Consider the following 140,472-nt stretch of genomic DNA (forward strand, 5'->3'; position numbering starts at 1 on the left):
AGTGGTTAAGAGTGTGGATCCCAGGGGGAAGGTGTAGAGTAGACTACAGATCCTAGGGAGAGTAATGCAGAGAAGATCATAACACCATAAGATACAGGAGCACAATTAGGCCATTTGCCCAACAGAGTCTGCTCAGCTATTTCTTCATGGCTGATCTAAATTTCCTCTGAGTCCCATTCTCCTGCCTTCTTATACCCTGCCATGCCCTGACCAATCAAGAATCTATCAACCTGTACCTTAAATTATTGAAGACTTGGCCTCCACAGCTGCCTGTGGCATAGAAGTTGACAGAATCTCCACTCTGGCTAAAGAAATTCCTCTTCATCTTCATTCCTAAAGGATGCCCCACTATTCTGAGGCTGTGTCACTTGGTCTTAGACTCTCCCACCAAAGAAAACAGCCTCTTCACATCCACTCTATCAAGGCCTTTCACCATTCGATAGGTTTCATTGAGTCCCTCAGGGCCTGGAACAGCTTGCAATCGTTGAAGGAATGGCTAAGTCAAAGACCTGACCTTAATCCTGGAGAAATGTTGTGGAAGGACTTGAAGCAAACAGTGCATGTAAGGAAACCCACCAGTATCCCCTTCAGACCTTTCAGTTTCCCAAGAACCTTCTCTCTGATTATGGTAACTTCACACACTTCATGCCCCCCAACACCTGGAATATCCACCATACTACTAGTGTCATAAAACAATGAAGACTGATGCAAAATACTCATTCAGTTCATCTGCTTTTTTGTTATCCCCATTATAACCTCTTTAGCAATGCTTTCCAGCAGCCTGATATCCACTCTCTTTTTCATCTCTCTTTTACACTTTGTTTCTGAAGACCCTTTTAGTATCCTCTAATATTATTGTTGTTCAGTTGTTTTTAAAAACAAAAGCTCTAAAAGTAATCTGGGAAATTATAGGCCAGTAAGTTGGATGTTGGTAGTAGGTAAGTTATTGGGAGGAGTACTAAGAGATAGGATCTACAAGTATTTGGATAGACAGGGACTTATTAAGGAGGGTCAACATAGCTTTGTGCATAGTAGGTCATGTTTAACCAATCTATTAGAGTTTTTCAAGGAGGTTACTAGGAAAGTGGATAAAGGGAAAGCAGTGGATGTTGCCTACATGGACTTCAGTAAGGCCTTTGACAAGGTCCCGCCTGGGAGGTTAGTTAGGAAGATTCAGTTGCTAGGTATACATGGTGAGGTAGTAAATTGGATTAGACATTGGCTGAATGGGAGAAGTCAGAGTGATAGTGGTGGATTGCTTCTCTGAGTGGAGGCCTGTGACTAGTGGTGTGCCACAGGGATCAGTGCTGGGTCCATTGTTATTTGTCATCTATATCAATGATCTGGATGATAATGTGGTAAATTAGATCAGCAAATTTGCTGATGATACAAAGATTGGATGTGTAGTGGACAGTGAGGAAGGTTTTCAAAGCTTGCAGAGGGATTTGGACCAGCTGGAAAAATGCGCTGAAAAATGGCAAATGGAGTTTAATACAGACAAGTGTGAGGTATTGCACTTTGGAAAGACAAACCAAGGTAGAACACACAAGGTAAATGGTAGGGCACTGAGGAGTGCAGTAGAACAGAGGGATCTGGGAATAGATACAAAATTCCCTAGAAGTGGCGTCGCAGGTAGATAGGGTAGTAAAGAGAGCTTTTGATACATTGACCTTTATAAATCAAAGTATTGAGTATAAGAGTTGGAATGTTATGGTGAGGTTGTATATGGCATTAGTGAGGCCGAATTTGGAGTATTGTGTGCAGTTTTGGTCACCGAATTACAGGAAGGATATTATTAAGATTGAAAGAGTGCGGAGAAGTTTTACAAGGATGTTGTCGGGACTTGAGAAACTGAGTTACCGAGAAAGGTTGAATAGGTTAGGACTTCATTCCCTGGAGTAAAGAAGAATGAGGGGAGATTTGATAGAGCTATATAAAATTATGATGGGTATAGATAGAGTGAATGCAAGCAGGCTGTTTCCACTGAGGTTAGGGGAGAAAAAAAACCAGAAGACATGCGTTAAGGATGAAGGGGGAAAAGTTTAAAGGGAACATTAGGGGGGTGCTTCTTCACACAGAGTGGTGGGAGTGTGGAATGAGGGGCCAGATGAAGTGGTAAATGCGAGCTCACTTTTAACATTTAAGAAAAACTTGGCCAGGTACATGGATGAGAGGTGTATGGAGGGATATGGTCCAGGTGCAGGTCAATGGGACTAGGCAGAAAAATAGTTAGGCACAGCCAAGAAGGGCCAAAAGGCCTGTTTCTGTGCTGTAATGTTCTATGGTTCTACTGACCAGCTGACTTTCATATTCCATCTTTACCCTAATGACTTTTTTACTTGCCTTCTGATTGTATTTGAAAGCTTCACAATCCTCTAACTTCCCACAAATTTTTGCTCTATGATGTGCTGTCTTTTGGCTGGTATGTTGGCTTTGACTTCTCTTATTAGCCACAGTTTTGTCATCTTTCCTTCAGAATACGGCATCCTCTTTGGGATGTATATATCCTGTGCCTTCCGAATTGCTTCCAGATATTCCAGCCATTGCTGCTCCACCATCATTCCTGCCAGTGTTTGTTTCCAATCAATTCTGGGCCAACTCCTCTTTCGTGCCTCTGTAATTCCCTTCACTACACTTAATCCTGATATGTCTGATTGTGGCTTCTCTCAGAGTACAGAACGCTAAGGAAATGGTGTGGTGAGGAGTACAGATCCCACAGGGAATGGTGTGGTGTAGAGAGGATTACGGATCCCACAGGGAATGGTGTGGTGAGGAGTACGGATCCCACAGGGAATGGTGTGGTGAGGAGTACGGATCCCACAGGGAATGGTGTGGTGTAGAGAGGATTACGGATCCCACAGGGAATGGTGTGGTGAGGAGTACGGATCCCACAGGGAATGGTGTGATGAGGAGTACGGATCCCACAGGGAATGGTGTGATGAGGAGTACGGATCCCACAGGGAATGGTGTGGTGAGGAGTACGGATCCCACAGGGAATGGTGTGGTGTAGAGAGGATTACGGATCCCTCAGGGAATGGTGTGGTGAGGAGTACGGATCCCACAGGGAATGGTGTGATGAGGAGTACGGATCCCACAGGGAATGGTGTGATGTAGAGAGGAGTACGAATCCCACAGGGAATGGTGTGGTGAGGAGTACGGATCCCACAGGGAATGGTGTGGTGAGGAGTACAGATCCCACAGGGAATGGTGTGGTGAGGAGTACGGATCCCACAGGGAATGGTGTGATGTAGAGAGGAGTACGGATTCCACAGGGAATGGTGTGTTGTAGAGAGGAATACGGATTCCACAGGGAATGGTGTGTTGTAGAGAGGAGTACGGATCCCACAGGGAATGGTGTGGTGAGGAGTACGGATCCCACAGGGAATGGTGTGGTGAGGAGTACGGATCCCACAGGGAATGGTGTGGTGAGGAGTACGGATCCCACAGGGAATGGTGTGGTGAGGAGTACGGATCCCACAGGGAATGGTGTGATGTAGAGAGGAGTACGGATCCCACAGGGAATGGTGTGATGTAGAGAGGAGTACGGATTCCTCAGGGAATGGTGTGATGTAGAGAGGAGTACGGATCCCACAGGGAATGGTGTGATGAGGAGAGGAGTACAGATCCCACAGGGAATGGTGTGGTGAGGAGTACGGATCCCACAGGGAATGGTGTGGTGAGGAGTACGGATCCCACAGGGAATGGTGTGTTGTAGAGAGGAGTACAGATCCCACAGGGAATGGTGTGTTGTAGAGAGGAGTACGGATTCCACAGGGAATGGTGTGATGTAGAGAGGAGTACGGATCCCACAGGGAATGGTGTGTTGAGGAGTACGGATCCCACAGGGAATGGTGTGTTGAGGAGTACGGATCCCACAGGGAATGGTGTGGTGAGGAGTACGGATCCCACAGGGAATGGTGTGGTGAGGAGTACGGATCCCACAGGGAATGGTGTGATGTAGAGAGGAGTACGGATTCCACAGGGAATGGTGTGATGTAGAGAGGAGTACGGATTCCACAGGGAATGGTGTGATGTAGAGAGGAGTACGGATCCCACAGGGAATGGTGTGATGTAGAGAGGAGTACGGATCCCACAGGGAATGGTGTGTTGTAGAGAGGAGTACGGATCCCACAGGGAATGGTGTGTTGTAGAGAGGAGTACAGATCCCACAGGGAATGGTGTGTTGTAGAGAGGAGTACGGATCCCACAGGGAATGGTGTGTTGTAGAGAGGAGTACGGATCCCACAGGGAATGGTGTGTTGTAGAGAGGAGTACAGATCACACAAGGAATGGTGTGTTGTAGAGAGGATTACGGATCCCACAGGGAATGGTGTGGTGAGGAGTACGGATCCCACAGGGAATGGTGTGGTGAGGAGTACGGATCCCACAGGGAATGGTGTGGTGAGGAGTACGGATCCCACAGGGAATGGTGTGATGAGGAGTACGGATCCCACAGGGAATGGTGTGATGTAGAGAGGAGTACGAATCCCACAGGGAATGGTGTGGTGAGGAGTACGGATTCCACAGGGAATGGTGTGTTGTAGAGAGGAGTACGGATCCCACAGGGAATGGTGTGTTGTAGAGAGGATTACGGATCCCACAGGGAATGGTGTGATGAGGAGTACGGATCCCACAGGGAATGGTGTGATGAGGAGTACAGATCCTACAGGGAATGGTGTGGTGAGGTCTGGAGTAGGGATCTGTGGGGGGGGGGTTAGTGTGGTGAGGTCTGGAGTAGGGATCTGTGGGAGGGTTAGTGTGGTGAGGCCTGGAGTAGGGATCTGTGGGAGGGGGGTTAGTGTGGTGAGGTCTGGAGTAGGGATCTGTGGGGGGGGGGTTAGTGTGGTGAGGTCTGGAGTAGGGATCTGTGGGAGGGTTAGTGTGGTGAGGCCTGGAGTAGGGATCTGTGGGGGGGGGGGGGTTAGTGTGGTGAGGTCTGGAGTAGGGATCAGTGGGGGGGGGGTTAGTGTGGTGAGGCCTGGAGTAGGGATCTGTGGGGGGGGGTTAGTGTGGTGAGGTCTGGAGTAGGGATCTGTGGGGGGGGGTTAGTGTGGTGAGGCCTGGAGTAGGGATCTGTGGGGGGGGGGTTAGTGTGGTGAGGTCTGGAGTAGGGATCAGTGGGGGGGGGTTAGTGTGGTGAGGTCTGGAGTAGGGATCTGTGGGGGGGTTAGTGTGGTGAGGGCAGGAGTAGGGATTTGTGGGGGGGGGTTAGTGTGGTGAGGTCTGGAGTAGGGATCTGTGGGGGAGGGGGGATTAGTGTGGTGAGGTCTGGAGTAGGGATCTGTGGGGGGGGGGTTAGTGTGGTGAGGCCTGGAGTAGGGATCTGTGGGTGGGGGGGGTTAGTGTGGTGAGGGCAGGAGTAGGGATTTGTGGGGGGGGTTAGTGTGGTGAGGTCTGGAGTAGGGATCTGTGAGGGGGGATTAGTGTGGTGAGGTCTGGAGTAGGGATCTGTGGGTGGGGGGGGTTAGTGTGGTGAGGGCAGGAGTAGGGATCTGTGAGGGGGGATTAGTGTGGTGAGGTCTGGAGTAGGGATCTGTGAGGGGGGATTAGTGTGGTGAGGTCTGGAGTAGGGATCTGTGGGAGGGTTAGTGTGGTGAGGCCTGGAGTAGGGATCTGTGGGGGGGGGTTAGTGTGGTGAGGTCTGGAGTAGGGATCTGTGGGGGGGGGTTAGTGTGGTGAGGGCAGGAGTAGGGATTTGTGGGGGGGATTAGTGTGGTGAGGTCTGGAGTAGGGATCTGTGGGGGGGGGTTAGTGTGGTGAGGGCAGGAGTAGGGATTTGTGGGGGGGATTAGTGTGGTGAGGTCTGGAGTAGGGATCTGTGGGGGGGGGGGTTAGTGTGGTGAGGCCTGGAGTAGGGATCTGTGGGGGGGGGGGTTAGTGTGGTGAGGGCAGGAGTAGGGATTTGTGGGGGGGGTTAGTGTGGTGAGGTCTGGAGTAGGGATCTGTGAGGGGGGATTAGTGTGGTGAGGTCTGGAGTAGGGATCTGTGGGGGGGGGGTTAGTGTGGTGAGGTCTGGAGTAGGGATCTGTGGGGGGGGGGGTTAGTGTGGTGAGGTCTGGAGTAGGGATCTGTGAGGGGGGAGGGGTTAGTGTGGTGAGGCCTGGAGTAGGGATCTGTGGGGGGGGGGGGTTAGTGTGGTGAGGCCTGGAGTATGGATCTGTGGGGGGGGGGTTAGTGTGGTGAGGCCTGGAGTAGGGATCTGTGGGGGGGGGGTTAGTGTGGTGAGGTCTGGAGTAGGGATCTGTGAGGGGGGATTAGTGTGGTGAGGTCTGGAGTAGGGATCTGTGGGGGGGGGGTTAGTGTGGTGAGGTCTGGAGTAGGGATCAGTGGGGGGGGGTTAGTGTGGTGAGGTCTGGAGTAGGGATCTGTGAGGGGGGATTAGTGTGGTGAGGTCTGGAGTAGGGATCTGTGAGGGGGGATTAGTGTGGTGAGGTCTGGAGTAGGGATCTGTGTCTGCCCCGCCATTCAATAAGATCATGGCCCATCTGTCCGTAAACTCAGCTCCATCTACCTGCCTTTTCTCCATAACCCTTAATTCTCTTGCTATGTAGAAACCTATCCAACAGTTTCTTAAACATATTTAGTGAAGAAACCGCAACTGCTTCCCTGGGCAGAGAATTCCACAGATTTGCCACTCCCTGGGAAAAACAGTTTCTCCTCATCTCCATCCTAAATCTTCTCCTCTGAATCTTGAGGCAATGTCCCCTAGTTCTAGTCTCACCTACCAATGGAAACAACTTTCCTACTTCTATCTTATCTATCCCTTTCAAAATTTTGTGTGTTTCTATAAGATCCCCTCTCATTCTTCTGAATTCCAGAGACTATAGTCCCAGGTGACTCATAGTCCTCATAGGTTAACCCCTTCATCCCCGGAATCAACCTGGTGAACCTCCTGTGCACTGTAATCCAGGTGCGACCTCACCAGTACCCTGTATGGTTGCAGCATGACCTCCCTGCTCTTGAATTCCATCCCTCTAGCAATGAAGGCCGATATTCCGTTTGCCTTCTTAATAACCTGTTGTACCTGCAAGCCAACTTTTTGCGATTCGTGAACAAAAAGGTGGGGTTAGTGTGGTGAGGTCTGGGGTAGCGATACTGGCAAGGGGGAATGGTGTGATGAGGTCTGGAGTAGGGATATTGGCGGGGGTTGGTGTGATGAAATACTGATCTGGGGGTGGGATGGTGTGGTGAGGTCCGGAATAGGGACCTGGGGAATGATATGGTGAGGTCTGTAATAGGGATCCAAGGGGTTGGGGATGGGGGTTTTGGTGTTGTGAGGTAGGGATTCGGGGGCGGGATGGTGTGGTAGGTCTGGAGTAGGGATCCGGGGGTGGGGGGGAGGATGAATATAGAACATAGAACTGTACAGCACTCAACAGGCCATTCAGCCCATAATGTTGTGCTAATCCCATTGAATGTTAATGGTAAATATCCTGCCCCTGTGTGTCAGCCATATCCTTCAATTCCCTTCATATCCACGTGACTACCTACAATCCTGAAGCTGCCTGCTTCCACTACTACCCCTGGTGATTCACTCTGAATCTGAACATACTTATGATCATTGACATATACTGTGAAATTGGTTGTTTTGTGGTTGTAGGACCGTGCAGACATAACAAGATCTTCCATTTAATATCTGAGTGTATACAATACACTACGTGAAATTCTTACCCTTCACAGAAACCTCCGCAAAACAAGAAACCCAAAGAGTGAATGGCTTTAACATCAGATCCCGAAAGGTCCCCTCCCACCTCCCACACAAACGCTGCAGCAGCAGCATAGACCCTCCCCTACCCAACTTTCAGTTACAATTGATATTGTGTCAGAGGAATAGTGAGGCAGTCATTATTGGGTTTGTGGACCACTAGGCACCTCAAAGTCACTGGTAAGGACGGGTAAATCCTTACTGAAGCGTTTGCTGTTTCCTCTGGTGATCTAGGATCCCATTATGCTCTTCATGGTCTGGGACCAGACTACACCACAAAATCATATTTGTTATATAATCCTCCTTAAATTCTCAGGTCTTCTTCCATTGGTCTCTCAAAGCTAATAAATCTCCCTCAAAAGATAAGTGGTAGGTTAGCTTTTTGAACTACAATCGTAAACTGTGGAATCAATATCAAAAACTATAAGGGATGCAGACTCACTTGGCGTTTTAAACAATGACTCAAAACAGATTTTTTAACCTTGCTTTTAACATCTTTTTTTGTCTGTTATTTTCATGTTTATTTTTATTTTTATCTTTGTACTTTATCCTGTTGTAAAGCACTTTGATCTATGTCATCTCTATGAAAGTGCTCTATAAATAAACTTATTATTGTTGTTATTATTTTCTTGGCTCAGTCACCTTCAGCAGTTTCAGTGACCTTTCTTATATCATATGTGGGATGTTTACTGACAACCACAGTGTTCAGTTACATTCACAGCTCTTTAGCATGTGAAAACACCCCCATCTACCTGCAGTGAGACCTGGACACCATCCAGACATGGGCTGAGAAGTGACAAGTAACCTGCCTGGAAATATCCAATCCAATAAAACCCTACAAAAGGAGGTGGGTACAACCCCAGTCCATCATGGGTAAAGTCCTCCCCACCACTGAGCACTGCCCCACAGTGTGCTTTTGCAGGAAAGCTGCATTCATCATCAAAGACCCACCACTGTTGCCACCAGGAAGAAGGTACAGGAGCCTCAGGACCCAAGCCAGGAGGTTCAGGAGCAGTTCAACCATCGGCTTTTGAACCAGAGGGGATAACTTCACTCTCCCTAACACTGAACTGCTCCCACAACATATGGCCTCACTTTCAAGGACTCTTCACCTCGTGTTCTCGATATTTATTGCTCATTTTTATTATTTGATTTTGTTTTCTCTTTTAGTATGTGCACTGTGTTTTTTTTGCATGTTGGTTATTTGTCCATCTTGTATGTGGTCTTTCATTGATTCTATTGTATTTAGACAAATTGGAAGAATGGGCAAAAAAATGGCAGATGGAATACAGTGTTGGGAAATGTTTGATAATGCATTCTAGTAAAAGGAACAATAGTGCAGACTATTATCTAAATGGGGAGAAGGTTCAAACAGGTGTAGATAAATTTAGGAGTCCTTGTGCAAGGCTTCCAAAAGGTTAATTCACAGGTTGAGTCTGTGGTAAAGAAGGCAAATGCAATGTTGGCATTTATTTCAAGGGGAATAGAATATAAAAGCAAGGAGATAATGCTGAAGTTTTATAAGGTACTGGTCAGGCTGCACTTGGAGTATTGTCAATAATTTTGGGACCCATATCTCAGAAAGGTTGTGCTGTCATTAGAGAGAGTCCAGAGGAGGTTCACGAGGATGATTCTGGGAATGAAGGGATTAACACATGAGGAGCATTGGGCAGCTTTGGGCCTGTACTCACGGGAATTTGGAAGAATGCGTGGGGGTCTCATTGAAACCTAACGAATCTTGAAAGGGCTAGACATTGTGGATGTGGAGAGGATGTTTCCAATGGTGGGGGTATCCAGAACTAGAGGGCACAGCCTCAAAATTGAGGGGCAACCTTTTCAAACAGAGGTAAGGAGGAATTTAGAACAGAGGTAAGGAGGGTTTTTTTTTTAGCCAGAGAGTAGTAAATCTGTGGAATGCTCAGCCAGAGATTGCAGTGGGTATATCAAAGCTGGGAGTTTTCATTTCCTGATCGGTCAGGGCATTGAAGGATACGGCGAGAAGGTTGAGTGGGATCCAGGATCAGCCATGAGAGCAGACTTGATGGGCTGAATGGCCTAATTCTGCTGTGTCTCATGGTCTTATATTTACTGTAAATGCTCACAAGAAAATGAATCTCAGAGTTGTAATGGTGACATATACAATGTAAATAAATTTACTTTGAAAAATGCCTGACTTGCAGTGGTTTTGGGGGGGCATGGTAGGGTATCAGTTAGCATAACACTTTGTCGAACCAGTGATCACCAATCAGGTTCAATTCCCACCACTCTCTGTAAGGAGTTTGTACGTTCTCCCTGGCACCACGTGGATTTCCTTGGGGTACTCCGGTTTCTTCCCACGTTACACAAATGTCTGTGTTTGGGTTTGTGAGCTATGTTGTTTTCAGAAGCATGGCAATACTTTTGGGCTGCCCCCAGCAGGTACTTGGACTCTGTTGGCTATTGAGGCAAATGACATATTTCACTATGTTTTGATGTTTCAATGTACATGTGAAAAGATAAAATTTATTTTAATTTCTTTGCAATATGCTGCAGGAACTGATTAGGTAAGGCAGCGTCTATGGAGAGAACTGGCCAGTAAATGTTTCAAGCCGAGACCCTTTGTCAGGACTGGAGAGGAAGGGAAATGATGCCAGAATAAGAAGGTTGTGGAGGGTAAGGTGGACAAGATGGTGGGTGACAGGTAGAACCAGGTGAGGAGGAAGGTGGGTGGGGAAGGGGTGCTGGAAGGTAATAAGCAGGTAATGAGAAGAAAAAGGGATGAGAGGGACATCAGAATGAGGAATGGAAAAATGGAGGGTGGAAGAAATTACCAGAAGTTGGAGAAATTGATCTTCATGCCATTATCAAGTCAAGTCAAATCACTTTTATTGTCACTTCAACCATAACTGCTGGTACAGTACATAGTAAAAATGAGACAATGTTTTTTCAGGACCATGGTGTTACATGACACAGTACAAAAACTGGACTGAACTACGTAAAAACAACACAGGAAAAAATACAACACTAGACCATAGACCTACCCAGACTGCATAAAGTGCACAAAACAGTGCAGGCATTACAATAAATAATAAACAAGACAATAGGGCAGTAAAATGTCAGTCCAGGCTCTGGGTATTGAGGAGTCTGATAGCTTGGGGGAAGAAACTGTTACATAGTCTGGTCGTGAGAGCTTCGGTGCCTTTTCCCAGACGGCAGGAGGGAGAAGAGATTGTATGAGGGGTGCGTGGGGTCCTTCATAATGCTGTTTGCTTTGGGGATGCAGCGTGTAGTGTAAATGTCTGTGATGCTGAAGGCTACTCAGTTGGAATATGAGGCATTGTTCCTCATAGGTGGAAGCACTGGAAATCCTCCCTGAGAGACCACCTTCAACAGAAGGACCTCAGCAGCTCAAGGAGTTGGCTCATCATAGCGTGATAAAGGAAAAACTTTTGGCAGAATTTACTTACAAACTTCAAAAAGTCTGCTAAACACAGTTCAACAATCAAAATATAACAAAGGCAGTAAACACTTTCGCTACACCTATATTAATGTATTCTTTTGCAGTAGTATCTTAATCCAAAACTGATCTGGAAAATTTCAGAAACCATTATGTACATTCCAATGCAGTTAGATTAACACTACATAGGACAGAAGGTGGAAGAGGAATAACGGACATAAAAAAGTAGTCAGATAAAACTTCAAAGGATATACTTCCATCAATGAAAACAGGAATCAGCACTCCACGCAAGTGCGTGCAATTCTGATTGGAGGTATACACCACTAAACTTAAACGAGAGCACGACTCAGAAAAGTGAAACCACTATCAGTATTGAAGAAAAAGCTAAACAATGGAAGAGCATGATCCTCCATGGAAGACATCCCCACAATCTGAGCAGACTAGATGTCGACAAGGAAGCATCGAATGCCTGGTTCAGAGTTGGGGAACCTCTTCCCAGAAACAGAAGGGTTCCTTCTGGCAAATCAGGACCAGGTGGTTAATATGAAAAATATCAAAAATACATAATAAAAGACCAACAAGTTCAAGATGATAAATGTAGAAAGTGCCATGAGAAAACAGGAACAATCCAGCACATTACAGGATCCTGTAGCAGTTTAACTCAATCTGATTACTCACACAGGCACAATCAGGTGACAAACATCATTCATCAAAAGCTTGCTTTGAGATACAAACTCATAAATGAAATCACACCTTTCTATAAATACAAGCCTGATCCAGTTTTAGGGTCAGAATAACACAAATTATATTATGACTGATCAGTTATTACAGATAGGACAATCCATAATAACCATCTGGGTATATTATACAGGATAAACAAGAGAGAACAACTTATTGAATAGATACAGCCATTCCAAACACACATAACATACAGAAATCAATGTGAGAAAAACACCGGAATATGCTGAATTAAAAGAGGAAATTGAAAGACTATGGAACATGAACAGGGTATACATTGTCCCAACAGTAATATCTGCAACTGGTATCATTCCAAAGGCACTACACAATAGCATTAAACAATTAGGGCAGAAAGCCCCAATAATAAACACCACTAGAATAGTTGGAAAGTTCCTGGCAACTGAGAAATGAGTGAGCTTGGCTATGCCTGTACCTCAGGTTTTACCAGCTTGAGCAGAGAGAAGGAAGTAATAACGAATAAATGATAAGGAGCCAGATAGTTTTTGGAGGAGCTGACCTGGGACAGGCTGTGCTGCTGCCTGCCACTCGAAAACACTGGAGTTGGTGCATGAAGGGGGTGTGCAGAAAAACTGTCAGTGACTATCTTTGACATTTCTTTTGTAATCTCAGGACCCTATTGGACATTGATTGCCGAAACAAACAGGAGAAAATCTGCAGATGCTGGAAATCCGAGCAACACACAGAAAATGCTGAAAGGGATTTAAATTTCTTCAGGGCAGGCCTCCCTTGAAGAGACTTCACACAGTGGTAATCCAATCACAAACAAAAGAAAATCTGAAGATGCTGGAAATCTATTTGATTGCCTGTTTCCCTTATTTGGAGGAGACAGGACGCGAGGCAGTAATGTCGCCTCTATTGTAGCGGGAACTAAGCCACAAGCCGCAGGCCTGCCTGCTGCTGCAGTCCAGGTGAGGAAGAGATGTCAGAAGCAGTGTAGGGTGGTGTTCGTGCTCAGTTTGAGGGGGGGGGGGGGGGGGGGTCGCTTCTGTTGGTGCTGCCCTCCAGAGTTTATCAGGGGAATTACAGGCTGGACTGCCTGGAACAATCAATTTGTGGGACTTGCTCAGGGTCTTGGACTGAAAGTGTGTTTTCTTGCCTGACTATCTTTTTTTTCTCTCTCTCATTACTTTGAATGCACATATATGTTTTTTTTTCCATCTTGGCCCTGAGCAACTCTGTCTCATTTGACTGGTTTGATTTGATTTGAATAGTGCAAAATGACAGTAAACAAAAAATAGTGAGGTAGTGTTCATGGGTTCATCGTCCATTCAGAAATTGGATTGCAGAGAGTAAGAAGCTGTTCCTGAAACGTTGAGTGTGTATCTTCAAGTTCCTGTGCCTTCTCCTTAATGGTAGCAATAAGAAGAAAGCGTGTCCTGGATGATGGGGGTCCTTGATGACAGATGCTGCCTTTCTGAAGCATGACCTTTTGAAGGAGTCCTTGATGCTGGGGCGGCTAGTGACCATCATGAAGTTGGTTTGAATGCAGATATTAGATAGTATTAAATACAGCAGTGCTGCTGACTTCTAAGCATGAGGTTTCATACTTTAATAGACAGGTGTAACCTGGGTGACTTTACAATACCTGTTCTTCAAATTCCATTTGGTCGATTGATTTCTCAGTTACTTTTTAAATTAATAAGTCCTTTTGTAACTCTCAGGGTAGTATATGATGTAAATGTATATTGATAATAAAGGGCACCATGGTAGCATAGCATTTAGTTGTTCAGGTGGCAGAATTCAGAGTTCTATTCCACAGTCCTCTGAAAGAAAGATTGTATGTTCTTCCTATGTGTGTGAGTGTTTCTCCCACAGTCCCAAGATGTCCTGTTTAGTTGGATAATTGGTCAGTGTAAATTGTCCTGTTATTAGGCGAGGTTTATTGGATGTTTGGAGTGTCCAGAGAGTGATAGCACCTTTGGTAAAGCGGCTTGTTGTGTCCAATCTTAGGCAGCTCCCCCACCTTTGGTCCCCAATGAACATTCAACTCTCACCGGTAGATCTAAGCAGCTGCTTGCATGTGACAGCGGCCACACCCTGCTACAACACTTCAGCAGGTAGGCTAAACCAGGTGAGGGTTGCTGGAGGGCTTCACAGCCCAGTATGATTTGGACGTGCCTATCCAAGCAGGCGAAGCCAGCTCTGGTGGATTGGGAGAGTGAGATCCAGTGGCCAGGGTGGCGGTACAGCAACGCTCCATGGAGAGCAAAGGGCATATGACAGGGCACAGAAGACATCATGGTCACCCACTGCAACCAAAGACAGCCCCAGTTCTAACAGCTACTCGTGCCACCGGACCAGGATTTTGGAGGTTGAAAGAGTGGAACTGCCCCAGTCCAACAGCATTTCCACTTTACAAACTCTCCTGCACAGGTTCCCTGTCATCGTTGGATATGACAGCCAACCAGCAGGCAGGGTTTAAGTCAATGGTTTGCTGGGTCGCACAGCCCAAAGAGCCAAAAGGCCTCTTCCACACTGCACGTCAAAATAAATAACAAAGCAAAAGAATTTCAGTATGTATGCTGTATACATTTCTCTGACATCAAATGTACCTTTTGAACCTATTGAAATAAAATCGCAAATCTCAGGCTTGTATATGGTGACATATGTACTTTGATACTAAATTGACCTTGAACTTTGATCTGTTCTACATAGTAGGTAGAGATAAAGTTTAAAATAAGAATTATGAGTCAGAAATACACAGAGCACCATCCTGTGAATTTGTTTCTCTTCAGACATGCGGATAAACTGATAAACGACTACTTTCTCCAGGACACATAGTGTAGAAAATAACACAGCCACAAACACACACCCAGTGAGTGGAAACTCACACCTCACAATACAAATAGCAACTTCACCACCACGTTCTGATAAAGATATTATCATAAAAGATGTACTTCACTCCTTATGCAGGCAGAAGCCAAACGGGATGGCAACACCGCTGACAAGCATCCTCGACAGGAGAAATGCGTAAAAAAAGGTTTTCCTGCAATTTCCAGCAGTACATTACCTCTCACTTCACAGGCCCTCTGATACTGCACAGGATGACATTTCAGTTTGGTGACATTTCCATTCTTATCGACACACCGTGTCCTGTGGTTTAACAAGATGTGACTGTGAAACTGTTGCTAAATTATGGGTGGTTTTGTGCTGTGGTCAGACTCAGGTTTCTTGGAAACTGGATCACCATAGTGTGTGATGTCAGTTCACTTGTAGCCTGGGCGACCAAAGCAGAGAAAGCGCTGTGATGTGGAAAAGTGACAGTAAGTCCAAGAAATTGAATATTTTTCCAAGTGGATAAATAACTTCAGAAATAACACTGGGACCAGAAACAGTGACATGTTTATGAAAACGCACGGTGAGCCTGAGTGTATACCGATCATGTTCTCCTTTGTCTATGTGCTAGTGTGTTGTTTACATTGATATTAGAAGATCTATCCTGGGCCCAACATACTGACGCAGTTACAAAGCAGGCATGACAGTGGCTGTACTTCAGTAAAAGTTTGAGATTTGGTATGTCACCAAAGACTCGCAAATTTCTACAGATTTACAGTGGAGAACATTCTAACTGATTGTGTCACCATCCGATGTGGAGGGACCACTGTACAGGATTGGAAGAAGATGCAGAACCTTGTAAACTCAGCCAACTCCATCATGGGCACCAGCCTCCCCAGCACCCAGGACACCTACAAAGGTGATGCCTCAAAAGTCAGCATCCATCGTTAGGCATCCCCGTCACCCAGGACGTGCCCTCTTCTCATTGCTACCATGTGGAGAAGGTACAGAGCCTGAAGACATTCTCAATGATTCAGGAACAGCTTCTACCCTTCTGCCATCAGATTTCTGAATGGACATTGAACCTATACACTTTTTCAGTATTTTTCCTCTCCTTTTGCACTACATATATAATTTATGTTTTTATATATACTGATTGTAATTTATAGTATATTTTATGTTGTGCAATGAACTGCTGCTGCAAAACAAAAAAAAAATTCATGACATATGCTAGTGATGTTAAGCCTGATTCTGATTCTGACATTTGAACCTATTGGCACAATTACATAATAATTGTGAATGTTACACACTGGTGAGGCACAATTACACAACCATTGTGAATGTTACACACTGGTGAGGCACAATTACACAATCATTGTGAATGTTACACACTGGTGAGGCACAATTACACAATCATTGTGAATGTTACACACTGGTGAGGCACAATTACACAATCATTGTGAATGTTACACACTGGTGAGGCACAATTACACAATCATTGTGAATGTTACACACTGGTGAGGCACAATTACACAATCATTGTGAATGTTACACACTGGTGAGGCACAATTACACAATCATTGTGAATGTTACACACTGGTGAGGCACAATTACACAATCATTGTGAATGTTACACACTGGTGAGGCACAATTACACAATCATTGTGAATGTTACACACTGGTGAGGCACAATTACACAATCATTGTGAATGTTACACACTGGTGAGACAAAATTACACAATCATTGTGAATGTTACACACTGGTGAGGCACAATTACACAATCATTGTGAATGTTACACACTGGTGAGGCACAATTACACAATCATTGTGAATGTTACACACTGGTGAGGCACAATTACACAATCATTGTGAATGTTACACACTGGTGAGGCACAATTACACAATCATTGTGAATGTTACACACTGGTGAGGCACAATTACACAATCATTGTGAATGTTACACACTGGTGAGGCACAATTACACAATCATTGTGAATGTTACACACTGGTGAGGCACAATTACACAATCATTGTGAATGTTACACACTGGTGAGACACAATTCCACAGTCATCAGGTACAGCATCAGAACAGACGGATGCCCATTTAGAACAGAGAAGCAGAGGTATTTCTTTCACCAGTAGATGCTGAACCTGAGGAACCCATTGGCACAGGCAGCTGCAGAGGCCAGGCTATTGAGCATTGCTAAGGTGGAGATTGATAGATTGGATGTATCAGTATTTCAGTGGAGAGAGATGAGAGAGAAGCTGGCCAAAGTTGAGTGGAAGGGAATACCAGTAGAGATGACAGCAGAACTGCAATGGCTACGGTTTCTGGGGACAATTCAGAAGGCACAGGAAAGATACTTCCCAAAATGAAGAAGTATTCTAAAGGGAAGATGAGGCAACTATGGCTGACAAGGGGGAGTCAAAGACAGCATAAAAGCAAAAGAGAGGGCATATAATAGAACAAAAATTAGCTGGCATGTAAAGGATTGGGAGGTTTTTAAAAACCAGCAGAAGGCAACTAAAAGAGCCATGAAAATAAAGGATGAAATATGAAGATAAGCTAGCCAATAATATAAAAAGGATACTAAAGCTTTTCTTAAGATATATAAAGAGTAAAAAAGAGATGGGAGTGGATATCAGACTGCATGGAAAATTACCGTGAAGAAGTAGTAAAGGGGGACAAAGAAATGACAGAGAAAGTTAATTAATATTTTATCAGTCTTCACTGTGGAAGACATGAGCAGAATGCAGAGACGTGATGTGTCAGCAGGCAGAGATAAGTGTTGTATGTATTACTAAGGAGAAGGTGCTTGGGAAGATGAAAAGTCAGGTAGATAAGTCACTTCAACCAGATGGAAGATTCCCCAGGGTTCTGAAGGAGGTGGCTGAAGAGATTATGGAGGCATTAGTAATGATCTTTCATGAATCACTAGATTCTGGAATGGTTCTGGAGGACTGGAAAATTGTGAATGTCATTCCACTCTTAAGAAGGAAATTATAGACCAGTTATCCTGACTTCAGAGGTCGATTGGGCAAGTGTTGGAGTCTATTATTAAGGATGGTGTTTTGGGATGCTTGGAGGTACGTGACAAAACAGGGCAAGGTCAGAATGGTTTTCTTAAGGGAAAATCTTGCCTGACAGATCTGTTGGAATTCTTTGAGGAAATAACGGGCAGGATAGACAAAAGAGAGTCAGTGGATGTTGCTTATTTGGATCTTCAGAAGGTGCTACACATGAGGCAGCTTAACAAGTTAGGAGCTCAAGGTATTACAGGAAAGATACTAACATTGTTAGAAGATTGGCTGACTGACAGGAGGCAAATAGTCGGAATAAAGGGATCCCATTTTGTTTCGCTGCCGGTGTTCCACAGGGGTCTGTGTTGGGACCACTTATTTTTACATTGTATGTCAATGATCTGGATGATGGAATTGATGGCATTGTGGCCAAGTTTGCAGACATACAAAGATAGGTGGAGGGGAAGGTAGTGTTGAGGAAACAGGGAGTCTGCGGAAGGACTTTGACAGATTGGAAGAATGAGTAAAGAAGTGGCACATGGAATATAGTGTCGGGAAGAGCATGGTGGAAGGAATATAGGCATAGACTGTTTTCTAGATGCAGAGAAAATTCAAAAATCGGAGGTTCAAAGGGTCCTTGTGCAGGATTCCATGAAGGTTAATTTGCAAGTTGAGTCAATGGTATGGAAAGTAAATGCGATTTTCACATTCATTTTGAGAGGACTAGAATACAATAGCAAAGATGTAAAGATGGGGCTTTAAAAGGCATTGGTCAGACTGCACTTGGAGTATTGTGAGCAGTTTTCCTTATCAAAGAAAAGATGTGCTGACATTGGAGAAGTTTCAGAGGAAGTTCACGCAAATAATTACAGGAATAAAAGGGTTTGCATTCAGGAGTGCTTGATGGTTCTGAGCCTGTACTCGCTGGAGTTTAGATGAACGAGGATCTCACTGAAACCTTTCAAATGTTGAAAACCCTAGAAAGAGTGGATATGGAGAGGGTGTTTCCTTTGGTGGGGTAACCTAGGACCAGAGGACACAACTTCAGAATAGAAGAATGTCTTTTTAGAATAGAGATGAGGAGGAAATTATTTAGCTGGAGGGTGAATCTGTGGAATTCTTGCCACAGATATCTGTGGAGGCCAAGTCACTGGGTATATTTAAAGCAGAGGTTAATAGTTCTTGATTAATCAGGGTGTCAAAGGTTACTAGGAGGAGTCTGGAGAATAGAGTTGAGAGGGATAATAAATTAGCCATGATGAAACTGCAGAGCAGACTTGATGGTTTAATTCTGCTCCTATGTCTTATGGTCTTCTGGCATTGCTGTATGGTGCATTATCTGGTCCATGTTTGTAGATCATTTGCACAAGCTTCCTATCGCTCCCTCATCCGTTTCTCGATTACCTCCCACTTCCTCATAACCTGGCCACAAATGCAGCCCAAAGCTCCACCATGGTTACCGAGTCCTGGGGAAATGAGGAACAATTCTGGTGTTACTGGAACCCCATGAGAGCTGCTCATCTGAAGCAGAAGGAAGAGGGTTTGTGCCTCTTGATATTCCAAAGTGAAGCCAATTTCGACTGTGGTCACTGTTACAACACAGGAATACCTCCTCTTTTTAAAGTCAGTGGTGATCTGCAGGCTGACAGGGAGTGTCCCAGACTGTGGGTCCATATCTGAGCTGAGTCACAAAAATCACACTCTGGATCATGTGATCCAACTCTCCACTGTGGGGCCTGGCCTTCTGACCATAAACAGGTGAGTTTTCCCCAGCCCCACAGCCGACACACACACAGACTGGCAGCCTGTGCTGTACGTATTTACCCCCCGTGATGGGGGCAGCCTGCAGTGTATGTATTTATCCCCCGTGATGGGGGCAGCCTGTAGTGTATGTATTTACCTCCTGTGATAGGCTGCACGTGTACATCTTATCAGGAGTGAGTCACAATCCCATTTGCCCATATTAAGCCCATTTCCCCACCTCCATTCTGACTCACGTAGCTGAACAAAATGCTAAACAGTGTAACTGTATCTACCATTTCCTCTGGTAGCTCGTTCCATATAACCATCGCAACAAAAGCCCTCAGATCCTGGCACACTGGTTAGTGCGACACTTTCGAGCACCAGCCGTAAGATTGGGATTCAATTCCCTCCATTATCTGTCGGGAATTTGTATGTTCTCCTTGTAACTGTGTTGGTTTCCTCTGGGAGTTCTGCTTCCCTCCCACATTGCAAAGACATTCTAATTTCTTTGAATTAATGTCTAATGTAGTATATACATCTCATATTTATTTCACCTAAATAACACATGGCACTGGCAGTAAACCCGAGATTACTAACTTTGAGGTTCTGCTTCTCAACTTCCTTCCTAATTCCCTGTAGTTATTCAATGAAGGCAAGCATAGCAACCACCTTCTTCAATGTGCTAACTACCAATCTCATGTACACCCCGAGATTCCTCTAGACATCAGTGTTCTCGGCGTTCCTGATGTTTATTGTACGTGCCCTGTCAGCATTGATGTGTGCGTGCATGTAGACAAGAGTGTTAGTTATTGCATCTCTCCAAAAAAATGCACAATGAACTTGTTAGTACACACACACTCAACGGTGGCAGGAACAGCTTCTTTCCCTCCCCCAGCACTACCTCAATATTTTTTGCTCTTTTTTTGCACTGCTGATTTTTTAATATATTTCTTATTATAATTTGCAGTCTGTTTTATGTTCTGCTGCAATAAACTTCACAGCATATGTTGTGATAATAAACCTGATTCTGATTCGGATTGGGATTCTGAATGGTGAAATGGATTATTGTTGCAGGATTACAACAATCAAACCCCCGTAAACCAATCTTCTGTTCAAGATTTTCAGATTTTTTTTACGGATTTGATCCTATTTACATAGAAACATGGAAAACCTGCAGCACAATACAGGCCCTTCAGCCCACAAAGCTGTGCCAAAAATGTCCCTACCTTAGAAATTACTACGCTTACCTATAGCCCTCTATTTTACTAAGCTCCATGTATCTATCTAAAAGTCTCTTAAAAGACTCTATTGTATCCGCCTCCACCACTGTTGAAGGCAGCCCATTCCATGCACTCATCACTCTCTGAGTAAAAAACTTACCCCTGACATGTCCTCTGTACCTACTCCCCAGCACCTTAAACCTGTGTCCTCTTGTAACCATTTCAACCCTGGGAAAAAGCCTCTGACTATCCACACGATCAATGCCCCTCATCATCTTGTACACCTCTATCAGATCACCTCTCATCCTCAGTCGCTTCAAGGAGAAAAGGCCGAGTTCGCTCAACCTATTCTCACAAGGCATGCTCCCCAATCCAGGCAACATCCTTGTAAATCTCCTCTGCATCCTTTCTATGGCTTCCACTTCCTTCCTGTAGTGAGGCGACCAGAACTGAGCACAGTACTCCAAGTGGGGTCTGACCAGGGTCCTATATAGCTGCAACATTACCTCTTGGTTCCTAAATTCAATTCCATGATTGATGAAGGCCAATACACCATACGCCTTCTTAACCACAGAGACAACCTGCGCAGCTACTTTGAGTGTCCTATGGATTCAGACCCCCAAGATCCCTCTGATCCTCCACACTGCCAAGAGTCTTACCAAGGATTCAAATGACAGATTATTAGATTTGTCTCTGTTCCAATCCCATTGCTGGAAAGTTATTAGCAAACTTGTGGTGCTGACCAGAAGCAACAGACTGAAATCCTAGTGGTTTAAGTTTTGATCATTGAATGATTTTGTTCCAGTGATCACTCATAGAGTCACAGAGTCATAGAAGCCACAGCAGAGACAGGCTCTTCAGTCTGTGCCGAACTGAACTCTCCCACTCACACAACCAATAACAGGGATCCATTTAAAAATTCCAATATATCCGAATCTCAAAGCACACCATTATTGCATTGAACAAATATGCTTTGCCTATTGTTGCAAAACACAAATCTATGAGATTATAGGGGGGAAAAAGATGACATTGTGCTCAGTGGGAACTGAGAAACTGTTCTTCAGGAAGTGTCACCGCCCACATAGTTCTGTAATTACAGATATGCGAATGAACTCACTGAAGTTCTCAGCCTGAAAGGTGATGGATTTAATTGAAATGAGTTGCTACGATGTCCTTTTAAAACAGAGATGAAGAGGAAGTTTTTTAGCCAGAGGGCAGTGAATCTGTGGAATTCATTGCCACAGACGGCTGTGGAGGCAAGTCATTGGGTACTTTCAAAGTGGAGGTTGATAGGTTTATGATTAATCATGCTGCCAAATGTTACAGGGCGAAGGCAAGAGAATGGGGTAGAAAGGGATAATAAATCAGCCATGATAGAGCAGACTTGATGGGTCAAATGTCCTAATTCTGTTCCATGTCTCATGGTCTTATGGTTTTGTGGTTAGTTGTATGCAGAAGGATAAAGTTTAGAGTGGAAAGTTTTCTGTCAGTAATATGAAGGCAACAGGTGTCACATTATATCTGATGGTTGTTGAAAGTGAGGTCTGATAATCTCAACAAGTTTAAAAGAAAATTCCATTTGGATTGAACAAAACACTGGACTATCCAATTTGAAAGTGGCCCCCTGTACTAATGTTCACCAAATTGCCAGCATTGCAGTCCTGTTTCAGAAAGAAGCAGAGGACTGAAGAATGTAACTTGAGCAGACATTGCTGTGTCTAATGTGCTGGCCCCAATCACAGCACACCCCCACCCTGGGGAAACAACATGCCACGGACATTGCACATCTCAGTAGCAGGATCTCAAATTCAAGTTCAAGTTTATTGTCATTCATTTGTATACGTGTGATATGCTAAACGAAACAGTGTTCCTCCGAGGCCAAGGTGCAAAACACAATACATACAGTCACACACAGTGCAGAGTCACACACAGTACATACAGTCACACACAGCACGCAGAGTCACACACAGTACATACAGTCACACACAGCACGCAGAGTCACACACAGTACATACAGTCACACACAGTGCAGAGTCACACAGAGTACATACAGTCACACACAGCACATACAGTTGAACAGTGTACATACAATCACACACAGTACAGAGTTACAATGCAGCTGGGAGGTTTGTTAGGGCTGTTGGTGAGGGTTTAAACTAATTTGGCAGGGTATGTGAACCGGAATGAAGGGATTCAGGATTGAATGGTTAGTAGAAAAACCAATATAGCGTGCAGTCAGACTGACAGGAAGGACCGGCAGGTGATGGGAAAAAATTTCAGCCAGCAGGGTGAGTATCAGTGCAATAGGGATGCAGAATCAAAAATGGTAGCAAGTGCATTAGTCAAAGTGTTATATCTCAATCCACAGAGTATAAGAAATGAGGTGGATGATCTCGTTGCACTATTACAAATTGTCAGGTATAACATTGTGGCCATCACTGAATCGTGGCTGAAGGATGGTTGTAGTTGGGAGCTGAATGTCCCAGGTTACCCATTATATTGGTAGGATAGGAAGGTAGGCAGAGGGAGTGTCGTGGCTCTGCTGGTAAAGAGCGGCTTCAAATCAGTAGAAAGATGTGACATTGAATCAGAAGAAGTTGAATCCTTGTGGGTTGAGTTAAGAAACTGTAAGGGTAAGGGAACCTTGTTGGCAGTTATATACAGGCCTCCCATCAGTAGCTGGGATGAGAACCACTGATTACAACAGGAAATAGAAAAGGCGTGTCAAAAGGGCAATGTTATGATAGTCATGGGAGATTTCAACATGCAGGTAGATTGGGAAAATCAGGTTGGTAATGGATCTTAAGAGAGTGAATTTTTTGAATGTCCATAAGTTAGGTTTTTAGTGCAGTTTGTCATTCAGCCGACATATGAGAGAGGAATTGATTGCAGTAGAGCAGCAATGGTGTGAGCTTCTGGGAAAAATGAGGAAGGTGCAGGATAGATGTATTCCAAAAATGAAGAAATCCTCAAATCACAAAATAGTACAACTGTGGCTGACAAGGGAAGTCAAAACAAGAGAGAGAGTATACAACAAAGCAAAAATTAGTGGGTACATAAAGGAGTGGGAAATTTTTAGAAACCTACAGAGAACAACTAAAATAATCATTAGGAGGGAAGAGGTGAAATACGAAAGCAAGCTAGCAAACAATATCAAAAAGGATAGTAAAAGCTTTTTCAAGTATGTAAAAAATAAAAGAGAGATGAGAGTGGATATAGAACCATTAGAAAATTAGGCCAGAGAAATAATAATGGGACAAGGAAATGTCAATGAACTAAAGGAGTATTTTGCATCAGTCTTCACTGTGGAAGACACTAGCAGTGTGCCAGGTGTTGAAGGGTGTGAGGGAAGAGAAGTGAGTGCAGTTACTATCACAATGGAGAATCTGCTCAAAAAGCTGAAAGACCTAAGGTTACATAAGTCACTCGGAGCAGAGGAACTGAATCCTGGGGTTCTGAAAGAGGTAGCGGTAGAGATTGTGGAGGCATTAGCAAAGATCATTGAAAAGTCATTGGACAGAAGAGTGGAAAAGTGCAAATGTCATGCCACTCTTTAAGAAAGGAGGAAGGCAGCAGAAAGGAAATTATAGACCAGTTAGACTGATCTCATGAGATGGGAAGATGTTGGAGTCAATTGTTAAGGCTGATGTTATCGAGTACTTGGTGAGACAGGGGAAGATAGGACAAAGTCAGCATGGTTTCCTTCAGGGAAAATTTTGCCTGACAAATCTGTTGGAATGCTTTGAGGAGATTACAAGTAGGATAGATAAAGGGTTGCAGTGGATGCTGTATATTTGGGTTTTCAAAAGGTCTTTGACAAGCTGCCGTACATGAGGCTGCTTACCAAGTTAAGAGCCCATGGTATTACAGGAAAGTTACTAGCATGGTTAGAACATTGGCTGATTGGTAGGAGGCAGCAAGTGGAATAAAAGGACCCTTTTCTGGTTGGCTGCCTGTGACTACTGGTGTTCTGTAGGGGTCAGTGTTGGGACCGCTTCTTTTTATGCTGGATATCAGTGATTTCGATGTTGGAATCGATGGCTTTGTTGCCAGGTATACGAAGACTGGTGGAACGGCAGGTAGTGTTGGAGGGTTAGGGTTAGGAAAAGAGTGAGGTGGAGGATAAATGTGTGGCTGAGGAATTGGAGCAGGGGACAGGCATTCACATTTCTGGATCATTAGGACCTCTTTTGGGGCAGGGGTGACCTGTACAAAAAGGACGGGTTGCACTTGAATCCAAGGAGGACCAATATCCTGGTGGGGAGGTTTGCTAAAGCTATTGGGGAGAATTTAAATTGGAATCACTGGAGGGGTGGGAACTGAACTGAAGAGATGAAGGAAGGGGTGGTTGGCTCATAAATCGAGAAAGCTTGTAGACCGTGCGAGAGGGAGGATAGGCAGGTGATAGAGAAGGGATACACTCAGACTGATGGTTTGAGATGTGTCTATTTTAATGCAAGGAGTATCATGAACAAAGCAGATGAACTTAGAGCATGGATCAGTACTTGGAGCTATGATATTGTGGCCATTACAGAGACTTGGATGACTCAGGGGCAGGAATGGCTACTTAGAGTGCCAGGCTTTAGATCTTTCAGAAAGGACAGGGAGGGAGGCAAGAGAGGTGGGGGCGCGGCACTGCGTATCAGAGATAGCATCATGGCTGCAGAAAGAGGGTAGTCATGGAGGGATTGTCTATTGAGTCTCTGTGTGTAGAAGTTAGGAACAGCAAGGAGTCAATAACTCTAATGGGTGTTTTTTATAAATTACCCAATAGTAACAGGGACATCAAGGAGCAGATAGGGAAATAGATTTTAGAAAGATGCATTAATAACAGGGTTGTCATGGTGGGCGACTCTAATTTCCCAAATATTGGTTGGCATGTCCCTAGAACGAGGGGTTTAGATGGGGTGGAGTTTGTTAGGTGTGTTCAGGAAGGTTTCCTGACACAATATGTAGACAAGCGGACAAGAGGAGAGGTTGTACTTGATCTGGTATTGGAAAATGAGCCTGGTCAGGTGTCAGGTTTCTCAGTGGGAGAGCATTTTGGAAGACAGTGATCACAATTCTATTTTCTTTACCATGGCATTAGAGAGGGATAGGAACAGACAAGTTAGGAAAGCGTTTAATTAGAGTAAGGGGAAATATGAAGCTATCAGGCAGGGACCTGGAGGCATAAATTGGGAAGAGATGTTCTCAGGAAAATGTACGGCAGGAATGTGGTAAGTGTTCAGGGGATATTTGTGTGGAGTCCTGCACTGGTACATTCCAATGAGTTGAGAAAGGATGGTAGGGTACAGGAATTGTGGTGTACAAAGGTTGAAAATCTAGTCAAGAAGAAAGAAAAACTTACAGAAGGTTCAAAAAACTAGGTAATGATAGAGATCTAGAAAATTATAAGGCTAGCAGGAAGGAGCTTAAGAATGAAGTTAGGAGAGCCAGAAGAGGCCATGAGGAGGCCTTGGCGAGCAGGATTAAGGAAAACCCCAAGGCATTCTACAAGTATGTGAAGAACAAGAGGATAAGTCATGAGAGAATAGGACCATTCAAGTGTGACAGAAGAAAAGTGTGTATGGAACCGGAGAAGATAGTAGAGGTACTTAGTGAATATTTTCCTTCAATATTCACTATGGAAAAGGACCTTGGTGATTGTAGGGATGGCTTAAAGTGGAATGAAAAGCTTGAGCATATAGTCATTAAGAAAGAGGTTTTGCTAAAGCTTTTGGAAAGCATCAAGTTGGATAAGTCACTGGGACCAGATGAGATATACGCCAGGAAGTTTGGAGGGTTGCAGATGTTGTTCCCTTATTCAAGAAAGGGAGTAGAGATGGCCCAGGAAAATATAGACCGGTGAGTCTGACTTCAGTGGTTGGTAATGAGGCATTGACCGTGTGGATAGTCAGAGGCTTTTTCCCAGGGTTGAAATAGCTAACATGAGAGAGCACAGTTTCAAGTTGCTTGGAAGTAGGTATAGAGGAGATGTCAGGGGCAAGTTTTTTATGCAGAAAGTGGTGAGTGCATGGAATGGGCTGCTGGCAATAGTGGTGGAGGCAGATACAATAGGGTCTTGTAAGAGACTCCTGGATAGGTACCTGGATCTTAGAAAAATAGAGAGCTATGGGTAACCCTAGGGAATTTCTGAAATAGTATATGTTCGGCACAGTATTGTGGGCCAAAGGGCTTGTATTGTGCTGTAAGTTTTCTATGTTTCTATGTAAGTTGATGGAGAAGATCCTGAGAGGCAGGATTTATGAACATTTGGAGAGGCATGATTTGATTAGGAATAGTCAGCGTGGTTTTGTCAAAGGCAGGTCGTGCCTTACAAGTCTGATTGAATTTTATGAGGATATGACTAAACACATTGATGAAGGTAGTGTATATGGATTTCAGCAAAGCATTTGATAAGGTATCCTGTGCAAGGCTTATTGAGAAAGTAAGGAGGCATGGGATCCAAGGGGATCTTGCTTTGTGGATCCAGAATTGGCTTCCCCATAGAAGGCAAAGAGTGGTTGTAGGTGGGTCATATTCTGAATGGAGGTTGGTGACCAGTGTTATGCCTCAGGGATCTGTTCTGGAGCCCTTACTCCTAGTGATTTTTATAAATGACCTGGATGAGGAAGTGGAGGGATGGGTTAGTAAGTTTGCTGATGACACAAAAGTTGAGGGTGTTGTGGATAGTGTGGAGAGCTGTCAGAGGTTACAGCAGGACATTGATAGGATGCAAAACTGAGCTGAGAAGTGGCTAAGTTCAACCCAGATAGGTGTGAGATGGTTCATTTTGTTAGGTCAAATATGATGGCAGAATATAGTATTAATGGTAAGACTCTTGGCAGTGTGAAGGATCAGAGGGACTTTGGGGTCTGAGTCCATAGGACGTTCAGAGCAGCTGAGCAGGTTGACTCTGTGGTTAAGAAAGCATACGGTGTATTGGCCTTCATTAATCGTGGGATTGAGTTTAAGAGTTGAGGGGTAATGTTGCAGCTATATAGGACCCTGGTCAGACCCCACTTAGAGTACTGTGCTCATTTCTGGTCGCCTCACTATAGGAAGGATGTGGAAACTATTGAAAAGGTGCAGAGGAGATTTACAAGGATGTTGCCTGGATTGGGGAGCATGTCTTATGAGAATAGGTTGAGTGAACTCGGTCTTTACTCCTTGGAGCAACGGAGGATGAGAGGTGACCAGATAGAGGTGTATAAAATGATGAGAGGCATTGATTGTGTGGATAGGTTGAGGCATTTTCGCAGAGCTGAAGTGGCTATCACAAGAGGGCACAGTTTTAATGTGCTTGAAAGTGCGTACAGAGGAGGTGTCAGGGGTAAGTTTTTTTATGCAGAATGTGGTGAGTGCGTGGAATGGGCTGCCAGTGATAGTGTTGGAGGCGGATACATAAAAACATAGAAAACCGACAACACAATACAGGTCCTTTGGCCCACAAAGCTGCGCTGAACATGTCCCTACCTTAGAACTACCTAGGGTGATCCATAGACCTTTATTTTTCTAAGCTCCATGTTATCTATCCAGGAGTCTCTTAAGAGGCCCTATTGTATCCACCTCCACCACCGCCACTGGCAGTCCATTCCACACACTCACCACTTTGAGTGTCCAATGGACTCAGAACCCAAGATCCCTCTGATCCTCCACACTACCAAGAGTCTTACCGTTACAATATTTCAGAGGCTGATGTCAGAACATCTTTTGAGAAAGTGAACCCTTGCAAGGCATCAGGGCCCTGATGTGTACCTGGAAGGATTCCGTAAACCTAGGCCAACCAACTGAGAGTATTTAAGGACATCTTCTATCTGTCACTGCTGCAGCTGTGGATTCTCAACTGCCTCAAAAGGGTGACAACCAGTGGCCATGAAGAGCAGGGTGAACTGCCTCAATAACTATTACCCAATTGCACTCACCTCTACTGTGATGAAATGCTTTGAGAGGTTGGTCAAGGCCAAAATCAACTCCTACATAAGCAAGGACCTAGACCTACCACATTTTACATATTGCAACAATAGGTCTACGGTGGATGCAATCTCACCGGCTCTTCATTTGGCTTTGGATCACCTGGATCGTAGTAACATACAATCGGGTCTTTTAAGAGACTCCTGGATAGGTACATGGAGCTTAGAAAAATAGAGGGCAAAGGGTAACCTTAGGTAATTTCTAAAGTAAGTACATGTTTGACACAGCATTATGGGCCGAAGAGCCTGTATTGTGCTGTAAGTTTTCTATGTTTCTATTTTTAAACAGGTAGAATGCAGAAGGACTTAGACAGATTAAGGGACTGGGTAAGAAAGTGGCAAATGAAATGCAATGTCCAAAAATGCATAGTCATACTCTTTGGTAGTAGAAATAAATGTGCAGACTATTTTCTAAACGGGGAGAAAATTTGAACATCTGCGGTGGAAAGGGAATTGGGAATCCTTGTGCAGAGCACCATAAAGGTCAACTTGCAGCTCGAGTCTGTGTCGAGGAAGGCAAAGGCAATGTTCACATTCATTTCAAGAGGTCTAGAATACAAGAACAAGGATGTGATGCTGAGGCTTTATAAGGCACTGCTGAGACCTCACCTTGAGTATTGTGAACAGTTTTGGGCTCCTCATCTAAGAAACGATTTGGTGGCATTGGAGAGGGGTCAGAGCAGGTTTGTAAAGATGATTCTGGGATTGAAAGGGTTGTCATATTTAGAATGTTTGATAGATCTGGGTCTGTACTCGCTGGAATTTAGAAGAACTAGCAGGATCTTATTGAAACCTTTTGAATGTTGAAAGAGGAGCGTCCATTTAAAACAGAGATGCAGAGAAATTTCTTTCACCAGAGGGTGGTGTATTTTTGAAATTTGTTACCACAGGCAGCTGTATTGTGCTGTAGGTTTTCTATGTTTCTATGTTTAAACAAGTAGAATCCTGATTGAGAAGTTGCAGAACCTGGGCCTCTGTACCTCCCTGTAAAATTGGATCCTTGACTTCCTAACTGAAAGACCACAATCTGTGTGGATTGGCGATAACATCTCCTCCTCGCTGACGATCAACACTGGTGCACCTCAGGGGTGTGTGCTTAGCCCACTGCTCTACTCTCTGTTAACACATGTCTGTGTGGCTAGGCATAGCTCAAATATCATCTATAAATTTGCTGATTGTTGGTAGAGTCTCAGGTGATGATGAGGGGTCGTACAGGAGTGAGATATGCCAACGAGTGGAGTGGTATCACAGCAACAACCTGGCACTCAGCATCAGTAAGACGAAAGAGCTGATTGAGAACTTCAGGAAGGGTAAGACGAAGGAACAAATACCAATCCTCATAGAGGGATCAGAAGTGGAGAGAATGAGCAATTTCAAGTTCCTGGGTGTCAAGATCTCTGAGGATCTAACCTGGTCCCAACATATCGATGTAGTTATAAAGAAGGCAAGATAGCGGCTATGCTTTATTAGCAGTTTGAAGCAATTTTAGCATGTCAACAAATACACTATAAAATTTCTATAGTTGTACCGTGGAGAGCATTCTGACAGGCTGCATCACTGTCTGGTATGGAGGGGCTACTGCACAGGACTGAAAGAAGCTGCAGAGGGTTGTAAATCTAGTCAGCTCCATCTTGGGTACTAACCTACAAAGGACTCAGAACATCTTCAAGGAGCGGTGTCTCAGAAAGGCAGCGTCCATTATTGAGGACCTCCAGCACCCAGGGCATGCCCTTTTCTCACTGTTACCATCAGGTAGGAGGTACAGAAACCTGAAGACACACACTCAGTGATTCAGGGACAGCTTCTTCCCCTCTGCCATCCATTTCCTAAATGGATATTGAATCTTTGCACACCACCTTACTTTTTTTTAATACATGGTATTTCTGTTTTTGCATGTTTTTAAAAATCTATTCAATATACTTAATTGATTTACTTGTTTATTTATTATTATTATTATTATTATTATTATTATTAGAAACACAGAAACATAGAAAACCTACGGCACAATACAGGCCCTTCAGCCCACAAAGTTGTGCCGAACATTTCTACTTTAGAAATTACTAGGCTTACCTATAGCCCATGCTCCATGTACCTATCTTAAAGTCTCTTAAAATACTCTATCATATCCGCCTCCACCACCGTTGCTAGCAGCCCATTCCACACACTGACCACTCTCTGAGTGAAAAACTTAACCCTGACATCTCCTCTGTATCTACTCCCAAGCACCTTAAACCTGTGTCTTCTTGTGGCGACCATTTCAGCCCTGGGAAAAAGCCTCTGACTATCCACACGATGAATGCCTCTCATCATCTTATGCACCTCTATCAGATCACCTTTCATCCTCAGTCGCTTCAAGGAGAAAAGGCCGAGTTCGCTCAACCAATTCTCATAAGGCATGCTCCGCAATCCAGGCAACATTCTTGTAAATCTCCTCTGCACCATTTCTATGGTTTCCACATCCTTCCTGTAGTGAGGCGACCAGAACTGAGCACAGTACTCCAAGTGGGATCTGACCAGGGTCCTATATAGCTGCAACATTACCTCTTGGTTCCTAAATTCAATTCCATGATTGATGAAGGCCAATACACCATACGTCTTCTTAATCAGATCACCTCTCATCCTCCATCGCTCCAAGGAGAAAAGGCCGAGTTCGCTCAACCAATTCTCATAAGGCATGCTCCCCAATCCAGGCAACATCCTTATAAATCTCCTCTGCACCCCTACTATGGCTTCCACATTCTTTTTATTTTATTTTTATTATTTTTTTTCTCTCTGCTACATTATGTATTGCATTGAACTGAACAAAAGGAAACTAAAAATGCTATACACTAGGAAATCTGCTGATGACTCAGGATCTCAGGACAGTTCTGACGAAGGGTCTCGGCCCGAAACGTCGACAGCGCTTCTCCCTATAGATGCTGCCTGGCCTGCTGCGTTCCACCAGCATTTTGTGTGTGCTGCCTAAAAAAGCTGTAAGAAGGGAAAAGATGAAATATGAGGACAGACTAGCCAATAATATAAAGCAGGATACCAAAAGTTTTTTCAGTTATATGAAGAGTAAAAGGGAGTTGAGAGTTGATATTGGACCACTGGAAAATGATGCTGGTGATATAGTAATGGGGGACAAAGAACCTAATGGGAATTTTGCATCTGTCTTTACTGGGAAAGACACTAGTAGTGTGCCAGAGGTCTGTGAGTTTCAGGGAGCAGGAGTGAGTGCCATTGTTATCACAAAGGAAAAAGTGCTAGGCAAACTCAAAGGTTTTAAAGTGAATAAGTTATCTGGTCCAGACGGACTACATCCCAGAGACCTGAGAGAGGTTGCAGAAGACATAACTGATGCATTGGTCTTGATCTTTCAAGAATCACATGATTCTGCCATGATCCCGGAGGACTGGAAGATTGCAAATGTCACTCCACTCCTTAAGCAGGGAGGAAAGCAAAAGAGAGGAAATCATAGACCAGTTAGCCTAACCTCAGTGGTTGGGAAAGTGTTGGAGTCCATTGTTAAGGATGAGGTTTCGATATACTTGGAGACGAATAAGTCAAAGTCAGCATGGTTTCTGTAACGGGAAACCTTGCCTGACAAATCTGTTAGAATTCTTTGAGGAAGTAACAAGCAGGGTGGACAAAGGAGAGGCAGTGGATGTCATTTACTTGGAGTTTCAGAAGGCAATTGATAAGGTGCCACACATGAGGCTGCTTAACAAGATGAAATCCTATGGCGTTACAGGAAAAACACTGGCATAGATAGAGGAATGGCTGACAGGCGGAAGGCAGCGAGTAGTAATAAAGGGGACCTTTTCTGGTTGGCTGCCAGTGACTAGTGGCATTCCTCGAGGGTCAGTATTGGGACTTTTCATATTGTTTATCAATGATTTAGATAATGGAATTGATGGCTTTGTTGCAAAGTTTGTGGATGATATAAAGATAGGTGGAGGGGTAGGTAGTGCTGGGGAAGCAATGCAATTGCAGCAGGACTTAGACAAATTGGAAGAATGGACAAAAGAAGTGACAGATGGAATAGAGTGTTGGGAAATGTATGATAATGTATTTTGGTAAAAGGAACAATAGTGCAGACTATTATCTAAATGGGGAGAAAATTCAAACATCAGAGGTACAGAGAAACTGAGGAGTCCTCATGCAAGTCTCCCAGAAGGTTAATTTACAGGTTGAGTTTGTGGTAAAGAAGGCAAATTCAATGTTGGCATTTAGTTCAAGGGGAATAGAATATAAAAGCAAAGAGATGATGCTGAGTCTTTATAAGACACTAGTCAGGCTGCACTTAGAGTATTGTCAACCCAATCAACCAACATCCCACGCACTTCTGTTGCCTTATATGCCCTTTTCTTGGCTTTTATGCAGTTTACTTCCTTTTTCAGCCACAGTTCCCTACCCCTGGCATTTGAGAACTTCTTCCGTGGGACATTTCTATCCTGCTCCTTGTGAACTATTTCCAGAAACTTCAGCCCCCTCTGCTCTGCCCTCATCCCCACCAGTATCCTCCAACCCACCTGGGCAAGCTCCTCTCTCATGTCTCTGTAATTCCCTTTATTCCATTGCGATACTGATACATCTGACTTATTCTTCTCCCTCTCAAATTGCAGTATGAATTCAATCATATTATGATCACTTTCTCCTCATGGTTCCTTTACGTTAAGCTCCCTTCTGATATCTGGGTTATTACACAATACCCAATCTAAGATAGCCTCAAGCACAAGCTGCTCTAGAAAGCCTCCTCACAGGCATTAACAAATACTCTCTCATGTAGTTTGGCTCCAACCTGATTTTCCCAATCCCCTTGCATATTGAAGTCCCCCATTACAACTGTGTCATTACCCTTATTACATGCCTTTTCCAGCTCCCTTTGCAATATCAACTCCACACCTTGGCTACTATTTGGAGGCCTATATATGATCCCCATAATGTTCCTTAATGATGGATGCATCCTTTTTGAGGTATCGCCTTTTGAAGATGTCTTGATACTGGAGAGGCTGGTGCCCATGATGGAGCTGGCTAACCTTATAACTTCCTGCAGCTTTTCAGAAAGTTGTGTCGCTCTTGAGCTAATAGATGTGGCCAGGATACAAAGTTCTGCTTGCAGATCAGAATTTCTTTGCAGGTCTCAGTTTGACAGGATACTAGCACAGAATTCTTAGAACTGCATTACAAGGCTACATATATATATTAAGGTCTGTGTATCTACTTTTGTAATCTCATCACCCTTGTTCTTATAAAATGACTGAATTTCACAAAACTAAAAACCATAAAACAACAATCCTCCAAATACAATAATGGAAATAATTGCATTGGTTCTGCACTGCACGAGGTTTCATTTGCTGCTGATTTGTTTTATTTGTTTTTCATTTTAAGGCCCTCCCAATCATATTCACAGCTTGCAAAATTATCTTGTCAGTAACTGTTAACTGCTGAGGGTAGACCACTCACAAATTCTTGGCTGAAGTGAGATTATTGACAATGCGATTAGGCTTTGAGCGGTTTTACCTTCACCAGTTTGAACAAGGAAAGGCTCAGGGTGTGAGACAGCTGAGCTTTCTCAATCTGAAGGAATAACAGAAGTAGGAAGGAGCCAGAAGGCCTCACTCTAACTCACATGGACTGTGGATGACTTCATAATTGAGACTGATAACTAAGTTCAGGGAAAAATTACTAACAGTTTCCAATTTTCTCACATAGGAAAAAAAATCATATTGAAATTTGTAATTGCATTTTCCAGGTCAGATCAGTTTTACGGTAACTTGATAGTTACTCTTCTTCATTGAAAGCTGGTTAATTCCTATAACATGCAAAAGGCGATTTCAATTTAGTTGTGCAACTCTATAGATTACAGCACTTTTTTTTCAATTTCAGAAAGGTTAAAAAGCACTCCAGTGAAAGATTTCTCAACTGCACTTATTTTCCAGCAATGCAGTCATTCTAATGTGCAGAAAGGAAAGATGAAAGAAGCGTTCGATTCAAGATTCAGATTTACATTGCAGCGTACAGTGAAATGTGTCATTTGTGTTAGCAACCAACACACTGGGGTGTGTTCTGGGGGCAGCCCACAAGTGTTGCTACATATTCTCGCACCAGAAAACACCTCTCAGCAAAGGCAAATTTCAGGTAGTTGCCCCATTTCATTTACTCAATAGAAAATAGAACATGAACTCAGTGGGCACTTTATTAAGTACAGGAGTGGAACCCAGTGTGGTCTTTTGCTGAAAGGTTGTACATGCATGTTCTAAGATGCTCTTCTGCACAGCACTGTTGCAACGTGTGATTACCATAGTTGAGTTACTGTCACCTTCCTGTCAGCTTGAACCAGTCTAACCATTCTCCTCTGACATTTCTCATCGACAAGTTGTTTTCACTTACAGGACTGCTACTCACTGGAGATTTTTTGCTTGTCACACCATTCTCTGTAAGTTCAAGAGACAGTTGTGCGTGAAAATCCCAGGAGATCAGCAGTTTCTGAGACACCCAACCATCCTGTCTGGCACCTACAATCATTCCACAGTCAAAGACACTTACATCACATTTCTTCCCTGTTCAGATGTTTGGTTTGAACAACAACTGAACTTCTTGACCATGTCTGCATGCTTTTGTGCATTGAGTTGCTGCCACATGACTGGCTGATTAGATATTTGCATTAATGAGCAGGTGTACCTAATGAAGTGGCCACTGAGTGTAGAACTCTACAACACAGTACAGACCCTTTGGCCCACAATGCTCTGCCAACCTTTCAACCTGCTCCAAGAGCAATCTAACAAATCTATCAATACTAATAGGTGAAATCTTTTATAACATCTTCAGACAGTTCCTCTGCCTGGATTTCATCCTTCAACATACTAGTTATTGGAGAAACCACTGATCAGACCAGTTCCTTATATACAGGGATCCTGACTAATGTTCAAATTGGGCAGTCTGAACAATAGATTTATTTATACAGCACAGAACAGGCCCTTCCGGCCCCTCGAGTCTCGCTGCTAGCAGCCTCTAATTTAACCCTTGCCTAACCACGGGACAATTTGCAATGACCAATTAACCTAACAACCGGTACTTCTTTGGACGAAGACAGGAAAACAGGTCACCTGGAGGAAACCCACGGTGGCCACGGAGAGAATGAATAAGCTCCTTACGGGCAGTGTCGGGAATTGAACCCAAGTTGCTGGTACTGAAAGCATAGTGGTAACCACTACACCAGCATGCCACCGTGCTTCAGTCAGACCTACATCTGCTCCTGGACATATTGAAAGATTGCTTTGTAAGTAACTTTCCATTTTTGTGCATCACAGCAAAATATTAGAAGCATAACTGAGAATGCAAACTGATGAATAAAATTAGGTATCTCTCTCAAAATAATGGTCAAGAATTCAATAAAATTTAAGCTGAGTGGAACATTTTATTTTCTTACAGATAGCATAGTAACTGGCCCCTTTAGCCAGTGGAACAAATGGATGACACCCCAGGGTTCTGAAAGCGATCACTGAAGAGATTGTGGAGCGTAAATGGTAGGGCATTGAAAAATGCGGTAGAACAGAGTGATCTAGGAATAATGGTGCATAGTTCCCTGAAGGTGGTATCTCATGTGGATAGGGTGGTGAAGAAAGCTTTTGGTATGTTGACCTTTATAAATCAGAGCATTGAGTATAGGAGTTGGGATGTAATGTTAAAATTGTACAAGGCATTGGTAAGGCCGAATTTGGAGTATTGTGTACAGTTCTGGTCACTGAATTATAGGGAAGATATCAACAAAATAGAGAGAGTACAGAGAAGATTTACTAGAATGTTACCTGGGTTTCAGTACCTAAGTTACAGGGAAAGGCTGAACAAGTTAGGTCTTTATTCTTTGGAGCATAGAAGGTTGAGGGGGGACTTGATAGAGGTATTTAAAATAATGAGGGGGATAGATCGAGTTGACGTGGATAGGCTTTTTCCATTGAGAGTAGGGGAGATTCAAACAGGAGGACATGAGTTGAGAGTTAGGGTGCAAAAGTTTAAGGGTAACACAAGGGGGAATTTCTTTACTCAGAGAGTGGTAGCTGTGTGGAATGAGCTTCTAGTAGAAATGGTAGAGGTAGGTTCTGTATTGTCATTTAAAGTAAAATTGGATAGGTATATGGATAGGAAAGGAATGGAGGGTTATGGGCTGAGTGTGGGCCACTGGGACTAGGTGAGTGTAAGTGTCGGCACGGACTAGAAGAGCCGAGATGGCCTGTTTCCGTGCTGTAATTGTTATATGGTTATATGTTTATATATGGAGGCATTAGTAATGAAGGATCACTAAATTCGAGAATGACTCCTGAAAAACAGAAAAATACAAATGTCACTCCACTCTTCAAGAAGGCAGAGAGGCAGAAGAAACAAAATTATAGGCCAAATAGCCTGACTTCAGCTTTGGGAAGATGTTGGTCTATTATTAAGAATGAGGTCTTGGGGTACTTAGAGGTGCATGATAAAGTTGGCTAAAGTCCAGCATGGTTTCCTTCAGGGAAAATCTTGTCTGACAAATCTGCTGGAATTCTTTGAGGAAATAAGTGGCACGATAGACAAAGGAGAGTCAGTGGATGCTGTGTACTTTGAATTTCAGAAGGCCTTTGATAAGGTGCCACACAAGAGGCTGCATAACAAGATAAGAGCCTGTGGTATTACAGGAAAGATACTAGAATGGATAGATGATTGACCGACTGGCAGGAGGCAATGAGTGGGAATAAAGGATCCTATTCTGGTTGGGTGCTGGCGACTGGTGGTGTTCTGCGAGGGTTACTGTTGGGATTGCTTCTTGGGAGTTTTTATGCCAGGTTCTCTAAGAGTTATCTTGCAGGTTGATTGAGCAGTAAGGAAGGCAAATGCATTGTTAGCACTCACTTCAAGAGGACTGGAATATAAGTGCAAGGATGTAATGCTGAGGCTTTATAGGTATTAGTGGAACTGCATGGAGTATTGTGAGCAACCTGTCTAAGAAAGGATATGCTGGCATTGAGGATGGTCCTGAGGAGGTTCACAGAATTACCTGGGAATGAAAGGCTTGTCATATGAAGGGCATTTGATAGCGCTGGGCCTATACTCGCTAGAATTTAGAAGATTGCTGGGGGGTGGGGGGATGGGCGGGAATCTCATTGAAACCTACAGAATATTGAAATTCTTGGATAGAGTGGATGTGGGGATGAGGTTTTTTTTTATACTGAGAGAGTCTACGACCAGAGGGCACAGCCTCAGCATACAATGATGTCCCTTTAGAACAGAGATGAGGAGGAATTTCTTTAGTTGGAGGGTGGTGAATCGATGGAATTCATTGCCGCAGGTGGCTGTGGAGATGGGCTCATTTAAAGCGGAGGTTGATAGGTTCTGGATTAGTCATGATGTCAAAGATTACAGTGAAAGGGCAGGTGAATGGGGCAATAAAGGAGCAATGACGGAATGGCAGAGCAGACTCAATGGGCCAAATGTCCAAATTCTGCACCCGTGTCTCACCACTCTGGTGACTTATCCACTCAAAGTACAGCAGCCATCCCAGTACCTCTAGACCATCCTCTTGTGGGCAGGTTTGTTAGAGCTGTTGAAGAGGGTTTAAACTAATTTGGCAGGGGGATGGGAACTGGCATGAAGGGACTCATGAAAGGGCGGACGGTAAAGAGCAAAGACAGCATGCAGGAAGATGATAGGACAAAACTGTAGCCAGCATCAGTGCGTTAGGAATGCAGAATCAAAAAAGGTAGCATATACAGTAATCAAAGTGTTGTATCGCAATGCACAGGGTATAAGAAATAAAGTGGATGATCTTGTTGCACTTTTACAGATTGTCAGGTATGATGTTGTGGCTGAAGGATGGTTGTAGTTGGGAGCTAAATGTCCATGGTCACACATTGTACTGGAGGGATAGGAAGGTAGGGGGAGGGGGTGTTGTGGCTCTGTCAGTAAAAAATGGCATCAAATCATTAGAAAGACGTGACCTGTTGAATCCTTGTGGGTTGAGCAAGTGCAGTTACTATTACAATGGAGAAACTGCTCAAAGAGCTGAAAGACCTAGAGGTGCATAAGTCACCCTGACCAGTTGAACTGCACTCTAGGGTTCTGAAAGAGGTAGCCGCGGAGGTTGTGGAGCATTAGTAATGATCTTCCAAGAATGTAGGCCCCTTGGAGGATGAGAAGGAGGAATTGATATTGAGTAATGAGGAAATGGCCGAGGCTTTTCATAGCTACTTTGTGTCAGTTTTCATGGTGGAGAACATGTCTAACATGCTGAAGAGAGATGATATGGATATGACGGGAGGTGAGGACCTCGATACAATGTTGATCACTTAAGAGATAGTGCTGAGGGAACTTGTGGGCCTAAAGATAGACAAGTCCCCTGGTCCTGATGAAATGCAAAGTTGAGGCTTTGTTGATAATTTACCAAAAGTCTCTGGACTCTGGGCAGTTCCCAGCAGATTGGAAGATGGCGAATGTCATGCCACTGTTCAAAAAAGGATGTAGGCAAAAGGCGGGTAACTATGGGCCAGTTAGTTTAACAACTGTAGATGGGAAAATGCTTGAAGCTATCATTAAAGAAGAAATAGTGAGGCATCTGGAAAGAAATGGATCCATCAGGCAGATGTAACATGGATTCAGCAAAGGCAGGTCCTGTTTGACAATCTTACTGGAGCTCCTTGAGGATATACCAAATGCAGTGGATAGAGGGGAACAGATGGACATTATTTATTTGGAAGGCATTTGATAAAGTGCCATATAAAAGAGTTATCCATAAGATAAGGGTGCATAGAGTTGAGGCTGATGTATTAGCATGGAAAGATAAGAAGGAACTGCTTTTCCCAGAGAGTGGTGAATCTGTGGAACTCTCTGCCCAATGAAGCAGTGGAAGCTACCTCAGTAAATATATTTAAGACAAGGTTGGATAGATTTTTGCATAGTAAGGGAATTAAGGGTAATGGGGAAAAGGCAGGTAGATGGAGAAGAGTCCATGATCAGAGCAGCCATGGAATGGCAGAGCAGGCTTGGCAGGCCAGATGGACAACTCCTGCTCCTGTTCCTATGTTAAGTAAGAACCACTGGACTCTGACATGGTCCCAGAGGACTGGAAAATTGCAACTGTCACTCCACCCTTTAAGAAAGGAGTGAAGCAGCAGAAAGGAAAGTATAGACCAGTTAGACTGACCTCAGTGGTTGGGAAGATGTTGGAGTCAGTTGGTAAGGATGGAGCTATGGAGTACTTGGTGACACAGGACAAGGTAGGACAAAGTCAGCATAGTTTCCTTCAGGGAGAACCTTGCCTGATAAACCTGTTGGAATTCTTTGAGGATAATGTAAGTAGGGTAGGTAAAGGGAATGCATTGGATAAATAAGTTAAATAAGTAGTGCAAAATGAGAGGAAGAAAGGAATAAAAACTACTGAGGTAGTGTTCATGGGCTCAATGTCCATTCTGAAATCTGATGAAGGAGGGGAAGAAGCTGTTCCTGAATCATTGAGTGTGCATCTTCAGGCTCCTGTACCACCCCTTTGATGGTAGCAATAAGAAGAGGTTATTTCCTGGGCGATGGAGGTCCATAATGAGGAATACCACCTCATTGAGGCACGGCTTTTTGAAGGTGTCCTCCATGCTGGGGAGGCCTGTGTCCATGATGGAGCTGGCTGAGTTTTCAACTTTCTGCAGCTTTTCCTGATTGTGTGTAGTGGCCCCTCCATAACAGATGGTGATGCAACCCATTACAGTGCACTCCATGATACATTTCTAGAAATTTGCGAGTGTCTTTATTGACATACCAATTCTCCTCAAACTCCTAATGAAAGATAGCCTCTGTCCTGCCTTCTTTATAATTGCATCAGTATGTTGGGCCCAGGATAGATCCTCAAGAGATTTTGATATTCAGAACTTGAAACTGCTCACCCTTTCTATTTCTGATATCTCGATGAGGATTGATGTGTGTTCCTTTGCCTTCCTGTTCCTAAAGTCCACAATCATTTCTATTTATTAAATACAGCATGGAGTAGGCCCTTCTGCCATTCAAACCACACTGCCCAGCAACCCTTGCCTAATCACGGGACAATTTACAATGACCAACTGGGAGGAAAGCAGAGTCCTGGAGGAAACCCATGCAGTCACGGGGCGAACATAGAAACTCCTTTCAGACTGCAGTGGCAATTGAGCCCAGGTCACCTGTACTGTAAAGCATTGTGCTAGTTCGAATTTAATTCAACCATACATGAACACCCATAAATACAGCTAAATGAAACAGCCGTACTACAGGGCCAAGGTGCCAAGGTGGAATGGTGCAACACTCATTACCGTAAGACCATAAGACATAGGAGCAGAATTAGGCCATTCAGCCCATCGAGTGGACTCCGTCATTCTATCATGACTGATCCTGGATCCCACTCAGCCCTATACTCATTCCACTCAGAACTCAGCAATGTTGGCATTCATTTCTAGAGGAATAGAGTATAGGAGCAGGGATGTGATGTTGAGGCTCTATAAGGCACTGGTAAGACCTCACTTGGAGTACTGTGTGCAGTTTTGGGCTCCTTATTTAAGAAAGGATGTGCTGACGTTGCAGAGGGTTCAGAGAAGATTCACTAGAATGATTCCGGGAATGAGAGGGTTAACATATGAGGAACGTTTGTCCGCTCTTGGACTGTACTCCTTGGAGTTTAGAAGAATGAGGGGGGACCTCAAAGAAACATTTTGAATGTTGAAAGGCATGGACAGAGTGGATGTGACAGTTGTTTCCCATGGTGGGGGAGTCTAGTACGAGAGGGCATGACTTAAGAATTGAAGGGTGCCATTCAGAACAGAGATGCGAAGAAATTTTTTTAGCCAGAGGGTGGTGAATCTGTGAAATTCGTTTCCACGGGTGGCAGTGGAGGTCAAGTCATTGGGTGTATTTAAGGCAGAGATTGATAGGTATCTGAGTAGCCAGGGCATCAAAGGTTATGGTGAGAAGGCAGGGGAGTGGGACTAAACAGGAGAATGGATCAGCTCATGATAAAATGGTGAAGCAGACTTGATGGGCCGAATGGCCGACTTCTGCTCCTTTGTCTTATGGTCTTATACACCTCACCATAACCTTTGATGCCCTGACTGATCAGGAAATGATCACCTTCCACCTTAAATATACCCACGGACTTGGCCACCACTGCAGTCAGTGACAAAGCATTCCTCAGATTTACTATTCTCTGACTATAAAAATTCCTCCTTAGCTCTGTTCTGAAAGGTCGCTGCTCAGTTTCAAGGCTGTGCCCTCTACTTTTGAATACCCCCACCATAGGAAACATCCACTCCACATCCACCTTATCTAGTCCTTTCAACATTCAGTGGTTTTCAAGGAGATGCCCCCACATTCTTCTAAATTCCTGTGAGTACAGGCACAAAGCTGCCCAATGCTCCTCATGTGTTAACCCCTTCATTCCCAGAATCATCCTTGTGAACCTCCTATGGACTCTCTCTAATGACTTTCTGAGATATGGAGTCCAAAACTTCAACAACATGGCTTGACACAGGCTCAGCATTATCTCCTTGCTTTTATATTCCATTCACCTTGAAATGAATGCCAACATTGCATTTGCCTTCTTTACCACACTCAACCTATAAATTAACCTTCCAGAAGTCTTCAACAGTCACACACAGAACAAGGCATATATATATAGCACATACAGAGTAGCAAGTGTATATCAGTATCAGTAAAATACAGTTAGAAAAAAGAAGTCCAAGTCTCTGAGTTGATGAATGTTGCAGCAATCTGTAGCCTAACATAATACAGCTTGTCTTCTGCCGAGCAGCACTGACTCCAGCTTGGACGGTGCACCTCCCCACCTCCAGTGCAGTGCGCTGGCTCAGATGTCACTCTCCTGAGACCTGGTCCTCGCCACGACTGAGGCCACACAGTCCCCGGCCATCAGTGAAACAGATTTGCAGCATTCCAATGAATGATGTTCAACAGGGTCATGCTATCACAAGAAAAATGACAAGGCTGATCATTCACTGTTAGATTGCACACCGCCTTCGCACATTAACTCCTCTGATGCAGGCAGCGGCACATTCTGCACCAAATTAAGCTCCTTCAGTTTTACCACCAATGAGCAACTCGCTGGTGGGGTAGACCTGCTGTATTTTCAGTTCGTAATGTCTACCTAGGTCTTGTGATCATAAATATGTTTAGAGAGGACAATAGCACATTTGGTTAACCATGTAGAAGTCTTTGCAATCAAGCGTGACACCAGCTTATAGGAAGATCTATCTCACTCCTGTACGGATCTGAAATTGTGCCAGATGGCATTTGAGATGTGGCTAACTGTTTGTCACAGGTGTAGAGAGAGTAGAGGAGTGAGCTAAACATGCATCCTTGAGGTGTGCCAATGTTGATTGTCAGCAAGGAGGAGTTATTTCCAATCTTCACAGACTGTGATCTGCCAGTGAAGAAGTCAAGGACCCAGTTGCAGACAGAGGTATAGAGGCCCAGGTTTAGGAGCTGGCTGATTAGAGCTGAGGGTATGATTGAGCTGAACACTAAGCTGTAATCAATAAACAGCAGCCTGCCATTGGTATTGCTATTGTCCACGTGATCCCAGGCTGAGTGAGATTGCATTCACTGCAGGACCTATTGTGGTATAGGCAAATTGAAACGGGTGCATGCCCATCCTCAGGCAGGAGCTGATTCTGACCATGACCAACCTCTCAAAGCATTTTGTCACATTACCTGTGTTCACGGTTTCACATGACCCTGATCGGGTGGGGGGCTAAGCAAATGCACACCTTGCCCAAGGGTGACATGCAGGCTAGCAGAGGGAAGGAGTGTCTTACACCCCCTTTGGTAGGGACATATCTCCATTCTGCCACCCCTTTTCCAGGATAGGAGAGGCCAAAACCATGAGACATAGATTTAAGGTGAGAGGAGAAAGATTTAAAAGGTCCCGAGGGGCAACTTTTGCTATACAGAGGATGATGGGTAGATTGAATCAGCTTCCGGGTGAAGCTGTATAGGCGGGTACAATTATGTACTGGGCACAACAGTAGCACAACCATTTGCGCAATGCCTTAATAGAGTGGATGTTGAGAGGAAGTTTCTTTTGGTGGGAGAGTCCGAGCCCAGAGGACACAGCTTCAGAATAGAGGGGTGTCCTTTCAGAATGGGATGAGGAGGAATTTCTTTAGCCAGAGAGTGGTGAATCTGTGGAATTCTTTGCAACAGGCAGCTGTGGAGGCCGAGTCTTTATGTATATTTCAGGCAGGGGATAATAGATTCTTGATTGGTCTGGGCATTAAGGGATACAGGGAGAAAGCAGGAGATTAGAGCTAAGAGGAAAATTGGATCAGCCATGATGAAATGGCAGAGCAGACATGATGGGCCAAATGGCTGAATTCTGCTCCTATATCTATTTTATTAAAGTTTAGATCAGTAGAGGGAGAGGGAGGGTTTACATTGGTAGAGGGAGAGGGAAGGTTTAGATTGGGAGAGGGAGAGGGAGGATTTAGATCGGTAGAGGGAGAGGGAAGGATTAAATCGGTAGAGGCAGAGGGAGGGTTCAGATCAGTAGAGGGAGAGGGAAGGTTTAGATCGGTAAAGGGAGAGGGAAGCTTTAGATCAGGAGAGGGAAGGTTTAGATTGGTAGAGGGAGAGGGAACATTTAGATCGGTAGATGGAGAGGGAAGGTTTAGATCGGGAGAGGGAAGGTTTAGATCGGTTGAGGGAGAGGGAAGGTTTAGATTGGTAGAGGGAGTGGAAAAGGTTTAGATCGGTAGAGGGAGTTTGAAGGTTTAGATCGGTAGAGGGAGAGAAAAGGATTAGATTGGTGGAGGCAGAGGGAAGGTACAGATCTGTGGAGGGAGAGGGAATGTTTAGATCGATAGAAGGAGAGGGATGGTTTAGATCGGTAGAGGGTGAGGGAAAGTTTAGATCGGTAGTGAGAGGGTTTAGATCAGTAGAAGAAGTGGGAAAGTTTAGATCAGTGGAGGGAGAGCGAGGGTTTTGATCGGCAGAGGGAAAGGAATGGTTTAGATCGGGAGAGGGAAGGTTTAAATCGGTAGATGGAGAAGGGAAGCTTTTGATCGATAGAGGGAGAGGGAAGGTTTAGATCGGTAGAGGGAGGGTTTAGATCGGTAGAGGGGGAGGGAAGGTTTAGTTTGGTAGAGGGAGAGTTTAGATCGATAGAGGGAGGGTTTAGATCTGTAGAGGGAAGGTTTAGATCGGCAGAGAGAGGGTTTAGATCGGTAGAGGGAGGGTGTAGATCGGGAGAGGGAAGGTTTAGATCGGTAGAGGGAGAGGGAAGGTTTAGATTGGTGGAGGGAGAGGGAGGATTTAGATCGGTAGAGGGAGAGGGAAGGATTAAATCGGTAGAGGCAGAGGGAGGGTTCAGATCAGAAGAGGGAGGATTCAGATCAGTAGAGGGAGAGGGAAGGATTAGATTGGAAGAGGGAGAGGGAAGGTTTAGATCGGTAGAGGGAGAGGGAAGGTTTTGATCGGTAGAGGGAGAGGGAAGGTTTAGATCGGTAGGGGGAGAGAGAATGATTAGATCGGTAGAGGGAGAGGGAGGGTTTAAATCGGTAGAGGGAGGGGGAAGGTTTAGATCTGTAGAGGGAGAGGGAAGGTTTAGATCAGTAGAGTGAAAGGGAAGGTTTAGATCAGTAGAGGGAGAGGGAAGATTTCGATCGGTAGAGGGAGAGAGAGGGTTTACATTGGTAGAGGGAGAGGGAAGGTTTGGAGAGGGAGAGGGAAGGTTTAGATTGGTAGAGGGAGAGGGAGGATTTAGATCGATAGAGGGAGAGGGAAGGATTAAATCGGTAGAGGCAGAGGGAGGGTTCAGATCAGTAGAGGGAGAGGGAAGGTTTAGATCGGTAAAGGGAGAGGGAAGCTTTAGATCAGGAGAGGGAAGGTTTAGATTGGTAGAGGGAGAGGGAACATTTAGATCGGTAGTGAGAGGGTTTAGATCAGTAGAAGGAGTGGGAAAGTTTAGATCAGTGGAGGGAGAGCGAGGGTTTTGATCGGCAGAGGGCAAGGAATGGTTTAGATCGGGAGAGGAAAGGTTTAAATCAGTAGATGGAGAGGGAAGCTTTTGATCGATAGAGGGAGAGGGAAGGTTTAGATCGGTAGAGGGAGGGTTTAGATCGGTAGAGGGGGAGGGAAGGTTTAGTTTGGTAGAGGGAGAGTTTAGGTCGATAGAGGGAGGGTTTAGATCTGTAGAGGGAAGGTTTAGATTGGCAGAGAGAGGGTTTAGATCGGTAGAGGGAGGGTGTAGATCGGGAGAGGGAAGGTTTAGATCGGTAGAGGGAGAGGGAAGGTTTAGATTGATAGAGGGAGAGGGAGGATTTAGATCAGTAGAGGGAGAGGGAAGGATTAAATCAGTAGAGGCAGAGGGAGGGTTCAGATCAGAAGAGGGAGGATTCAGATCAGTAGAGGGAGAGGGAAGGATTAGATTGGAAGAGGGAAGGTTTAGATCGGTAGAGGGAGAGGGAAGGTTTTGATCGTTAGAGGGAGAGGGAAGGTTTAGATCGGTAGGGGGAGAGAGAATGATTAGATCGGTAGAGGGAGAGGGAGGGTTTAGATCGGTAGAGGGAGGGGGAAGGTTTAGATCAGTAGAGGGAGAGGGAAGATTTCGATCGGTAGAGGGAGAGAGAGGGTTTACATTGGTAGAGGGAGAGGGAAGGATTAAATCGGTAGAGGCAGAGGGAGGGTTCAGATCAGTAGAGGGAGAGGGAAGGTTTAGATCGGTAAAGGGAGAGGGAAGCTTTAGATCAAGAGAGGGAAGGTTTAGATTGGTAGAGGGAGAGGGAACATTTAGATCGGTAGATGGAGAGGGAAGGTTTAGATCGGTTGAGGGAGTTTGAAGGTTTAGATCGGTAGAGGGAGAGAAAAGGTTTAGATCGGTGGAGGGACAGGGAAGGTTTAGATCGGTAGAGGGAGAGGGAAGGTGTAGATCGGTAGAGGTAGAGGGAAGGTTTAGATCGGTAGAGGGAGTTTGAAGGTTTAGATCGGTAGAGGGAGAGAAAAGGTTTAGATCAGTAGATGAAGGTTTAGATCGGTAGAGGGAGAGGGAAGCTTTAGATCAGTAAATGTAGATGGAAGGTTTAGATCTGTAGATGGAGAGGGAAGGGTTAGATCGGTAGAGGTAGAGGGACGGTTTAGATCAGTGGAGGGAGAGGGAAGGTTTCGATCGGTGGAGGGAGAGGGAAGGTTTAGATCGGTGGGGGGAGAGGGAAGGTATCGATCGGTGGAGGGAGAAGGAATGTTTAGATCGGTGGGGGGAGAGGGAAGTTTTAGATCGGTGGAGGGAGAGGGAAAGTTTAGCTCGGTAGAGGGAGAGGGAAGGTTTAGATTGGTAGAGGGAGAGGGAAGGTGTAGATCGGTAGATGGAGAGGGTAGGTTTAGATCGGTAGAGGGTGAGGGAAAGTTTAGATCGGTAGTGAGAGGGTTTAGATCAGTAGAAGGAGTGGGAAAGTTTAGATCAGTGGAGGGAGAGCGAGGCTTTTGATCGGCAGAGGGAAAGGAATGGTTTAGATCGGGAGAGGGAAGGTTTAAATCGGTAGATGGAGAGGGAAGCTTTTGATCGATAGAGGGAGAGGGAAGGTTTAGATCGGTAGAGGGAGGGTTTAGATCGGTAGAGGGGGAGGGAAAGTTTAGTTTGGTAGAGGGAGAGTTTAGATCGATAGAGGGAGGGTTTAGATCTGTAGAGGGAAGGTTTAGATCGGCAGACAGAGGGTTTAGATCGGTAGAGGGAGGGTGTAGATCGGGAGAGGGAAGGTTTAGATTGGTAGAGGGAGAGGGAAGGATTAAATCGGTAGAGGCAGAGGGAGGGTTCAGATCAGAAGAGGGAGGATTCAGATCAGTAGAGGGAGAGGGAAGGATTAGATTGGAAGAGGGAGAGGGAAGGTTTAGATCGGTAGAGGGAGAGGGAAGGTTTTGATCGGTAGAGGGAGAGGGAAGGTTTAGATCGGTAGGGGGAGAGAGAATGATTAGATCGGTAGAGGGAGAGGGAGGGTTTAAATCGGTAGAGGGAGGGGGAAGGTTTAGATCTGTAGAGGGAGAGGGAAGGTTTAGATCAGTAGAGTGAAAGGGAAGGTTTAGATCAGTAGAGGGAGAGGGAAGATTTCGATCGGTAGAGGGAGAGGGAGGGTTTACATTGGTAGAGGGAGAGGGAAGGTTTAGATTGGGAGAGGGAGAGGGAAGGTTTAGATTGGTAGAGGGAGAGGGAGGATTTAGATCGGTAGAGGGAGAGGGAAGGATTAAATCGTTAGAGGCAGAGGGAGGGTTCAGATCAGTAAAGGGAGAGGGAAGGTTTAGATCGGTAAAGGGAGAGGGAAGCTTTAGATCAGGAGAGGGAAGGTTTAGATTGGTAGAGGGAGAGGGAAAATTTAGATCGGTAGTGAGAGGGTTTAGATCAGTAGAAGGAGTGGGAAAGTTTAGGTCAGTGGAGGGAGAGCGAGGGTTTTGATCGGCAGAGGGAAAGGAATGGTTTAGATCGGGAGAGGGAAGGTTTAAATCGGTAGATGGAGAGGGAAGCTTTTGATCGATAGAGGGAGAGGGAAGGTTTAGATCGGTAGAGGGAGGGTTTAGATCGGTAGAGGGGGAGGGAAGGTTTAGTTTGGTAGAGGGAGAGTTTAGATCGATAGAGGGAGGGTTTAGATCTGTAGAGGGAAGGTTTAGATTGGCAGAGAGAGGGTTTAGATCGGTAGAGGGAGGGTGTAGATCGGGAGAGGGAAGGTTTAGATCGGTAGAGGGAGAGGGAAGGTTTAGATTGATAGAGGGAGAGGGAGGATTTAGATCGGTAGAGGGAGAGGGAAGGATTAAATCGGTAGAGGCAGAGGGAGGGTTCAGATCAGAAGAGGGAGGATTCAGATCAGTAGAGGGAGAGGGAAGGATTAGATTGGAAGAGGGAGAGGGAAGGTTTAGATCGGTAGAGGGAGAGGGAAGGTTTTGATCGGTAGAGGGAGAGGGAAGGTTTAGATCGGTAGAGGGAGGGGGAAGGTTTAGATCAGTAGAGGGAGAGGGAAGATTTCGATCGGTAGAGGGAGAGAGAAGGTTTAGATCGGGAGAGGGAAGGTTTAGATCGGTTGAGGGAGTTTGAAGGTTTAGATCGGTAGAGGGAGAGAAAAGGTTTAGATCGGTGGAGGGAGAGGGAATGTTTAGATCGGTAGAAGGAGAGGGATGGTTTAGGTTGGTAGCGGGAGAGGGAAGGTTTCGATCAGTGGAGGGAGAGGGAAGGTTTAGATCGGTGGGGGGAGAGGGAAGGTTTAGATCGGTGGAGGGAGAGGGAAGGTTTAGATCGGTAGATGGAGAGGGAATGTTTAGATCGGTAGAGGGAGAGGGAAGGTTTCGATCGGTGGAGGGAGAAGGAATGTTTGGATCGGTAGAAGGAGAGGGATGGTTTAGGTTGGTAGCGGGAGAGGGAAGGATAATATCGGTAGAGGGAGACGGATGGTTTAGATCTGTAGAGGGAGAGGGATGGTTTCGATCAGTAGAGGGAGAGGGAAGGTTTAGATCAGTAGATGGAGTGGGAAGGTTTAGATCGGTAGAGGGTGTTTGAAGGTTTAGATTGGTAGAGGGAGAGAAAAGGTTTAGATCAGTAGATGAAGGTTTAGATTGGTAGAGGGAGAGAAAAGGTTTAGATCAGTAGATGAAGGTTTAGATCTGTAGATGGAGAGGGAAGGTTTAGATCGGTAGAGGTAGAGGGACGGTTTAGATCAGTGGAGGGAGAGGGAAGGTTTAGATCGGTAGATAGAGAGGGAAGGTTTAGATCGGTGGGGGGAGAGGGAAGGTTTCGATCAGTGGAGGGAGAGGGAAGATTTAGATCGGTAGATAGAGAGGGAAGGTTTAGATCGGTGGGGGGAGAGGGAAGGTTTCGATCGGTGGAGGGAGAGGGAAGGTTTAGATCGGTGGGGGGAGAGGGAAGGTTTAGATCGGTGGAGGGAGAGGGAAGGTTTAGATCGGTAGATGGAGAGGGAATGTTTAGATCGGTAGAGGGAGAGGGAAGGTTTCGATCGGTGGAGGGAGAAGGAATGTTTGGATCGGTAGAAGGAGAGGGAAGGTTTAGATCGGTAGAGGGAGAGGGAAGGTGTAGATCGGTAGATGGAGAGGGTAGGTTTAGATCGGTAGAGGGTGAGGGAAGGTTTAGATCGGTAGTGAGAGGGTTCAGATCAGTAGAAAGAGTGGGAAAGTTTAGATCAGTCGAGGGAGAGCGAGGGTTTTGATCAGTAGAGGGAAAGGTATGGTTTAGATCAGGAGAGGGAAGGTTTAAATCGGTAGATGGAGAGGGAAGCTTTTGATCGATAGAGGGAGAGGGAAGGTTTAGATCGGTAGAGGGAGGGTTTAGATCGGTTGAGGGACGGTTTAGATCGGTAGAGGCGGAGGGAAGGTTTAGTTTGGTAGAGGGAGAGTTTAGATCGATAGAGGGAGATTGAAGGTTTAGATCGGTAGAGGGAGAGAAAAGGATTAGATCGGTGGAGGCAGAGGGAAGGTACAGATCTGTGGAGGGAGAGGGAATGTTTAGATCGATAGAAGGAGAGGGTTGGTTTAGGTTGGTAGCAGGAGAGGGAAGGATTATATCGGTAGAGGGAGACGGTCGGTTTTGATCAGTAGAGGGAGACGGTCGGTTTAGATCAGTAGAGGGAGAGGGATGGTTTAGATCAGTAGTGGGAGAGGGTAGGTCTAGATCTGTAGAGGGAGAGGGAAGGTTTAGATCGGTAGAGGTAGAGGGAAGGTTTAGATCGGTAGATGGAGAGGGAAGATTTAGATCGGTAGAGGGAGAGGGAAGGTTTAGATCGGTAGATGGAGAAGGAATGTTTAGATCGGTAGAGGGAGAGGGAAGGTTTAGATCCGTGGACGGAGAGGGAAAGTTTAGATCGGTAGAGGGAGAGGGAAGGTTTAGATCGGTAGAGGGAGAGGGAAGGTGTAGATCGGTAGAGGGTGAGGGAAGGTTTAGATCGGTAGATGGAGAGGGAAGATTTAGATCGGTAGAGGGAGAGGGAAGGTTTAGATCGGTAGATGGAGAAGGAATGTTTAGATCGGTAGAGGGAGAGGGAACGTTTAGATCCGTGGAGGGAGAGGGAAAGTGTAGATCGGTAGAGGGAGAGGGAAGGTTTACATCGGTAGAGGGAGAGGGAAGGTGTAGATCGGTAGAGGGTGAGGGAAGGTTTAGATCGGTAGATGGAGAGGGAAGATTTAGATCGGTAGCGGGAGAGGGAAGGTTTAGATCGGTAGATGGAGAAGGAATGTTTAGATCGGTAGAGGGAGAGGGAGGGTTCAGATCAGAAGAGGGAGGATTCAGATCAGTAGAGGGAGAGGGAAGGATTAGATTGGAAGAGGGAGAGGGAAGGTTTAGATCGGTAGAGGGAGAGGGAAGGTTTTGATCGGTAGAGGGAGAGGGAAGGTTTAGATCGGTAGGGGGAGAGAGAATGATTAGATCGGTAGAGGGAGAGGGAGGGTTTAGATCGGTAGAGGGAGGGGGAAGGTTTAGATCAATAGAGGGAGAGGGAAGATTTCGATCGGTAGAGGGAGAGAGAGGGTTTACATTGGTAGAGGGAGAGGGAACGTTTAGATTGGGAGAGGGAGAGGGAGGATTTAGATTGGTAGAGGGAGAGGGAAGGATTAAATCGGTAGAGGCAGAGGGAGGGTTCAGATCAGTAGAGGGAGAGGGAAGGTTTAGATCGGTAAAGGGAGAGGGAAGCTTTAGATCAGGAGAGGGAAGGTTTAGATTGGTAGAGGGAGAGGGAACATTTAGATTGGTAGATGGAGAGGGAAGGTTTAGATTGGGAGAGGGAAGGTTTAGATCGGTTGAGGGAGTTTGAAGGTTTAGATCGGTAGAGGGAGAGAAAAGGTTTAGATCGGTGGAGGGAGAGGGAAGGTTTAGATCGGTAGAGGGAGAGGGAAGGTGTAGATCGGTAGAGGTAGAGGGAAGGTTTAGATCGGTAGAGGGAGTTTGAAGGTTTAGATCGGTAGAGGGAGAGAAAAGGTTTAGATCGGTGGAGGGAGAGGGAAGGTTTAGATCAGTAGATGAAGGTTTAGATCGGTAGAGGGAGGGAAGCTTTAGATCAGTAAATGTAGATGGAAGGTTTAGATCGGTAGATGGAGAGGGAAGGTTTAGATCGGTGGAGGGAGAGGGAATGGTTAGATCGGTAGATGGAGAGGGAAGGTTTAGATCGGTGGGGGGAGAGGGAAGGTTTAGATCGGGAGAGGTAGAGGGACGGTTTAGATCGGTGGAGGGAGAGGGAAGGGTTAGATCGGTAGATGGAGAGGGAAGGTTTAGATCGGTGGGGGGCGAGCGAAGGTTTCGATCGGTGGAGGGAGAGGGAAGGTTTAGATCGGTGGGGGGAGAGGGAAGGTTTAGATCGGTGGGGGGAGAGGGAAGGTTTAGATCGGTAGATGGAGAGAGAATGTTTAGATCGGTGGAGGGAGAGGGAAGGTTTAGATCGGTGGAGGAGAGGGAAAGTTTAGATCGGTAGAGGCAGAGGGAAGGTTTAGATCGGTAGAGGGAGAGGGAAGGTGTAGATCGGTAGATGGAGAGGGTAGGTTTAGATCGGTAGAGGGTGAGGGAAGGTTTAGATCGGTAGTGAGAGGGTTCAGATCAGTAGAAAGAGTGGGAAAGTTTAGATCAGTGGAGGGAGAGCGAGGGTTTTGATCGGTAGAGGGAAAGGTATGGTTTAGATCAGGAGAGGGAAGGTTTAAATCGGTAGATGGAGAGGGAAGCTTTTGATCGATAGCGGGAGAAGGAAGGTTTAGATCGGTAGAGGGAGGGTTTAGATCGGCTGAGGGACGATTTAGATCGGTAGAGGCGGAGGGAAGGTTTAGTTTGGTAGAGGGAGAGTTTAGATCGATAGAGGGAGGGTTTAGATCTGTAGAGGGAAGGTTTAGATCGGCAGAGGGAGGGTTTAGATCTGTAGAGGGAAGGTTTAGTTTGGTAGCTGGAGAGGCAAGGTTTAGATCGGTGGAGGGAGAGGGAAGGTTTAGATCTGTGGAGGGAGAGGGAATGTTTAGATCGGTAGAAGGAGAGGGATGGTTTAGGTTGGTAGCGGGAGAGGGAAGGATAATATCAGTAGAGGGAGACGGATGGTTTAGATCTGTAGAGGGAGAGGGATGGTTTCGATCAGTAGAGTGAGAGGGAAGGTTTAGATCAGTAGATGTAGTGGGAAGGTTTAGATTGGTAGAGGGAGTTTGAAGGTTTAGATTGGTAGAGGGAGAGAAAAGGTTTAGATCAGTAGATGAAGGTTTAGATTGGTAGAGGGAGAGAAAAGGTTTAGATCAGTAGATGAAGGTTTAGATCTGTCGATGGAGAGGGAAGGTTTAGATCAGTAGAAGGAGTGGGAAAGTTTAGATCAGTGGAGGGAGAGCGAGAGTTTTGATCGGTAGAGGGAAAGGAATGGTTTAGATCGGGAGAGGGAAGGTTTAAATCGGTAGATGGAGAGGGAAGCTTTTGATCTATAGAGGGAGAGGGAAGGTTTTGATCGGTAGAGGGAGAGGGAAGGTTTAGTTTGGTAGAGGGAGAGTTTAGATCGATAGAGGGAGGGTTTAGATCTGTAGAGGGAAGGTTTAGATCGGCAGAGAGAGGGTTTGGATCGGTAGAGGGAAGGTTTAGATCGGTAGTGGGAGGATTTTGATCGGTAGAGGGGGAGGGAGGGTTTAGATCGGTAGAGGGAGAGGGAAGGTTTAGATCGGTAGATGGAGAGGGAAGGTTTAGATTGGTAGATGGAGTGGGAAGGTTTAGATCGGTAGAGGGAGATTGAAGGTTTAGATCGGTAGAGGGAGAGAAAAGGATTAGATCGGTGGAGGCAGAGGGAAGGTACAGATCTGTGGAGGGAGAGGGAATGTTTAGATCGATAGAAGGAGAGGGATGGTTTAGGTTGGTAGCAGGAGAGGGAAGGATTATATCGGTAGAGGGAGACGGTCGGTTTAGATCAGTAGAGGGAGACGGTCGGTTTAGATCAGTAGAGGGAGAGGGATGGTTTAGATCAGTAGTGGGAGAGGGTAGGTCTAGATCTGTAGAGGGAGAGGGAAGGTTTAGATCGGTAGAGGTAGAGGGAAGGTTTAGATCGGTAGATGGAGAGGGAAGATTTAGATCGGTAGAGGGAGAGGGAAGGTTTAGATCGGTAGATGGAGAAGGAATGTTTAGATCGGTAGAGGGAGAGGGAAGGTTTAGATCCGTGGACGGAGAGGGTAAGTTTAGATCGGTAGAGGGAGAGGGAAGGTTTAGATCGGTAGAGGGAGAGGGAAGGTGTAGATCGGTAGAGGGTGAGGGAAGGTTTAGATCGGTAGATGGAGAGGGAAGGTTTAGATCGGTGGAGGGAGAGGGAAGGGTTAGATCGGTAGATGGAGAGGGAAGGTTTAGATCGGTGGGGGGCGAGCGAAGGTTTCGATCGGTGGAGGGAGAGGGAAGGTTTAGATCGGTGGGGGGAGAGGGAAGGTTTAGATCGGTGGGGGGAGAGGGAAGGTTTAGATCGGTAGATGGAGAGAGAATGTTTAGATCGGTGGAGGGAGAGGGAAGGTTTAGATCGGTGGAGGAGAGGGAAAGTTTAGATCGGTAGAGGCAGAGGGAAGGTTTAGATCGGTAGAGGGAGAGGGAAGGTGTAGATCGGTAGATGGAGAGGGTAGGTTTAGATCGGTAGAGGGTGAGGGAAGGTTTAGATCGGTAGTGAGAGGGTTCAGATCAGTAGAAAGAGTGGGAAAGTTTAGATCAGTGGAGGGAGAGCGAGGGTTTTGATCGGTAGAGGGAAAGGTATGGTTTAGATCAGGAGAGGGAAGGTTTAAATCGGTAGATGGAGAGGGAAGCTTTTGATCGATAGCGGGAGAAGGAAGGTTTAGATCGGTAGAGGGAGGGTTTAGATCGGTTGAGGGACGGTTTAGATCGGTAGAGGCGGAGGGAAGGTTTAGTTTGGTAGAGGGAGAGTTTAGATCGATAGAGGGAGGGTTTAGATCTGTAGAGGGAAGGTTTAGATCGGCAGAGGGAGGGTTTAGATCTGTAGAGGGAAGGTTTAGTTTGGTAGCTGGAGAGGCAAGGTTTAGATCGGTGGAGGGAGAGGGAAGGTTTAGATCTGTGGAGGGAGAGGGAATGTTTAGATCGGTAGAAGGAGAGGGATGGTTTAGGTTGGTAGCGGGAGAGGGAAGGATAATATCGGTAGAGGGAGACGGATGGTTTAGATCTGTAGAGGGAGAGGGATGGTTTCGATCAGTAGAGTGAGAGGGAAGGTTTAGATCAGTAGATGTAGTGGGAAGGTTTAGATCGGTAGATGTAGTGGGAAGGTTTAGATCGGTAGAGGGAGTTTGAAGGTTTAGATTGGTAGAGGGAGAGAAAAGGTTTAGATCAGTAGATGAAGGTTTAGATTGGTAGAGGGAGAGAAAAGGTTTAGATCAGTAGATGAAGGTTTAGATCTGTCGATGGAGAGGGAAGGTTTAGATCAGTAGAAGGAGTGGGAAAGTTTAGATCAGTGGAGGGAGAGCGAGGGTTTTGATCGGTAGAGGGAAAGGAATGGTTTAGATCGGGAGAGGGAAGGTTTAAATCGGTAGATGGAGAGGGAAGCTTTTGATCTATAGAGGGAGAGGGAAGGTTTTGATCGGTAGAGGGAGAGGGAAGGTTTAGTTTGGTAGAGGGAGAGTTTAGATCGATAGAGGGAGGGTTTAGATCTGTAGAGGGAAGGTTTAGATCGGCAGAGAGAGGGTTTGGATCGGTAGAGGGAAGGTTTAGATCGGTAGTGGGAGGATTTTGATCGGTAGAGGGGGAGGGAGGGTTTAGATCGGTAGAGGGAGAGGGAAGGTTTAGATCGGTAGATGGAGAGGGAAGGTTTAGATTGGTAGATGGAGTGGGAAGGTTTAGATCGGTAGAGGGAGATTGAAGGTTTAGATCGGTAGAGGGAGAGAAAAGGATTAGATCGGTGGAGGCAGAGGGAAGGTACAGATCTGTGGAGGGAGAGGGAATGTTTAGATCGATAGAAGGAGAGGGATGGTTTAGGTTGGTAGCAGGAGAGGGAAGGATTATATCGGTAGAGGGAGACGGTCGGTTTAGATCAGTAGAGGGAGACGGTCGGTTTAGATCAGTAGAGGGAGAGGGATGGTTTAGATCAGTAGTGGGAGAGGGTAGGTCTAGATCTGTAGAGGGAGAGGGAAGGTTTAGATCGGTAGAGGTAGAGGGAAGGTTTAGATCGGTAGATGGAGAGGGAAGATTTAGATCGGTAGAGGGAGAGGGAAGGTTTAGATCGGTAGATGGAGAAGGAATGTTTAGATCGGTAGAGGGAGAGGGAAGGTTTAGATCCGTGGACGGAGAGGGAAAGTTTAGATCGGTAGAGGGAGAGGGAAGGTTTAGATCGGTAGAGGGAGAGGGAAGGTGTAGATCGGTAGAGGGTGAGGGAAGGTTTAGATCGGTAGATGGAGAGGGAAGATTTAGATCGGTAGAGGGAGAGGGAAGGTTTAGATCGGTAGATGGAGAAGGAATGTTTAGATTGGTAGAGGGAGAGGGAAGGTTTAGATCCGTGGAGGGAGAGGGAAAGTTTAGATCGGTAGAGGGAGAGGGAAGGTTTAGATCGGTAGATGGAGAGGGAAGATTTAGATCAGTAGAGGGAGAGGGAAGGTTTAGATCGGTAGATGGAGAAGGAATGTTTAGATCGGTAGAGGGAGAGGGAGGGTTCAGATCAAAAGAAAGAGGGAGGATTCAGATCAGTAGAGGGAGAGGGAAGGATTAGATTGGAAGAGGGAGAGGGAAGGTTTAGATCGGTAGAGGGAGAGGGAAGGTTTTGATCGGTAGAGGGAGAGGGAAGGTTTAGATCGGTAGGGGGAGAGAGAATGATTAGATCGGTAGAGGGAGAGGGAGGGTTTAGATCGGTAGAGGGAGGGGGAAGGTTTAGATCAGTAGAGGGAGAGGGAAGATTTCGATCGGTAGAGGGAGAGAGAGGGTTTACATTGGTAGAGGGAGAGGGAAGGTTTAGATTGGGAGAGGGAGAGGGAGGATTTAGATTGGTAGAGGGAGAGGGAAGGATTAAATCGGTAGAGGCAGAGGGAGGGTTCAGATCAGTAGAGGGAGAGGGAAGGTTTAGATCGATAAAGGGAGAGGGAAGCTTTAGATCAGGAGAGGGAAGGTTTAGATTGGTAGAGGGAGAGGGAACATTTAGATTGGTAGATGGAGAGGGAAGGTTTAGATTGGGAGAGGGAAGGTTTAGATCGGTTGAGGGAGTTTGAAGGTTTAGATCGGTAGAGGGAGAGAAAAGGTTTAGATCGGTGGAGGGAGAGGGAAGGTTTAGATCGGTAGAGGGAGAGGGAAGGTGTAGATCGGTAGAGGTAGAGGGAAGGTTTAGATCGGTAGAGGGAGTTTGAAGGTTTAGATCGGTAGAGGGAGAGAAAAGGTTTAGATCGGTGGAGGGAGAGGGAAGGATTAGATCAGTAGATGAAGGTTTAGATCGGTAGAGGGAGGGAAGCTTTAGATCAGTAAATGTAGATGGAAGGTTTAGATCGGTAGATGGAGAGGGAAGGTTTAGATCGGTGGAGGGAGAGGGAATGGTTAGATCGGTAGATGGAGATGGAAGGTTTAGATCGGTGGGGGGAGAGGGAAGGTTTAGATCGGGAGAGGTAGAGGGACGGTTTAGATCAGTAGATGGAGAGGGAAGATTTAGATCGGTAGAGGGAGAGGGAAGGTTTAGATCGGTGGAGGGAGAGGGAAGGGTTAGATCGGTAGATGGAGAGGGAAGGTTTAGATCGGTGGGGGGCGAGCGAAGGTTTCGATCGGTGGAGGGAGAGGGAAGGTTTAGATCGGTGGGGGGAGAGGGAAGGTTTAGATCGGTGGGGGGAGAGGGAAGGTTTAGATCGGTAGATGGAGAGAGAATGTTTAGATCGGTGGAGGGAGAGGGAAGGTTTAGATCGGTGGAGGAGAGGGAAAGTTTAGATCGGTAGAGGCAGAGGGAAGGTTTAGATCGGTAGAGGGAGAGGGAAGGTGTAGATCGGTAGATGGAGAGGGTAGGTTTAGATCGGTAGAGGGTGAGGGAAGGTTTAGATCGGTAGTGAGAGGGTTCAGATCAGTAGAAAGAGTGGGAAAGTTTAGATCAGTGGAGGGAGAGCGAGGGTTTTGATCGGTAGAGGGAAAGGTATGGTTTAGATCAGGAGAGGGAAGGTTTAAATCGGTAGATGGAGAGGGAAGCTTTTGATCGATAGCGGGAGAAGGAAGGTTTAGATCGGTAGAGGGAGGGTTTAGATCGGTTGAGGGACGGTTTAGATCGGTAGAGGCGGAGGGAAGGTTTAGTTTGGTAGAGGGAGAGTTTAGATCGATAGAGGGAGGGTTTAGATCTGTAGAGGGAAGGTTTAGATCGGCAGAGGGAGGGTTTAGATCTGTAGAGGGAAGGTTTAGTTTGGTAGCTGGAGAGGCAAGGTTTAGATCGGTGGAGGGAGAGGGAAGGATTAGATCTGTGGAGGGAGAGGGAATGTTTAGATCGGTAGATGGAGAGGGATGGTTTAGGTTGGTAGCGGGAGAGGGAAGGATAATATCGGTAGAGGGAGACGGATGGTTTAGATCTGTAGAGGGAGAGGGATGGTTTCGATCAGTAGAGTGAGAGGGAAGGTTTAGATCAGTAGATGTAGTGGGAAGGTTTAGATCGGTAGAGGGAGTTTGAAGGTTTAGATTGGTAGAGGGAGAGAAAAGGTTTAGATCAGTAGATGAAGGTTTAGATTGGTGGAGGGAGAGAAAAGGTTTAGATCAGTAGATGAAGGTTTAGATCTGTCGATGGAGAGGGAAGGTTTAGATCGGTAGATGGAGAGGGAATGTTTAGATCGGTAGAGGGAGAGGGAAGGTTTCGATCGGTGGAGGGAGAAGGAATGTTTAGATCGGTGGGGGGAGAGGGAAGTTTTAGATCAGTGGAGGGAGAGGGAAAGTTTAGATCGGTAGAGGGAGAGGGAAGGTTTAGATCGGTAGAGGGAGAGGGAAGGTGTAGATCGGTAGATGGAGAGGGTAGGTTTAGATCGGTAGAGGGTGAGGGAAAGTTTAGATCGGTAGTGAGAGGGTTTAGATCAGTAGAAGGAGTGGGAAAGTTTAGATCAGTGGAGGGAGAGCGAGGGTTTTGATCGGTAGAGGGAATGGAATGGTTTAGATCGGGAGAGGGAAGGTTTAAATCGGTAGATGGAGAGGGAAGCTTTTGATCGATAGAGGGAGAGGGAAGGTTTAGATCGGTAGAGGCAGAGGGAAGGTTTAGTTTGGTAGAGGGAGAGTTTAGATCGATAGAGGGAGGGTTTAGATCTGTAGAGGGAAGGTTTAGATCGGCAGAGAGAGGGTTTGGATCGGTAGAGGGAAGGTTTAGATCGGTAGTGGGAGGATTTTGATCGGTAGAGGGGGAGGGAGGGTTTAGATCGGTAGAGGGAGAGGGAAGGTTTAGATCGGTAGATGGAGAGGGAAGGTTTAGATTGGTAGATGGAGTGGGAAGGTTTAGATCGGGAGAGGGAGATTGAAGGTTTAGATCGGTAGAGGGAGAGAAAAGGATTAGATCGGTGGAGGCAGAGGGAAGGTACAGATCTGTGGAGGGAGAGGGAATGTTTAGATCGATAGAAGGAGAGGGTTGGTTTAGGTTGGTAGCAGGAGAGGGAAGGATTATATCGGTAGAGGGAGACGGTCGGTTTAGATCAGTAGAGGGAGACGGTCGGTTTAGATCAGTAGAGGGAGAGGGATGGTTTAGATCAGTAGTGGGAGAGGGTAGGTCTAGATCTGTAGAGGGAGAGGGAAGGTTTAGATCGGTAGAGGTAGAGGGAAGGTTTAGATCGGTAGATGGAGAGGGAAGATTTAGATCGGTAGAGGGAGAGGGAAGGTTTAGATCGGTAGATGGAGAAGGAATGTTTAGATCGGTAGAGGGAGAGGGAAGGTTTAGATCCGTGGAGGGAGAGGGAATGTTTAGATCGGTAGAGGGAGAGGGAAGGTTTAGATCGGTAGAGGGAGAGGGAAGGTGTAGATCGGTAGAGGGTGAGGGAAGGTTTAGATCGGTAGATGGAGAGGGAAGATTTAGATCGGTAGAGGGAGAGGGAAGGTTTAGATCGGTAGATGGAGAAGGAATGTTTAGATCGGTAGAGGGAAAGGAATGGTTTAGATCGGGAGAGGTAGTGGGAAGGTTTAGATCGGTGGAGGGAGAGGGAAAGTTTAGATCGGTAGAGGGAGAGGGAAGGTTTAGATCGGTAGAAGGAGAGGGAAGGTGTAGATCGGTAGATGGAGAGGGTAGGTTTAGATCGGTAGAGGGTGAGGGAAAGTTTAGATCGGTAGTGAGAGGGTTTAGATCAGTAGAAGGAGTGGGAAAGTTTAGATCAGTGGAGGGAGAGCGAGGGTTTTGATCGGTAGAGGGAAAGGAATGGTTTAGATCGGGAGAGGGAAGGTTTAAATCGGTAGATGGAGAGGGAAGCTTTTGATCTATAGAGGGAGAGGGAAGGTTTTGATCGGTAGAGGGAGAGGGAAGGTTTAGTTTGGTAGAGGGAGAGTTTAGATCGATAGAGGGAGGGTTTAGATCTGTAGAGGGAAGGTTTAGATCGGCAGAGAGAGGGTTTGGATCGGTAGAGGGAAGGTTTAGATCGGTAGTGGGAGGATTTTGATCGGTAGAGGGGGAGGGAGGGTTTAGATCAGTAGAGGGAGAGGGAAGGTTTAGATCGGTAGATGGAGAGGGAAGGTTTAGATTGGTAGATGGAGTGGGAAGGTTTAGATCGGTAGAGGGAGATTGAAGGTTTAGATCGGTAGAGGGAGAGAAAAGGATTAGATCGGTGGAGGCAGAGGGAAGGTACAGATCTGTGGAGGGAGAGGGAATGTTTAGATCGATAGAAGGAGAGGGTTGGTTTAGGTTGGTAGCAGGAGAGGGAAGGATTATATCGGTAGAGGGAGACGGTCGGTTTAGATCAGTAGAGGGAGACGGTCGGTTTAGATCAGTAGAGGGAGACGGTCGATTTAGATCAGTAGAGGGAGAGGGATGGTTTAGATCAGTAGTGGGAGAGGGTAGGTCTAGATCTGTAGAGGGAGAGGGAAGGTTTAGATCGGTAGAGGTAGAGGGAAGGTTTAGATCGGTAGATGGAGAGGGAAGATTTAGATCGGTAGAGGGAGAGGGAAGGTTTAGATCGGTAGATGGAGAAGGAATGTTTAGATCGGTAGAGGGAGAGGGAAGGTTTAGATCCGTGGAGGGAGAGGGAAAGTTTAGATCGGTAGAGGGAGAGGGAAGGTTTCGATCGGTGGAGGGAGAGGGAAGGTTTAGATCGGTAGATAGAGAGGGAAGGTTTAGATCGGTGGGGCGAGAGGGAAGGTTTCGATCGGTGGAGGGAGAGGGAAGGTTTAGATCGGTGGGGGGAGAGGGAAGGTTTAGATCGGTGGAGGGAGAGGGAAGGTTTAGATCGGTAGATGGAGAGGGAATGTTTAGATCGGTAGAGGGAGAGGGAAGGTTTCGATCGGTGGAGGGAGAAGGAATGTTTAGATCGGTGGGGGGAGAGGGAAGTTTTAGATCGGTGGAGGGAGAGGGAAAGTTTAGATCGGTAGAGGGAGAGGGAAGGTTTAGATCGGTAGAGGGAGAGGGAAGGTGTAGATCGGTAGTGAGAGGGTTTAGATCAGTAGAAGGAGTGGGAAAGTTTATATCAGTGAAGGGAGAGCGAGGGTTTTGATCGGTAGAGGGAAAGGAATGGTTACATCCGGAGAGGGAAGGTTTAAATCGGTAGATGGAGAGGGAAGCTTTTGATCGATGGAGGGAGAGGGAAGGTTTAGATCGGTAGAGGGAGAGGGAAGGTTTAGTTTGGTAGAGGGAGAGTTTAGATCGATAGAGAGAGGGTTTAGATCTGTAGAGGGAAGGTTTAGATCGGCAGAGAGAGGGTTTGGATCGGTAGAGGGAAGGATTAGATCGGTAGTGGGAGGATTTTGATCGGTAGAGGGGGAGGGAGGGTTTAGATCGGTAGATGGAGTGGGAAGGTTTAGATCGGTAGAGGGAGATTGAAGGTTTAGATCGGTAGAGGGAGAGAAAAGGATTAGATCGGTGGAGGCAGAGGGAAGGTACAGATCTGTGGAGGGAGAGTGAATGTTTAGATCGATAGAAGGAGAGGGATGGTTTAGGTTGGTAGCAGGAGAGGGAAGGATTATATCGGTAGAGGGAGACGGTCGGTTTAGATCAGTAGAGGGAGACGGTCGGTTTAGATCTGTAGAGGGAGAGGGATGGTTTAGATCAGTAGTGGGAGAGGGTAGGTCTAGATCTGTAGAGGGAGAGGGAAGGTTTAGATCGGTAGAGGTAGAGGGAAGGTTTAGATCGGTAGATGGAGAGGGAAGATTTAGATCGGTAGAGGGAGAGGGAAGGTTTAGATCGGTAGAGGGAGAGGGAAGGTTTAGTTTGGTAGAGGGAGACTTTAGATCGATAGAGGGAGGGTTTAGATCTGTAGAGGGAAGGTTTAGATCGGCAGAGAGAGGGTTTGGATCGGTAGAGGGAAGGTTTAGATCGGTAGTGGGAGGATTTTGATCGGTAGAGGGGGAGGGAGGGTTTAGATCAGTAGAGGGAGAGGGAAGGTTTAGATCGGTAGATGGAGAGGGAAGGTTTAGATTGGTAGATGGAGTGGGAAGGTTTAGATCGGTAGAGGGAGATTGAAGGTTTAGATCGGTAGAGGGAGAGAAAAGGATTAGATCGGTGGAGGCAGAGGGAAGGTACAGATCTGTGGAGGGAGAGGGAATGTTTAGATCGATAGAAGGAGAGGGTTGGTTTAGGTTGGTAGCTGGAGAGGGAAGGATTATATCGGTAGAGGGAGACGGTCGGTTTAGATCAGTAGAGGGAGACGGTCGGTTTAGATCAGTAGAGGGAGACGGTCGATTTAGATCAGTAGAGGGAGAGGGATGGTTTAGATCAGTAGTGGGAGAGGGTAGGTCTAGATCTGTAGAGGGAGAGGGAAGGTTTAGATCGGTAGAGGTAGAGGGAAGGTTTAGATCGGTAGATGGAGAGGGAAGATTTAGATCGGTAGAGGGAGAGGGAAGGTTTAGATCGGTAGATGGAGAAGGAATGTTTAGATCGGTAGAGGGAGAGGGAAGGTTTAGATCCGTGGAGGGAGAGGGAAAGTTTAGATCGGTAGAGGGAGAGGGAAGGTTTCGATCGGTGGAGGGAGAGGGAAGGTTTAGATCGGTAGATAGAGAGGGAAGGTTTAGATCGGTGGGGCGAGAGGGAAGGTTTCGATCGGTGGAGGGAGAGGGAAGGTTTAGATCGGTGGGGGGAGAGGGAAGGTTTAGATCGGTGGAGGGAGAGGGAAGGTTTAGATCGGTAGATGGAGAGGGAATGTTTAGATCGGTAGAGGGAGTGGGAAGGTTTCGATCGGTGGAGGGAGAAGGAATGTTTAGATCGGTGGGGGGAGAGGGAAGTTTTAGATCGGTGGAGGGAGAGGGAAAGTTTAGATCGGTAGAGGGAGAGGGAAGGTTTAGATCGGTAGAGGGAGAGGGAATGTGTAGATCGGTAGTGAGAGGGTTTAGATCAGTAGAAGGAGTGGGAAAGTTTAGATCAGTGGAGGGAGTGCGAGGGTTTTGATCGGTAGAGGGAAAGGAATGGTTACATCGGGAGAGGGAAGGTTTAAATCGGTAGATGGAGAGGGAAGCTTTTGATCGATGGAGGGAGAGGGAAGGTTTAGATCGGTAGAGGGAGAGGGAAGGTTTAGTTTGGTAGAGGGAGAGTTTAGATCGATAGAGAGAGGGTTTAGATCTGTAGAGGGAAGGTTTAGATCGGCAGAGAGAGGGTTTGGATCGGTAGAGGGAAGGTTTAGATCGGTAGTGGGAGGATTTTGATCGGTAGAGGGGGAGGGAGGGTTTAGATCGGTAGATGGAGTGGGAAGGTTTAGATCGGTAGAGGGAGATTGAAGGTTTAGATCGGTAGAGGGAGAGAAAAGGATTAGATCGGTGGAGGCAGAGGGAAGGTACAGATCTGTGGAGGGAGAGTGAATGTTTAGATCGATAGAAGGAGAGGGATGGTTTAGGTTGGTAGCAAAAGAGGGAAGGATTATATCGGTAGAGGGAGACGGTCGGTTTAGATCAGTAGAGGGAGACGGTCGGTTTAGATCAGTAGAGGGAGAGGGATGGTTTAGATCAGTAGTGGGAGAGGGTAGGTCTAGATCTGTAGAGGGAGAGGGAAGGTTTAGATCGGTAGAGGTAGAGGGAAGGTTTAGATCGGTAGATGGAGAGGGAAGATTTAGATCGGTAGAGGGAGAGGGAAGGTTTAGATCGGTAGATGGAGAAGGAATGTTTAGATCGGTAGAGGGAGAGGGAAGGTTTAGATCCGTGGACGGAGAGGGAAAGTTTAGATCGGTAGAGGGAGAGGGAAGGTTTAGATCGGTAGAGGGAGAGGGAAGGTGTAGATCGGTAGAGGGTGAGGGAAGGTTTAGATCGGTACATGGAGAGGGAAGATTTAGATCGGTAGAGGGAGAGGGAAGGTTTAGATCGGTAGATGGAGAAGGAATGTTTAGATCGGTAGAGGGAGAGGGAAGGTTTAGATCCGTGGAGGGAGAGGGAAAGTTTAGATCGGTAGAGGGAGAGGGAAGGTTTACATCGGTAGAGGGAGAGGGAAGGTGTAGATCGGTAGAGGGTGAGGGAAGGTTTAGATCGGTAGATGGAGAGGGAAGATTTAGATCTGTAGAGGGAGAGGGAAGGTTTAGATCGGTAGATGGAGAAGGAATGTTTAGATCGGTAGAGGGAGAGGGAGGGTTCAGATCAGAAGAGGGAGGATTCAGATCAGTAGAGGGAGAGTGAAGGATTAGATTGGTAGAGGGAGAGGGAAGGTTTAGATCGGTAGAGGGAGAGGGAAGGTTTTGATCGGTAGAGGGAGAGGGAAGGTTTAGATCGGTAGGGGGAGAGAGAATGATTAGATCGGTAGAGGGAGAGGGAGGGTTTAGATCGGTAGAGGGAGGGGGAAGGTTTAGATCAGTAGAGGGAGAGGGAAGATTTCGATCGGTAGAGGGAGAGAGAGGGTTTACATTGGTAGAGGGAGAGGGAAGGTTTAGATTGGGAGAGGGAGAGGGAGGATTTAGATTGGTAGAGGGAGAGGGAAGGATTAAATCGGTAGAGGCAGAGGGAGGGTTCAGATCAGTAGAGGGAGAGGGAAGGTTTAGATCGGTAAAGGGAGAGGGAAGCTTTAGATCAGGAGAGGGAAGGTTTAGATTGGTAGAGGGAGAGGGAAGGTTTAGATTGGGAGAGGGAAGGTTTAGATCGGTTGAGGGAGTTTGAAGGTTTAGATCGGTAGAGGGAGAGAAAAGGTTTAGATCGGTGGAGGGAGAGGGAAGGTTTAGATCGGTAGAGGGAGAGGGAAGGTGTAGATCGGTAGAGGTAGAGGGAAGGTTTAGATCGGTAGAGGGAGTTTGAAGGTTTAGATCGGTAGAGGGAGAGAAAAGGTTTAGATCGGTGGAGGGAGAGGGAAGGTTTAGATCAGTAGATGAAGGTTTAGATCGGTAGAGGGAGGGAAGCTTTAGATCAGTAAATGTAGATGGAAGGTTTAGATCGGTAGATGGAGAGGGAAGGTTTAGATCGGTGGAGGGAGAGGGAATGGTTAGATCGGTAGATGGAGAGGGAAGGTTTAGATCGGTGGGGGGAGAGGGATGGTTTAGATCGGGAGAGGTAGAGGGACGGTTTAGATCAGTAGATGGAGAGGGAAGATTTAGATCGGTAGAGGGAGAGGGAAGGTTTAGATCGGTGGAGGGAGAGGGAAGGGTTAGATGGGAAGATGGAGAGGGAAGGTTTAGATCGGTGGGGGGCGAGCGAAGGTTTAGATCGGTGGGGGGAGAGGGAAGGTTTAGATCGGTGGGGGGAGAGGGAAGGTTTAGATCGGTAGATGGAGAGAGAATGTTTAGATCGGTGGAGGGAGAGGGAAGGTTTAGATCGGTGGAGGAGAGGGAAAGTTTAGATCGGTAGAGGCAGAGGGAAGGTTTAGATCGGTAGAGGGAGAGGGAAGGTGTAGATCGGTAGATGGAGAGGGTAGGTTTAGATCGGTAGAGGGTGAGGGAAGGTTTAGATCTGTAGTGAGAGGGTTCAGATCAGTAGAAAGAGTGGGAAAGTTTAGATCAGTGGAGGGAGAGCGAGGGTTTTGATCGGTAGAGGGAAAGGTATGGTTTAGATCAGGAGAGGGAAGGTTTAAATCGGTAGATGGAGAGGGAAGCTTTTGATCGATAGCGGGAGAGGGAAGGTTTAGATCGGTAGAGGGAGGGTTTAGATCGGTTGAGGGACGGTTTAGATCGGTAGAGGCGGAGGGAAGGTTTAGTTTGGTAGAGGGAGAGTTTAGATCGATAGAGGGAGGGTTTAGATCTGTAGAGGGAAGGTTTAGATCGGCAGAGGGAGGGTTTAGATCTGTAGAGGGAAGGTTTAGTTTGGTAGCTGGAGAGGCAAGGTTTAGATCGGTGGAGGGAGAGGGAAGGTTTAGATCTGTGGAGGGAGAGGGAATGTTTAGATCGGTAGAAGGAGAGGGATGGTTTAGGTTGGTAGCGGGAGAGGGAAGGATAATATCGGTAGAGGGAGACGGATGGTTTAGATCTGTAGAGGGAGAGGGATGGTTTCGATCAGTAGAGTGAGAGGGAAGGTTTAGATCAGTAGATGTAGTGGGAAGGTTTAGATCGGTAGAGGGAGTTTGAAGGTTTAGATTGGTAGAGGGAGAGAAAAGGTTTAGATCAGTAGATGAAGGTTTAGATCTGTCGATGGAGAGGGAAGGTTTAGATCGGTAGAGGTAGAGGGACGGTTTAGATCAGTGGAGGGAGAGGGAAGGTTTAGATCGGTAGATAGAGAGGGAAGGTTTAGATCGGTGGGGGGAGAGGGAAGGTTTCGATCGGTGGAGGGAGAGGGAAGGTTTAGATCGGTGGGGGGAGAGGGAAGGTTTAGATCGGTGGAGGGAGAGGGAAGGTTTAGATCGGTAGATGGAGAGGGAATGTTTAGATCGGTAGAGGGAGAGGGAAGGTTTCGATCGGTGGAGGGAGAAGGAATGTTTAGATCGGTGGGGGGAGAGGGAAGTTTTAGATCAGTGGAGGGAGAGGGAAAGTTTAGATCGGTAGAGGGAGAGGGAAGGTTTAGATCGGTAGAGGGAGAGGGAAGGTGTAGATCGGTAGATGGAGAGGGTAGGTTTAGATCGGTAGAGGGTGAGGGAAGGTTTAGATCTGTAGTGAGAGGGTTCAGATCAGTAGAAAGAGTGGGAAAGTTTAGATCAGTGGAGGGAGAGCGAGGGTTTTGATCGGTAGAGGGAAAGGTATGGTTTAGATCAGGAGAGGGAAGGTTTAAATCGGTAGATGGAGAGGGAAGCTTTTGATCGATAGCGGGAGAGGGAAGGTTTAGATCGGTAGAGGGAGGGTTTAGATCGGTTGAGGGACGGTTTAGATCGGTAGAGGCGGAGGGAAGGTTTAGTTTGGTAGAGGGAGAGTTTAGATCGATAGAGGGAGGGTTTAGATCTGTAGAGGGAAGGTTTAGATCGGCAGAGGGAGGGTTTAGATCTGTAGAGGGAAGGTTTAGTTTGGTAGCTGGAGAGGCAAGGTTTAGATCGGTGGAGGGAGAGGGAAGGTTTAGATCTGTGGAGGGAGAGGGAATGTTTAGATCGGTAGAAGGAGAGGGATGGTTTAGGTTGGTAGCGGGAGAGGGAAGGATAATATCGGTAGAGGGAGACGGATGGTTTAGATCTGTAGAGGGAGAGGGATGGTTTCGATCAGTAGAGTGAGAGGGAAGGTTTAGATCAGTAGATGTAGTGGGAAGGTTTAGATCGGTAGAGGGAGTTTGAAGGTTTAGATTGGTAGAGGGAGAGAAAAGGTTTAGATCAGTAGATGAAGGTTTAGATCTGTCGATGGAGAGGGAAGGTTTAGATCGGTAGAGGTAGAGGGACGGTTTAGATCAGTGGAGGGAGAGGGAAGGTTTAGATCGGTAGATAGAGAGGGAAGGTTTAGATCGGTGGGGGGAGAGGGAAGGTTTCGATCGGTGGAGGGAGAGGGAAGGTTTAGATCGGTGGGGGGAGAGGGAAGGTTTAGATCGGTGGAGGGAGAGGGAAGGTTTAGATCGGTAGATGGAGAGGGAATGTTTAGATCGGTAGAGGGAGAGGGAAGGTTTCGATCGGTGGAGGGAGAAGGAATGTTTAGATCGGTGGGGGGAGAGGGAAGTTTTAGATCAGTGGAGGGAGAGGGAAAGTTTAGATCGGTAGAGGGAGAGGGAAGGTTTAGATCGGTAGAGGGAGAGGGAAGGTGTAGATCGGTAGATGGAGAGGGTAGGTTTAGATCGGTAGAGTGTGAGGGAAGGTTTAGATCTGTAGTGAGAGGGTTCAGATCAGTAGAAAGAGTGGGAAAGTTTAGATCAGTGGAGGGAGAGCGAGGGTTTTGATCGGTAGAGGGAAAGGTATGGTTTAGATCAGGAGAGGGAAGGTTTAAATCGGTAGATGGAGAGGGAAGCTTTTGATCGATAGCGGGAGAGGGAAGGTTTAGATCGGTAGAGGGAGGGTTTAGATCGGTTGAGGGACGGTTTAGATCGGTAGAGGCGGAGGGAAGGTTTAGTTTGGTAGAGGGAGAGTTTAGATCGATAGAGGGAGGGTTTAGATCTGTAGAGGGAAGGTTTAGATCGGCAGAGGGAGGGTTTAGATCTGTAGAGGGAAGGTTTAGTTTGGTAGCTGGAGAGGCAAGGTTTAGATCGGTGGAGGGAGAGGGAAGGTTTAGATCTGTGGAGGGAGAGGGAATGTTTAGATCGGTAGAAGGAGAGGGATGGTTTAGGTTGGTAGCGGGAGAGGGAAGGATAATATCGGTAGAGGGAGACGGATGGTTTAGATCTGTAGAGGGAGAGGGATGGTTTCGATCAGTAGAGTGAGAGGGAAGGTTTAGATCAGTAGATGTAGTGGGAAGGTTTAGATCGGTAGAGGGAGTTTGAAGGTTTAGATTGGTAGAGGGAGAGAAAAGGTTTAGATCAGTAGATGAAGGTTTAGATCTGTCGATGGAGAGGGAAGGTTTAGATCGGTAGAGGTAGAGGGACGGTTTAGATCAGTGGAGGGAGAGGGAAGGTTTAGATCGGTAGATAGAGAGGGAAGGTTTAGATCGGTGGGGGGAGAGGGAAGGTTTCGATCGGTGGAGGGAGAGGGAAGGTTTAGATCGGTGGGGGGAGAGGGAAGGTTTAGATCGGTGGAGGGAGAGGGAAGGTTTAGATCGGTAGATGGAGAGGGAATGTTTAGATCGGTAGAGGGAGAGGGAAGGTTTCGATCGGTGGAGGGAGAAGGAATGTTTAGATCGGTGGGGGGAGAGGGAAGTTTTAGATCAGTGGAGGGAGAGGGAAAGTTTAGATCGGTAGAGGGAGAGGGAAGGTTTAGATCGGTAGAGGGAGAGGGAAGGTGTAGATCGGTAGATGGAGAGGGTAGGTTTAGATCGGTAGAGGGTGAGGGAAAGTTTAGATCGGTAGTGAGAGGGTTTAGATCAGTAGAAGGAGTGGGAAAGTTTAGATCAGTGGAGGGAGAGCGAGGGTTTTGATCGGTAGAGGGAATGGAATGGTTTAGATCGGGAGAGGGAGAGGGAAGGTTTAAATCGGTAGATGGAGAGGGAAGCTTTTGATCGATAGAGGGAGAGGGAAGGTTTAGATCGGTAGAGGGAGAGGGAAGGTTTAGTTTGGTAGAGGGAGAGTTTAGATCGATAGAGGGAGGGTTTAGATCTGTAGAGGGAAGGTTTAGATCGGCAGAGAGAGGGTTTGGATCGGTAGAGGGAAGGTTTAGATCGGTAGTGGGAGGATTTTGATCGGTAGAGGGGGAGGGAGGGTTTAGATCGGTAGAGGGAGAGGGAAGGTTTAGATCGGTAGATGGAGAGGGAAGGTTTAGATTGGTAGATGGAGTGGGAAGGTTTAGATCGGTAGAGGGAGATTGAAGGTTTAGATCGGTAGAGGGAGAGAAAAGGATTAGATCGGTGGAGGCAGAGGGAAGGTACAGATCTGTGGAGGGAGAGGGAATGTTTAGATCGATAGAAGGAGAGGGTTGGTTTAGGTTGGTAGCAGGAGAGGGAAGGATTATATCGGTAGAGGGAGACGGTCGGTTTAGATCAGTAGAGGGAGACGGTCGGTTTCGATCAGTAGAGGGAGAGGGATGGTTTAGATCAGTAGTGGGAGAGGGTAGGTCTAGATCTGTAGAGGGAGAGGGAAGGTTTAGATCGGTAGAGGTAGAGGGAAGGTTTAGATCGGTAGATGGAGAGGGAAGATTTAGATCGGTAGAGGGAGAGGGAAGGTTTAGATCGGTAGATGGAGAAGGAATGTTTAGATTGGTAGAGGGAGAGGGAAGGTTTAGATCCGTGGAGGGAGAGGGAAAGTTTAGATCGGTAGAGGGAGAGGGAAGGTTTAGATCGGTAGAGGGAGAGGGAAGGTGTAGATCGGTAGAGGGTGAGGGAAGGTTTAGATCGGTAGATGGAGAGGGAAGATTTAGATCGGTAGAGGGAGAGGGAAGGTTTAGATCGGTAGATGGAGAAGGAATGTTTAGATCGGTAGAGGGAAAGGAATGGTTTAGATCGGGAGAGGTAGTGGGAAGGTTTAGATCGGTGGAGGGAGAGGGAAAGTTTAGATCGGTAGAGGGAGAGGGAAGGTTTAGATCGGTAGAAGGAGAGGGAAGGTGTAGATCGGTAGATGGAGAGGGTAGGTTTAGATCGGTAGAGGGTGAGGGAAGGGTTAGATCGGTAGATGGAGAGGGAAGGTTTAGATCGGTGGGGGGCGAGCGAAGGTTTCGATCGGTGGAGGGAGAGGGAAGGTTTAGATCGGTGGGGGGAGAGGGAAGGTTTAGATCGGTGGGGGGAGAGGGAAGGTTTAGATCGGTAGATGGAGAGAGAATGTTTAGATCGGTGGAGGGAGAGGGAAGGTTTAGATCGGTGGAGGAGAGGGAAAGTTTAGATCGGTAGAGGCAGAGGGAAGGTTTAGATCGGTAGAGGGAGAGGGAAGGTGTAGATCGGTAGATGGAGAGGGTAGGTTTAGATCGGTAGAGGGTGAGGGAAGGTTTAGATCGGTAGTGAGAGGGTTCAGATCAGTAGAAAGAGTGGGAAAGTTTAGATCAGTGGAGGGAGAGCGAGGGTTTTGATCGGTAGAGGGAAAGGTATGGTTTAGATCAGGAGAGGGAAGGTTTAAATCGGTAGATGGAGAGGGAAGCTTTTGATCGATAGCGGGAGAGGGAAGGTTTAGATCGGTAGAGGGAGGGTTTAGATCGGTTGAGGGACGGTTTAGATCGGTAGAGGCGGAGGGAAGGTTTAGTTTGGTAGAGGGAGAGTTTAGATCGATAGAGGGAGGGTTTAGATCTGTAGAGGGAAGGTTTAGATCGGCAGAGGGAGGGTTTAGATCTGTAGAGGGAAGGTTTAGTTTGGTAGCTGGAGAGGCAAGGTTTAGATCGGTGGAGGGAGAGGGAAGGTTTAGATCTGTGGAGGGAGAGGGAATGTTTAGATCGGTAGAAGGAGAGGGATGGTTTAGGTTGGTAGCGGGAGAGGGAAGGATAATATCGGTAGAGGGAGACGGATGGTTTAGATCTGTAGAGGGAGAGGGATGGTTTCGATCAGTAGAGTGAGAGGGAAGGTTTAGATCAGTAGATGTAGTGGGAAGGTTTAGATCGGTAGAGGGAGAGGGAAGGTTTAGATCGGTAGGGGGAGAGAGAATGATTAGATCGGTAGAGGGAGAGGGAGGGTTTAGATCGGTAGAGGGAGGGGGAAGGTTTAGATCAGTAGAGGGAGAGGGAAGATTTCGATCGGTAGAGGGAGAGAGAGGGTTTACATTGGTAGAGGGAGAGGGAAGGTTTAGATTGGGAGAGGGAGAGGGAGGATTTAGATTGGTAGAGGGAGAGGGAAGGATTAAATCGGTAGAGGCAGAGGGAGGGTTCAGATCAGTAGAGGGAGAGGGAAGGTTTAGATCGGTAAAGGGAGAGGGAAGCTTTAGATCAGGAGAGGGAAGGTTTAGATTGGTAGAGGGAGAGGGAAGGTTTAGATTGGGAGAGGGAAGGTTTAGATCGGTTTAGGGAGTTTGAAGGTTTAGATTGGTAGAGGGAGAGAAAAGGTTTAGATCGGTGGAGGTAGAGGGAAGGTTTAGATCGGTAGAGGGAGTTTGAAGGTTTAGATCGGTAGAGGGAGAGAAAAGGTTTAGATCGGTGGAGGGAGAGGGAAGGTTTAGATCAGTAGATGAAGGTTTAGATCGGTAGAGGGAGGGAAGCTTTAGATCAGTAAATGTAGATGGAAGGTTTAGATCGGTAGATGGAGAGGGAAGGTTTAGATCGGTGGAGGGAGAGGGAATGGTTAGATCGGTAGATGGAGAGGGAAGGTTTAGATCGGTGGGGGGAGAGGGAAGGTTTAGATCGGGAGAGGTAGAGGGACGGTTTAGATCAGTAGATGGAGAGGGAAGATTTAGATCGGTAGAGGGAGAGGGAAGGTTTAGATCGGTGGAGGGAGAGGGAAGGGTTAGATCGGAAGATGGAGAGGGAAGGTTTAGATCGGTGGGGGGCGAGCGAAGGTTTCGATCGGTGGAGGGAGAGGGAAGGTTTAGATCGGTGGGGGGAGAGGGAAGGTTTAGATCGGTGGGGGGAGAGGGATGGTTTAGATCGGTAGATGGAGAGAGAATGTTTAGATCGGTGGAGGGAGAGGGAAGGTTTAGATCGGTGGAGGAGAGGGAAAGTTTAGATCGGTAGAGGCAGAGGGAAGGTTTAGATCGGTAGAGGGAGAGGGAAGGTGTAGATCGGTAGATGGAGAGGGTAGGTTTAGATCGGTAGAGGGTGAGGGAAGGTTTAGATCTGTAGTGAGAGGGTTCAGATCAGTAGAAAGAGTGGGAAAGTTTAGATCAGTGGAGGGAGAGCGAGGGTTTTGATCGGTAGAGGGAAAGGTATGGTTTAGATCAGGAGAGGGAAGGTTTAAATCGGTAGATGGAGAGGGAAGCTTTTGATCGATAGCGGGAGAGGGAAGGTTTAGATCGGTAGAGGGAGGGTTTAGATCGGTTGAGGGACGGTTTAGATCGGTAGAGGCGGAGGGAAGGCTTAGTTTGGTAGAGGGAGAGTTTAGATCGATAGAGGGAGGGTTTAGATCTGTAGAGGGAAGGTTTAGATCGGCAGAGGGAGGGTTTAGATCTGTAGAGGGAAGGTTTAGTTTGGTAGCTGGAGAGGCAAGGTTTAGATCGGTGGAGGGAGAGGGAAGGTTTAGATCTGTGGAGGGAGAGGGAATGTTTAGATCGGTAGAAGGAGAGGGATGGTTTAGGTTGGTAGCGGGAGAGGGAAGGAAAATATCGGTAGAGGGAGACGGATGGTTTAGATCTGTAGAGGGAGAGGGATGGTTTCGATCAGTAGAGTGAGAGGGAAGGTTTAGATCAGTAGATGTAGTGGGAAGGTTTAGATCGGTAGAGGGAGTTTGAAGGTTTAGATTGGTAGAGGGAGAGAAAAGGTTTAGATCAGTAGATGAAGGTTTAGATCTGTCGATGGAGAGGGAAGGTTTAGATCGGTAGAGGTAGAGGGACGGTTTAGATCAGTGGAGGGAGAGGGAACGTTTAGATCGGTAGATAGAGAGGGAAGGTGTAGATCGGTGGGGGGAGAGGGAAGGTTTCGATCGGTGGAGGGAGAGGGAAGGTTTAGATCGGTGGGGGGAGAGGGAAGGTTTAGATCGGTGGAGGGAGAGGGAAGGTTTAGATCGGTAGATGGAGAGGGAATGTTTAGATCGGTAGAGGGAGAGGGAAGGTTTCGATCGGTGGAGGGAGAAGGAATGTTTAGATCGGTGGGGGGAGAGGGAAGTTTTAGATCAGTGGAGGGAGAGGGAAAGTTTAGATCGGTAGAGGGAGAGGGAAGGTTTAGATCGGTAGAGGGAGAGGGAAGGTGTAGATCGGTAGATGGAGAGGGTAGGTTTAGATCGGTAGAGGGTGAGGGAAAGTTTAGATCGGTAGATGGAGAGGGTAGGTTTAGATCGGTAGAGGGTGAGGGAAGGTTTAGATCTGTAGTGAGAGGGTTCAGATCAGTAGAAAGAGTGTGAAAGTTTAGATCAGTGGAGGGAGAGCGAGGGTTTTGATCGGTAGAGGGAAAGGTATGGTTTAGATCAGGAGAGGGAAGGTTTAAATCGGTAGATGGAGAGGGAAGCTTTTGATCGATAGCGGGAGAGGGAAGGTTTAGATCGGTAGAGGGAGGGTTTAGATCGGTTGAGGGACGGTTTAGATCGGTAGAGGCGGAGGGAAGGTTTAGTTTGGTAGAGGGAGAGTTTAGATCGATAGAGGGAGGGTTTAGATCTGTAGAGGGAAGGTTTAGATCGGCAGAGGGAGGTTTTAGATCTGTAGAGGGAAGGTTTAGTTTGGTAGCTGGAGAGGCAAGGTTTAGATCGGTGGAGGGAGAGGGAAGGTTTAGATCTGTGGAGGGAGAGGGAATGTTTAGATCGGTAGAAGGAGAGGGATGGTTTAGGTTGGTAGCGGGAGAGGGAAGGATAATATCGGTAGAGGGAGACGGATGGTTTAGATCTGTAGAGGGAGAGGGATGGTTTCGATCAGTAGAGTGAGAGGGAAGGTTTAGATCAGTAGATGTAGTGGGAAGGTTTAGATCAGTAGAGGGAGTTTGAAGGTTTAGATTGGTAGAGGGAGAGAAAAGGTTTAGATCAGTAGATGAAGGTTTAGATCTGTCGATGGAGAGGGAAGGTTTAGATCGGTAGAGGTAGAGGGACGGTTTAGATCAGTGGAGGGAGAGGGAAGGTTTAGATCGGTAGATAGAGAGGGAAGGTTTAGATCGGTGGGGGGAGAGGGAAGGTTTCGATCGGTGGAGGGAGAGGGAAGGTTTAGATCGGTGGGGGGAGAGGGAAGGTTTAGATCGGTGGAGGGAGAGGGAAGGTTTAGATCGGTAGATGGAGAGGGAATGTTTAGATCGGTAGAGGGAGAGGGAAGGTTTCGATCGGTGGAGGGAGAAGGAATGTTTAGATCGGTGGGGGGAGAGGGAAGTTTTAGATCAGTGGAGGGAGAGGGAAAGTTTAGATCGGTAGAGGGAGAGGGAAGGTTTAGATCGGTAGAGGGAGAGGGAAGGTGTAGATCGGTAGATGGAGAGGGTAGGTTTAGATCGGTAGAGGGTGAGGGAAAGTTTAGATCGGTAGTGAGAGGGTTTAGATCAGTAGAAGGAGTGGGAAAGTTTAGATCAGTGGAGGGAGAGCGAGGGTTTTGATCGGTAGAGGGAATGGAATGGTTTAGATCGGGAGAGGGAAGGTTTAAATCGGTAGATGGAGAGGGAAGCTTTTGATCGATAGAGGGAGAGGGAAGGTTTAGATCGGTAGAGGGAGAGGGAAGGTTTAGTTTGGTAGAGGGAGAGTTTAGATCGATAGAGGGAGGGTTTAGATCTGTAGAGGGAAGGTTTAGATCGGCAGAGAGAGGGTTTGGATCGGTAGAGGGAAGGTTTAGATCGGTAGTGGGAGGATTTTGATCGGTAGAGGGGGAGGGAGGGTTTAGATCGGTAGAGGGAGAGGGAAGGTTTAGATCGGTAGATGGAGAGGGAAGGTTTAGATTGGTAGATGGAGTGGGAAGGTTTAGATCGGTAGAGGGAGATTGAAGGTTTAGATCGGTAGAGGGAGAGAAAAGGATTAGATCGGTGGAGGCAGAGGGAAGGTACAGATCTGTGGAGGGAGAGGGAATGTTTAGATCGATAGAAGGAGAGGGTTGGTTTAGGTTGGTAGCAGGAGAGGGAAGGATTATATCGGTAGAGGGAGACGGTCGGTTTAGATCAGTAGAGGGAGACGGTCGGTTTCGATCAGTAGAGGGAGAGGGATGGTTTAGATCAGTAGTGGGAGAGGGTAGGTCTAGATCTGTAGAGGGAGAGGGAAGGTTTAGATCGGTAGAGGTAGAGGGAAGGTTTAGATCGGTAGATGGAGAGGGAAGATTTAGATCGGTAGAGGGAGAGGGAAGGTTTAGATCGGTAGATGGAGAAGGAATGTTTAGATTGGTAGAGGGAGAGGGAAGGTTTAGATCCGTGGAGGGAGAGGGAAAGTTTAGATCGGTAGAGGGAGAGGGAAAGTTTAGATCGGTAGAGGGAGAGGGAAGGTGTAGATCGGTAGAGGGTGAGGGAAGGTTTAGATCGGTAGATGGAGAGGGAAGATTTAGATCGGTAGAGGGAGAGGGAAGGTTTAGATCGGTAGATGGAGAAGGAATGTTTAGATCGGTAGAGGGAAAGGAATGGTTTAGATCGGGAGAGGTAGTGGGAAGGTTTAGATCGGTGGAGGGAGAGGGAAAGTTTAGATCGGTAGAGGGAGAGGGAAGGTTTAGATCGGTAGAAGGAGAGGGAAGGTGTAGATCGGTAGATGGAGAGGGTAGGTTTAGATCGGTAGAGGGTGAGGGAAGGGTTAGATCGGTAGATGGAGAGGGAAGGTTTAGATCGGTGGGGGGCGAGCGAAGGTTTCGATCGGTGGAGGGAGAGGGAAGGTTTAGATCGGTGGGGGGAGAGGGAAGGTTTAGATCGGTAGATGGAGAGAGAATGTTTAGATCGGTGGAGGGAGAGGGAAGGTTTAGATCGGTGGAGGAGAGGGAAAGTTTAGATCGGTAGAGGCAGAGGGAAGGTTTAGATCGGTAGAGGGAGAGGGAAGGTGTAGATCGGTAGATGGAGAGGGTAGGTTTAGATCGGTAGAGGGTGAGGGAAGGTTTAGATCGGTAGTGAGAGGGTTCAGATCAGTAGAAAGAGTGGGAAAGTTTAGATCAGTGGAGGGAGAGCGAGGGTTTTGATCGGTAGAGGGAAAGGTATGGTTTAGATCAGGAGAGGGAAGGTTTAAATCGGTAGATGGAGAGGGAAGCTTTTGATCGATAGCGGGAGAGGGAAGGTTTAGATCGGTAGAGGGAGGGTTTAGATCGGTTGAGGGACGGTTTAGATCGGTAGAGGCGGAGGGAAGGTTTAGTTTGGTAGAGGGAGAGTTTAGATCGATAGAGGGAGGGTTTAGATCTGTAGAGGGAAGGTTTAGATCGGCAGAGGGAGGGTTTAGATCTGTAGAGGGAAGGTTTAGTTTGGTAGCTGGAGAGGCAAGGTTTAGATCGGTGGAGGGAGAGGGAAGGTTTAGATCTGTGGAGGGAGAGGGAATGTTTAGATCGGTAGAAGGAGAGGGATGGTTTAGGTTGGTAGCGGGAGAGGGAAGGATAATATCGGTAGAGGGAGACGGATGGTTTAGATCTGTAGAGGGAGAGGGATGGTTTCGATCAGTAGAGTGAGAGGGAAGGTTTAGATCAGTAGATGTAGTGGGAAGGTTTAGATCGGTAGAGGGAGTTTGAAGGTTTAGATTGGTAGAGGGAGAGAAAAGGTTTAGATCAGTAGATGAAGGTTTAGATCTGTCGATGGAGAGGGAAGGTTTAGATCGGTAGAGGTAGAGGGACGGTTTAGATCAGTGGAGGGAGAGGGAAGGTTTAGATCGGTAGATAGAGAGGGAAGGTTTAGATCGGTGGGGGGAGAGGGAAGGTTTCGATCGGTGGAGGGAGAGGGAAGGTTTAGATCGGTGGGGGGAGAGGGAAGGTTTAGATCGGTGGAGGGAGAGGGAAGGTTTAGATCGGTAGATGGAGAGGGAATGTTTAGATCGGTAGAGGGAGAGGGAAGGTTTCGATCGGTGGAGGGAGAAGGAATGTTTAGATCGGTGGGGGGAGAGGGAAGTTTTAGATCAGTGGAGGGAGAGGGAAAGTTTAGATCGGTAGAGGGAGAGGGAAGGTTTAGATCGGTAGAGGGAGAGGGAAGGTGTAGATCGGTAGATGGAGAGGGTAGGTTTAGATCGGTAGAGGGTGAGGGAAAGTTTAGATCGGTAGTGAGAGGGTTTAGATCAGTAGAAGGAGTGGGAAAGTTTAGATCAGTGGAGGGAGAGCGAGGGTTTTGATCGGTAGAGGGAATGGAATGGTTTAGATCGGGAGAGGGAAGGTTTAAATCGGTAGATGGAGAGGGAAGCTTTTGATCGATAGAGGGAGAGGGAAGGTTTAGATCGGTAGAGGCAGAGGGAAGGTTTAGTTTGGTAGAGGGAGAGTTTAGATCGATAGAGGGAGGGTTTAGATCTGTAGAGGGAAGGTTTAGATCGGCAGAGAGAGGGTTTGGATCGGTAGAGGGAAGGTTTAGATCGGTAGTGGGAGGATTTTGATCGGTAGAGGGGGAGGGAGGGTTTAGATCGGTAGAGGGAGAGGGAAGGTTTAGATCGGTAGATGGAGAGGGAAGGTTTAGATTGGTAGATGGAGTGGGAAGGTTTAGATCGGTAGAGGGAGATTGAAGGTTTAGATCGGTAGAGGGAGAGAAAAGGATTAGATCGGTGGAGGCAGAGGGAAGGTACAGATCTGTGGAGGGAGAGGGAATGTTTAGATCGATAGAAGGAGAGGGTTGGTTTAGGTTGGTAGCAGGAGAGGGAAGGATTATATCGGTAGAGGGAGACGGTCGGTTTCGATCAGTAGAGGGAGAGGGATGGTTTAGATCAGTAGTGGGAGAGGGTAGGTCTAGATCTGTAGAGGGAGAGGGAAGGTTTAGATCGGTAGAGGTAGAGGGAAGGTTTAGATCGGTAGATGGAGAGGGAAGATTTAGATCGGTAGAGGGAGAGGGAAGGTTTAGATCGGTAGATGGAGAAGGAATGTTTAGATTGGTAGAGGGAGAGGGAAGGTTTAGATCTGTGGAGGGAGAGGGAAAGTTTAGATCGGTAGAGGGAGAGGGAAGGTTTAGATCGGTAGAGGGAGAGGGAAGGTGTAGATCGGTAGAGGGTGAGGGAAGGTTTAGATCGGTAGAGGGTGAGGGAAGGTTTAGATCGGTAGATGGAGAGGGAAGGTTTAGATCGGTAGATGGAGAGGGAAGATTTAGATCGGTAGAGGGAGAGGGAAGGTTTAGATCGGTAGATGGAGAAGGAATGTTTAGATTGGTAGAGGGAGAGGGAAGGTTTAGATCCGTGGAGGGAGAGGGAAAGTTTAGATCGGTAGAGGGAGAGGGAAGGTTTAGATCGGTAGAGGGAGAGGGAAGGTGTAGATCGGTAGAGGGTGAGGGTAGGTTTAGATCGGTAGAGGGTGAGGGAAGGGTTAGATCGGTAGATGGAGAGGGAAGGTTTAGATCGGTGGGGGGCGAGCGAAGGTTTCGATCGGTGGAGGGAGAGGGAAGGTTTAGATCGGTGGGGGGAGAGGGAAGGTTTAGATCGGTGGGGGGAGAGGGAAGGTTTAGATCGGTAGATGGAGAGAGAATGTTTAGATCGGTGGAGGGAGAGGGAAGGTTTAGATCGGTGGAGGAGAGGGAAAGTTTAGATCGGTAGAGGCAGAGGGAAGGTTTAGATCGGTAGAGGGAGAGGGAAGGTGTAGATCGGTAGATGGAGAGGGTAGGTTTAGATCGGTAGAGGGTGAGGGAAGGTTTAGATCGGTAGTGAGAGGGTTCAGATCAGTAGAAAGAGTGGGAAAGTTTAGATCAGTGGAGGGAGAGCGAGGGTTTTGATCGGTAGAGGGAAAGGTATGGTTTAGATCAGGAGAGGGAAGGTTTAAATCGGTAGATGGAGAGGGAAGCTTTTGATCGATAGCGGGAGAGGGAAGGTTTAGATCGGTAGAGGGAGGGTTTAGATCGGTTGAGGGACGGTTTAGATCGGTAGAGGCGGAGGGAAGGTTTAGTTTGGTAGAGGGAGAGTTTAGATCGATAGAGGGAGGGTTTAGATCTGTAGAGGGAAGGTTTAGATCGGCAGAGGGAGGGTTTAGATCTGTAGAGGGAAGGTTTAGTTTGGTAGCTGGAGAGGCAAGGTTTAGATCGGTGGAGGGAGAGGGAAGGTTTAGATCTGTGGAGGGAGAGGGAATGTTTAGATCGGTAGAAGGAGAGGGATGGTTTAGGTTGGTAGCGGGAGAGGGAAGGATAATATCGGTAGAGGGAGACGGATGGTTTAGATCTGTAGAGGGAGAGGGATGGTTTCGATCAGTAGAGTGAGAGGGAAGGTTTAGATCAGTAGATGTAGTGGGAAGGTTTAGATCGGTAGAGGGAGAGGGAAGGTTTAGATCGGTAGGGGGAGAGAGAATGATTAGATCGGTAGAGGGAGAGGGAGGGTTTAGATCGGTAGAGGGAGGGGGAAGGTTTAGATCAGTAGAGGGAGAGGGAAGATTTCGATCGGTAGAGGGAGAGAGAGGGTTTACATTGGTAGAGGGAGAGGGAAGGTTTAGATTGGGAGAGGGAGAGGGAGGATTTAGATTGGTAGAGGGAGAGGGAAGGATTAAATCGGTAGAGGCAGAGGGAGGGTTCAGATCAGTAGAGGGAGAGGGAAGGTTTAGATCGGTAAAGGGAGAGGGAAGCTTTAGATCAGGAGAGGGAAGGTTTAGATTGGTAGAGGGAGAGGGAAGGTTTAGATTGGGAGAGGGAAGGTTTAGATCGGTTGAGGGAGTTTGAAGGTTTAGATCGGTAGAGGGAGAGAAAAGGTTTAGATCGGTGGAGGGAGAGGGAAGGTTTAGATCGGTAGAGGGAGAGGGAAGGTGTAGATCGGTAGAGCTAGAGGGAAGGTTTAGATCGGTAGAGGGAGTTTGAAGGTTTAGATCAGTAGAGGGAGAGAAAAGGTTTAGATCGGTGGAGGGAGAGGGAAGGTTTAGATCAGTAGATGAAGGTTTAGATCGGTAGAGGGAGGGAAGCTTTAGATCAGTAAATGTAGATGGAAGGTTTAGATCGGTAGATGGAGAGGGAAGGTTTAGATCGGTGGAGGGAGAGGGAATGGTTAGATCGGTAGATGGAGAGGGAAGGTTTAGATCGGTGGGGGGAGAGGGAAGGTTTAGATCGGGAGAGGTAGAGGGACGGTTTAGATCAGTAGATGGAGAGGGAAGATTTAGATCGGTAGAGGGAGAGGGAAGGTTTAGATCGGTGGAGGGAGAGGGAAGGGTTAGATGGGAAGATGGAGAGGGAAGGTTTAGATCGGTGGGGGGCGAGCGAAGGTTTCGATCGGTGGAGGGAGAGGGAAGGTTTAGATCGGTGGGGGGAGAGGGAAGGTTTAGATCGGTGGGGGGAGAGGGAAGGTTTAGATCGGTAGATGGAGAGAGAATGTTTAGATCGGTGGAGGGAGAGGGAAGGTTTAGATCGGTGGAGGAGAGGGAAAGTTTAGATCGGTAGAGGCAGAGGGAAGGTTTAGATCTGTAGTGAGAGGGTTCAGATCAGTAGAAAGAGTGGGAAAGTTTAGATCAGTGGAGGGAGAGCGAGGGTTTTGATCGGTAGAGGGAAAGGTATGGTTTAGATCAGGAGAGGGAAGGTTTAGATCGGTGGGGGGCGAGCGAAGGTTTCGATCGGTGGAGGGAGAGGGAAGGTTTAGATCGGTGGGGGGAGAGGGAAGGTTTAGATCGGTGGGGGGAGAGGGAAGGTTTAGATCGGTAGATGGAGAGAGAATGTTTAGATCGGTGGAGGGAGAGGGAAGGTTTAGATCGGTGGAGGAGAGGGAAAGTTTAGATCGGTAGAGGCAGAGGGACGGTTTAGATCGGTAGAGGGAGAGGGAAGGTGTAGATCGGTAGATGGAGAGGGTAGGTTTAGATCGGTAGAGGGTGAGGGAAGGTTTAGATCTGTAGTGAGAGGGTTCAGATCAGTAGAAAGAGTGGGAAAGTTTAGATCAGTGGAGGGAGAGCGAGGGTTTTGATCGGTAGAGGGAAAGGTATGGTTTAGATCAGGAGAGGGAAGGTTTAAATCGGTAGATGGAGAGGGAAGCTTTTGATCGATAGCGGGAGAGGGAAGGTTTAGATCGGTAGAGGGAGGGTTTAGATCGGTTGAGGGACGGTTTAGATCGGTAGAGGCGGAGGGAAGGTTTAGTTTGGTAGAGGGAGAGTTTAGATCGATAGAGGGAGGGTTTAGATCTGTAGAGGGAAGGTTTAGATCGGCAGAGGGAGGGTTTAGATCTGTAGAGGGAAGGTTTAGTTTGGTAGCTGGAGAGGCAAGGTTTAGATCGGTGGAGGGAGAGGGAAGGTTTAGATCTGTGGAGGGAGAGGGAATGTTTAGATCGGTAGAAGGAGAGGGATGGTTTAGGTTGGTAGCGGGAGAGGGAAGGATAATATCGGTAGAGGGAGACGGATGGTTTAGATCTGTAGAGGGAGAGGGATGGTTTCGATCAGTAGAGTGAGAGGGAAGGTTTAGATCAGTAGATGTAGTGGGAAGGTTTAGATCGGTAGAGGGAGTTTGAAGGTTTAGATTGGTAGAGGGAGAGAAAAGGTTTAGATCAGTAGATGAAGGTTTAGATCTGTCGATGGAGAGGGAAGGTTTAGATCGGTAGAGGTAGAGGGACGGTTTAGATCAGTGGAGTGAGAGGGAAGGTTTAGATCGGTAGATAGAGAGGGAAGGTTTAGATCGGTGGGGGGAGAGGGAAGGTTTCGATCGGTGGAGGGAGAGGGAAGGTTTAGATCGGTGGGGGGAGAGGGAAGGTTTAGATCGGTGGAGGGAGAGGGAAGGTTTAGATCGGTAGATGGAGAGGGAATGTTTAGATCGGTAGAGGGAGAGGGAAGGTTTCGATCGGTGGAGGGAGAAGGAATGTTTAGATCGGTGGGGGGAGAGGGAAGTTTTAGATCAGTGGAGGGAGAGGGAAAGTTTAGATCGGTAGAGGGAGAGGGAAGGTTTAGATCGGTAGAGGGAGAGGGAAGGTGTAGATCGGTAGATGGAGAGGGTAGGTTTAGATCGGTAGAGGGTGAGGGAAAGTTTAGATCGGTAGATGGAGAGGGTAGGTTTAGATCGGTAGAGGGTGAGGGAAGGTTTAGATCTGTAGTGAGAGGGTTCAGATCAGTAGAAAGAGTGGGAAAGTTTAGATCAGTGGAGGGAGAGCGAGGGTTTTGATCGGTAGAGGGAAAGGTATGGTTTAGATCAGGAGAGGGAAGGTTTAAATCGGTAGATGGAGAGGGAAGCTTTTGATCGATAGCGGGAGAGGGAAGGTTTAGATCGGTAGAGGGAGGGTTTAGATCGGTTGAGGGACGGTTTAGATCGGTAGAGGCGGAGGGAAGGTTTAGTTTGGTAGAGGGAGAGTTTAGATCGATAGAGGGAGGGTTTAGATCTGTAGAGGGAAGGTTTAGATCGGCAGAGGGAGGGTTTAGATCTGTAGAGGGAAGGTTTAGTTTGGTAGCTGGAGAGGCAAGGTTTAGATCGGTGGAGGGAGAGGGAAGGTTTAGATCTGTGGAGGGAGAGGGAATGTTTAGATCGGTAGAAGGAGAGGGATGGTTTAGGTTGGTAGCGGGAGAGGGAAGGATAATATCGGTAGAGGGAGACGGATGGTTTAGATCTGTAGAGGGAGAGGGATGGTTTCGATCAGTAGAGTGAGAGGGAAGGTTTAGATCAGTAGATGTAGTGGGAAGGTTTAGATCGGTAGAGGGAGTTTGAAGGTTTAGATTGGTAGAGGGAGAGAAAAGGTTTAGATCAGTAGATGAAGGTTTAGATTGGTGGAGGGAGAGAAAAGGTTTAGATCAGTAGATGAAGGTTTAGATCTGTCGATGGAGAGGGAAGGTTTAGATCGGTAGAGGTAGAGGGACGGTTTAGATTGGTAGAGGGAGAGAAAAGGTTTAGATCAGTAGATGAAGGTTTAGATCTGTCGATGGAGAGGGAAGGTTTAGATCGGTAGAGGTAGAGGGACGGTTTAGATCAGTGGAGGGAGAGGGAAGGTTTAGATCGGTAGATAGAGAGGGAAGGTTTAGATCGGTGGGGGGAGAGGGAAGGTTTCGATCGGTGGAGGGAGAGGGAAGGTTTAGATCGGTGGGGGGAGAGGGAAGGTTTAGATCGGTGGAGGGAGAGGGAAGGTTTAGATCGGTAGATGGAGAGGGAATGTTTAGATCGGTAGAGGGAGAGGGAAGGTTTCGATCGGTGGAGGGAGAAGGAATGTTTAGATCGGTGGGGGGAGAGGGAAGTTTTAGATCAGTGGAGGGAGAGGGAAAGTTTAGATCGGTAGAGGGAGAGGGAAGGTTTAGATCGGTAGAGGGAGAGGGAAGGTGTAGATCGGTAGATGGAGAGGGTAGGTTTAGATCGGTAGAGGGTGAGGGAAAGTTTAGATCGGTAGTGAGAGGGTTTAGATCAGTAGAAGGAGTGGGAAAGTTTAGATCAGTGGAGGGAGAGCGAGGGTTTTGATCGGTAGAGGGAATGGAATGGTTTAGATCGGGAGAGGGAAGGTTTAAATCGGTAGATGGAGAGGGAAGCTTTTGATCGATAGAGGGAGAGGGAAGGTTTAGATCGGTAGAGGGAGAGGGAAGGTTTAGTTTGGTAGAGGGAGAGTTTAGATCGATAGAGGGAGGGTTTAGATCTGTAGAGGGAAGGTTTAGATCGGCAGAGAGAGGGTTTGGATCGGTAGAGGGAAGGTTTAGATCGGTAGTGGGAGGATTTTGATCGGTAGAGGGGGAGGGAGGGTTTAGATCGGTAGAGGGAGAGGGAAGGTTTAGATCGGTAGATGGAGAGGGAAGGTTTAGATTGGTAGATGGAGTGGGAAGGTTTAGATCGGTAGAGGGAGATTGAAGGTTTAGATCGGTAGAGGGAGAGAAAAGGATTAGATCGGTGGAGGCAGAGGGAAGGTACAGATCTGTGGACGGAGAGGGAATGTTTAGATCGATAGAAGGAGAGGGTTGGTTTAGGTTGGTAGCAGGAGAGGGAAGGATTATATCGGTAGAGGGAGACGGTCGGTTTAGATCAGTAGAGGGAGACGGTCGGTTTCGATCAGTAGAGGGAGAGGGATGGTTTAGATCAGTAGTGGGAGAGGGTAGGTCTAGATCTGTAGAGGGAGAGGGAAGGTTTAGATCGGTAGAGGTAGAGGGAAGGTTTAGATCGGTAGATGGAGAGGGAAGATTTAGATCGGTAGAGGGAGAGGGAAGGTTTAGATCGGTAGATGGAGAAGGAATGTTTAGATTGGTAGAGGGAGAGGGAAGGTTTAGATCCGTGGAGGGAGAGGGAAAGTTTAGATCGGTAGAGGGAGAGGGAAGGTTTAGATCGGTAGAGGGAGAGGGAAGGTGTAGATCGGTAGAGGGTGAGGGAAGGTTTAGATCGGTAGATGGAGAGGGAAGATTTAGATCGGTAGAGGGAGAGGGAAGGTTTAGATCGGTAGATGGAGAAGGAATGTTTAGATCGGTAGAGGGAAAGGAATGGTTTAGATCGGGAAAGGTAGTGGGAAGGTTTAGATCGGTGGAGGGAGAGGGAAAGTTTAGATCGGTAGAGGGAGAGGGAAGGTTTAGATCGGTAGAAGGAGAGGGAAGGTGTAGATCGGTAGATGGAGAGGGTAGGTTTAGATCGGTAGAGGGTGAGGGAAGGGTTAGATCGGTAGATGGAGAGGGAAGGTTTAGATCGGTGGGGGGCGAGCGAAGGTTTCGATCGGTGGAGGGAGAGGGAAGGTTTAGATCGGTGGGGGGAGAGGGAAGGTTTAGATCGGTGGGGGGAGAGGGAAGGTTTAGATCGGTAGATGGAGAGAGAATGTTTAGATCGGTGGAGGGAGAGGGAAGGTTTAGATCGGTGGAGGAGAGGGAAAGTTTAGATCGGTAGAGGCAGAGGGAAGGTTTAGATCGGTAGAGGGAGAGGGAAGGTGTAGATCGGTAGATGGAGAGGGTAGGTTTAGATCGGTAGAGGGTGAGGGAAGGTTTAGATCGGTAGTGAGAGGGTTCAGATCAGTAGAAAGAGTGGGAAAGTTTAGATCAGTGGAGGGAGAGCGAGGGTTTTGATCGGTAGAGGGAAAGGTATGGTTTAGATCAGGAGAGGGAAGGTTTAAATCGGTAGATGGAGAGGGAAGCTTTTGATCGATAGCGGGAGAGGGAAGGTTTAGATCGGTAGAGGGAGGGTTTAGATCGGTTGAGGGACGGATTAGATCGGTAGAGGCGGAGGGAAGGTTTAGTTTGGTAGAGGGAGAGTTTAGATCGATAGAGGGAGGGTTTAGATCTGTAGAGGGAAGGTTTAGATCGGCAGAGGGAGGGTTTAGATCTGTAGAGGGAAGGTTTAGTTTGGTAGCTGGAGAGGCAAGGTTTAGATCGGTGGAGGGAGAGGGAAGGTTTAGATCTGTGGAGGGAGAGGGAATGTTTAGATCGGTAGAAGGAGAGGGATGGTTTAGGTTGGTAGCGGGAGAGGGAAGGATAATATCGGTAGAGGGAGACGGATGGTTTAGATCTGTAGAGGGAGAGGGATGGTTTCGATCAGTAGAGTGAGAGGGAAGGTTTAGATCAGTAGATGTAGTGGGAAGGTTTAGATCGGTAGAGGGAGTTTGAAGGTTTAGATTGGTAGAGGGAGAGAAAAGGTTTAGATCAGTAGATGAAGGTTTAGATCTGTCGATGGAGAGGGAAGGTTTAGATCGGTAGAGGTAGAGGGACGGTTTAGATCAGTGGAGGGAGAGGGAAGGTTTAGATCGGTAGATAGAGAGGGAAGGTTTAGATCGGTGGGGGGAGAGGGAAGGTTTCGATCGGTGGAGGGAGAGGGAAGGTTTAGATCGGTGGGGGGAGAGGGAAGGTTTAGATCGGTGGAGGGAGAGGGAAGGTTTAGATCGGTAGATGGAGAGGGAATGTTTAGATCGGTAGAGGGAGAGGGAAGGTTTCGATCGGTGGAGGGAGAAGGAATGTTTAGATCGGTGGGGGGAGAGGGAAGTTTTAGATCAGTGGAGGGAGAGGGAAAGTTTAGATCGGTAGAGGGAGAGGGAAGGTTTAGATCGGTAGAGGGAGAGGGAAGGTGTAGATCGGTAGATGGAGAGGGTAGGTTTAGATCGGTAGAGGGTGAGGGAAAGTTTAGATCGGTAGTGAGAGGGTTTAGATCAGTAGAAGGAGTGGGAAAGTTTAGATCAGTGGAGGGAGAGCGAGGGTTTTGATCGGTAGAGGGAATGGAATGGTTTAGATCGGGAGAGGGAAGGTTTAAATCGGTAGATGGAGAGGGAAGCTTTTGATCGATAGAGGGAGAGGGAAGGTTTAGATCGGTAGAGGGAGAGGGAAGGTTTAGTTTGGTAGAGGGAGAGTTTAGATCGATAGAGGGAGGGTTTAGATCTGTAGAAGGAAGGTTTAGATCGGCAGAGAGAGGGTTTGGATCGGTAGAGGGAAGGTTTAGATCGGTAGTGGGAGGATTTTGATCGGTAGAGGGGGAGGGAGGGTTTAGATCGGTAGAGGGAGAGGGAAGGTTTAGATCGGTAGATGGAGTGGGAAGGTTTAGATCGGTAGAGGGAGATTGAAGGTTTAGATCGGTAGAGGGAGAGAAAAGGATTAGATCGGTGGAGGCAGAGGGAAGGTACAGATCTGTGGAGGGAGAGGGAATGTTTAGATCGATAGAAGGAGAGGGTTGGTTTAGGTTGGTAGCAGGAGAGGGAAGGATTATATCGGTAGAGGGAGACGGTCGGTTTCGATCAGTAGAGGGAGAGGGATGGTTTAGATCAGTAGTGGGAGAGGGTAGGTCTAGATCTGTAGAGGGAGAGGGAAGGTTTAGATCGGTAGAGGTAGAGGGAAGGTTTAGATCGGTAGATGGAGAGGGAAGATTTAGATCGGTAGAGGGAGAGGGAAGGTTTAGATCGGTAGATGGAGAAGGAATGTTTAGATTGGTAGAGGGAGAGGGAAGGTTTAGATCCGTGGAGGGAGAGGGAAAGTTTAGATCGGTAGAGGGAGAGGGAAGGTTTAGATCGGTAGAGGGAGAGGGAAGGTGTAGATCGGTAGAGGGTGAGGGAAGGTTTAGATCGGTAGAGGGTGAGGGAAGGTTTAGATCGGTAGATGGAGAGGGAAGGTTTAGATCGGTAGATGGAGAGGGAAGATTTAGATCGGTAGAGGGAGAGGGAAGGTTTAGATCGGTAGATGGAGAAGGAATGTTTAGATTGGTAGAGGGAGAGGGAAGGTTTAGATCCGTGGAGGGAGAGGGAAAGTTTAGATCGGTAGAGGGAGAGGGAAGGTTTAGATCGGTAGAGGGAGAGGGAAGGTGTAGATCGGTAGAGGGTGAGGGTAGGTTTAGATCGGTAGAGGGTGAGGGAAGGGTTAGATCGGTAGATGGAGAGGGAAGGTTTAGATCGGTGGGGGGCGAGCGAAGGTTTCGATCGGTGGAGGGAGAGGGAAGGTTTAGATCGGTGGGGGGAGAGGGAAGGTTTAGATCGGTGGGGGGAGAGGGAACGTTTAGATCGGTAGATGGAGAGAGAATGTTTAGATCGGTGGAGGGAGAGGGAAGGTTTAGATCGGTGGAGGAGAGGGAAAGTTTAGATCGGTAGAGGCAGAGGGAAGGTTTAGATCGGTAGAGGGAGAGGGAAGGTGTAGATCGGTAGATGGAGAGGGTAGGTTTAGATCGGTAGAGGGTGAGGGAAGGTTTAGATCGGTAGTGAGAGGGTTCAGATCAGTAGAAAGAGTGGGAAAGTTTAGATCAGTGGAGGGAGAGCGAGGGTTTTGATCGGTAGAGGGAAAGGTATGGTTTAGATCAGGAGAGGGAAGGTTTAAATCGGTAGGTGGAGAGGGAAGCTTTTGATCGATAGCGGGAGAGGGAAGGTTTAGATCGGTAGAGGGAGGGTTTAGATCGGTTGAGGGACGGTTTAGATCGGTAGAGGCGGAGGGAAGGTTTAGTTTGGTAGAGGGAGAGTTTAGATCGATAGAGGGAGGGTTTAGATCTGTAGAGGGAAGGTTTAGATCGGCAGAGGGAGGGTTTAGATCTGTAGAGGGAAGGTTTAGTTTGGTAGCTGGAGAGGCAAGGTTTAGATCGGTGGAGGGAGAGGGAAGGTTTAGATCTGTGGAGGGAGAGGGAATGTTTAGATCGGTAGAAGGAGAGGGATGGTTTAGGTTGGTAGCGGGAGAGGGAAGGATAATATCGGTAGAGGGAGACGGATGGTTTAGATCTGTAGAGGGAGAGGGATGGTTTCGATCAGTAGAGTGAGAGGGAAGGTTTAGATCAGTAGATGTAGTGGGAAGGTTTAGATCGGTAGAGGGAGTTTGAAGGTTTAGATTGGTAGAGGGAGAGAAAAGGTTTAGATCAGTAGATGTAGTGGGAAGGTTTAGATCGGTAGAGGGAGAGGGAAGGTTTAGATCGGTAGGGGGAGAGAGAATGATTAGATCGGTGGAGGGAGAGGGAGGGTTTAGATCGGTAGAGGGAGGGGGAAGGTTTAGATCAGTAGAGGGAGAGGGAAGATTTCGATCGGTAGAGGGAGAGAGAGGGTTTACATTGGTAGAGGGAGAGGGAAGGTTTAGATTGGTAGAGGGAGAGGGAGGATTTAGATTGGTAGAGGGAGAGGGAAGGATTAAATCGGTAGAGGCAGAGGGAGGGTTCAGATCAGTAGAGGGAGAGGGAAGGTTTAGATCGGTAAAGGGAGAGGGAAGCTTTAGATCAGGAGAGGGAAGGTTTAGATTGGTAGAGGGAGAGGGAAGGTTTAGATTGGGAGAGGGAAGGTTTAGATCGGTTGAGGGAGTTTGAAGGTTTAGATCGGTAGAGGGAGAGAAAAGGTTTAGATCGGTGGAGGGAGAGGGAAGGTTTAGATCGGTAGAGGGAGAGGGAAGGTGTAGATCGGTAGAGGTAGAGGGAAGGTTTAGATCGGTAGAGGGAGTTTGAAGGTTTAGATCAGTAGAGGGAGAGAAAAGGTTTAGATCGGTGGAGGGAGAGGGAAGGTTTAGATCAGTAGATGAAGGTTTAGATCGGTAGAGGGAGGGAAGCTTTAGATCAGTAAATGTAGATGGAAGGTTTAGATCGGTAGATGGAGAGGGAAGGTTTAGATCGGTGGAGGGAGAGGGAATGGTTAGATCGGTAGATGGAGAGGGAAGCTTTTGATCGATAGCGGGAGAGGGAAGGTTTAGATCGGTAGAGGGAGGGTTTAGATCGGTTGAGGGACGGTTTAGATCGGTAGAGGCGGAGGGAAGGTTTAGTTTGGTAGAGGGAGAGTTTAGATCGATAGAGGGAGGGTTTAGATCTGTAGAGGGAAGGTTTAGATCGGCAGAGGGAGGGTTTAGATCTGTAGAGGGAAGGTTTAGTTTGGTAGCTGGAGAGGCAAGGTTTAGATCGGTGGAGGGAGAGGGAAGGTTTAGATCTGTGGAGGGAGAGGGAATGTTTAGATCGGTAGAAGGAGAGGGATGGTTTAGGTTGGTTGCGGGAGAGGGAAGGATAATATCGGTAGAGGGAGACGGATGGTTTAGATCTGTAGAGGGAGAGGGATGGTTTCGATCAGTAGAGTGAGAGGGAAGGTTTAGATCAGTAGATGTAGTGGGAAGGTTTAGATCGGTAGAGGGAGTTTGAAGGTTTAGATTGGTAGAGGGAGAGAAAAGGTTTAGATCAGTAGATGAAGGTTTAGATCTGTCGATGGAGAGGGAAGGTTTAGATCGGTAGAGGTAGAGGGACGGTTTAGATCAGTGGAGGGAGAGGGAAGGTTTAGATCGGTAGATAGAGAGGGAAGGTTTAGATCGGTGGGGGGAGAGGGAAGGTTTCGATCGGTGGAGGGAGAGGGAAGGTTTAGATCGGTGGGGGGAGAGGGAAGGTTTAGATCGGTGGAGGGAGAGGGAAGGTTTAGATCGGTAGATGGAGTGGGAATGTTTAGATCGGTAGAGGGAGAGGGAAGGTTTCGATCGGTGGAGGGAGAAGGAATGTTTAGATCGGTGGGGGGAGAGGGAAGTTTTAGATCAGTGGAGGGAGAGGGAAAGTTTAGATCGGTAGAGGGAGAGGGAAGGTTTAGATCGGTAGAGGGAGAGGGAAGGTGTAGATCGGTAGATGGAGAGGGTAGGTTTAGATCGGTAGAGGGTGAGGGAAAGTTTAGATCGGTAGTGAGAGGGTTTAGATCAGTAGAAGGAGTGGGAAAGTTTAGATCAGTGGAGGGAGAGCGAGGGTTTTGATCGGTAGAGGGAATGGAATGGTTTAGATCGGGAGAGGGAGAGGGAAGGTTTAAATCGGTAGATGGAGAGGGAAGCTTTTGATCGATAGAGGGAGAGGGAAGGTTTAGATCGGTAGAGGGAGAGGGAAGGTTTAGTTTGGTAGAGGGAGAGTTTAGATCGATAGAGGGAGGGTTTAGATCTGTAGAGGGAAGGTTTAGATCGGCAGAGAGAGGGTTTGGATCGGTAGAGGGAAGGTTTAGATCGGTAGTGGGAGGATTTTGATCGGTAGAGGGGGAGGGAGGGTTTAGATCGGTAGAGGGAGAGGGAAGGTTTAGATCGGTAGATGGAGAGGGAAGGTTTAGATTGGTAGATGGAGTGGGAAGGTTTAGATCGGTAGAGGGAGATTGAAGGTTTAGATCGGTAGAGGGAGAGAAAAGGATTAGATCGGTGGAGGCAGAGGGAAGGTACAGATCTGTGGAGGGAGAGGGAATGTTTAGATCGATAGAAGGAGAGGGTTGGTTTAGGTTGGTAGCAGGAGAGGGAAGGATTATATCGGTAGAGGGAGACGGTCGGTTTAGATCAGTAGAGGGAGACGGTCGGTTTCGATCAGTAGAGGGAGAGGGATGGTTTAGATCAGTAGTGGGAGAGGGTAGGTCTAGATCTGTAGAGGGAGAGGGAAGGTTTAGATCGGTAGAGGTAGAGGGAAGGTTTAGATCGGTAGATGGAGAGGGAAGATTTAGATCGGTAGAGGGAGAGGGAAGGTTTAGATCGGTAGATGGAGAAGGAATGTTTAGATTGGTAGAGGGAGAGGGAAGGTTTAGATCCGTGGAGGGAGAGGGAAAGTTTAGATCGGTAGAGGGAGAGGGAAGGTTTAGATCGGTAGAGGGAGAGGGAAGGTGTAGATCGGTAGAGGGTGAGGGAAGGTTTAGATCGGTAGATGGAGAGGGAAGATTTAGATCGGTAGAGGGAGAGGGAAGGTTTAGATCGGTAGATGGAGAAGGAATGTTTAGATCGGTAGAGGGAAAGGAATGGTTTAGATCGGGAGAGGTAGTGGGAAGGTTTAGATCGGTGGAGGGAGAGGGAAAGTTTAGATCGGTAGAGGGAGAGGGAAGGTTTAGATCGGTAGAAGGAGAGGGAAGGTGTAGATCGGTAGATGGAGAGGGTAGGTTTAGAACGGTAGAGGGTGAGGGAAGGGTTAGATCGGTAGATGGAGAGGGAAGGTTTAGATCGGTGGGGGGCGAGCGAAGGTTTCGATCGGTGGAGGGAGAGGGAAGGTTTAGATCGGTGGGGGGAGAGGGAAGGTTTAGATCGGTGGGGGGAGAGGGAAGGTTTAGATCGGTAGATGGAGAGAGAATGTTTAGATCGGTGGAGGGAGAGGGAAGGTTTAGATCGGTGGAGGAGAGGGAAAGTTTAGATCGGTAGAGGCAGAAGGAAGGTTTAGATCGGTAGAGGGAGAGGGAAGGTGTAGATCGGTAGATGGAGAGGGTAGGTTTAGATCGGTAGAGGGTGAGGGAAGGTTTAGATCGGTAGTGAGAGGGTTCAGATCAGTAGAAAGAGTGGGAAAGTTTAGATCAGTGGAGGGAGAGCGAGGGTTTTGATCGGTAGAGGGAAAGGTATGGTTTAGATCAGGAGAGGGAAGGTTTAAATCGGTAGATGGAGAGGGAAGCTTTTGATCGATAGCGGGAGAGGGAAGGTTTAGATCGGTAGAGGGAGGGTTTAGATCGGTTGAGGGACGGTTTAGATCGGTAGGGGCGGAGGGAAGGTTTAGTTTGGTAGAGGGAGAGTTTAGATCGATAGAGGGAGGGTTTAGATCTGTAGAGGGAAGGTTTAGATCGATAGAGGGAGGGTTTAGATCTGTAGAGGGAAGGTTTAGTTTGGTAGCTGGAGAGGCAAGGTTTAGATCGGTGGAGGGAGAGGGAAGGTTTAGATCTGTGGAGGGAGAGGGAATGTTTAGATCGGTAGAAGGAGAGGGATGGTTTAGGTTGGTAGCGGGAGAGGGAAGGATAATATCGGTAGAGGGAGACGGATGGTTTAGATCTGTAGAGGGAGAGGGATGGTTTCGATCAGTAGAGTGAGAGGGAAGGTTTAGATCAGTAGATGTAGTGGGAAGGTTTAGATCGGTAGAGGGAGTTTGAAGGTTTAGATTGGTAGAGGGAGAGAAAAGGTTTAGATCAGTAGATGAAGGTTTAGATCTGTCGATGGAGAGGGAAGGTTTAGATCGGTAGAGGTAGAGGGACGGTTTAGATCAGTGGAGGGAGAGGGAAGGTTTAGATCGGTAGATAGAGAGGGAAGGTTTAGATCGGTGGGGGGAGAGGGAAGGTTTCGATCGGTGGAGGGAGAGGGAAGGTTTAGATCGGTGGGGGGAGAGGGAAGGTTTAGATCGGTGGAGGGAGAGGGAAGGTTTAGATCGGTAGATGGAGAGGGAATGTTTAGATCGGTAGAGGGAGAGGGAAGGTTTCGATCGGTGGAGGGAGAAGGAATGTTTAGATCGGTGGGGGGAGAGGGAAGTTTTAGATCAGTGGAGGGAGAGGGAAAGTTTAGATCGGTAGAGGGAGAGGGAAGGTTTAGATCGGTAGAGGGAGAGGGAAGGTGTAGATCGGTAGATGGAGAGGGTAGGTTTAGATCGGTAGAGGGTGAGGGAAAGTTTAGATCGGTAGTGAGAGGGTTTAGATCAGTAGAAGGAGTGGGAAAGTTTAGATCAGTGGAGGGAGAGCGAGGGTTTTGATCGGTAGAGGGAATGGAATGGTTTAGATCGGGAGAGGGAAGGTTTAAATCGGTAGATGGAGAGGGAAGCTTTTGATCGATAGAGGGAGAGGGAAGGTTTAGATCGGTAGAGGGAGAGGGAAGGTTTAGTTTGGTAGAGGGAGAGTTTAGATCGATAGAGGGAGGGTTTAGATCTGTAGAGGGAAGGTTTAGATCGGCAGAGAGAGGGTTTGGATCGGTAGAGGGAAGGTTTAGATCGGTAGTGGGAGGATTTTGATCGGTAGAGGGGGAGGGAGGGTTTAGATCGGTAGAGGGAGAGGGAAGGTTTAGATCGGTAGATGGAGAGGGAAGGTTTAGATTGGTAGATGGAGTGGGATCGGTAGATCGGTAGAGGGAGATTGACGGTTTAGATCGGTGGAGGCAGAGGGAAGGTACAGATCTGTGGAGGGAGAGGGAATGTTTAGATCGATAGAAGGAGAGGGTTGGTTTAGGTTGGTAGCAGGAGAGGGAAGGATTATATCGGTAGAGGGAGACGGTCGGTTTAGATCAGTAGAGGGAGACGGTCGGTTTCGATCAGTAGAGGGAGAGGGATGGTTTAGATCAGTAGTGGGAGAGGGTAGGTCTAGATCTGTAGAGGGAGAGGGAAGGTTTAGATCGGTAGAGGTAGAGGGAAGGTTTAGATCGGTAGATGGAGAGGGAAGATTTAGATCGGTAGAGGGAGAGGGAAGGTTTAGATCGGTAGATGGAGAAGGAATGTTTAGATTGGTAGAGGGAGAGGGAAGGTTTAGATCCGTGGAGGGAGAGGGAAAGTTTAGATCGGTAGAGGGAGAGGGAAGGTTTAGATCGGTAGAGGGAGAGGGAAGGTGTAGATCGGTAGAGGGTGAGGGAAGGTTTAGATCGGTAGATGGAGAGGGAAGATTTAGATCGGTAGAGGGAGAGGGAAGGTTTAGATCGGTAGATGGAGAAGGAATGTTTAGATCGGTAGAGGGAAAGGCATGGTTTAGATCGGGAGAGAGATGGTTTAAATTGGTAGATGGAGAGGGAAGCTTTTGATCGATAGAGGGAGAGGGAAGGTTTAGATCGGTAGAGGGAGGGTTTAGATCGGTTGAGGGATGGTTTAGATCGGTAGAGGGGGAGGGAAGGTTTAGTTTGGTAGAGGGAGAGTTTAGTTCGATAGAGGGAGGGTTTAGTTCGATAGTGGGAGGATTTTGATCGGGAGAGGGGGAGGGATGGTTTAGATCGGGAGATAGAGGGAAGTTTTAGATCGGTAGAGGGGGAGGGAAGGTTTAGATCAGTAGATAGAGTGTTTAGATCGGTAGGGGGGAGGGAAGGTTTAGATCGGTAGATGGAGAGGCAAGGTTTAGATTGGTGGAGGGAGAGGGAAGGTTTAGATCTGTGGAGGGAGAGGGAATGTTTAGATCGGTAGAAGGAGAGGGATGGTTTAGATTAGTAGCGGGAGAGGGAAGGATTATATCGGCAGAGGGAGACGGTCGGTTTAGATCAGTAGAGGGAGACGGTCGGTTTAGATCAGTAGAGGGAGAGGGATGGTTTAGATCAGTAGTGGGAGAGGGTAGGTCTAGATCTGTAGAGGGAGAGGGAAGGTTTAGATCGCTAGATGGAGAGGGAAGGTTTAGATCGGTAGAGGGAGAGGGAAGGTTTAGATCGGTAGAGGGAGTTTGAAGGTATAGATCGGTAGAGGGAGAGAAAAGGTTTAGATCGGTGGAGGCAGAGTGAAGGTATAGATCGGTAGATGGAGAGAGAAGGTTTAGATCCGTAGATGAAGGTTTAGATCGGTAGAGGGAGAGGGAATGTTTAGATCGGTAGAGGGAGAGGGAAGGTTTAGATCGGTGGAGGGAGAGGGAAGGTTTAGATCGGTGGAGGGAGAGGGAAGGTTTAGATGGTAGATGGAGAGGGAATGCTTAGATCGGTGGAGGGAGAGGGAAGGTTTAGATCGGTGGAGGGAGAGGGAAGGTTTAGATCGGTAGATGGAGAGGGAAGGTATAGATCGGTAGAGGGAGAGGGAAGGTTTAGATCGGTGGAGGGAGAGGGAAGGTTTAGATCGGTAGATGGAGAGGGAAGGTTTAGATCGGTAGAGGGAGTTTGAAGGTATAGATCGGTAGAGGGAGAGAAAAGGTTTAGATCGGTGGAGGCAGAGTGAAGGTGTAGATCGGTAGATGGAGAGGGTAGGTTTAGATCGGTAGAGGGTGAGGGAAGGGTTAGATCGGTAGATGGAGAGGGAAGGTTTAGATCGGTGGGGGGCGAGCGAAGGTTTCGATCGGTGGAGGGAGAGGGAAGGTTTAGATCGGTGGGGGGAGAGGGAAGGTTTAGATCGGTGGGGGGAGAGGGAAGGTTTAGATCGGTAGATGGAGAGAGAATGTTTAGATCGGTGGAGGGAGAGGGAAGGTTTAGATCGGTGGAGGAGAGGGAAAGTTTAGATCGGTAGAGGCAGAAGGAAGGTTTAGATCGGTAGAGGGAGAGGGAAGGTGTAGATCGGTAGATGGAGAGGGTAGGTTTAGATCGGTAGAGGGTGAGGGAAGGTTTAGATCGGTAGTGAGAGGGTTCAGATCAGTAGAAAGAGTGGGAAAGTTTAGATCAGTGGAGGGAGAGCGAGGGTTTTGATCGGTAGAGGGAAAGGTATGGTTTAGATCAGGAGAGGGAAGGTTTAAATCGGTAGATGGAGAGGGAAGCTTTTGATCGATAGCGGGAGAGGGAAGGTTTAGATCGGTAGAGGGAGGGTTTAGATCGGTTGAGGGACGGTTTAGATCGGTAGGGGCGGAGGGAAGGTTTAGTTTGGTAGAGGGAGAGTTTAGATCGATAGAGGGAGGGTTTAGATCTGTAGAGGGAAGGTTTAGATCGGCAGAGGGAGGGTTTAGATCTGTAGAGGGAAGGTTTAGTTTGGTAGCTGGAGAGGCAAGGTTTAGATCGGTGGAGGGAGAGGGAAGGTTTAGATCTGTGGAGGGAGAGGGAATGTTTAGATCGGTAGAAGGAGAGGGATGGTTTAGGTTGGTAGCGGGAGAGGGAAGGATAATATCGGTAGAGGGAGACGGATGGTTTAGATCTGTAGAGGGAGAGGGATGGTTTCGATCAGTAGAGTGAGAGGGAAGGTTTAGATCAGTAGATGTAGTGGGAAGGTTTAGATCGGTAGAGGGAGTTTGAAGGTTTAGATTGGTAGAGGGAGAGAAAAGGTTTAGATCAGTAGATGAAGGTTTAGATCTGTCGATGGAGAGGGAAGGTTTAGATCGGTAGAGGTAGAGGGACGGTTTAGATCAGTGGAGGGAGAGGGAAGGTTTAGATCGGTAGATAGAGAGGGAAGGTTTAGATCGGTGGGGGGAGAGGGAAGGTTTCGATCGGTGGAGGGAGAGGGAAGGTTTAGATCGGTGGGGGGAGAGGGAAGGTTTAGATCGGTGGAGGGAGAGGGAAGGTTTAGATCGGTAGATGGAGAGGGAATGTTTAGATCGGTAGAGGGAGAGGGAAGGTTTCGATCGGTGGAGGGAGAAGGAATGTTTAGATCGGTGGGGGGAGAGGGAAGTTTTAGATCAGTGGAGGGAGAGGGAAAGTTTAGATCGGTAGAGGGAGAGGGAAGGTTTAGATCGGTAGAGGGAGAGGGAAGGTGTAGATCGGTAGATGGAGAGGGTAGGTTTAGATCGGTAGAGGGTGAGGGAAAGTTTAGATCGGTAGTGAGAGGGTTTAGATCAGTAGAAGGAGTGGGAAAGTTTAGATCAGTGGAGGGAGAGCGAGGGTTTTGATCGGTAGAGGGAATGGAATGGTTTAGATCGGGAGAGGGAAGGTTTAAATCGGTAGATGGAGAGGGAAGCTTTTGATCGATAGAGGGAGAGGGAAGGTTTAGATCGGTAGAGGGAGAGGGAAGGTTTAGTTTGGTAGAGGGAGAGTTTAGATCGATAGAGGGAGGGTTTAGATCTGTAGAGGGAAGGTTTAGATCGGCAGAGAGAGGGTTTGGATCGGTAGAGGGAAGGTTTAGATCGGTAGTGGGAGGATTTTGATCGGTAGAGGGGGAGGGAGGGTTTAGATCGGTAGAGGGAGAGGGAAGGTTTAGATCGGTAGATGGAGAGGGAAGGTTTAGATTGGTAGATGGAGTGGGAAGGTTTAGATCGGTAGAGGGAGATTGACGGTTTAGATCGGTGGAGGCAGAGGGAAGGTACAGATCTGTGGAGGGAGAGGGAATGTTTAGATCGATAGAAGGAGAGGGTTGGTTTAGGTTGGTAGCAGGAGAGGGAAGGATTATATCGGTAGAGGGAGACGGTCGGTTTAGATCAGTAGAGGGAGACGGTCGGTTTCGATCAGTAGAGGGAGAGGGATGGTTTAGATCAGTAGTGGGAGAGGGTAGGTCTAGATCTGTAGAGGGAGAGGGAAGGTTTAGATCGGTAGAGGTAGAGGGAAGGTTTAGATCGGTAGATGGAGAGGGAAGATTTAGATCGGTAGAGGGAGAGGGAAGGTTTAGATCGGTAGATGGAGAAGGAATGTTTAGATTGGTAGAGGGAGAGGGAAGGTTTAGATCCGTGGAGGGAGAGGGAAAGTTTAGATCGGTAGAGGGAGAGGGAAGGTTTAGATCGGTAGAGGGAGAGGGAAGGTGTAGATCGGTAGAGGGTGAGGGAAGGTTTAGATCGGTAGATGGAGAGGGAAGATTTAGATCGGTAGAGGGAGAGGGAAGGTTTAGATCGGTAGATGGAGAAGGAATGTTTAGATCGGTAGAGGGAAAGGCATGGTTTAGATCGGGAGAGAGATGGTTTAAATTGGTAGATGGAGAGGGAAGCTTTTGATCGATAGAGGGAGAGGGAAGGTTTAGATCGGTAGAGGGAGGGTTTAGATCGGTTGAGGGATGGTTTAGATCGGTAGAGGGGGAGGGAAGGTTTAGTTTGGTAGAGGGAGAGTTTAGTTCGATAGAGGGAGGGTTTAGTTCGATAGTGGGAGGATTTTGATCGGGAGAGGGGGAGGGATGGTTTAGATCGGGAGATAGAGGGAAGTTTTAGATCGGTAGAGGGGGAGGGAAGGTTTAGATCAGTAGATAGAGTGTTTAGATCGGTAGGGGGGAGGGAAGGTTTAGATCGGTAGATGGAGAGGCAAGGTTTAGATTGGTGGAGGGAGAGGGAAGGTTTAGATCTGTGGAGGGAGAGGGAATGTTTAGATCGGTAGAAGGAGAGGGATGGTTTAGATTAGTAGCGGGAGAGGGAAGGATTATATCGGCAGAGGGAGACGGTCGGTTTAGATCAGTAGAGGGAGACGGTCGGTTTAGATCAGTAGAGGGAGAGGGATGGTTTAGATCAGTAGTGGGAGAGGGTAGGTCTAGATCTGTAGAGGGAGAGGGAAGGTTTAGATCGCTAGATGGAGAGGGAAGGTTTAGATCGGTAGAGGGAGAGGGAAGGTTTAGATCGGTAGAGGGAGTTTGAAGGTATAGATCGGTAGAGGGAGAGAAAAGGTTTAGATCGGTGGAGGCAGAGTGAAGGTATAGATCGGTAGATGGAGAGAGAAGGTTTAGATCCGTAGATGAAGGTTTAGATCGGTAGAGGGAGAGGGAATGTTTAGATCGGTAGAGGGAGAGGGAAGGTTTAGATCGGTGGAGGGAGAGGGAAGGTTTAGATCGGTGGAGGGAGAGGGAAGGTTTAGATGGTAGATGGAGAGGGAATGCTTAGATCGGTGGAGGGAGAGGGAAGGTTTAGATCGGTGGAGGGAGAGGGAAGGTTTAGATCGGTAGATGGAGAGGGAAGGTATAGATCGGTAGAGGGAGAGGGAAGGTTTAGATCGGTGGAGGGAGAGGGAAGGTTTAGATCGGTAGATGGAGAGGGAAGGTTTAGATCGGTGGGGGGAGAGGGAAGGGTTAGATCAGTAGATGGAGAGGGAAGGTTTAGATCGGTGGGGGGAGAGCGAAGGTTTCGATCGGTGGAGGGAGAGGGAGGGTTTAGATCGGTGGGGGGAGAGGGAAGGTTTCGATCGGTGGAGGGAGAGGGAGGGTTTAGATCGGTGGGGGGAGAGGGAAGGTTTCGATCAGTGGAGGGAGAGGGAAGGTTTAGATCGGTAGATGGAGAAGGAATGTTTAGATCGGTAGAGGGAGAGGGAAGGTTTAGATCGGTAGAGGGAGAGGGAAGGTGCAGATCGGTAGATGGAGAGGGTAGGTTTAGATCGGTAGAGGGTGAGGGAAAGTTTAGATCGGTAGTGAGAGGGTTTAGATCAGTAGAAGGAGTGGGAAAGTTTAGATCAGTGGAGGGAGAGCGAGGGTTTTGATCGGTAGTGGGAAAGGAATGGTTTAGATCGGGAGAGGGAAGGTTGAAATCGGTAGATGGAGAGGGAAGATTTTGATCGATAGAGGGAGGGTTTAGATCGGTTGAGGGACGGTTTAGATCAGTAGAGGGGGAGGGAAGGTTTAGTTTGGTAGAGGGAGAGTTTAGATCGATAGAGGGAGGGTTTAGATCTGTAGAGAGAAGGTTTAGATCGGCAGAGAGAGGGTGTAGATCGGGAGAGGGAAGGTTTAGATCGGTAGAGGGAAGGTTTAGATCGGTAGAGGGAGGGTTTAGATCGGTAGTGGGAGGATTTTGATCGGGAGAGGGAGAGGGAGGGTTTAGATCGGGAGATAGAGGGAAGTTTTAGATCGGTAGAGGGGGAGGGAAGGTTTAGATCAGTAGAGGGAGGGTTTAGATCGGTAGAGGGGGAGGGAAGGTATAGATCGGTAGATGGAGAGGCAAGGTTTAGATCGGTGGAGGGAGAGTGAAGGTTTAGATCTGTGGAGGGAGAGGGAAGGTACAGATCTGTGGAGGGAGAGGGAATGTTTAGATCGGTAGATGGAGAGGGTAGGTTTAGATTGGTAGCGGGAGAGGGAAGGATTATATCGGTAGAGGGAGACGGTCGGTTTAGATCAGTAGAGGGAGAGGGATGGTTTAGATCAGTATTGGGAGAGGGTAGGTCTAGATCTGTAGAGGGAGAGCGAAGGTTTAGATCGGTAGATGGAGAGGGAAGGTTTAGGTCGGTGGAGGGATAGGGAAGGTTTAGATCGGTAGATGGAGAGTGAAGGATTACATCGGTAGAGGAAGAGGGAAGGTTTATTTCGGTAGAGGGAGAGGGAGGGTTTAGATCGGTGGGGGGAGACGGAAGTTTTAGATCGGTGGAGGGAGAGGGAAGGTTTAGATCGGTAGAGGGAGAGGGAAGGTTTAGATCGGTAGAGGGAGAGGGAAGGTTTAGATCGGTAGAGGGTGAGGGAAGGTTTAGATCGGTAGATGGAGAGGGAAGGTGTAGATCGGTAGATGGAGAGGGAAGGTTTAGATCGGTAGAGGGAGAGGGAAGGTTTAAATCGGTAGATGGAGAGGGAAGCTTTTGATCGATAGAGGGAGAGGGAAGGTTTAGATCGGTAGAGGGGAGGGAAGGTTTAGTTTGGTAGAGGGAGAGTTTAGATCGATAGAGGGAGGGTTTAGATCGGTAGAGGGAAGGATTAGATCGGCAGAGAGAGGGTTTAGATCGGTAGAGGGAGGGTGTAGATCGGGAGAGGGAAGGTTTAGATCGGTTGAGGGATGGTTTAGATCGGTAGAGGGGGAGGGAAGGTTTAGTTTGGTAGAGGGAGAGTTTAGATCAATAGAGGGAGGATTTAGATCGGTAGAGGGAAGGTTTAGATCGGCAGAGAGAGGGTTTAGATCGGTAGAGGGAGGGTGTAGATCGCTAGAGGGGGAGGGAAAGTTTAGATCGGTGGAGGGAGAGGGAAGGTTTAGATCGGTAGAGGGAGAGGGAAGGTTTAGATTGATGGAGGGAGAGGGAAGATTTAGATCACTAGATGGAGTGGGAAGGTTTAGATCGGTGGAGGCAGAGGGAAGGTACAGATCTGTGGAGCGGATGGAATGTTTAGATCGGTAGAAGGAGAGGGATGGATTAGGTTGGTAGCAGGAGAGGGAAGGATTATATCGGTAGAGGGAGACGGTCGGTTTAGATCAGTAGAGGGAGAGGAATGGTTTACATCTGTAGAGGGAGAGTGATGGTTTAGATTAGTGGTGGGAGAGGGTAGGATTAGATCTGTAGAAGTAGAGGGAAGGTTTAGATCGGTAGATGGAGAGGGTAAATTTAGATCGGTAGAGGGTGAGGGAAGGTTTAGATCGGTAGAGGGAGGGTTTAGTTCGGTAGTGGGAGGATTTTGATCGGTAGAGGGGGAGGGAGGGTTTAGATCGGTAGAGGGAGAGGGAAGTTTTAAATCGGTAATTGAGAGGGAAGGTTTAGGTCGGTGGAGGGATAGGGAAGGTTTAGATTGGTAGAGGGAGAGGGAAGGTTTAGATCGGTCGAGGGAGAGGGAAGGTTTGGATATGTAGAGGGAGACGGAAGGTATAGATCAGTAGAGGGAGAGGGAAGGTATAGCTCGTTCGATAGAGAGGGAAGGTTTAGATTGATAGAGGGAGAGGTAAGTTTTAGATCGGTAGATACAGAGTGATGGTTCGGATCGGTAGAGGGAGAGGGAAGTTCAGATCTGTAGATGGAGAGGGAAGGTTTAGATCGGTAGAAGGAGAGGGAAGGTTTAGATCGGTAGAGGGGAGTGAAGGTTTAGATCGGTAGAGGGAGAGGGAAGGTTTAGATCGTTAGAGGGAGAAGGAATGTTTAGATCTGTAGAGGGGGAGGGAAGGTTTACATCGGTAGAGGGAGAGGGAAAGTTTAGATCGGTAGAGGGACGTGGAAGGAGTAGATCAGTCGAGGGAGAGGGAGGGTTTAGATCGGTTGAGGGAGAGGGAGAGTTTAGTCCGATAGAGGGAGACGGAATGTTTACATCGGTACAGGGAGAGGGAAGGTTTAGATCGAGTGATGGGGGGGGGGGAGTAGATCGATAGAAGGAGGGTTTAGATCGGTAGAGATAGAGGGAATGTTTAGGAATGTTTAGATCGTTACAGGGAGATGGAAAGTTTAGGTTGGTAGCCGGGGAGGGAAGGATTATATCGGTAGAGGGAGACGGTCAGTTTAGATCAGTAGAGGGAGAGGAATGGTTTACATCTGTAAAGGGAGAGGGATGGTTTAGATCAGTGGTGGGAGAGGGTAGGTTTAGATCGGTAGAGGGAGAGGGAAGGTTTTGATCGGTAGAGGGAGAGGGAAGGTTTAGATCGGTAGAGGGAGAGGGAAGGTTTAGATCGGTAGAGGGAGAGGGAAGGTTTAGATCGGTAGAGGGTGAGGGAAGGTTTAGATCGGTAGATGGAGAGGGAAGGTGTAGATCGGTAGATGGAGAGGGTAGGTTTAGATCGGTAGAGGGTGAGGGAAAGTTTAGATCGGTAGTGAGATGGTTCAGATCAGTAGAAGGAGTGGGAACGTTTTGATCAGTGGAGGGAGAGCGAGGGTTTTGATCGGTAGAGGGAAAGGAATGGTTTAGATCGGGAGAGGGAAGGTTTAAATCGGTAGATGGAGAGGGAAGCTTTTGATCGATAGAGGAAAGGTTTAGATCGGTAGAGGGAGGGTTTAGATCGGTTGAGGGATGGTTTAGATCGGTAGAGGGGAGGGAAGGTTTAGTTTGGTAGAGGGAGAGTTTAGATCGATAGAGGGAGGGTTTAGATCGGTAGAGGGAAGGATTAGATCGGCAGAGAGAGGGTTTAGATCGGTAGAGGGAGGGTGTAGATCGGGAGAGGGAAGGTTTAGATCGGTTGAGGGATGGTTTAGATCGGTAGAGGGGGAGGGAAGGTTTAGTTTGGTAGAGGGAGAGTTTAGATCAATAGAGGGAGGATTTAGATCGGTAGAGGGAAGGTTTAGATCGGCAGAGAGAGGGTTTAGATCGGTAGAGGGAGGGTGTAGATCGCTAGAGGGGGAGGGAAAGTTTAGATCGGTGGAGGGAGAGGGAAGGTTTAGATCGGTAGAGGGAGAGGGAAGGTTTAGATTGATGGAGGGAGAGGGAAGATTTAGATCACTAGATGGAGTGGGAAGGTTTAGATCGGTGGAGGCAGAGGGAAGGTACAGATCTGTGGAGCGGATGGAATGTTTAGATCGGTAGAAGGAGAGGGATGGTTTAGGTTGGTAGCAGGAGAGGGAAGGATTATATCGGTAGAGGGAGACGGTCGGTTTAGATCAGTAGAGGGAGAGGAATGGTTTACATCTGTAGAGGGAGAGTGATGGTTTAGATTAGTGGTGGGAGAGGGTAGGATTAGATCTGTAGAAGTAGAGGGAAGGTTTAGATCGGTAGATGGAGAGGGTAAATTTAGATCGGTAGAGGGTGAGGGAAGTTTAGATCGGTAGAGGGAGGGTTTAGATCGGTAGTGGGAGGATTTTGATCGGTAGAGGGGGAGGGAGGGTTTAGATCGGTAGAGGGAGAGGGAAGTTTTAAATCGGTAATTGAGAGGGAAGGTTTAGGTCGGTGGAGGGATAGGGAAGGTTTAGATTGGTAGAGGGAGAGGGAAGGTTTAGATCGGTCGAGGGAGAGGGAAGGTTTGGATATGTAGAGGGAGACGGAAGGTATAGATCAGTAGAGGGAGAGGGAAGGTATAGCTCGTTCGATAGAGAGGGAAGGTTTAGATTGATAGAGGGAGAGGTAAGTTTTAGATCGGTAGATACAGAGTGATGGTTCGGATCGGTAGAGGGAGAGGGAAGTTCAGATCTGTAGATGGAGAGGGAAGGTTTAGATCGGTAGAAGGAGAGGGAAGGTTTAGATCGGTAGAGGGGAGTGAAGGTTTAGATCGGTAGAGGGAGAGGGAAGGTTTAGATCGTTAGAGGGAGAAGGAATGTTTAGATCTGTAGAGGGGGAGGGAAGGTTTACATCGGTAGAGGGAGAGGGAAAGTTTAGATCGGTAGAGGGACGTGGAAGGATTAGATCAGTCGAGGGAGAGGGAGGGTTTAGATCGGTTGAGGGAGAGGGAGAGTTTAGTCCGATAGAGGGAGACGGAATGTTTACATCGGTACAGGGAGAGGGAAGGTTTAGATCGAGTGATGGAGGGGGGGGGGAGTATATCGATAGAAGGAGGGTTTAGATCGGTAGAGATAGAGGGAATGTTTAGGAATGTTTAGATCGTTACAGGGAGATGGAAAGTTTAGGTTGGTAGCCGGGGAGGGAAGGATTATATCGGTAGAGGGAGACGGTCAGTTTAGATCAGTAGAGGGAGAGGAATGGTTTACATCTGTAAAGGGAGAGGGATGGTTTAGATCAGTGGTGGGAGAGGGTAGGTTTAGATCGGTAGAGGGAGAGGGAAGGTTTTGATCGGTAGAGGGAGAGGGAAGGTTTAGATCGGTAGAGGGAGAGGGAAGGTTTAGATCGGTAGAGGGAGAGGGAAGGTTTAGATCGGTAGAGGGTGAGGGAAGGTTTAGATCGGTAGATGGAGAGGGAAGGTGTAGATCGGTAGATGGAGAGGGTAGGTTTAGATCGGTAGAGGGTGAGGGAAAGTTTAGATCGGTAGTGAGATGGTTCAGATCAGTAGAAGGAGTGGGAACGTTTTGATCAGTGGAGGGAGAGCGAGGGTTTTGATCGGTAGAGGGAAAGGAATGGTTTAGATCGGGAGAGGGAAGGTTTAAATCGGTAGATGGAGAGGGAAGCTTTTGATCGATAGAGGAAAGGTTTAGATCGGTAGAGGGAGGGTTTAGATCGGTTGAGGGATGGTTTAGATCGGTAGAGGGGAGGGAAGGTTTAGTTTGGTAGAGGGAGAGTTTAGATCGATAGAGGGAGGGTTTAGATCGGTAGAGGGAAGGATTAGATCGGCAGAGAGAGGGTTTAGATCGGTAGAGGGAGGGTGTAGATCGGGAGAGGGAAGGTTTAGATCGGTTGAGGGATGGTTTAGATCGGTAGAGGGGGAGGGAAGGTTTAGTTTGGTAGAGGGAGAGTTTAGATCAATAGAGGGAGGATTTAGATCGGTAGAGGGAAGGTTTAGATCGGCAGAGAGAGGGTTTAGATCGGTAGAGGGAGGGTGTAGATCGCTAGAGGGGGAGGGAAAGTTTAGATCGGTGGAGGGAGAGGGAAGGTTTAGATCGGTAGAGGGAGAGGGAAGGTTTAGATTGATGGAGGGAGAGGGAAGATTTAGATCACTAGATGGAGTGGGAAGGTTTAGATCGGTGGAGGCAGAGGGAAGGTACAGATCTGTGGAGCGGATGGAATGTTTAGATCGGTAGAAGGAGAGGGATGGTTTAGGTTGGTAGCAGGAGAGGGAAGGATTATATCGGTAGAGGGAGACGGTCGGTTTAGATCAGTAGAGGGAGAGGAATGGTTTACATCTGTAGAGGGAGAGTGATGGTTTAGATTAGTGGTGGGAGAGGGTAGGATTAGATCTGTAGAAGTAGAGGGAAGGTTTAGATCGGTAGATGGAGAGGGTAAATTTAGATCGGTAGAGGGTGAGGGAAGTTTAGATCGGTAGAGGGAGGGTTTAGATCGGTAGTGGGAGGATTTTGATCGGTAGAGGGGGAGGGAGGGTTTAGATCGGTAGAGGGAGAGGGAAGTTTTAAATCGGTAATTGAGAGGGAAGGTTTAGGTCGGTGGAGGGATAGGGAAGGTTTAGATTGGTAGAGGGAGAGGGAAGGTTTAGATCGGTCGAGGGAGAGGGAAGGTTTGGATATGTAGAGGGAGACGGAAGGTATAGATCAGTAGAGGGAGAGGGAAGGTATAGCTCGTTCGATAGAGAGGGAAGGTTTAGATTGATAGAGGGAGAGGTAAGTTTTAGATCGGTAGATACAGAGTGATGGTTCGGATCGGTAGAGGGAGAGGGAAGTTCAGATCTGTAGATGGAGAGGGAAGGTTTAGATCGGTAGAAGGAGAGGGAAGGTTTAGATCGGTAGAGGGGAGTGAAGGTTTAGATCGGTAGAGGGAGAGGGAAGGTTTAGATCGTTAGAGGGAGAAGGAATGTTTAGATCTGTAGAGGGGGAGGGAAGGTTTACATCGGTAGAGGGAGAGGGAAAGTTTAGATCGGTAGAGGGACGTGGAAGGATTAGATCAGTCGAGGGAGAGGGAGGGTTTAGATCGGTTGAGGGAGAGGGAGAGTTTAGTCCGATAGAGGGAGACGGAATGTTTACATCGGTACAGGGAGAGGGAAGGTTTAGATCGAGTGATGGAGGGGGGGGGAGTATATCGATAGAAGGAGGGTTTAGATCGGTAGAGATAGAGGGAATGTTTAGGAATGTTTAGATCGTTACAGGGAGATGGAAAGTTTAGGTTGGTAGCCGGGGAGGGAAGGATTATATCGGTAGAGGGAGACGGTCAGTTTAGATCAGTAGAGGGAGAGGAATGGTTTACATCTGTAAAGGGAGAGGGCTGGTTTAGATCAGTGGTGGGAGAGGGTAGGTTTAGATCGGTAGAGGGAGAGGGAAGGTTTAGATCGGTAGAGGGAGAGGGAAGCTTTAGATCAGTAAATGTAGATGGAAGGTTTAGATCAGTAGAGGGAGACGCTCGGTTTAGATCAGTAGAGGGAGAGGGTAGGTCTAGATCTGTAGAGTGAGAGGGAAGGTTTAGATCGGTAGAGGGAGTTTGAAGGTTTAGATTGGTAGAGGGAGAGAAAAGGTTTAGATCGGTGGAGACAGAGGGAAGATATAGATCGGTAGATGGAGAGAGAAGGTTTAGATCAGTAGATGAAGGTTTAGATCGGTAGAGTTAGAGGGACGGTTTAGATCAGTAGATGGAGTGGGAAGGTTTAGATCGGTGGAGGCAGAGGGAAGCTACAGATCTGTGGAGGGAGAGGGAATGTTTAGATCGATAGAAGGAGAGGGATGATTTATGTTGGTAGCGGGAGAGGGAAGGATTATATCGGTAGAGGGAGACGGTCGGTTTAGATCAGTAGAGGGAGAGGAATGGTTTACATCTGTAGAGGGAGAGGAGTGGTTTAGATCAGTGGTGGGAGAGGGTAGGTTTAGATCGTTACAGGGAGAGGGAAGGTTTAGATCGGTAGAGGGAGGGTTTAGATCGGTAGTGGGAGGATTTTGATCGGTAGAGGGGGAGGGAGGGTTTAGATTGGTAGAGGGAGAGGGAAGGTTTAAATCGGTAATGGAGAGGGAAGGTTTAGGTCGGTGGAGGTATAGGGAAGGTTTAGATTGATAGAGGGAGAGGGAAGGTTTACATCTGTAGAGGGAGAGGGAAAGTTTAGATCGGTAGAGGGACGTGGAAGGAGTAGATCAGTCGAGGGAGAGGGAGGGTTTAGATCGGTAGAGGGAGAGGGAGAGTTTAGACCGATAGAGGGAGACGGAATGTTGAGATCGGTACAGGGAGAGGGAAGGTATAGATCGAGTGATGGAGGGGGCGGAGTAGATCGATAGAAGGAGGGTTTAGATCGGTAGAGATAGAGGGAATGTTTAGGAATGTTTAGATCGTTACAGGGAGATGGAAAGTTTAGATTGGTAGCCGGGTAGGGAAGGGTTATATCGGTAGAGGGAGACAGTCGGTTTAGATCAGGAGAGGCAGAGGAATGGTTTACATCTGTAGAGGGAGAGGGATGGTTTAGATCGGTGGTGGGAGAGGGTAGTTTTAGATCGGTAGAGGGAGAGGGAAGGTTTAGATCGGTAGATGGAGAGGGTAAGTTTAGATCGGTAGAGGGTGAGGGAAGGTTTAGATCGGTAGTGGGAGGATTTTGATCGGTAGAGAGTGAGGGAGGGTTTAGATTGGTAGAAGGAGAGGGAAGGTTTAAATCGGTAATGGAGAGGGAAGGTTTAGGTCGGTGGAGGGATAGGGAAGGTTTAGATTGATAGCGGGAGAGGGAAGGTTTAGATCGGTCGATGGAGAGGGAAGGTTTGGATATGTAGAGGGAGACGGAAGGTATAGATCAGTAGAGGGAGAGGGAAGGTACAGCTCGGTCTATAGAGAGGGAAGGTTTAGATCAGTAGATGGAGAGGTAAGTTTTAGATCGGTACATACCGAGTGATGGTTCAGATCGGGAGAGGGAGAGGGAAGGTTTAGATCGGTGGAGGGAGAGGGAAGCTTTAGATCAGTAAATGTAGATGGAAGGTTTAGATCGGTAGAGGGAGAGGGAAGGTTTAGATCGGTAGAGGGAGAGGGAAGGTTTAGATCGGTAGTTGGAGAGGGAAGGTTTAGATCGGTAGAGGGTGAGGGAAGGTTTAGATCGGTAGAGGGAGAGGGAAGCTTTAGATCAGTAAATGTAGATGGAAGGTTTAGATCAGTAGAGGGAGACGGTCGGTTTAGATCAGTAGAGGGAGACGGTCGGTTTAGATCAGTAGAGGGAGAGGGTAGGTCTAGATCTGTAGAGTGAGAGGGAATGTTTAGATCGGTAGAGGGAGTTTGAAGGTTTAGATTGGTAGAGGGAGAGAAAAGGTTTAGATCAGTGGAGACAGAGGGAAGGTATAGATCGGTAGATGGAGAGAGAAGGTTTAGATCAGTAGATCAAGGTTTAGATCGGTAGAGGTAGAGGGACGGTTTAGATCAGTAGATGGAGGGGGAAGGTTTAGATCGGTAGAGGTAGAGGGACAGTTTAGATCAGTAGATGGAGAGGGAATATTTAGATCGGTAGAGGGAGAGGGAAGGTTCAGATCGGTAGATGGAGAGGGAAGGTTTAGATCGGTGGGGGGAGAGGGAAGGTTTCGATCGGTAGATGGAGAGGGTAGGTTTAGATTGGTAGAGGGTGAGGGAAGGTTTAGATCAGTAGAGGGAGACGGTCGGTTTAGATCAGTAGAGGGAGGGGGATGGTTTAGATCAGTAGTGGGAGAGGGTAGGTCTAGATCTGTAGAGCGAGAGGGAAGGTTTAGATCAGTAGATGGAGTGGGAAGGTTTAGATCGGTAGAGGGAGATTGAAGGTTTAGATCGGTAGAGGGAGAGAAAAGGTTTAGATCGGTGGATGCAGAGGGAAGGTACAGATCGGTAGATGGAGAGAGAAGGTTTAGATCGGTAGAGGTAGAGGGACGGTTTAGATTAGTAGATGGAGAGGGAAGATTTAGATCGGTAGAGGGAGAGGGAAGCTTTTGATCGGTTGAGGTAGAGGGAAGGGTTAGATCGGTAGATGGAGAGGGAAGGGTTAGATCGGTGGGGGGAGAGCGAAGGTTTCGATCGGTGGAGGGAGGGGGAGGGTTTAGATCGGTGGGGGGAGACGGAAGTTTTAGATCGGTGGAGGGAGAGGGAAGGTTTAGATCGGTAGAGGGAGAGGGAAGGTTTAGATCGGTAGAGGGAGAGGGAAGGTTTAGATCGGTAGAGGGAGAGGGAGAGTTTAGTCCGATAGAGGGAGACGGAATGTTTACATCGGTACAGGGAGAGGGAAGGTTTAGATCGAGTGATGGAGGGGGGGGAGTAGATCGATAGAAGGAGGGTTTAGATCGGTAGAGATAGAGGGAATGTTTAGGAATGTTTATATCGTTACAGGGAGATGGAAAGTTTAGGTTGGTAGCCGGGGAGGGAAGGATTATATCGGTAGAGGGAGAGGGAAGCTTTTGATCGGTTGAGGTAGAGGGAAGGGTTAGATCGGTAGATGGAGAGGGAAGGGTTAGATCGGTGGGGGGAGAGCGAAGGTTTCGATCGGTGGAGGGAGGGGGAGGGTTTAGATCGGTGGGGGGAGACGGAAGTTTTAGATCAGTCGAGGGAGAGGAATGGTTTACATCTGTAAAGGGAGAGGGATGGTTTAGATCAGTGGTGGGAGAGGGTAGGTTTAGATCAGTAGAGGGAGAGGGAAGGTTTAGATCGGTAGAGGGAGGATTTTGATCGGTAGAGAGGGAGGGAGGGTTTAGATTGGTAGAAGGAGAGGGAAGGTTTAAATCGGTAATGGAGAGGGAAGGTTTAGGTCGGTGGAGGGATAGGGAAGGTTTAGATCGGTAGATGGAGAGTGAAGGATTACATCGGTAGAGGAAGAGGGAAGGTTTATTTCGGTAGAGGGAGAGGGAAGGTTTAGATCGGTAGAGGGAGAGGGAAGGTTTAGATCGGTCGATGGAGAGGGAAGGTTTGGATATGTAGAGGGAGACGGAAGGTATAGATCAGTAGAGGGAGAGGGAAGGTACAGCTCGGTCTATAGAGAGGGAAGGTTTAGATCGGTAGAGGGAGAGGTAAGTTTTAGATCGGTACATACCGAGTGATGGTTCAGATCGGGAGAGGGAGAGGGAAGGTTTAGATCGGTGGAGGGAGAGGGAAGCTTTAGATCAGTAAATGTAGATGGAAGGTTTAGATCGGTAGAGGGAGAGGGAAGGTTTAGATCGGTAGAGGGAGAGGGAAGGTTTAGATCGGTAGTTGGAGAGGGAAGGTTTAGATCGGTAGAGGGTGAGGGAAGGTTTAGATCGGTAGAGGGAGAGGGAAGCTTTAGATCAGTAAATGTAGATGGAAGGTTTAGATCAGTAGAGGGAGACGGTCGGTTTAGATCAGTAGAGGGAGACGGTCGGTTTAGATCAGTAGAGGGAGAGGGTAGGTCTAGATCTGTAGAGTGAGAGGGTAGGTTTAGATCGGTAGAGGGAGTTTGAAGGTTTAGATTGGTAGAGGGAGAGAAAAGGTTTAGATCGGTGGAGACAGAGGGAAGGTATAGATCGGTAGATGGAGAGAGAAGGTTTAGATCAGTAGATGAAGGTTTAGATCGGTAGAGGTAGAGGGACGGTTTAGATCAGTAGATGGAGGGGGAAGGTTTAGATCGGTAGAGGTAGAGGGACAGTTTAGATCAGTAGATGGAGAGGGAATATTTAGATCGGTAGAGGGAGAGGGAAGGTTTAGATCGGTGGAGGGAGAGGGAAGGTTCAGATCGGTAGATGGAGAGGGAAGGTTTAGATCAGTGGGGGGAGAGGGAAGGTTTCGATCGGTAGATGGAGAGGGTAGGTTTAGATTGGTAGAGGGTGAGGGAAGGTTTAGATCAGTAGAGGGAGACGGTCGGTTTAGATCAGTAGAGGGAGGTGGATGGTTTAGATCAGTAGTGGGAGAGGGTAGGTCTAGATCTGTAGAGCGAGAGGGAAGGTTTAGATCAGTAGATGGAGTGGGAAGATTTAGATCGGTAGAGGGAGATTGAAGGTTTAGATCGGTAGAGGGAGAGAAAAGGTTTAGATCGGTGGAGGCAGAGGGAAGGTACAGATCGGTAGATGGAGAGAGAAGGTTTAGATCGGTAGAGGTAGAGGGACGGTTTAGATTAGTAGATGGAGAGGGAAGATTTAGATCGGTAGAGGGAGAGGGAAGCTTTTGATCGGTTGAGGGAGAGGGAAGGGTTAGATCGGTAGATGGAGAGGGAAGGTTTAGATCGGTGGGGGGAGAGCGAAGGTTTCGATCGGTGGAGGGAGGGGGAGGGTTTAGATCGGTGGGGGGAGACGGAAGTTTTAGATCGGTGGAGGGAGAGGGAAGGTTTAGATCGGTAGAAGGAGAGGGAAGGTTTAGATCGGTAGAGGGAGAGGGAAGGTTTAGATCGGTAGAGGGTGAGGGAAGGTTTAGATCGGTAGAGGGAGAGGGAAGGTTTAGATCGGTAGAGGGAGAGGGAAGGTTTGGATCTATAGTTGGAGAGGGAAGGTTTAGATCGGTAGAGGGAGAGGGAAGGTTTAGATCGGTAGAGGGAGAGGGAAGGTTTAGATCGGTAGAGGGAGAGCGAAGGCTTAGATCGGTAGAGGGAGAGGGGAGGTTTAGATCGTTAGAGGGAGAAGGAATGTTTAGATCTGTAGAGGGGGAGGGAAGGTTTACATCGGTAGAGGGAGAGGGAAAGTTTAGATCGGTAGAGGGACGTGGAAGGAGTATATCAGTCGAGGGAGAGGGAGGGTTTAGATCGGTAGAGGGAGAGGGAGAGTTTAGACCGATAGAGGGAGACGGAATGTTTAGATCGGTACAGGGAGAGGGAAGGTTTAGATCGAGTGATGGAGGGTGGGGAGTAGATCGATAGAAGGAGGGTTTAGATCGGTAGAGATAGAGGGAATGTTTAGGAATGTTTAGATCGTTACAGGGAGATGGAAAGTTTAGGTTGGTAGCCGGGGAGGGAAGGATTATATCGGTAGAGGGAGACGGTCAGTTTAGATCAGTAGAGGGAGAGGAATGGTTTACATCTGTAGAGGGAGAGGGATGGTTTAGATCAGTGTTGGGAGAGGGTAGGTTTAGATCGGTAGAGGGAGAGGGAAGGTTTAGATCGGTAGAGGGAGAGGAATGGTTTACATCTGTAGAGGGAGAGGGATGGTTTAGATCAGTGTTGGGAGATGGTAAGTTTAGATAGGTAGAGGGTGAGGGAAGGTTTAGATCGGTAGAGGGGGAGGGAAGGTTTAGATCGGTAGAGGTAGAGGGAAGGTTTAGATCGGTGGTGGGAGAGGGAAAGTTTAGATCGGTAGAGGGAGAGGGAAGGTTTAGATCGGTAGAGGGAGAGGGAAGGTGTAGATCGGTAGATGGAGAGGGTAGGTTTAGATCGGTGGAGGGAGAGGGAAGGTTTAGATCTGTGGAGGGAGAGGGAATGTTTAGATCGGTAGAAGGAGATGGATGGTTTAGATTGGTAGCGGGAGAGGGAAGGATTATATCGGTAGAAGGAGACGGTCGGTTTAGATCAGTAGAGGGAGACGGTCGGTTTAGATCAGTAGAGGGAGAGGGATGGTTTAGATCAGTAGAGGGGGAGGGATGGTTTAGATCAGTAGTGGGAGAGGGTAGGTCTAGATCTGTAGAGGGAGAGGGAAGGTTTAGATCGGTAGATGGAGAGGGAAGGTTTAGATCGGTAGAGGGAGAGGGAAGGTTTAGATCGGTAGAGGGAGAGGGAAGGTTTAGATCGGTAGAGGGAGAGCGAAGGCTTAGATCGGTAGAGGGAGAGGGGAGGTTTAGATCGTTAGAGGGAGAAGGAATGTTTAGATCTGTAGAGGGGGAGGGAAGGTTTACATCGGTAGAGGGAGAGGGAAAGTTTAGATCGGTAGAGGGACGTGGAAGGAGTATATCAGTCGAGGGAGAGGGAGGGTTTAGATCGGTAGAGGGAGAGGGAGAGTTTAGACCGATAGAGGGAGACGGAATGTTTAGATCGGTACAGGGAGAGGGAAGGTTTAGATCGAGTGATGGAGGGGGGGGAGTAGATCGATAGAAGGAGGGTTTAGATCGGTAGAGATAGAGGGAATGTTTAGGAATGTTTAGATCGTTACAGGGAGATGGAAAGTTTAGGTTGGTAGCCGGGGAGGGAAGGATTATATCGGTAGAGGGAGACGGTCAGTTTAGATCAGTAGAGGGAGAGGAATGGTTTACATCTGTAGAGGGAGAGGGATGGTTTAGATCAGTGTTGGGAGAGGGTAGGTTTAGATCGGTAGAGGGAGAGGGAAGGTTTAGATCGGTAGAGGGAGAGGAATGGTTTACATCTGTAGAGGGAGAGGGATGGTTTAGATCAGTGTTGGGAGATGGTAAGTTTAGATCGGTAGAGGGTGAGGGAAGGTTTAGATCGGTAGAGGGGGAGGGAAGGTTTAGAACGGTAGAAGGAGAGAAAAGGTTTAGATCGGTGGAGGCAGAGGGAAGGTACAGATCAGTGGAGGGAGAGGGAATGTTTAGATCGATAGAAGGAGAGGGATGGTTTACGTTGGTAGCGGGAGAGGGAAGGATTATATCGGTAGAGGGAGACGGTCGGTTTAGATCAGTAGCGGGAGACGGCCAGTTTAGATCAGTAGAGGGAGAGGGAAGATTTAGATCGGTAGAGGGAGAGGGAAGCTTTTGATCGGCTGAGGGAGAGGGAAGGGTTAGATCGGTAGATGGAGAGGGAAGGTTTAAATCGGTGGGGGGAGAGCGAAGGTTTCGATCGGTGGAGGGAGGGGGAGGGTTTAGATCGGTGGGGGGAGACGGAAGTTTTAGATCGGTGGAGGGAGAGGGAAGGTTTAGATCGGTAGAGGGAGAGGGAAGGTTTAGATCGGTAGAGGGAGAGGGAAGGTTTAGATCGGTAGAGGGAGAGGGAGAGTTTAGTCCGATAGAGGGAGACGGAATGTTTACATCGGTACAGGGAGAGGGAAGGTTTAGATCGAGTGATGGAGGGGGGGGGAGTATATCGATAGAAGGAGGGTTTAGATCGGTAGAGATAGAGGGAATGTTTAGGAATGTTTAGATCGTTACAGGGAGATGGAAAGTTTAGGTTGGTAGCCGGGGAGGGAAGGATTATATCGGTAGAGGGAGACGGTCAGTTTAGATCAGTAGAGGGAGAGGAATGGTTTACATCTGTAGAGGGAGAGGGATGGTTTAGATCAGTGTTGGGAGAGGGTAGGTTTAGATCGGTAGAGGGAGAGGGAAGGTTTAGATCGGTAGAGGGAGAGGAATGGTTTACATCTGTAGAGGGAGAGGGATGGTTTAGATCAGTGTTGGGAGATGGTAAGTTTAGATAGGTAGAGGGTGAGGGAAGGTTTAGATCGGTAGAGGGGGAGGGAAGGTTTAGATCGGTAGAGGTAGAGGGAAGGTTTAGATCGGTGGTGGGAGAGGGAAAGTTTAGATCGGTAGAGGGAGAGGGAAGGTTTAGATCGGTAGAGGGAGAGGGAAGGTGTAGATCGGTAGATGGAGAGGGTAGGTTTAGATCGGTAGAGGGAGAGGGAAGCTTTAGATCAGTAAATGTAGATGGAAGGTTTAGATCAGTAGAGGGAGACGGTCGGTTTAGATCAGTAGAGGGAGACGGTCGGTTTAGATCAGTAGAGGGAGAGGGTAGGTCTAGATCTGTAGAGTGAGAGGGAATGTTTAGATCGGTAGAGGGAGTTTGAAGGTTTAGATTGGTAGAGGGAGAGAAAAGGTTTAGATCAGTGGAGACAGAGGGAAGGTATAGATCGGTAGATGGAGAGAGAAGGTTTAGATCAGTAGATCAAGGTTTAGATCGGTAGAGGTAGAGGGACGGTTTAGATCAGTAGATGGAGGGGGAAGGTTTAGATCGGTAGAGGTAGAGGGACAGTTTAGATCAGTAGATGGAGAGGGAATATTTAGATCGGTAGAGGGAGAGGGAAGGTTCAGATCGGTAGATGGAGAGGGAAGGTTTAGATCGGTGGGGGGAGAGGGAAGGTTTCGATCGGTAGATGGAGAGGGTAGGTTTAGATTGGTAGAGGGTGAGGGAAGGTTTAGATCAGTAGAGGGAGACGGTCGGTTTAGATCAGTAGAGGGAGGGGGATGGTTTAGATCAGTAGTGGGAGAGGGTAGGTCTAGATCTGTAGAGCGAGAGGGAAGGTTTAGATCAGTAGATGGAGTGGGAAGGTGTAGATCGGTAGATGGAGAGGGTAGGTTTAGATCGGTAGAGGGTGAGGGAAAGTTTAGATCGGTAGTGAGAGGGTTCAGATCAGTAGAAGGAGTGGGAACGTTTTGATCAGTGGAGGGAGAGCGAGGGTTTTGATCGGTAGAGGGAAAGGAATGGTTTAGATCGGGAGAGGGAAGGTTTAAATCGGTAGATGGAGAGGGAAGCTTTTGATCGATAGAGGAAAGGTTTAGATCGGTAGAGGGAGGGTTTAGATCGGTTGAGGGATGGTTTAGATCGGTAGAGGGGAGGGAAGGTTTAGTTTGGTAGAGGGAGAGTTTAGATCGATAGAGGGAGGGTTTAGATCGGTAGAGGGAAGGATTAGATCGGCAGAGAGAGGGTTTAGATCGGTAGAGGGAGGGTGTAGATCGGGAGAGGGAAGGTTTAGATCGGTTGAGGGATGGTTTAGATCGGTAGAGGGGGAGGGAAGGTTTAGTTTGGTAGAGGGAGAGTTTAGATCAATAGAGGGAGGATTTAGATCGGTAGAGGGAGGGTGTAGATCGCTAGAGGGGGAGGGAAAGTTTAGATCGGTGGAGGAGAGGGAAGGTTTAGATCGGTAGAGGGAGAGGGAAGGTTTAGATTGATGGAGGGAGAGGGAAGATTTAGATCACTAGATGGAGTGGGAAGGTTTAGATCGGTGGAGGCAGAGGGAAGGTACAGATCTGTGGAGCGGATGGAATGTTTAGATCGGTAGAAGGAGAGGGATGGTTTAGGTTGGTAGCAGGAGAGGGAAGGATTATATCGGTAGAGGGAGACGGTCGGTTTAGATCAGTAGAGGGAGAGGAATGGTTTACATCTGTAGAGGGAGAGTGATGGTTTAGATTAGTGGTGGGAGAGGGTAGGATTAGATCTGTAGAAGTAGAGGGAAGGTTTAGATCGGTAGATGGAGAGGGTAAATTTAGATCGGTAGAGGGTGAGGGAAGTTTAGATCGGTAGAGGGAGGGTTTAGATCGGTAGTGGGAGGATTTAGATCGGTAGAGGGAGAGGGAAGTTTTAAATCGGTAATTGAGAGGGAAGGTTTAGGTCGGTGGAGGGATAGGGAAGGTTTAGATTGGTAGAGGGAGAGGGAAGGTTTAGATCGGTCGAGGGAGAGGGAAGGTTTGGATATGTAGAGGGAGACGGAAGGTATAGATCAGTAGAGGGAGAGGGAAGGTATAGCTCGTTCGATAGAGAGGGAAGGTTTAGATTGATAGAGGGAGAGGTAAGTTTTAGATCGGTAGATACAGAGTGATGGTTCGGATCGGTAGAGGGAGAGGGAAGTTCAGATCTGTAGATGGAGAGGGAAGGTTTAGATCGGTAGAAGGAGAGGGAAGGTTTAGATCGGTAGAGGGGAGTGAAGGTTTAGATCGGTAGAGGGAGAGGGAAGGTTTAGATCGTTAGAGGGAGAAGGAATGTTTAGATCTGTAGAGGGGGAGGGAAGGTTTACATCGGTAGAGGGAGAGGGAAAGTTTAGATCGGTAGAGGGACGTGGAAGGAGTAGATCAGTCGAGGGAGAGGGAGGGTTTAGATCGGTTGAGGGAGAGGGAGAGTTTAGTCCGATAGAGGGAGACGGAATGTTTACATCGGTACAGGGAGAGGGAAGGTTTAGATCGAGTGATGGAGGGGGGGGGGAGTATATCGATAGAAGGAGGGTTTAGATCGGTAGAGATAGAGGGAATGTTTAGGAATGTTTAGATCGTTACAGGGAGATGGAAAGTTTAGGTTGGTAGCCGGGGAGGGAAGGATTATATCGGTAGAGGGAGACGGTCAGTTTAGATCAGTAGAGGGAGAGGAATGGTTTACATCTGTAAAGGGAGAGGGATGGTTTAGATCAGTGGTGGGAGAGGGTAGGTTTAGATCGGTAGAGGGAGAGGGAAGGTTTAGATCGGTAGAGGGAGAGGGAAGCTTTAGATCAGTAAATGTAGATGGAAGGTTTAGATCAGTAGAGGGAGACGCTCGGTTTAGATCAGTAGAGGGAGAGGGTAGGTCTAGATCTGTAGAGTGAGAGGGAAGGTTTAGATCGGTAGAGGGAGTTTGAAGGTTTAGATTGGTAGAGGGAGAGAAAAGGTTTAGATCGGTGGAGACAGAGGGAAGGTATAGATCGGTAGATGGAGAGAGAAGGTTTAGATCAGTAGATCAAGGTTTAGATCGGTAGAGGTAGAGGGACGGTTTAGATCAGTAGATGGAGGGGGAAGGTTTAGATCGGTAGAGGGAGAGAAAAGGTTTAGATCGGTGGAGGCAGAGGGAAAGTACAGATCTGTGGAGGGAGAGGGAATGTTTAGATCGATAGAAGGAGAGGGATGGTTTATGTTGATAGCTGGAGAGGGAAGGATTATATCGGTAGAGGGAGACGGTGGGTTTAGATCAGTAGAGGGAGACGGTCGGTTTAGATCAGTAGAGGGAGACGTTCGGTTTAGATCAGTAGAGGGAGAGGAATGGTTTAGATCAGTAGTGGGAGAGGGTGGGTCTAGATCTGTAGAGGGAGAGGGAAGGTTTCGATCGGTGGAGGGAGTGGGAAGTTTTAGATCGGTGGGGGGAGTGGGAAGGTTTCGATTGGTGGAGGGAGAGGGAAGGTTTAGATCGGTGGAGGGAGAGCGAAGGTTTAGATCGGTTGAGGGAGGGTTTAGATCGGTAGTGGGAGGATTTTGATCGGTAGAGGGGCAGGGAGGGTTTAGATTGGTAGAGGGAGAGGGAAGGTTTAAATCGGTAATGGAGAGGGAAGGTTTAGATCGGTAGAGGGACGTGGAAGGAGTAGATCAGTCGAGGGAGAGGGAGGGTTTAGATCGATAGAGGGAGAGGGAGAGTTTAGACCGATAGAGGGAGGCGGAATGTTTAGATCGGTACAGGGAGAGGGAAGGTTTAGATCGAGTGATGGAGGGGGGGGAGTAGATCGATAGAAGGAGTGTTTAGATCGGTAGAGATAGAGGGAATGTTTAGGATTGTTTAGATCGTTACAGGGAGATGGAAAGTTTAGATTGGTAGCCGGGGAGGGAAGGATTATATCGGTAGAGGGAGACGGTCGGTTTAGATCAGTAGAGGGAGAGGAATGGTTTACATCTGTAGAGGGAGAGGGATGGTTTAGATCGGTGGTGGGAGAGGGTAGGTTTAGATCGGTAGAGGGAGAGGGAAGGTTTAGATCGGTAGATGGAGAGGGAAGGTTTAGATCGGTAGAGGGAGAGGGAGGGTTTAGATCGGTAGAGGGAGGGTTTAGATCGGTAGTGGGAGGATTTTGATCGGTAGAGGGGGAGGGAAGGTTTAGATCGGTAGAGGGAAGTTTTAGATCGGGAGAGGGAGGGTTTAGATCGGTAGAGGGAGAGGGAGAGTTTAGACCGATAGAGGGAGACGGAATGTTCAGATCGGTACAGGGAGAGGGAAGGTATAGATCGAGTGATGGAGGGGGCGGAGTAGATCGATAGAAGGAGGGTTTAGATCGGTAGAGATAGTGGGAATGTTTAGGAATGTTTAGATCGTTACAGGGAGATGGAAAGTTTAGATTGGTAGCCGGGGAGGGAAGGATTATATCGGTATAGGGAGACAGTCGGTTTAGATCAGTAGAGGCAGAGGAATGGTTTACATCTGTAGAGGGAGAGGGATGGTTTAGATCGGTGGTGGGAGAGGGTAGTTTTAGATCGGTAGAGGGAGAGGGAAGGTTTAGATCGGTAGATGGAGAGGGTAAGTTTAGATCGGTAGAGGGTGAGGGAAGGTTTAGATCGGTCGTGGGAGGATTTTGATCGGTAGAGAGGGAGGGAGGGTTTAGATTGGTAGAGGGAGAGGGAAGGTTTCAATCGGTAATGGAGAGGGAAGGTTTAGGTCGGTGGAGGGATAGGGAAGGTTTAGATTGATAGCGGGAGAGGGAAGGTTTAGATCGGTCGATGGAGAGGGAAGGTTTGGATATGTAGAGGGAGACGGAAGGTATAGATCAGTAGAGGGAGAGGGAAGGTATAGTTCGGTCGATAGAGAGGGAAGGTTTAGATCGGTAGAGGGAGAGGTAAGTTTTAGATCGGTACATACCGAGTGATCGTTCAGATCGGGAGAGGGAGAGGGAAGGTTTAGATCGGTGGAGGGAGAGGGAAGGTTTAAATCGGTAGATGGAGAGGGAAGCTTTTGATCGATAGAGTGAGAGGGAAGGTTTAGATTGGTTCAGGGACGGTTTAGATCGGTAGAGGGGGAGGGACGGTTTAGTTTGGTAGAGGGAGAGTTTAGATCGATAGAGGGAGGGTTTAGAGCTGTAGAGGGAAGGTTTAGATCGGCAGAGAGAGGGTTTAGATCGGTAGAGGGAGGGTGTAGATCTGGAGAGGGAAGGTTTAGATCGGAAGAGGGAGCGTTTAGATCGGTAGTGGGAGGATTTTGATCGGTAGAGGGGGAGGGAGGGTTTAGATCGGTAGAGGGAGAGGGAAGGTTTAGATCGGTAGATGGAGAGGGAAGGTTTAGATCGGTGGAGGGAGAGGGAAGGTTTAGATCGGTAGATGGAGTGGGAAGGTTTAGATCGGTAGAGGGAGATTGAAGGTTTAGATCGGTAGAGGGAGAGAAAAGGTTTAGATCGTTGGAGGCAGAGGGAAAGTACAGATCTGTGGAGGGAGAGGGAATGTTTAGATCGATAGAAGGAGAGGGATGGTTTATGTTGATAGCTGGAAAGGGAAGGATTATATCGGTAGAGGGAGACGGTGGGTTTAGATCAGTAGAGGGAGACGGTCGGTTTAGATCAGTAGAGGGAGACGGTCGGTTTAGATCAGTAGAGGGAGAAGAATGGTTTAGATCAGTAGTGGGAGAGGGAAGGTATAGATCGGTAGATGGTGAGAGAAGGTTTAGATCAGTAGATGAAGGTTTAGATCGGTAGAGGGAGGGAAGCTTTCGATCAGTAAATGTAGATGGAAAGTGTAGATCGGTAGATGGAGAGGGAATGTTTAGATCGGTGGAGGGAGAGGGAAGATTTAGATCGGTAGAGGGAGAGGGAAGGTTTAGGTCGATGGAGGGAGAGGGAAGGTTTAGTTCGGTAGATGGAGAGGTAATGTTTAGATCGGTGGGGTGAGAGGGAAGGGTTAGATCGGTAGTTGGAGAGGGAAGGTTTAGATCGGTGGGGGGAGAGCGAAGGTTTCGATCGGTGGAGGGAGAGGGAAGGTTTCGATCTGTAGAGGGAGAGGGAAGGTTTAGATCAGTAGAGGGAGAGGGATGGTTTAGATCAGTAGTGGGAGAGGGTAGGTCTAGATCTGTAGAGGGAGAGGGAAGGTTTAGATCGGTAGAGGGAGTTTGAAGGTTTAGATCGGTAGAGGGAGTTTGAAGGTTTAGATCGGTAGAGGGAGAGAAAAGGTTTAGATCGGTGGAGGCAGAGGGAAGGTATAGATCGGTAGATGGAGAGGGAATGTTTAGATCGGTAGAGGTAGAGGGACGGTTTAGATCAGTGGATGGAGAGGGAAGATTTAGATCGGTAGACGGAGAGGGAAGGTTTAGATCGGTAGAGGTAGAGGGACGGTTTAGATCAGTAGATGGAGAGGGAAGATTTAGATCGGTAGAGGGAGAGGGAAGGTTTAGATCGGTAGGGGGAGAGTTTAGATCGGTAGTGGGAGGATTTTGATCGGTAGAGGGGGAGGGAGGGTTTAGATCGGTAGAGGGAGAGGGAAGGTTTAGATCGGTAGATGGAGAGGGAAGGTTTAGATCGGTGGAGGGAGAGGGAAGGTTTAGATCGGTAGATGGAGTGGGAAGGTTTAGATCGGTAGAGGGAGATTGAAGGTTTAGATCGGTAGAGGGAGAGAAAAGGTTTAGATCGTTGGAGGCAGAGGGAAAGTACAGATCTGTGGAGGGAGAGGGAATGTTTAGATCGATAGAAGGAGAGGGATGGTTTATGTTGGTAGCAGGAGAGGGAAGGATTATATCGGTAGAGGGAGACGTTCGGTTTAGATCAGTAGAGGGAGAGGGAAGGTATAGATCGGTAGATGGTGAGAGAAGGTTTAGATCAGTAGATGAAGGTTTAGATCGGTAGAGGGAGGGAAGCTTTAGATCAGTAAATGTAGATGGAAAGTTTAGATCGGTAGATGGAGAGGGAATGTTTAGATCGGTGGAGGGAGAGGGAAGATTTAGATCGGTAGAGGGAGAGGGAAGGTTTAGGTCGGTGGAGGGAGAGGGAAGGTTTAGATCGGTAGATGGAGAGGTAATGTTTAGATCGGTGGGGTGAGAGGGAAGGGTTAGATCGGTAGTTGGAGAGGGAAGGTTTAGATCGGTGGGGGGAGAGCGAAGGTTTCGATCGGTGGAGGGAGAGGGAAGGTTTCGATCTGTAGAGGGAGAGGGAAGGTTTAGATCAGTAGAGGGAGAGGGATGGTTTAGATCAGTAGTGGGAGAGGGTAGGTCTAGATCTGTAGAGGGAGAGGGAAGGTTTAGATCGGTAGAGGGAGTTTGAAGGTTTAGATCGGTAGAGGGAGTTTGAAGGTTTAGATCGGTAGAGGGAGAGAAAAGGTTTAGATCGGTGGAGGCAGAGGGAAGGTATAGATCGGTAGATGGAGAGGGAATGTTTAGATCGGTAGAGGTAGAGGGACGGTTTAGATCAGTGGATGGAGAGGGAAGATTTAGATCGGTAGACGGAGAGGGAAGGTTTAGATCGGTAGAGGTAGAGGGACGGTTTAGATCAGTAGATGGAGAGGGAAGATTTAGATCGGTAGAGGGAGAGGGAAGGTTTAGATCGGTAGGGGGAGAGGGAAGGTTTAGATCGGTAGATGGAGAGGGAGGGTTTCGATCGGTGCGGGGAGAGGGAAGGTTTCGATCGGTGGAGGGAGAGGGAAGGTTTAGATCGGTAGAGGGAGAGAAAAGGTTTAGATCGTTGGAGGCAGAGGGAAAGTACAGATCTGTGGAGGGAGAGGGAATGTTTAGATCGATAGAAGGAGAGGGATGGTTTATGTTGATAGCTGGAAAGGGAAGGATTATATCGGTAGAGGGAGACGGTGGGTTTAGATCAGTAGAGGGAGACGGTCGGTTTAGATCAGTAGAGGGGGACGGTCGGTTTAGATCAGTAGAGGGAGAGGAATGGTTTAGATCAGTAGTGGGAGAGGGAAGGTATAGATCGGTAGATGGTGAGAGAAGGTTTAGATCAGTAGATGAAGGTTTAGATCGGTAGAGGGAGGGAAGCTTTCGATCAGTAAATGTAGATGGAAAGTGTAGATCGGTAGATGGAGAGGGAATGTTTAGATCGGTGGAGGGAGAGGGAAGATTTATATCGGTAGAGGGAGAGGGAAGGTTTAGGTCGATGGAGGGAGAGGGAAGGTTTAGATCGGTAGATGGAGAGGTAATGTTTAGATCGGTGGGGTGAGAGGGAAGGGTTAGATCGGTAGTTGGAGAGGGAAGGTTTAGATCGGTGGGGGGAGAGCGAAGGTTTCGATCGGTGGAGGGAGAGGGAAGGTTTCGATCTGTAGAGGGAGAGGGAAGGTTTAGATCAGTAGAGGGAGAGGGATGGTTTAGATCAGTAGTGGGAGAGGGTAGGTCTAGATCTGTAGAGGGAGAGGGAAGGTTTAGATCGGTAGAGGGAGTTTGAAGGTTTAGATCGGTAGAGGGAGTTTGAAGGTTTAGATCGGTAGAGGGAGAGAAAAGGTTTAGATCGGTGGAGGCAGAGGGAAGGTATAGATCGGTAGATGGAGAGGGAATGTTTAGATCGGTAGAGGTAGAGGGACGGTTTAGATCAGTGGATGGAGAGGGAAGATTTAGATCGGTAGACGGAGAGGGAAGGTTTAGATCGGTAGAGGTAGAGGGACGGTTTAGATCAGTAGATGGAGAGGGAAGATTTAGATCGGTAGAGGGAGAGGGAAGGTTTAGATCGGTAGGGGGAGAGGGAAGGTTTAGATCGGTAGATGGAGAAGGAATGTTTAGATCGGTAGAGGGAGAGGGAAGGTGTAGATCAGTAGAGGGAGAGGGAAGGTATAGTTCGGTCGATAGAGAGGGAAGGTTTAGATCGGTAGAGGGAGAGGTAAGTTTTAGATCGGTACATACCGAGTGATCGTTCAGATCGGGAGAGGGAGAGGGAAGGTTTAGATCGGTGGAGGGAGAGGGAAGGTTTAAATCGGTAGATGGAGAGGGAAGCTTTTGATCGATAGAGTGAGAGGGAAGGTTTAGATTGGTTCAGGGACGGTTTAGATCGGTAGAGGGGGAGGGAAGGTTTAGTTTGGTAGAGGGAGAGTTTAGATCGATAGAGGGAGGGTTTAGATCTGTAGAGGGAAGGTTTAGATCGGCAGAGAGTGGGTTTAGATCGGTAGAGGGAGGGTGTAGATCTGGAGAGGGAAGGTTTAGATCGGAAGAGGGAGCGTTTAGATCGGTAGTGGGAGGATTTTGATCGGTAGAGGGGGAGGGAGGGTTTAGATCGGTAGAGGGAGAGGGAAGGTTTAGATCGGTAGATGGAGAGGGAAGGTTTAGATCGGTGGAGGGAGAGGGAAGGTTTAGATCGGTAGATGGAGTGGGAAGGTTTAGATCGGTAGAGGGAGATTGAAGGTTTAGATCGGTAGAGGGAGAGAAAAGGTTTAGATCGTTGGAGGCAGAGGGAAAGTACAGATCTGTGGAGGGAGAGGGAATGTTTAGATCGATAGAAGGAGAGGGATGGTTTATGTTGGTAGCAGGAGAGGGAAGGATTATATCGGTAGAGGGAGACGTTCGGTTTAGATCAGTAGAGGGAGAGGGAAGGTATAGATCGGTAGATGGTGAGAGAAGGTTTAGATCAGTAGATGAAGGTTTAGATCGGTAGAGGGAGGGAAGCTTTAGATCAGTAAATGTAGATGGAAAGTTTAGATCGGTAGATGGAGAGGGAATGTTTAGATCGGTGGAGGGAGAGGGAAGATTTAGATCGGTAGGGGGAGAGGGAAGGTTTAGATCGGTAGATGGAGAAGGAATGTTTAGATCGGTAGAGGGAGAGGGAAGGTGTAGATCAGTAGAGGGAGAGGGAAGGTATAGTTCGGTCGATAGAGAGGGAAGGTTTAGATCGGTAGAGGGAGAGGTAAGTTTTAGATCGGTACATACCGAGTGATCGTTCAGATCGGGAGAGGGAGAGGGAAGGTTTAGATCGGTGGATGGAGAGGGAAGGTTTAAATCGGTAGATGGAGAGGGAAGCTTTTGATCGATAGAGTGAGAGGGAAGGTTTAGATTGGTTCAGGGACGGTTTAGATCGGTAGAGGGGGAGGGAAGGTTTAGTTTGGTAGAGGGAGAGTTTAGATCGATAGAGGGAGGGTTTAGATCTGTAGAGGGAAGGTTTAGATCGGCAGAGAGTGGGTTTAGATCGGTAGAGGGAGGGTGTAGATCTGGAGAGGGAAGGTTTAGATCGGAAGAGGGAGCGTTTAGATCGGTAGTGGGAGGATTTTGATCGGTAGAGGGGGAGGGAGGGTTTAGATCGGTAGAGGGAGAGGGAAGGTTTAGATCGGTAGATGGAGAGGGAAGGTTTAGATCGGTGGAGGGAGAGGGAAGGTTTAGATCGGTAGATGGAGTGGGAAGGTTTAGATCGGTAGAGGGAGATTGAAGGTTTAGATCGGTAGATGGAGAGGGAGGGTTTCGATCGGTGCGGGGAGAGGGAAGGTTTCGATCGGTAGAGAGAGAGAAAAGGTTTAGATCGTTGGAGGGAGAGGGAAGGTTTAGATCGGTAGAGGGAGTGGGAAGCTTTAGATATTTAAATGTGGATGGAAGGTTTAGATCGGTAGATGGAGAGGGAAGGTTTAGATCGGTGGAGGGAGAGGGAAGGTTTAGATCGGTAGATGGAGAGGTAATGTTTAGATCGGTGGGGTGAGAGGGAAGGGTTAGATCGGTAGTTGGAGAGGGAAGGTTTAGATCGGTGGGGGGAGAGCGAAGGTTTCGATCGGTGGAGGGAGAGGGAAGGTTTCGATCTGTAGAGGGAGAGGGAAGGTTTAGATCAGTAGAGGGAGAGGGATGGTTTAGATCAGTAGTGGGAGAGGGTAGGTCTAGATCTGTAGAGGGAGAGGGAAGGTTTAGATCGGTAGAGGGAGTTTGAAGGTTTAGATCGGTAGAGGGAGTTTGAAGGTTTAGATCGGTAGAGGGAGAGAAAAGGTTTAGATCGGTGGAGGCAGAGGGAAGGTATAGATCGGTAGATGGAGAGGGAATGTTTAGATCGGTAGAGGTAGAGGGACGGTTTAGATCAGTGGATGGAGAGGGAAGATTTAGATCGGTAGACGGAGAGGGAAGGTTTAGATCGGTAGAGGTAGAGGGACGGTTTAGATCAGTAGATGGAGAGGGAAGATTTAGATCGGTAGAGGGAGAGGGAAGGTTTAGATCGGTAGGGGGAGAGGGAAGGTTTAGATCGGTAGATGGAGAAGGAATGTTTAGATCGGTAGAGGGAGAGGGAAGGTGTAGATCAGTAGAGGGAGAGGGAAGGTATAGTTCGGTCGATAGAGAGGGAAGGTTTAGATCGGTAGAGGGAGAGGTAAGTTTTAGATCGGTACATACCGAGTGATCGTTCAGATCGGGAGAGGGAGAGGGAAGGTTTAGATCGGTGGAGGGAGAGGGAAGGTTTAAATCGGTAGATGGAGAGGGAAGCTTTTGATCGATAGAGTGAGAGGGAAGGTTTAGATTGGTTCAGGGACGGTTTAGATCGGTAGAGGGGGAGGGAAGGTTTAGTTTGGTAGAGGGAGAGTTTAGATCGATAGAGGGAGGGTTTAGATCTGTAGAGGGAAGGTTTAGATCGGCAGAGCGTGGGTTTAGATCGGTAGAGGGAGGGTGTAGATCTGGAGAGGGAAGGTTTAGATCGGAAGAGGGAGCGTTTAGATCGGTAGTGGGAGGATTTTGATCGGTAGAGGGGGAGGGAGGGTTTAGATCGGTAGAGGGAGAGGGAAGGTTTAGATCGGTAGATGGAGAGGGAAGGTTTAGATCGGTGGAGGGAGAGGGAAGGTTTAGATCGGTAGATGGAGTGGGAAGGTTTAGATCGGTAGAGGGAGATTGAAGGTTTAGATCGGTAGAGGGAGAGAAAAGGTTTAGATCGGTAGAGGGAGAGAAAAGGTTTAGATCGTTGGAGGCAGAGGGAAAGTACAGATCTGTGGAGGGAGAGGGAATGTTTAGATCGATAGAAGGAGAGGGATGGTTTATGTTGGTAGCAGGAGAGGGAAGGATTATATCGGTAGAGGGAGACGTTCGGTTTAGATCAGTAGAGGGAGAGGGAAGGTATAGATCGGTAGATGGTGAGAGAAGGTTTAGATCAGTAGATGAAGGTTTAGATCGGTAGAGGGAGGGAAGCTTTAGATCAGTAAATGTAGATGGAAAGTTTAGATCGGTAGATGGAGAGGGAATGTTTAGATCGGTGGAGGGAGAGGGAAGATTTAGATCGGTAGAGGGAGAGGGAAGGTTTAGGTCGGTGGAGGGACAGGGAAGGTTTAGATCGGAAGATGGAGAGGTAATGTTTAGATCGGTGGGGTGAGAGGGAAGGGTTAGATCGGTAGTTGGAGAGGGAAGGTTTAGATCGGTGGGGGGAGAGCGAAGGTTTCGATCGGTGGAGGGAGAGGGAAGGTTTCGATCTGTAGAGGGAGAGGGAAGGTTTAGATCAGTAGAGGGAGAGGGATGGTTTAGATCAGTAGTGGGAGAGGGTAGGTCTAGATCTGTAGAGGGAGAGGGAAGGTTTAGATCGGTAGAGGGAGTTTGAAGGTTTAGATCGGTAGAGGGAGTTTGAAGGTTTAGATCGGTAGAGGGAGAGAAAAGGTTTAGATCGGTGGAGGCAGAGGGAAGGTATAGATCGGTAGATGGAGAGGGAATGTTTAGATCGGTAGAGGTAGAGGGACGGTTTAGATCAGTGGATGGAGAGGGAAGATTTAGATCGGTAGACGGAGAGGGAAGGTTTAGATCGGTAGAGGTAGAGGGACGGTTTAGATCAGTAGATGGAGAGGGAAGATTTAGATCGGTAGAGGGAGAGGGAAGGTTTAGATCGGTAGGGGGAGAGGGAAGGTTTAGATCGGTAGATGGAGAGGGAGGGTTTCGATCGGTGCGGGGAGAGGGAAGGTTTCGATCGGTGGAGGGAGAGGGAAGGTTTAGATCGGTAGATGGAGAAGGAATGTTTAGATCGGTAGAGGGAGAGGGAATGTGTAGATCAGTAGCGGGAGAGGGAAGGTATAGTTCGGTCGATAGAGAGGGAAGGTTTAGATCGGTAGAGGGAGAGGTAAGTTTTAGATCGGTACATACCGAGTGATCGTTCAGATCGGGAGAGGGAGAGGGAAGGTTTAGATCGGTGGAGGGAGAGGGAAGGTTTAAATCGGTAGATGGAGAGGGAATCTTTTGATCGATAGAGTGAGAGGGAAGGTTTAGATCGGTTCAGGGACGGTTTAGATCGGTAGAGGGGGAGGGAAGGTTTAGTTTGGTAGAGGGAGAGTTTAGATCGATAGAGGGAGGGTTTATATCTGTAGAGGGAAGGTTTAGATCGGCAGAGAGAGGGTTTAGATCGGTAGAGGGAGGGTGTAGATCTGGAGAGGGAAGGTTTAGATCGGAAGAGGGAGCGTTTAGATCGGTAGTGGGAGGATTTTGATCGGTAGAGGGGGAGGGAGGGTTTAGATCGATAGAGGGAGAGGGAAGGTTTAGATCGGTAGATGGACAGGGAAGGTTTAGATCGGTGGAGGGAGAGGGAAGGTTTAGATCGGTAGATGGAGTGGGAAGGTTTAGATCGGTAGAGGGAGATTGAAGGTTTAGATCGGTAGAGGGAGAGAAAAGGTTTAGATCGTTGGAGGCAGAGGGAAAGTACAGATCTGTGGAGGGAGAGGGAATGTTTAGATCGATAGAAGGAGAGGGATGGTTTATGTTGGTAGCAGGAGAGGGAAGGATTATATCGGTAGAGGGAGACGTTCGGTTTAGATCAGTAGAGGGAGAGGGAAGGTATAGATCGGTAGATGGTGAGAGAAGGTTTAGATCAGTAGATGAAGGTTTAGATCGGTAGAGGGAGGGAAGCTTTAGATCAGTAAATGTAGATGGAAAGTTTAGATCGGTAGATGGAGAGGGAATGTTTAGATCGGTGGAGGGAGAGGGAAGATTTAGATCGGTAGAGGGAGAGGGAAGGTTTAGGTCGGTGGAGGGAGAGGGAAGGTTTAGATCGGTAGATGGAGAGGTAATGTTTAGATCGGTGGGGTGAGAGGGAAGGGTTAGATCGGTAGTTGGAGAGGGAAGGTTTAGATCGGTGGGGGGAGAGCGAAGGTTTCGATCGGTGGAGGGAGAGGGAAGGTTTCGATCTGTAGAGGGAGAGGGAAGGTTTAGATCAGTAGAGGGAGAGGGATGGTTTAGATCAGTAGTGGGAGAGGGTAGGTCTAGATCTGTAGAGGGAGAGGGAAGGTTTAGATCGGTAGAGGGAGTTTGAAGGTTTAGATCAGTAGAGGGAGTTTGAAGGTTTAGATCGGTAGAGGGAGAGAAAAGGTTTAGATCGGTGGAGGCAGAGGGAAGGTATAGATCGGTAGATGGAGAGGGAATGTTTAGATCGGTAGAGGTAGAGGGACGGTTTAGATCAGTAGATGGAGAGGGAAGATTTAGATCGGTAGAGGGAGAGGGAAGGTTTAGATCGGTAGGGGGAGAGGGAAGGTTTAGATCGGTAGATGGAGAGGGAGGGTTTCGATCGGTGCGGGGAGAGGGAAGGTTTCGATCGGTGGAGGGAGAGGGAAGGTTTAGATCGGTAGATGGAGAAGGAATGTTTAGATCGGTAGAGGGAGAGGGAAGGTGTAGATCGGTAGATGGGCAGGGGAGGTTTAGATCGGTAGAGGGTGAGGAAAAGTTTAGATCGGTGTGAGAGGCCTTAGATCAGTAGAAGGAGTGGGAAAGTTTAGATCAGTGGAGGGAGAGCGAGGGTTTTGATCGGTAGAGGGAAAGGAATGGTTTAGATCGGGAGAGGGAAGGTTTAAATCGGTAGATGGAGAGTGAAGCTTTTGATCGATAGAGGGAGAGGGAAGGTTTAGATCGGTAGTGGGAGGGTTTAGATCGGTTGAGGGACGGTTTAGATCGGTAGAGGGGGAGGGAAGGTTTAGTTTGGTCGAGGGAGAGTTTAGACCGATAGAGGGAGGGTTTAGATCCGTAGAGAGAAGGTTTAGATCGGCAGAGAGAGGGTGTAGATCGGGAGAGGGAAGGTTTAGATCGGTACAGGGAAGGTTTAGATCGGTAGAGGGAGGATTTTGATCGGGAGAAGGGGAGGGAGGGTTTAGATCGGGAGATAGAGGGAAGTTTTAGATCGGTAGAGGGGGAGGGAAGGTTTAGATCAGTAGAGGGGGAGGGAAGGTTTAGATCAGTAGAGGGGGAGGGAAGGTTTAGATCGGTAGAGGGGGAGGGAAGGTTTAGATCGGTGGAGGCAGAGGGAAAGTACAGATCTGTGGAGGGAGAGGGAATGTTTAGATCGATAGAAGGAGAGGGATGGTTTATGTTGGTAGCAGGAGAGGGAAGGATTATTTCGGTAGAGGGAGACGTTCGGTTTAGATCAGTAGAGGGAGAGGGAAGGTATAGATCGGTAGATGGTGAGAGAAGGTTTAGATCACTAGATGAAGGTTTAGATCGGTAGAGGGAGGGAAGCTTTAGATCAGTAAATGTAGATGGAAAGTTTAGATCGGTAGATGGAGAGGGAATGTTTAGATCGGTGGAGGGAGAGGGAAGATTTAGATCGGTAGAGGGAGAGGGAAGGTTTAGGTCGGTGGAGGGAGAGGGAAGGTTTAGATCGGTAGATGGAGAGGTAATGTTTAGATTGGTGGGGTGAGAGGGAAGGGTTAGATCGGTAGTTGGAGAGGGAAGGTTTAGATCGGTGGGGGGAGAGCGAAGGTTTCGATCGGTGGAGGGAGAGGGAAGGTTTCAATCTACAGGGAGAGGGAAGGTTTAGATCAGTAGAGCGAGAGGGATGGTTTAGATCAGTAGTGGGAGAGGGTAGGTCTAGATCTGTAGAGGGAGAGGGAAGGTTTAGATCGGTAGATGGAGAAGGAATGTTTAGATCGGTAGTGGGAGAGGGTAGGTCTAGATCTGTAGAGGGAGAGGGAAGGTTTAGATCGGTAGAGGGAGATTGAAGGTTTAGATCGGTAGAGGGAGTTTGAAGGTTTAGATCGGTAGAGGGAGAGAAAAGGTTTAGATCGGTGGAGGCAGAGGGAAGGTATAGATCGGTAGATGGAGAGGGAATGTTTAGATCGGTAGAGGTAGAGGGACGGTTTAGATCAGTAGATGGAGAGGGAAGATTTAGATCGGTAGACGGAGAGGGAAGGTTTAGATTGGTAGAGGTAGAGGGACGGTTTAGATCAGTAGATGGAGAGGGAAGATTTAGATCGGTAGAGGGAGAGGGAAGGTTTAGATCGGTAGAGGGAGAGGGAAGGTTTAGATCGGTAGATGGAGAGGGAGGGTTTCGATCGGTGCGGGGAGAGGGAAGGTTTCGATCGGTAGAGGGAGAGAAAAGGTTTAGATCGTTGGAGGGAGAGGGAAGGTTTAGATCGGTAGAGGGAGTGGGAAGCTTTAGATATTTAAATGTGGATGGAAGGTTTAGATTGGTAGACGGAGAGGGACGGTTTAGATCGGTAGAAGTAGAGGGACGGTTTAGATCGGTAGAGGGAGAGGGACGGTTTAGATCAGTAGATGGAGAGGGAAGATTTAGATCGGTAGACGGAGAGGGAAGGTTTAGATCGGTAGAGGTAGAGGGACGGTTTAGATCAGTAGATGGAGAGGGAAAATTTAGATCGGTAGAGGGAGAGGGAAGGTTTAGATCGGTAGAGGGAGAGGGAAGGTTTAGATCGGTGGAGGGAGAGGGAAGGTTTAGATCTGTGGAGGGAGAGGGAATGTTTAGATCGGTAGAAGGAGAGGGATGGTTTAGATTGGTAGAAGGAGAGGGATGGTTTAGGTTTGTAGCGGGAGAGGGAAGGATTATATCGGTAGAGGGAGAGGGACGGTTTAGATCAGTAGATGGAGAGGGAAGATTTAGATCGGTAGACGGAGAGGGAAGGTTTAGATCGGTAGAGGTAGAGGGACGGTTTAGATCAGTAGATGGAGAGGGAAGATTTAGATCGGTAGAGGGAGAGGGAAGGTTTAGATCGATAGAGGGAGAGGGAGAGTTTAGACCGATAGAGGGAGGCGGAATGTTTAGATCGGTACAGGGAGAGGGAAGGATTAGATCGAGTGATGGAGAGGGGGGGAGTAGATCGATAGACGGAGTGTTTAGATCGGTAGAGATAGAGGGAATGTTTTGGATTGTTTAGATCGTTACAGGGAGATGGAAAGTTTAGATTGGTAGCCGGGGAGGGAAGGATTATATCGGTAGAGGGAGACGGTCGGTTTAGATCAGTAGAGGGAGAGGAATGGTTTACATCTGTAGAGGGAGAGGGATGGTTTAGATCGGTGGTGGGAGAGGGTAGGTTTAGATCGGTAGAGGGAGAGGGAAGGTTTTGATCGGTAGATGGAGAGGGAAGGTTTAGATCGGTAGAGGGAGAGGGAGGGTTTAGATCGGTAGAGGGAGAGGGAAGGTTTAGATCGGAAGAGGGAGGGTTTAGATCGGTAGTGGGAGGATTTTGATCGGTAGAGGGGGAGGGAAGGTTTAGATCGGTAGAGGGAAGGTTTAGATCGGGAGAGGGAGGGTTTAGATCGGTAGAGTGAGAGGGAAGGTTTAGATCGGTAGAGGGAGAGGGAAGGTTTAGATTGATGGAGGGAGATGGAAGGTTTAGATCGGTAGATGGAGTGGGAAGGTTTAGATCGGTGGAGGCAGAGGGAAAGTACAGATCTGTGGAGGGAGAGGGAATGTTTAGATCGATAGAAGGGGAGGGATGGTTTATGTTGGTAGCGGGAGAGGGAAGGATTATATCGGTAGAGGGATACGGTCGGTTTAGATCAGTAGAGGGAGAGGAATGGTTTACATCTGTAGAGGGAGAGGGGTGGTTTAGATCAGTGGTGGGAGAGGGTAGGTTTAGATCGGTAGAGGGAGAGGGAAGGTTTAGATCGGTAGAGGGAGGGTTTAGATCGGTAGTGGGAGGATTTTGATTGCTAGAGGGGGAGGGAGGGTTAACATTGGTAGAGGGAGAGGGAAGGTTTAAATCGGTAATGGAGAGGGAAGGTTTAGGTCGGTGGAGGTATAGGGAAGGTTTAGATTGATAGAGGGAGAGGGAAGGTTTACATCGGTAGAGGGAGAGGGAAAGTTTAGATCGGTAGAGGGACGTGGAAGGAGTAGATCAGTCGAGGGAGAGCGAAGGTTTAGATCGGTTGAGGGAGGGTTTAGATCGGTAGTGGGAGGATTTTGATTGCTAGAGGGGGAGGGAGGGTTAACATTGGTAGAGGGAGAGGGAAGGTTTAAATCGGTAATGGAGAGGGAAGGTTTAGGTCGGTGGAGGTATAGGGAAGGTTTAGATTGATAGAGGGAGAGGAATGGTTTACATCGGTGGAGGGAGAGGGAAGGGTTAGATCGGTAGATGGAGAGGGAAGGTTTAGATCGGTGGAGGGAGAGCGAAGGTTTAGATCGGTTGAGGGAGGGTTTAGATCGGTAGTGGGAGGATTTTGATCGGTAGAGGGGGAGGGAGGGTTTAGATTGGTAGAGGGAGAGGGAAGGTTTAAATCGGTAATGGAGAGGGAAGGTTTAGATCGGTAGAGGGACGTGGAAGGAGTAGATCAGTCGAGGGAGAGGGAGGGTTTAGATCGATAGAGGGAGAGGGAGAGTTTAGACCGATAGAGGGAGGCGGAATGTTTAGATCGGTACAGGGAGAGGGAAGGTTTAGATCGAGTGATGGAGGGGGCGGAGTAGATCGTTAGAAGGAGGGTTTAGATCGGTAGAGATAGAGGGAATGTTTAGGAATGTTTAGATCGTTACAGGGAGATGGAAAATTTAGATTGGTAGCCGGGGAGGGAAGGATTATATCGGTAGAGGGAGACAGTTGGTTTAGATCAGTAGAGGCAGAGGAATGGTTTACATCTGTAGAGGGAGAGGGATGGTTTAGATCGGTGGTGGGAGAGGGTAGTTTTAGATCGGTAGAGGGAGAGGGAAGGTTTAGATCGGGAGATGGAGAGGGTAAGTTTAGATCGGTAGAGGGTGAGGGAAGTTTTAGATCGGTAGTGGGAGGATTTTGATCGGTAGAGAGGGAGGGAGGGTTTAGATTGGTAGAGGGAGAGGGAAGGTTTCAATCGGTAATGGAGAGGGAAGGTTTAGGTCGGTGGAGGGATAGGGATGGTTTAGATTGATAGCGGGAGAGGGAAGGTTTAGATCGGTCGATGGAGAGGGAAGTTTTGGATATGTAGAGGGAGACGGAAGGTATAGATCAGTAGAGGGAGAGGGAAGGTATAGTTCGGTCGATAGAGAGGGAAGGTTTAGATCGGTAGAGGGAGAGGTAAGTTTTAGATCGGTACATACCGAGTGATCGTTCAGGTCGGGAGAGGGAGAGGGAAGGTTTAGATCGGTGGAGGGAGAGGGAAGGTTTAAATCGGTAGATGGAGAGGGAAGCTTTTGATCGATAGAGTGAGAGGGAAGGTTTAGATTGGTTCAGGGACGGTTTAGATCGGTAGAGGGGGAGGGAAGGTTTAGTTTGGTAGGAGAGTTTAGATCGATAGAGGGAGGGTTTAGATCTGTAGAGGGAAGGTTTAGATCGGCAGAGAGAGGGTTTAGATCGGTAGAGGGAGGGTGTAGATCTGGAGCGGGAAGGTTTAGATCGGAAGAGGGAGCGTTTAGATCAGTAGTGGGAGGATTTTGATTGGTAGAGAGGGAGGGAGGGTTTAGATCGGTAGAGGGAGAGGGAAGGTTTAGATCGGTAGATGGAGAGGGAAGGTTTAGATCGGTGGAGGGAGAGGGAAGGTTTAGATCGGTAGATGGAGTGGGAAGGTTTAGATCGGTAGAGGGAGATTGAAGGTTTAGATCGGTAGAGGGAGAGAAAAGGTTTAGATCGGTGGAGGCAGAGGGAAAGTACAGATCTGTGGAGGGAGAGGGAATGTTTAGATCGATAGAAGGAGAGGGATGGTTTATGTTGGTAGCAGGAGAGGGAAGGATTATATCGGTAGAGGGAGACGTTCGGTTTAGATCAGTAGAGGGAGAGGGAAGGTATAGATCGGTAGATGGTGAGAGAAGGTTTAGATCAGTAGATGAAGGTTTAGATCGGTAGAGGGAGGGAAGCTTTAGATCAGTAAATGTAGATGGAAAGTTTAGATCGGTAGATGGAGAGGGAATGTTTAGATCGGTGGAGGGAGAGGGAAGATTTAGATCGGTAGAGGGAGAGGGAAGGTTTAGGTCGATGGAGGGAGAGGGAAGGTTTAGTTCGGTAGATGGAGAGGTAATGTTTAGATCGGTGGGGTGAGAGGGAAGGGTTAGATCGGTAGTTGGAGAGGGAAGGTTTAGATCGGTGGGGGGAGAGCGAAGGTTTCGATCGGTGGAGAGAGAGGGAAGGTTTCGATCTGTAGAGGGAGAGGGAAGGTTTAGATCAGTAGAGGGAGAGGGATGGTTTAGATCAGTAGTGGGAGAGGGTAGGTCTAGATCTGTAGAGGGAGAGGGAAGGTTTAGATCGGTAGAGGGAGATTGAAGGTTTAGATCGGTAGAGGGAGTTTGAAGGTTTAGATCGGTAGAGGGAGAGAAAAGGTTTAGATCGGTGGAGGCAGAGGGAAGGTATAGATCGGTAGATGGAGAGGGAATGTTTAGATCGGTAGAGGTAGAGGGACGGTTTAGATCAGTAGATGGAGAGGGAAGATTTAGATCGGTAGACGGAGAGGGAAGGTTTAGATCGGTAGAGGTAGAGGGACGGTTTAGATCAGTAGATGGAGAGGGAAGATTTAGATCGGTAGAGGGAGAGGGAAGGTTTAGATCAGTAGGGGGAGAGGGAAGGTTTAGATCGGTAGATGGAGAGGGAGGGTTTCGATCGGTGCGGGGAGAGGGAAGGTTTCGATCGGTGGAGGGAGAGGGAAGGTTTAGATCGGTAGATGGAGAAGGAATGTTTAGATCGGTAGAGGGAGAGGGAAGGTGTAGATCGGTAGATGGGCAGGGTAGGTTTAGATCGGTAGAGGGTGAGGAAAAGTTTAGATCGGTGTGAGAGGCTTTAGATCAGTAGAAGGAGTGGGAAAGTTTAGATCAGTGGAGGGAGAGCGAGGGTTTTGATCGGTAGAGGGAAAGGAATGGTTTAGATCGGGAGAGGGAAGGTTTAAATCGGTAGATGGAGAGGGAAGCTTTTGATCGATAGAGGGAGAGGGAAGGTTTAGATCGGTAGAGGGAGGGTTTAGATCGGTTGAGGGACGGTTTAGATCGGTAGAGGGGGAGGGAAGGTTTAGTTTGGTCGAGGGAGAGTTTAGACCGATAGAGGGAGGGTTTAGATCCGTAGAGAGAAGGTTTAGATCGGCAGAGAGAGGGTGTAGATCGGGAGAGGGAAGGTTTAGATCGGTACAGGGAAGGTTTAGATCGGTAGAGGGAGGATTTTGATCGGGAGAAGGGGAGGGAGGGTTTAGATCGGGAGATAGAGGGAAGTTTTAGATCGGTAGAGGGGGAGGGAAGGTTTAGATCAGTAGAGGGGGAGGGAAGGTTTAGATCAGTAGACGGGGAGGGAAGGTTTAGATCGGCAGAGAGAGGGTGTAGTTCGGGAGAGGGAAGGTTTAGATCGGGAGAGGGAGGGTTTAGATCGGTAGAGTGAGAGGGAAGGTTTAGATCGGTAGATGGAGAGGGAAGGTTTAGATCGGTAGAGGGAGAGCGAAGGTTTAGATCGGTAGAGGGAGATTGAAGGTTTAGATGGGTAGAGGGAGAGAAAAGGTTTAGATCGGTGGAGGCAGAGGGAAAGTACAGATCTGTGGAGGGAGAGGGAATGTTTAGATCGATAGAAGGAGAGGGATGGTTTATGTTGGTAGCAGGAGAGGGAAGGATTATATCGGTAGAGGGAGACGTTCGGTTTAGATCAGTAGAGGGAGAGGGAAGGTATAGATCGGTAGATGGTGAGAGAAGGTTTAGATCAGTAGATGAAGGTTTAGATCGGTAGAGGGAGGGAAGCTTTAGATCAGTAAATGTAGATGGAAAGTTTAGATCGGTAGATGGAGAGGGAATGTTTAGATCGGTGGAGGGAGAGGGAAGATTTAGATCGGTAGAGGGAGAGGGAAGGTTTAGGTCGGTGGAGGGAGAGGGAAGGTTTAGATCGGTAGATGGAGAGGTAATGTTTTGATCGGTGGGGTGAGAGGGAAGGGTTAGATCGGTAGTTGGAGAGGGAAGGTTTAGATCGGTGGGGGGAGAGCGAAGGTTTCGATCGGTGGAGGGAGAGGGAAGGTTTCGATCTGTAGAGGGAGAAGGAATGTTTAGATCGGTGGGGGGAGAGGGAAGTTTTAGATCAGTGGAGGGAGAGGGAAAGTTTAGATCGGTAGAGGGAGAGGGAAGGTTTAGATCGGTAGAGGGAGAGGGAAGGTGTAGATCGGTAGATGGAGAGGGTAGGTTTAGATCGGTAGAGGGTGAGGGAAAGTTTAGATCGGTAGTGAGAGGCTTTAGATCAGTAGAAGGAGTGGGAAAGTTTAGATCAGTGGAGGGAGAGCGAGGGTTTTGATCGGTAGAGGGAAAGGAATGGTTTAGATCGGGAGAGGGAAGGTTTAGATCGGTGGGGGGAGAGCGAAGGTTTCGATCGGTGGAGGGAGAGGGAAGGTTTCAATCTGTACAGGGAGAGGGAAGGTTTAGATCAGTAGAGGGAGAGGGAAAGTTTAGATCGGTAGAGGGACGTGGAAGGAGTAGATCAGTCGAGGGAGAGGGAGGGTTTGGATCGGTAGAGGGAGAGGGAGAGTTTAGACCGATAGAGGGAGACGTAATGTTTAGATCGGTACAGGGAGAGGTAAGGTATAGATCGAGTGATGGAGGGGGGGGAGTAGATCGATAGAAGGAGGGTTTAGATCGGTAGAGGTAAAGGGATTGTTTAGGAATGTTTAGATCGTTACAGGGAGATGGAAAGTTTAGATTGGTAGCCGGGGAGGGAAGGATTATATCGGTAGAGGGAGACGGTCGGTTTAGATCAGTAGAGGCAGAGGAATGGTTTACATCTGTAGAGGGAGAGGGATGGTTTAGATCGGTGGTGGGAGAGGGTAGTTTTAGATCGGTAGAGGGAGAGGGAAGGTTTAGATCGGTAGATGGAGAGGGTAAGTTTAGATCGGTAGAGGGTGAGGGAAGGTTTAGATCGGTAGTGGGAGGATTTTGATCGGTAGAGAGGGAGGGAGGGTTTAGATTGGTAGAGGGAGAGGGAAGGTTTAAATCGGTAATGGAGAGGGAAGGTTTAGGTCGGTGGAGGGATAGGGAAGGTTTAGATTGATAGCGGGAGAGGGAAGGTTTAGATCGGTCGATGGAGAGGGAAGGTTTGGATATGTAGAGGGAGACGGAAGGTATAGATCAGTATAGGGAGAGGGAAGGTTTAGATTGGTAGAGGAAGTGAAAAAGTTTATTTTGGTAGATCGGGACGGAAGGTTTATTTCGGTCGTGGGGGAAGGTCGGTTTATATCGGTAGAGGGAGAGGGAAGGTTTAGATCGGTAGAGTGAGAGGAAAGGTTTTGATCGGTAGAGGGAGAGGGAAGGTTTAGATTTATAGAGGGAGAGTGTTGGTTTAGATCTGTAGATGGAGAGGGAAGGTTTAGATCAGTAGAGGGGGTGGGAAGGTTTAGATCGGTGGAGGGAGAGGGAAGGTTTAGATCGGTGGAGGGAGTGGGAATGTTTAGATCGGTGGAGGGAGAGGGGAAGTTTAGATCGGTGGAGTGTGAGGGAAGGTTTAGAACGGTAGATGGAGAGGGAATGTTTAGATCGGTAGAGGGAGAGGGAAGGTTTAGATCGGTAGAGGGAGAGGGAAGGTTTAGATCGGTAGATGGAGAAGGAAGGTTTAGATCGGTGGGGGGAGAGGGAAGGTTTAGATCGGTAGATGGAGAGGGAAGGTTTAGATCGGTGGGGAGAGAGCGAAGGTTTCGATCGGTGGAGGGAGAGGGAAGGTTTTGATCGGTAGATGGAGAAGGAATGTTTAGATCGGTAGAAGGAGAGGGAAAGTGTAGATCGGTAGATGGGCAGGGTAGGTTTAGATCGGTAGAGGGTGAGGGAAAGTTTAGATCGGTAGTGAGAGGCTTTAGATCAGTAGAAGGAGTGGGAAAGTTTAGATCAGTGGAGGGAGAGCGAGGGTTTTGATCGGTAGAGGGAAAGGAATGGTTTAGATCTGGAGAGGGAAGGTTTAGATCGGTGGGGGGAGAGCGAAGGTTTCGATCGGTGGAGGGAGAGGGAAGGTTTCAATCTGTACAGGGAGAGGGAAGGTTTAGATCAGTAGAGGGAGAGGGAAAGTTTAGATCGGTAGAGGGACGTGGAAGGAGTAGATCAGTCGAGGGAGAGGGAGGGTTTGGATCGGTAGAGGGAGAGGGAGAGTTTAGACCGATAGAGGGAGACGTAATGTTTAGATCGGTACAGGGAGAGGTAAGGTATAGATCGAGTGATGGAGGGGGGGGAGTAGATCGATAGAAGGAGGGTTTAGATCGGTAGAGGTAAAGGGATTGTTTAGGAATGTTTAGATCGTTACAGGGAGATGGAAAGTTTAGATTGGTAGCCGGGGAGGGAAGGATTATATCGGTAGAGGGAGACGGTCGGTTTAGATCAGTAGAGGCAGAGGAATGGTTTACATCTGTAGAGGGAGAGGGATGGTTTAGATCGGTGGTGGGAGAGGGTAGTTTTAGATCGGTAGAGGGAGAGGGAAGGTTTAGATCGGTAGATGGAGAGGGTAAGTTTAGATCGGTAGAGGGTGAGGGAAGGTTTAGATCGGTAGTGGGAGGATTTTGATCGGTAGAGAGGGAGGGAGGGTTTAGATTGGTAGAGGGAGAGGGAAGGTTTAAATCGGTAATGGAGAGGGAAGGTTTAGGTCGGTGGAGGGATAGGGAAGGTTTAGATTGATAGCGGGAGAGGGAAGGTTTAGATCGGTCGATGGAGAGGGAAGGTTTGGATATGTAGAGGGAGACGGAAGGTATAGATCAGTATAGGGAGAGGGAAGGTTTAGATTGGTAGAGGAAGTGAAAAAGTTTATTTTGGTAGATCGGGACGGAAGGTTTATTTCGGTCGTGGGGGAAGGTCGGTTTATATCGGTAGAGGGAGAGGGAAGGTTTAGATCGGTAGAGTGAGAGGAAAGGTTTTGATCGGTAGAGGGAGAGGGAAGGTTTAGATTTATAGAGGGAGAGTGTTGGTTTAGATCTGTAGATGGAGAGGGAAGGTTTAGATCAGTAGAGGGGGTGGGAAGGTTTAGATCGGTGGAGGGAGAGGGAAGGTTTAGATCGGTGGAGGGAGTGGGAATGTTTAGATCGGTGGAGGGAGAGGGGAAGTTTAGATCGGTGGAGTGTGAGGGAAGGTTTAGAACGGTAGATGGAGAGGGAATGTTTAGATCGGTAGAGGGAGAGGGAAGGTTTAGATCGGTAGAGGGAGAGGGAAGGTTTAGATCGGTAGATGGAGAAGGAAGGTTTAGATCGGTGGGGGGAGAGGGAAGGTTTAGATCGGTAGATGGAGAGGGAAGGTTTAGATCGGTGGGGAGAGAGCGAAGGTTTCGATCGGTGGAGGGAGAGGGAAGGTTTTGATCGGTAGATGGAGAAGGAATGTTTAGATCGGTAGAAGGAGAGGGAAAGTGTAGATCGGTAGATGGGCAGGGTAGGTTTAGATCGGTAGAGGGTGAGGGAAAGTTTAGATCGGTAGTGAGAGGCTTTAGATCAGTAGAAGGAGTGGGAAAGTTTAGATCAGTGGAGGGAGAGCGAGGGTTTTGATCGGTAGAGGGAAAGGAATGGTTTAGATCGGGAGAGGGAAGGTTTAGATCGGTGGGGGGAGAGCGAAGGTTTCGATCGGTGGAGGGAGAGGGAAGGTTTCAATCTGTACAGGGAGAGGGAAGGTTTAGATCAGTAGAGGGAGAGGGATGGTTTAGATCAGTAGTGGGAGAGGGTAGGTCTAGATCTGTAGAGGGAGAGGGAAGGTTTAGATCGGTAGATGGAGAAGGAATGTTTAGATCGGTAGTGGGAGAGGGTAGGTCTAGATCTGTAGAGGGAGAGGGAAGGTTTAGATCGGTAGAGGGGGATTGAAGGTTTAGATCGGTAGAGGGAGTTTGAAGGTTTAGATCGGTAGAGGGAGAGAAAAGGTTTAGATCGGTGGAGGCAGAGGGAAGGTATAGATCGGTAGATGGAGAGGGAATGTTTAGATCGGTAGAGGTAGAGGGACGGTTTAGATCAGTAGATGGAGAGGGAAGATTTAGATCGGTAGACGGAGAGGGAAGGTTTAGATCGGTAGAGGTAGAGGGACGGTTTAGATCAGTAGATGGAGAGGGAAGATTTAGATCGGTAGAGGGAGAGGGAAGGTTTAGATCGGTAGAGGGAGAGGGAAGGTTTAGATCGGTAGATGGAGAGGGAGGGTTTCGATCGGTGCGGGGAGAGGGAAGGTTTCGATCGGTAGAGAGAGAGAAAAGGTTTAGATCGTTGGAGGGAGAGGGAAGGTTTAGATCTGTAGAGGGAGTGGGAAGCTTTAGATATTTAAATGTGGATGGAAGGTTTAGATTGGTAAACGGAGAGGGACGGTTTAGATCGGTAGAAGTAGAGGGACGGTTTAGATCGGTAGAGTGAGAGGGAAGGTTTAGATTGGTGGAGGGAGAGGGAAAGTTTAGATCGGTAGAGGGAAAGGAATGGTTTAGATCGGGAGAGGGAAGGTTTAGATCGATAGAGGGAGGGTTTGGATCTGTTGAGGGACGTTTTAGAGAGGTAGAGGGGAGGGAAGGTTTAGATTGGTAGAGGGAGGGTTTAGATCGATAGAGGGGGGCTAT

Source organism: Hypanus sabinus, chromosome 18, assembly GCF_030144855.1.
Source record: "Hypanus sabinus isolate sHypSab1 chromosome 18, sHypSab1.hap1, whole genome shotgun sequence".
NCBI classification, from domain to species: Eukaryota; Metazoa; Chordata; class Chondrichthyes; order Myliobatiformes; family Dasyatidae; genus Hypanus; species Hypanus sabinus.